This window comes from Chiloscyllium plagiosum, chromosome 2 (genome assembly GCF_004010195.1).
Source record: "Chiloscyllium plagiosum isolate BGI_BamShark_2017 chromosome 2, ASM401019v2, whole genome shotgun sequence".
Classification (NCBI taxonomy): Eukaryota; Metazoa; Chordata; class Chondrichthyes; order Orectolobiformes; family Hemiscylliidae; genus Chiloscyllium; species Chiloscyllium plagiosum.
In genome coordinates, this window is record NC_057711.1 from 86372229 (window position 1) to 86500697 (window position 128469).

At 39.1% G+C, this 128469-nt stretch overlaps 1 protein-coding gene across 4 annotated transcripts; it reads right to left on the minus strand.

Moving 5' to 3' along the window:
* Positions 1-27643: 27643 nt before the first annotated feature.
* ptch1 (patched 1) lies at positions 27644-121437 on the minus strand. Of its 4 annotated transcripts, none has more exons than XM_043713459.1 (24): positions 121222-121437; positions 113667-113859; positions 81066-81255; positions 80720-80789; positions 80472-80563; positions 75170-75368; positions 74829-74950; positions 72938-73085; positions 71432-71563; positions 70997-71152; positions 66896-66994; positions 65514-65639; positions 62249-62367; positions 60829-61234; positions 58949-59261; positions 54053-54195; positions 52420-52603; positions 44315-44595; positions 40779-40916; positions 39537-39679; positions 32695-32794; positions 30056-30310; positions 28744-29271; positions 27644-28397 (listed from the first exon to the last, which is right to left on the minus strand). In XM_043713459.1, the coding sequence occupies exons 1-23, from the start codon at positions 121222-121224 to the stop codon at positions 28744-28746; spliced, it is 4140 nt and encodes a 1379-aa protein (XP_043569394.1). In that variant the 5' UTR covers positions 121225-121437; the 3' UTR covers positions 27644-28397. The 4 variants fall into 4 exon arrangements, with proteins under 4 accessions (XP_043569394.1, XP_043569385.1, XP_043569404.1 ...); XM_043713450.1 differs by lacking the exon at positions 121222-121437 and adding an exon at positions 114983-117264; XM_043713469.1 differs by lacking the exon at positions 121222-121437 and adding an exon at positions 114334-114351.
* Positions 121438-128469: the final 7032 nt, after the last annotated feature.

Here is a 128469-nt window from a genome sequence, read left to right on the forward strand (position 1 = left end):
TCCCCAAGATTTTGTGTTTCCAGTATGTGCCAGAGGATGATTGATCTGTGACTAAAGCTACTACCTCCACACACGGCAGTTGCCACCCTCCAATGTTCCACCAAGCAAGATCAGAGGGCCTTCAATAAATGCTATGGAGCCATCTGCAACATGCTGGAGCAAGACATTGCCTTCCTCATACAATGGAGTTTCTGTTTAGATCACTCCTGGATCTTTGCATTGTATACACGTAAGTTTGTTCATGTTTGTAATGGTGTGTTATGCGCTCGCAAGCTAGCCGTTCTGGAGGCCTAGTCAGAATTCATCAGCCACCTCAGGAGGAAAAGGAGGAGGAAGAAGCAGGGAAAAAAATGACATCCAACATGTGCAATTGGACAGAGTGAGAGGCATTAGAACAGCAGAACATTAGATTTGGTAGCAGGAGTAGATCATTCGGCCCCTCAAGCTCATCCCACCATTCAACATATTCATGGCTAATCTGCCTCAGGCCTTAACTCCTGTTTTATACCATCTCAGTATAATTATCAATTCTTTGATATCTCAAACACCTAACTACCTTCTTGTTAAATATTTCAGTGATCTAGCCTCCACAACTCTCCGGCATGGAGCTCCAGACATTAATGCCAACTGGGAGAAGAAATTTCTTTGCATCTCAGTTTTAAATGAGTTTTTTTCTTATTCTGTGGTGGCCTTCCATAGTTTGAGATTCTCCTGCTAGTGCTGAAAAATGTGTTGCTGGAAAAGCGCAGCAGGTCAGGCAGCATCCAAGGCACAGGAGAATCGACGTTTCGGGCATAAGCCCTTCTTCAGGGATTCCTGGAGAAGGGCTTATGCCCGAAACGTCGTTTCTCCTGTGCCTTGGATGCTGCCTGACCTGCTGCGCTTTTCCATGGACACATTTTTCAGCTCTGATCTCCAGCATCAGCAGTCCTCACTTTCTCCTATTCTCCTGCTAGTGGAAACATTATCTCAACATCTGTCGAACCCATTGCAATATGATATGTTTCAATAGATCACTTTCTAGCAGATGCTGGAGAGTCAGAGTCGAGAGTGTGGTGCTGGAAAAGCACAGCAGATCAGGCAACTCACTCAATGAAGGGCCTATGCCCAAAACATTGACTGTCCTCTTTGGATGCTGCCTGACCTGCTGTGCTTTTCCAGCACCACACTTTTTGACTCTCACTCCTTTCTAGCATTGCTTTCTGAGGATTATTTTCAATTAAGAGAAACTTCCCTATCCAGGATAGCGAGCCATGATTCTGTTTGTTCGTAAAAAACTCCCCATCATAAAATTCCCATGACCAACATCATTTAATAAAGGCCACAGCAAAATAGCTTCTCTGAGTTAATTTATCTGGCTATTCATAACTGATAGGGGAAAAAAATAACTGAAATAATTGGGGTGGTTAGCACTGCTGCTTCACAGCACCAGGGGCCCGGTTGGATTCCCGCCTCAGGTGACTGTCTATGTGGAGTTTGCACATTCGCTCCGTGTCTGCGTGGATTTCCTTCGGGTGCTCCGGTTTCCTCCCACAATCCAAAGATGTGCAGGTTAGGTGAATTGGTCATGCTAAATTGCCCATAATGTTCGGTGCATTAATCAGAGAGAAATGGAGCTGGGTGGGTTACTGTTGAGAGTTGGTGTGGACCTGTTGGGCTGAATGGCCTGTTTCCACACTGTAGATAATCTAATCTAATCTCATCCCTTGGGCATCCTTAGCCTTGCAGATAATTTTACCTGTCCCAATGTTCCTAAACTGCTGTATCACATAGCTGCTGGTTATAGGTTGTTGATATTCCTGGGAACAGAGGACTGCAGATGGACTTGCTGGACAATGTCTAAACTTGAAAATCCTGCTCTGATCAGCTACACCTCAGCATGCCTGTCAGAGCTACCTGACTGTTAGAGAACAACAGTGGCATAGGTGGCATGGCAGTGGTGGGAATGTTGTCCTCCTAAGAAAGGTTTGCAGAATAATGCTCAACTTTGCCACTGCCATTCTCCAGGGTGTATTTCAAATTTTCTTGTAACCTGCCAAAGCACAGATTACTGTTCTCGTGTGTGATCTGGAGAAACGTGAAGGATGGAATGTTATATGAGTCTGAGTGACATGGACTATGGTAAGATGTGAGGTACAATCGAAGTGTGAAGTCCAGGTAGGGTAATGTCGACTGAGGGAGCAACCTGGCCATGTTTTATGCTTTTCACAAGCTGTGGCAAGTTTCTCAGTTGTGAGATCTCAGCATGAAGGAGAAGAATGCGCAACAGATTCAGCTCACTCCCTCTGAATGATTTCCATGAAGCTCAGCACCATACTGCATGCTTCTAGGAAAAATCAACAAACAGCAAAATTCACAACTGTCCTTGGGGGAACCTGTGTGGGAGAACTCAGATAAGTGCATAGTTTTTAAGTCTAACCTTGCTGTAGGTCTACAATAGTGAGTAGAGTGGGTTCTTTATTCATTATATGTTTTATTGAGATCTGTCTCTTGATTAAATTTTAAAAATGTAAACCATAATTACTAAGTTAGCCTGGAGCAGTATTTAATAAAGGGAGATAGTGAGGAAAGAGATCAATCTGAGACTGGTACACTTTGGAAAAGGAGCGAGTCTAACAGGGCAGGCAGGAATAAACCAGACAACAAGATAGGATTGATAAATTAAACTGCAATTATTTCAATACAACAGGCCTAAAAGGAAGGCAGATGAACTCAGGGCATGGTTAGGAACATGGAACTGGGTATAGTAACAAGGTCATTCCTGATGAAGTGCTTTTGCCCAAAACGTTAATTTTCTCGGATGCTGCCTGACCAGCTGTGCTTTTCCAGCACCACTCTAACCTTGACTCTAATCTCCAGCATTTGTAGTACTCACTTTCGCCATATCATAGCAATTACAGAGACATGGCTCTGGGATGGACAGGACTTGCAGCTTAATGTTCCAGGATACAAATGGTGTAGGAAGGATAGAAAGGGGGACAAGAGAGGAGGGGGAGTAGTGTTTTTGTTAAAGAATAGCATTATAGCTGTACCTAGGGAGAATATTCCTGGGAATACATCCAGGGAAGGTACTTGGATGGAAATGAGAAATAAGAAAGGGATTATCACCTTATTGGGTTAGTATTATAGACCCCCTAATAGGCAGCGGGAAATTTAGAAATAAATTTGTAAGGACACGTCAGTTATCTGTAAGAATAATACAATGGTTGTGGTAGGGGGTTTTAACTTTCCAAACATAGACTGGGACTGCCATAGTGTTAAGGGTTTAGATGCAGAGGAATTTGTTAAGTGTGTACAAGAAAATTTTCTGATTCAGTATGTGGATGTACCTATTGGAGAAGGTACAAAACTTGAACTACTCTTGGGAAATAAGGCAGGGCAGGTGACTGAGTTGTCAGTGGGGGAGCACTTTGGGGCCAGCGACCATAATTCTATTAGTTTTTAAAAAAGCAATGGAAAAGGATAGATTGGGTCTAAAAGTTGAAGTTCTAAATTGGAGAAGGCCAATTTTGACAGTATTGGGCAAAAACTTTCAAAAGCTGATTGGGGGTAGATATTCACAGGCAAAGGCTAGAGGAATTTCTTCATCTAACTGTGGTTGCAGTTGCTGGTGCAGCATCTTCTTGGTAGATTCTGTAAAATAAATCGATAACTTTACACCTTCTTTACTTTCTTCAAGAAAAGTATGGTTCTCTTCCCCCATCGTTTGTAGCTTCTCTTTTAAGAGAAATGAAAATTCTGCATTACTTTTTTTGCAGTACTAGATCTGGAATGTCTGTGCTGGAGAATATTTCCATGATGAATTTTAATGTCTCTGATGTCAAACAACTTAAGAATATTCAAAGTTGCACACCCACAGCTTCACTTCATAAAGAACTGTTCGGGTAACATCTGGGTACAGATTGAATGAATAACATGGTAGTAGTGAAAAAGCTTGGAAAGTGAGGGTATGCATGGATACAAAGGCTCTCAGCAAGAAGCAATATAGTCATAAAAGGTTTTGGATCTGTGTGGGTAGAGATGAGGAACTGCAAAAGAGAAAAAGACTCTGATGGAAGTTATGTACAGCCCTCCCAGCAGTAGCCAGGATGTGGGAAAGAAAATAAATCACAAGATAAAGAATGCATGTAAGAAACGCAGGATTATAATAATTATGGGAGACTTCAAAATGCAGGTGAACTAGGAAAATCAGGTTGGAAACGGATCTCAAGAAAAGGCATTTGTGGAATGTCTGTGGGATGGTGTTTTGGAGCAGCTTGTAGTAGAGCCCACTAGGGAACAGGCACTTCTGAATTAGGTGATATGTAATGAGGCAGACATGATTAGAGAGCAGATGGTGAAGCAACCCCAAGGGGCCAGTGACCACAATATGATAGAATCCACCCTGCTGTTTGAGAAGGAGAAGCTGGAATCAGATGAAGTGGTTTTCCAATTGGGTATAAGTAACTACAAAGATATGAAGGAGGAACTGGCCAGAGTTGAATGGAAGGGGAGCCGAGCATAGAGCAACAACAGCAGGAGTTTCTGGGATAATTCGGAAGAAACTCATCCCATGGAAGGAGAAGCATACTAAGGGGAGGATGAGGCAAACATGGCTGACAAGGAAAATCAGGGACAGCCTAAAACCAAACCAAAAAGAATACAATGTGATTGAGATTAGTGGGAAGCGAATTGGGAAACCTTTAAAAACCAGCAGAGCATAACTAAAATACAATAAGGGGTTGGGGGAGAAGATGAAATAATTTAGGAAGTAAAATAAAAAAAAGCAAGATTTTTTTAGATATATAAAAGTTAACAGAGAGGCAAGAAACCACTGAAAAATGAGGCTGGACGTAATAATAGGCAAATGACAGAGGAACTGAATAGGTACTTTGCATGTTTTTACAGTGAAAGATACCAGCAGTATACCAAAAGAGTTGTGGGGGTGGGGGTGGTGCAGAGGTGAATGTGGTGTTCATCCCTAAGGGAGAGGTGCTGGGAAGTTGAAAGGTCTGATAGTGAATAAATCATCTGGACTGAATGGACTATATCCCAGAGTTTCTGAAGGAGATAACTAGGTGATCTTTCAGAAATCACTGGGAGGATCTGAGAGGACTGGAAAATTGCTAATGTTAACACACTTCTTTACAAAGGGAAGGAGGTGGAAGACAGGAAACTATTGGCTGGTTATTCTGACCTTGGTCGCTCATAAAACTTTTGAATCTATTATTAAGGCCAAGAATGCGGAGTACTTGGAAGTGCATGGTAAAATAGGGCTGAGTCAGCACAGCTTCATCTGGGGAGGTTGTACCTGACAAATCTGAAGAGGTAATGAGCAAAGTAGACAAAGGAGAGCCAGTGGACGTGATTCGATATCCAGAAGCCTGTGACATAATGCCCCACTGGAAGCTGCTAAATAAGATAAGAGACCATGTTGTAAGGGATACGGTACTGGCAGGGATAGAAGATTGGATGACTGGCAGAAGGCAGAGATTAGGGATAAAGGGATCTTTTTCAGAATGGCAGCTGGTGACTTGTGGAGTTCCACTGGGGTCAGTGTTGGGACCATAACTGTTCACTTTATGCATGAATGATCTGGATGGAGGAACTGATGGTGTTGCTGCTAAGTTTCTAGGTGACACAAGGATAGGTGGAATGACAGGTATTGTTAAGGAAGTGAGACAGGCTAGAAGAGTGGGCAAAGAATAGGGCAGATGGAACACAATGTGGAAGTGTGAGGATATACACTTTGGTAGGAAGAATAGAGGTATAAACTAGTTTCTAAATGGTGAAAGGCTTTGGAAATCTGAAGCACAACGGGACTAGGGAGTCCTAGTTCAAGATTTTCTTCAGGCTAACTTGCAGATTCAGTTGGCAGTTAAGTTGGCAAATTCAATGTTTGCATTCATTTCAAGAAGACTAGAATACAAGAGCAGAGGTGTACTGCTGAGGTTGTATAAGACCCAGGTCAGACCAAATTTGGAATATTCTGAACAGTTTTGAGCCCTGTTACTGTTGGAGGAGGTCCTGGGGATGAAGGGCTTGTCATGTGAGGTATGGTTGAAGATTCTGGGTCTGTAATCAATGGAGTTTAGATGGGAGATCTCATTGAAACTGAGAGGCCTGTACAGAATAGACATAGAGAAGATGTTTCCAAAAGTAGGAGAGACTAGGTCCCGAAAGCACAGCCTCAAAGTCAAGGGATAACATTTTAAAACTCCGATGAGGTGAAATGTTTTCAGCCAGAGGATGGTGAATCTATGAAACTCACTGCCACAGAGGGCTGTGAAGGCCAAGTCATTGAGTGAATTTAAGACAGAGATAAATAGTGTCTTGGTTAGTAAGGGGATCAAAGATTATGGGGAGAAGACAGAAGAAGAATTGGTTGAGAAACATATCAGCCACAATTGAATGATGAAGTAGGGTCATTGGCTGAATGGCCTAAAACTACTCCTATATTTTGTGGTTTTATTGTCTTATTTGTCATCAGAGTGTGAATCTCTATTGAAGCTCACTGCTAGGGGTGTGCTGTGATGTAGGGGCACAGAACAAGAAGCAGCTTTTGTGCAATTCAATGAGCAACAACTACATGTCCACATCCCATTAAAACATAGAAATGCTTTAGTGATTATAGTTGAATGCATGTGCAGGGTCAGACGATCGTGGAACTGACGAGAATGAATTCCCATTTTTTGTTTGTCAGTGATAATTTTCTTTGTACTTGTGTATTTTGGATAAAATGGCAAATGCATTTTTAAATTTTTGTTAGTTTTGTGAAAAGGTTTATCTGTGTAAAAATGCAATTTTAAGAACAATAGACATTGTGGCTTGCTATAGTTCTGTGGCCTCTGTTGTAATCTTTTAAGTTTAGAATAAGTAGCCATTAACAACATGCCATGAAATAAAGATGGCAGATAGAGTATAATATGAGCAAGTGTGAGATTACGTTCTTTGATAGCAAGAGAAGAAAAGCAAAATATTTTTAAAGGATATAAAACTTCTAAATGTTGATTTTAAGAAAAAAAGTTGGTATACTCACAAAGAAGACAGTTGACGTTTATGGATAACAGGCAGTTTGGAATGCAAATGGCATGCCAGACTTTATTGCAAATGATTTGGTTCTAGAATGAAGAAGTCTTGCAATAATTATACTGGGTGTTGGTGAGATCACTCTTAAAGTGCTATGTCAATTTTAGCTTTCATATTCAAGGAAGGACATACTTACTTTGGAGGTGGTACGTGAAAGTTCACAAGATTTGATCCTGTGATGTGAATATTGTTCTACAAGGAAACGGTAAGTAAATTGGGCCTATATTCTTTGGACTTTAGAAGAAGGAGAAGTGAGCTCAGCAAAACATAAACTTGACCAGGTAGTTATTGAAGAATTATTTTACTTGGCTGGGTGATCAACATTTGGACATAGTTGCAGGATAAAAGGCTGACCATTTAGGAATGAGGAGTAAACCTTTTCACTCAGAGTTGAGAGTCTTCTGGAATTCTGTACTCGAGAGAGAGTTGTGGATGTTTCATTATTGAATATGTTTACAATTGATGAAGACAAATTTTGATTTTTCAACGTAATAAAAGCTATTGGGAATGGACAGGAAAATGGAGTTGAGGCAGAAGATAAGTTGGAGTGCATGATGGAGCAGGCTTAAGTCACAGTATAACCTACTCCCGCTCCTACTTACTTTTATAGTAATCAGATATGTTCCTCTAAAATTGTTTGAATGATTAACAATTAGAATACATCCACTATAAAATAAAAAATAAATAACTATTAATCACAGAATGCAGGAATATCCAGATTTATTTTGATAGATCCGAATTTTATTCAGGTAATTTAACAGTTTTATTCAGATAAATTACTCAGTGTATTTTCTTTATTTGGCACTATTTATGAAGAAAATCAGCGTTATATTTAAATGTAGAAGAATGATGTTTCAAACTGCCTGAGATATCAAGGCTGACAGCAGTACCTTAGCAGCACTCAGGATTTTTACAAGAATTCCAAGCATTTTTTTCTTGCTCAGTGTGTGATGTTATTATTTAGAGAGTCAGTTCCTGAGAGTATTGATTTATATTTGCCTGTAAAAGCAATGTGGACTCTGTGACCAATTGAAAACAGTGGGACTTCACCATTGAGTCTTTGAGCATTTTTTGATGGCTTCTATAATTACCTACCGAATAAGTTATAAATGTAACTGTATCACTATCAGTTTCTTTAGATCCTCAAATTTGCTTTGAGCATGACATTAAAAGGGGAGAGTTTTCATTTGCTACGTTCTCAGAAGTGGGCAAACACATTTCCAGTTGCTGATGTGTGTGGTGGTGGGGGGAAGCCTCCTGTTATTTTCCAGTGTTCAATTCCACACACAAGTGCTTCCAAGGGAAATTGGCCCATGAATGGTGAGTGAACAGGCTGTGGTAGGGGCTGGTAGGGGGAGGGATACTGAGTATCTGACACTGAAGAAGGAAGAAACTACAGCAGTGCCTTAAAGGGGCAATGACATTTTCTGTGCCTTGCAAATGCAATGTTGTCAGATAGTTTTTGCTTTACCTTTAAAGATGGTAGATCTTTAAAAGTAAAGCATAAACTATAAATAAAGTAAATAGAAAAATCCCAGGAACCAGAGACCTTCTTATGGAGTTATAGTATCATAGAGCATGGAAAGCGACCTTTTAGTCCAATCAGTCCATGCCAAACATAATTCTAAACTAAACTAGTCCCACCTGCCTGCTTCAGGTCCATATCCCTCCAAACCTTTCCTATTCATGTACTTATCCAAACATCTTTTAAACATTATAATTGTACCACTTCCTCAGGAAGGTCATTTCACATGCAAACTACCCCCTTGTCTTGAAATTCCCTATACTAGGGAAAAGACAGCTACCATTAATTCTATCTATACCTCTCATTATTTTATAAGCTTCTATCAGGTCGCCTCTCAACCTCCTATATCGCAGTGAAAAAAGTCCCAATCTTTCTTTGTAACTCAAACCTTCCATACCCAGCAACATTCTGGTATATCTCTTCTGAACCCTCTCCAGCTTAATAATATCCTTCCTATAACTGGTTGACCAGAACTGGAAACAGTATTCCAGAAGAGGTCTAACCAATGTCCTGTACGACCTCAACATGACTTCCCAACTCCTATATTCAAAGGACTGAGCAATAAGGGCAAGTGTGCCAAACGCCTTTTTAACCACCCTGTAATCCATGTAATGCAAACTTCAAGTAATTAATAACCTGCACCTCTAGGTTCCTCTGTTCTACAACACTACCCACGGCCCTACCAGTAACAGTATAAGCCCTACCCTTGTTTGTTGGACAACCAGGTTGAACTCCATCTGCCGTTTTTCAGCCCATTGACCCATTTGATCAAGATCCCATTGTAATTTATGAAAACGTTCTTCACAGTCTACTATGCCACCAATTTTGGTGTTGTCCACAAACTTACAAAGTGTGCTTTCTATATTCTCATCCAAGCTTGGTGATAATATTACAAAATGTGAAGATGAAGCCATTTTTGTTGTGAAGGGCATCGTTCCCTGCAACTGTCAGACCTATTTGGGAAGGTGTACTAGAGCTTGTGTTTGCAAACTTAGACATGACTTTGTGTAGATGAGTTATAGTGCATTGAAGATGTTTGAAAAATGAAATGTGTACTGAACCTATCTGTTTCCAGTCTTATGTTCTTGCATTGCAACAACTCATGTTGTCCCCTAACAAAACTGAATATCCACATGGGAGAAGGAACATACTATCAGGCTCAAAGAAATAGCCTAGGCGTTCCCACCCATTGGTTTCTCCTACCTGTCGCTGGGTCAACATCCTGGAATTCCCTCCCTAAGGGCAATTTGTGTCAACCTTCAAGACTGCATGGTTCAAGAGGCAACTCATCACAAACTTCTCAAGGGCGACGAGGGATATATAATAAGCGCTGGACAGCAAGCAATGCCTATGTCCCATGAAGCCTGAACAAGCTATGCCTGCAGGACAACTCTTAAAACTGGTCTGGATATCTATCTGTTGTCAGTGTGCACCTCTGGGCTATGAGATTATCCATTAGCTCCCATTGGCATCCTGTCTATTCACTGTAGAATGTCGGCTGGTGTGAATCAAGGGCCAGGAAATGGGATTTTGAGGAGTCAGAAGATGTTTAGCATGGATGAATATTGTTGGTATTCCCTCATTTTGAGGATAATATCTACTGGGGGTTATGAGTTTCTGCTTTTTGTCTTCATGTAACTGTGCAGGCTGATTCTTGACCTGCTGATCTGGTAGTGTTTACCTTGAGATAGTTGGATCTGGAGTGGAGGATTTGCTTTCCTTTATTTCCTTCTTTTCTGCTACTATGCCTCAACATTGAGCATTGGAACTCAAAGTATGATGCCTTTGAGAGACAAGTTGTCACCATTCTTAAACAATTGGTAGCTAGCTCCTCCCAGTTATTGAGGTTAATGCCTTCAGGCTTCAAGGAGTGCATCAAAGTGTCTTCGATGTATTCCTTTGTCCTCCACTGGCATTTTGGCCATTTGAGAGTTTGGAGAACAGGACTTGGCAGGAGACATGGTTTTCAGCTATCCAGATGTACTCTTGAGTCCATAAAAGGTGATTTACTATGAGTCTTCCTGAATTCTAGTAGACCTAACAAAAAACCATTTGTTTAATGGTCCTCCTGTTAAAAACAGACAATATCGAGAAGCACTGTTCATGGAATTTCTCTAGTGTTTGTACTTGTCACTGGTACACAATTAGTTCTGACTGCAATACAGGAGTGTGGTGGACTGCTCTGTGCTCTAGGACATTGCGGACATGATTGTTGTCAAACACGTAGTGCAATAGTTTGCAGAAGGCTGAATCAACTAAGCTGATCTGATGTTGGATCTACTCATGAATAGTGGCCCTTTGAGCAAGGTGATTTGAAAGGTATGGAGAATGCTCATCCCATTAAGGAATTTTGCCTTCGACATTTATAGGAAGTGGAATATTTGGCTGACGAGGTTAAGTTCATATATGACTTTTATTTAGGCATCCTTCAAGAACAGGTGTAGTTTCTTGCATACAGAATTGAAGAGATTGAAGTGGCTCACAAATCTGATGCAGAATGGGCAACAGAACTGCAATCATGTGTGCATCATATATATCTATGGTGGTCAGTTTTGGCATGGGTGCAGCTGATGTTAAAGAGTTTTTTTTTCTGGATGGTATTTAATATTGACCGCAGTGGGCAGTTGATATGGTGAGATAAATATCTGCTGTCTGGTAGATTGCAAATAGTGTGAAGCTATTATACAACCTTGTTTGACTCCAGAACAAATTTTGAATAAATCTGAGTTACAACAGTTGCGGTCATATCATTATGAAGCAGTTGGAAATCCAAATCTTTGAAAACAATCCTCAGAGGCTCTTGAGTTACTGAGTCAAATGCTTTGGCCAGGTTGAACAATGCATTGAAGAATTCCTGGTATTCTTCTTGAGATTTTTCTTGGATTTCATTGGCAGAAAAGACCATGTCAGATGTTCTTTTACAAGGTCTAAAGCCACTCTGTCTTTCAGAGGGTTTCCTCAATTACAGGAAGTAGGTGATTCAGGAGAATGTGTGTCAGTATTTTCTTTGATTTTGATAAGGGGAAACTAGCTGGTCATCTCCACAGCATTATTTATTTCTTTTCTTGAACCTAGGAAGAAGAAGGCCTATGTTAGGATGAGATGTGATGGCTCAGTTAGGGAGCTTGAGAATCACAGTTTAGTCAGGAAAGACCTTTCTATAGGTATATCAGGAATAAAAGAATGACTAGAGTAAGATTAGGGCCAATGAAGCATAGTAGTGGGAAGTTGTGCGTGAAGTCAGAAGAGATACGGGAAGTGCTAAATGAATACTTTTCATCAGTATTTATGCAAAAAAAAGACAATGTGGCTGAGAAGAATACTGAGATATAGGCTACTAGACTGGATGGGATTGAGGTACATAAGGAGGAGGTGTTAACAGTTCTGGAAAGTGTAAAAATAGATAAGTCTCCTGGACTGGATGGGATTTATCCTAGGATTCTCTGGGAAGCCAGGAAGGAGATTGCCGATCTTTTGACTTTGATCTTTATGTCATCATTGTCTACACGATAGTGCCAGAAAACTGGAGGATAGCAAATGTTGTTCCCTTGTTCAAGAAGGGGAGTAGAGACAACTCTGGAAATCATAGACCTGTGAGCCTTACTTCGGTTGTGGGTCAGGTGTTGGTAAGGGTTATAAGAGATAGGATTTATAATAATCTAGAAAGGAATAAGTTGATTAGAGATAGTCACATGGTAAATCATGTCTCACAAACCTTATTGAGTTCCTTGAGAAGGTGACCAAACAGTTGGATGAGGGCAAAGCAGTTGATGTGGTGTATATGGATTTCAGTAAGACATTTGATAATGTTTCCCATGGTAGGCTGTTGCACAAAATATGGAGGAATGGGATTGAGAGTAATTTAGCAGTTTGGATCAGAAATTGAAAGAATTGGATCAGAAATAGCTAAAAGAAGATAGAGGGTGGTGGTTAATGGGAAATATTCATCCTGGAGTTCCGTTACTAGTTGGGTACTGCAAGGATCTGTTTTGGCTCCACTGTTGTTTGTCATTTTTATAAATTACCTGGATGAGAGCATAAGAAGGATAGGTTAGTAAATTTGCAGATGACACTAAGATTGGTAGAGTTGTGGAGAGTGATGAAGGATGTTGTAGGTAACAGAATGACATAGATAAGCTGCAGAGCTGGGCTGTGAGGTGGCACATGGAGTTTAATGCAGAAAAGTGTGAGGTGATTCACTTTGGAAAGAGTAACAGGAATGCGGAGTGCTGGGCTAATCGTAAGATTCTTGGTAGTGTAGATTAGCAGAAAGATCTTGGTGTCCAGGTACATAGATCCTTGAAAGTTGTCACCCAGGTTGATAGGGTTATTAAGAAGGCATACAGTGTGTTAGCTTTTATTGGTAGAGGGATTGAGTTCCGGAACCATGAGATCATGCTGCAGCTGTACAAAACGCTGGTGTGACCGTACTTGGGTATTGCATACAGTTCTGGTCACCGCATTATAGGAGGGGTGTGGAAGCTTTGGAAAGGGTCCAGAAGAGATCTACTAGGATGTTGCCTGGTATGGAGGGACTTTCAGGACCTTCAGGAGAGCTCCTAAATGAGCCTATGGAGACAATGACCATGCCATGCAATGTTTGGATACAGTCCTCAGCATGATGACATTAAATGCCATCACGGTTCCACAAATGCCCACAGAAAGGTAGCCACCTGCTCTCCAGTCAATGGATGAGGGCCACCCTCTTGTTCCTGACATAAGTGTAGAATGCCTTTTCAGTCTGTGTTCTATGGTCTGTCATCAAAGGTGCAATCTGTTCTGTTGCATGTTTCCAATATGTTCTGCTTTCATTTCAGATTTCCAACATTTGCAGTATTTTAATGTTTTAGTGAGATAAAGTCACCTTTCTAAAACAATTCCAAAGGCAAACTGTAGCAAATACAACTCTTAGGGGCCACTGATGTGCAAAATAGTAATGTCATAGTCATTTACGATGCTGTGCACTCTGAATTTTAGATTAGACATTGAAATTACATCAAGTTGGTCACATTTGTTTTAAGCAAACATTTTATTATGAGCAATATTCCTTAGCTGTTCTGTGAAGATTCTGTTGTTTCCAAGAGTTTTCTAAATGTTCTGAAGAGTCAGAACCTTAATGTGCCCAGGGCTGTAATAACTATGAGTGTGGATGATCAATGTAGATGTTTACCTGCCTCTGCCTTAGTTGGGAATTAGCGTAAGCTGTTATTTTCTAGAATATAGGTTGAGGGATGACTTTATCAATGTCCTCACAACTCTGAAAGGATTTATTAAGGTAGACATAGGGATGTTTCTATTTGTGATGAGATTAAAAACAGGATTCATAATTTTAAGATATTTACAAGCAAGTGTACTGTAGTCGGGAGTTCAGGGGAAACATCTTTGCCCCAGGAGTGGCTAGAATATCGGCTCAGTTACCATAAGGAGCAGCTAAAGCAAATATTAGAGACACATTTTTGCAGAAACCTTAAACGCATGAGGCATAAAGAAATAGAAGGATAAATTCAGGAGCACAGTGGCCTACTCCTGATCCCCATATTCTTTTTTTAGATGGATATGTTGACAGGGCTAGATTAAAAAGGTTCAGAGGTGGTTTCCGTGGATCATAGCCTGTGGATTGTTCATGTGCTGCAAATGCAATGTAAAACTGTCACAAGAATTGCAGGCATCTTTAATAAAACAAATTGTTCAAAACTGTAACATTTGCTTTGCTTCTCACATTATTTTGTGTAATCCCATAATACAATTATAAGCCAATTAGTCTTACTTTGGTGATGGGCAAATTGTTAGAATCAATCCTGAGAGATCAGATAAACTGTCACTGGCCAGTCATAGAGTCAAAGAGATGTACAGCACCGAAAGATCCTTCAGTCCAACTCATCCATGCCAACCAGATATCCTAAATTAATGATTAGATTCCCTACAGTGTGGAAACAGGCCCTTTGAGTCAACCAGTCCACACTGAACCTCCAAAGAGTAACCCACCCTGACCCATTTCCCTCTGACTAATGCACCTAACACTATGGGCAATTTAGCATGGCCAATTCAGCTGGCCTGCACATCTTTGGATTGTGGGAGGAAACTCACACAGACACGGGGAGAATGTGCAAACTCCACTCAGACAGTTGCCTGAGGCAGGAATTGAACCTGGGACCCTAGTGCTATGAGGCAGCAGTGCTAACCACTTGGCCACCATGCCACCCATCTATCCCATTTGCCGACATTTGGCCCATAACCCTCTAAATCCTTCCTATTCATATGCCCATCCAGATGACTTTTAAATGTTGCACCAGCCTCCACATTTCCTGTGGCAGTTCATTTCATACATGCACCACTCTCTGCATTGCCCCTTAGGTCCCTTTTAAACCTTGGCCCTCTCACTTTAAAACTATGCTCTTTAATTTTGGCTGCCAACCCTGGGAAAAAGATCTTGTCTATTTACCCTATCCATACCCTTCCTGGTTTCATAAACTTCTATAAGGTCACCCCTCAGCCTGTATTGCTCCAGGGAAATTAGCCCCATCCTATTCAGCCACTCCCTATAGCTCAAACGCTCCAATCCTGGTAACATTCTTGTAAATCTTTTCTGAACCCTTCCAAGTTTCACAATATCTTTCCTATTGCAGGGAGAGCAGAATTGAATGCGTAGGCTGAAGGCAAAATGCCACTGTGGACTGGGGTGGACAGACTGTTATTCTGAACATTTTATTTCTCTATTTTTCTAACTTTTTCCTATGATCTGTAATGCTGGATTTTTTGTATTCTTCTAATTTTTTTTCTCTAAGAACTGATACTGAAGAATCCGTATCTAGGTACCTTGTACCGAAGATGGTGCCATAAATGGGAGCTGTAAACTTTTCACTGTACTCATTTGAGTACATGTGACAATGAAGCTAACTTAATTCAATTCAATTCAAAATACAACACCTCACATTTATCTAAATTAAACTCTATCCTCCACTCCTCAGCCCATCAGCCCATCTGATCAAGGTTCCATTGTACTCTGAGATAACCTTCTTCACTGTCCATTACACAACTAGTTTTGTTGTCATCTTTAAACTTACTAACCATTTCTCCTTCATTCACATCCACATCATTTATATAAATGACAAAAAACAGTGCACCCAGCACTTATCGTTGCGGCAGACTGCTGGTCATAGCCCTCCATTCTGAAAACAACCCTCTGCCACCAATCTTCTGTCTCCTCCCTTCAAGCCAATTTTTTTATCCAAGTGGTTAGCTCTCCCTGGATTCCATGTGATTTAACCTTGGTAACCAGTCTAGTGTGCGGTACCTTGTTGAACGCCTTGCTGAAGTCCATAGATACAATGTCGAAAAGTAATACTGGCAAAGCACAGCAAGGTCAGGCAGCACCTGAGGAGCAGGAGAGTCGATGTTTTGGGCATAAACCCTTCATCAGGAATGATGAACCTGACCTGCTGTGCCAGTCCCACACTCTTCGACTCTGATCTCCAGCATTTGTAGTTCTCACTTTCTGCATACACACAATGTCCATCACTCTGCCTTCATCAATCTTATTCAGAAAACTCACTCAGGTTAGTGAGACACAGTTTCCCATGCACAAAGCCATTTTGATGATGCTTAATCAATACTTTTTAAATACATGTAGATCCTGTACCCCAGAATCTCCTCCAACAACTTAACCACCACTGACGTCAGGCTCACCTATAGCCCTATAGTCTATAGTACCCTGGCTTTACCTTACCACCTTTCTTAAATAATGGCACTATGTTAGCATCTCCAGTCTTCTGGCACCTCACCTGTGGCTATAGATGATACAAATATCCCAGCAAGGGGCACAGCAATCACTTCCCTAGCTTCTCACAAAGTTCTGGAATACACCTCATAGAGTCCATAGAGATGGACAGCAGGGAAACAAATCCTTCAGTCCAACTCATCCATGCCGACCAGATATCCTAACCTAATATAGTCCCATTTCCCACCACTTGGCCCATAAACCTCTAAACCCTTCCTATTTATATACCTATCCAGATGCCTTTAAAAAATGCAATTGTACCAGCCTCCACCACTTCCTCGGGCAGCTCATTCCATATATGTACCACCCTCTGAGTGAAAAAGTTGCCCCATAGGTCCCTTTTATATGTTTCCCGTCTCACCCTAAACCTATGCCCTCTAGTTCTGGACTCCCCCACCCCAGGGAAAAGACTTTGTCTATTTATCCTATCCATGCTCCTCATGATTTTATAAACCTCTATGAGGTCACCCCTCACCGTTCGAAGCTCCAGGGAAAACAGCCTCTCTGTAGAGCTCAAACCTCCAACCCTGGCAACATTCTTGTAAATCTTTTCTGAACCCTTTCAAGTTTCAGAACATCCTTCTGATAGAAAGGAGAACAGAACTGCATGTAATAGTCCAAAAGTGGCCTAGCCAATGTCCTCTATAGCTGCAACATGACCTCCCAACTCCTATACTCAGTATCTGACCAATAAAGGAAAGCATACAAATGCCTTCTTCACTCTCCTATCTACATGCGACTCCACTTTCAAGGAGCTAAGAACCTGCACTCCAAGGTCTCTTTATTCAGCAACACTCTCTAGGACCTTATCATTAAGCGTATAAGTTCTGCTAAGATTTGCTTTCCCAAAATCCAGCGCTTTGCATTTATCTAAATTAAACTCCATCTGCCACTCCTCTGCCCATTGACCTATCTGATCAGGTCCTGGGGATTTATCCACCTTTATGCTTTTTAGGATGTCCATCACCTTCTCCCCTGTAATATGGATTCTTTTCAAGATATCACTGCTTATTTCTCCAAGTCCTTTAGCTTCCATATCCTTCTCCACTGTCAATACTGAATAGTCAGAGATAATCAGCATGACTTTGTTAAGGGAAGATTATGTCTTATAAATTTGATTGAATTCTTTGAGGAAGTGACAAGAACAATCAACGAGGGTAGTGTAGTAGATGTAGTTGTTTGCATGGATTTTAGTAAAGCATTTGACAAGGTCCCACATGGCTGGCTTGTCGAAAAAGTAAAAGCCCATGAAATACAACATAATGTGTCAAATTGGATCCAAGGTTGACTTAATAACAGAAAACAAAGGGTAATGGTCAATAGTTGCCACTTCGACTGGAAAGCTGTTTCAAGTGATGTTCCACAGGGTTCTGTGTTGGGACCCTGCTGTTTGTTTTCTACATTAATGATTTGGACTTGAATATGTGGGATGCAATTGCGAAATTTGCAGGTAACAAAAATTGGCCATATAGAGGACAGTGTAGAGGATGGCTGAGAACTCCAAAATGATATGGGTTGGTGCATCTGACAGATAAGTGGCAGATGGAGTCAACTCTGGAAGTATGGGATAATGCACTTAGGGAGGTCAAACAGTAAATGGAATCCACAATATATGGCAATAAACCGAGAGGGGAAAATGAAGTGAGAGATTTTGGCATGCAAGTACCAAAGGTACTTAAAAAGGTCCTAAAAGGTTGCAGTACAGGTACATTATTTTGTAAAGAAGGCATATGGGATGCTCTCCTTCATTGGCAGAGGTATAGAATACAAAGTAGGGATACAATGCTGAAACTGTATTATGTACTGGTGAAGCCATAACTGGAATATTATGTGCAATTCTGGTCATCACATTACAGGAAGGACAGATTTGCTCTGGAGAGAGTGCAGAGGAGATTTATTACAATGTTGCCAGGGCTGGAGAATTGTAGCTACAAGGAGAGATTAGAGTGGTTGGAGTTGTTATCCTTGGAATAGAGAAGGCTGAGGGGGTGACTTGATTAAGGCTTACAGAATTGTGAGGAGTAGAGATAGCGCAGTCAGGAGGAAACCATTTCCCATGGAAAAGAGTTCAAAATCCAGGGGTCATAGATTTAAGCTAAGTGGCAAAACGATGGGGCATGAGGAAAATCTATTTATGCAGAGGGTGATGGGTATCTGGAATTCGCTGCCTTGCTGCCTGAGTTTATGGATTTTAGTCAAGCATTTAACAAGGTCCAACATTGCAGACTGGTTAAAACAGTAAAAGCCCATGCAATACAGGGTAATGTGTCGAATTGGATCCAAAGTTGGCTTAGTAACAGAGACTCAAAAGTGCTTAGATGTGCACCTTAAGTGCTGTAAGCTGCAGGGATGTGGGCTTCGAGCAGGAAATTGGGATTGGGATGAGTGTCTGGGTATCTTTGGGTAGGCATGGATGGGATGGGCCAAACATTCCTCTTCTGTCCTGCATCATTTCCATGCTTCTGTGGTTTTAATACATCAAATTATGTCTAAAGTGAAACTTCTGAAGTGCCTGAAAGTAACTGACCCCATCAGATTTCTTGAGGTTAAGGAAGTTGCATTCATTCATTGCTGGTCCCTCGCAGTTGAGGATGACTCTCTTCCACTCCCAGGGTGAGTCCATAGGTGACTGTACAGACTGATGTAGCTACTGTGGGCGGCACGGTGGCACAGTGGTTAGCACTGCTACCTCACAGCGCCAGAGACCCAGGTTCAATTCCCGCCTCAGGCGACTGACTGTGTGGAGTTTGCATGTTCTCCCCATGTCTGTGTGGGTTTCCTCCCACAGTCCAAAGATGTGCAGGTTAGGTGAATTGGCCATGCTAAATTGTCCGTAGTGTTAGGTAACGGGTAAATGTAGGGATATGGGTGTTTTGCGCTTCGGCTGGTCGGTGTGGACTTGTTGGGCCGAAGGGCCTGTTTCCACACTGTAAAGTAATCTAATCTAATACTGCTGGCTCTGTTACACTTGGAGCAGGTAGTGATCGTGGGAAGAGCTGGGTGTAGCATTTATGCGACTATGTGCTCCTATCACTGTTTTTGCCTGACTTCCACTTTTTCCTGATGGCAAATTTTAATGTGCTCGATACCTTCCCAATGCCCCTTCTCCACTTTGGACAGTAATGGGCCAGTGAGTCCCAGGTGTCCATGGGAATGCAGCACTTTGCAAATGAGATCTTGAGGGTATCAATGAAGCATTTCCTCTGTCTACCTGGGGCTCACCTGCAGTTTGGAAGCTAGGAGTAGAGCACCTGCTTAAGAAGTCTCGTATTGGTCATGTGGAAGATGTGTCTAGCCCATCGTGGGCTTGATACTGGGGATGGTGGCCTGGTCGAGGACACTGGTGGGAGTGCATCTTTCATCCCAGCGGATTTGCAGGATCTTGCACAGGCAACGTTGGTGGCTGCTCCAGTGCCTTAAGGTATCTGCTGTCCACATCTCAAAGCCAAATAGGAGGGCGGGAATCACCACAGCTTATGATCTTGGTTTTGGATCTGATGTTGTTGTTCTTGAATACCCTTTTCCTCAGGCAACCAAAGGTTGCATTAGCGCACTGGAGGCTAATCTCTTCATTAATAGCTGCTTTGGCTGACAGGACACTTGCGAGGAATTGGAATTGGTCAACATTCTCTGAGGCCTCGCTGTGGAGCTTGATGGTTGGGGTTTTTCTCTACAATGCCAGGTCAGGTTGGTGGAGCACCTTCATCTTGCAAGGTGACCCATGCTGTAATATGCCTCTCAAGTAAGCTGTCGATGGCCTGGAGCCTGGGGATTTATCCACCTTTATGCATTTCAAGACATCCAACACTTCCTCCTCTGTAATATGGACGTTTTTCAAGATGTCACCATCTATTTCCCTACATTCTATATCTTCCATATCCTTCTCCACAGTGAACACTGATGCAAAATACTCATATACTATATCTCCCATCTCCTGCGGCTCCTCACAAGGTTGTCATGCTGATCTTTGAGGGGTCCTATTCTCTCCCTAGTTACCCATTTTTAATTAATGTATTTGTAAAAACCCTTTGGATTCTTCTTAACCCTATTTGCCAAATCTATCTCATGTCCCATTTTTGCCCTCCTGATTTCCGTCTTAAGTATGCTCCTACTGCCTTTATACTCTTCTAAGGATTCACTTGATCTATCCTGTCTATACCTGACATATGCTTCCTGCTTTTTCTTAAACAAACCCTCAATTTTTCTAGTCATCCAGCATTCCCTATACCTACCAGCCTTTCCTTCCACCCTGACAGGAATATACTGTCTCTGGACTTATATTATCTCATTTCTGAAGGCTTCCTATTTTCCAACCAACTTTTTACCTCTGAACATCTGCCCCCAATGAGCTTTTGAAATTTTTTGCCTAATACCATCATAATTAGCCTTTCTCCAATTTAGAACTTCAACTTTTAGATCTGGTCTATCCTTTTCCATCATTGTTTTAAAACTAATAGAATTATGGTCGCTGGCCCCAAAGTGCTCCCCCACTGACACCTCAGTCACCTGCCCTGCCTTATTTCCCAAGAGTAGGTCAGGTTTTGCACCTTCTCTAGTAGGTATATCCCAATCCCCAGGATCTGATCAGGTGTACCCTAGAAGTCTGTGGGAAGCTAGGGAAGTGATTGCTGGGCACCTTGCTGAGATATTTATATCATCGATAGTCACAGGTGAGGTGCTAGAAGACTGGAGGTTGGCTAACGTGGGACTATTTGTGAAAGGTGTTAAGGAAAAGTCAGGGAACTATAGAGTGGTGAGCCTGACATCGGCGGTGGGCAAGTTGTTGGAGGGAATTCGGAGGGACAGAGTTTACATGGATTTGGAAAGGCAAGGACTGATTAGCAATAATCAATATAGCTTTGTGTTTGGGAAATCATGTCTCACAAACTTGATTGAGTTTTTGAAGAAGTAACAAAGAGGATTGATGATTGCAGAGCAATGTACGTTATCTATATTGACAAGGTTCCCTATGGGAGACTGGTTATCAAGGTGAGATCGCATGGAATACAAGGAGAACTAGCCATTTGGATACAGAACGGGCTTGAAGATAAAAGACAGAGGGTGGTGGTAGAGGGTTTTTCAGACTGGAGGCCTGTGACCAGTGGAGTGCCACAAGGATCAGTGCTAGGTCCACTACATTTTGTCATTTATATAAATGATTTGGATGTGGACATAAGATATGCAGATGACCCCAAAATTGGAAGTGTAGTGGACAGCGAAGAGGGTTACCTCAGATTACAACAGGATCTTGATCAGATGGGCAAATGGGCTGTGGAGTGGCAGATGGAGTTTAATTTAGATAAATGCGAGGTGCTGCATTTTGGGAAAGCAAATATTAGCAGGACTTATACACTTAATGATAAGGTCCTAGGGAGTGTTGCTGAACAAAGAGACCTTGGAGTGCAGGTTCATAGCTCCTTGAAAGTGGAGTCACAGGCAGATTGGATAGTGAAGAAGATGTTTGGTATGCTCTCTTTTTTGGTCAGAGTATTGAGTACAGAAGTTGGGAGGTCATGTTGTGGCTGTACAGGACATTAGTTAGGCCACTTTTGAAATAATGCGTGCATTTCTGGACTCCTTCCTATCGGATGGATATTCTGAAACTAGAAAGGATTCAGAAAAGATTTACGAGGATGTTGCCAGGGTTGAAGGATTTGAGCTACAGGGAGAGGCTGAATAGGCTGATGCTGTTTTCCCTGGAGCGTCGATGGCTGAGGGGTAACAGTATAGAGGTTTATAAAATCATGAGGGGCACGGATAGGATAAATAGACAAAGTCTTTTCCCTGGGGTGGGGAGTCCAGAACTAGAGGGCATAGGTTTAGGGTGAGAGTGCAAAGATATAAAAGAGACCTAAGGGGCAACATTTTCACACAGAGAGTTGTGCGTATACGAAATGAGCTGCCAGAGGAAGTGGTGGAGGCTGGTACAATTGTAACATTTAAAAGGCATCTGGATGTGTATATGAATAGGAAGAATTTGGAGGGATATGGGCTGGGTGCTGGCAAGTGGGACGAGGTTAGGTTGGCATATTTTGTTGGCATGGATGAGTTGGATCAAAGGGTCTGTTTCCATGCTGTACATCTCTATGACTCTGAGTGTCATCTGCTTACTGCAACTCAATGACACTGCTTGGGGCCATTGGTTTTGGTTTGATGGTGGTAGATGTTGAGTAATTTCCTGCAGGTTTTGTAAGTTAGCTGCACTGTAGCAGGGAGCTTGTTGACTGTGAGGTGAAGCATTGCAGCAAGGTAGATCAAGAACAGAGTTGGGTCGATGACTGCTTCATACCAAATGGGGAATGGGTCAGCGGTGGAGCCATTTGTCATTACCATGACTTCCATGTCGTCATGGAGCAAAGTGAAGGATGGTGACAAGCTTTATGGTGTTACCAAAATGGAAAAGGCCACTCCATAATGCTTCCCAGTTGACGGTGTCAAGGGTCTTTGTAAGATTGAAGAAGGCCATGGAATGCAGGTAGGTTCTTTGCATTTCTTCTGCAGCTGTGGCGTAGTGAAAATCATATCTGTTGTGCATCTCAGTGGTCCACATTGCAATTCTGGGATGAGTTCCTCAGTTACAGGGAGGAGATGGTTGAGGAGGACTTTCATGATGAGTTTTCCAACCGTCGACTGCAGGGAGATTCCCTTGTAGTTACCACAGTCGGACTTGTTCCCTTTATTTGGAAATGCTTACGACAGTAGCATCTTGGAGCTCTTCTGGGACGCTGTCCTACTTCCTGACAAGACAGACAAGGGCTGCCGCAAGAGGTCTTTGCCTCTGCACTTCAGGGCCTCAGCGGGGATACCCTCTGCTCCAGCAGCCTTGTTGTTCTTAAGCTGGCAGACGACCTTCTCTACTTTATGCAGGGCTGAGGTGTTGCTAAGCTTATGGTGTGTAGCATGCCATAGGATGCAGTCAAGGACACTTGGATCAATGACAAAGGCGTAGTTGAGGTGTCTGAAGTTGCCCCCCAGCATTGTTTGATGGCTTCTTTCTCTTTGATAAGAGTCACTCCGTCCTTGGCCAGCAGTGGGTGTTTGGTCCATAAGTGGCTTAGACAGCATAGAAGAAATCCTGCATATCGTGGTTGTTGGCCATTCGTTGGGCCTCCAATGCTTTTAGATCCCCTAAAGTATGGAAACAGGCCCTTTGGCCCAACAAGTCCACACTGATCCTCTGAAGAGTAACCCACCCAGACCCATTTCCCTCTGACTAATGCACCTAACACTACGGGCAATTTACCATGGCTAATTCACCTGACCTGCACATTTTTGGACTGTGGAAGGAAACCAAAGTACCCGGAGGAAACCCCCGCAGACACGGGGAGAATGTGCAAACTCCACAGACAGTCGCCCGAGACTGGAATTGAACCCGGGTCCCTGGTCCTGTGAGGCTGCAGTGCTAACTGCTGAGCCACCGTGCCGCCCGTTGTCACCCACTCTGTTGTTTATGTTGTGGGTTTGTTGTTGGACCTCGGCCTTTTGTTGCCTGTTGGAATACCTATTCTCTTCTGTGCTTTTGTTGTTATACACTCAGAAATGCCACATACTTTTAACTTAACAATTCCTGATCAGGTCTCATGAAAACCAGTCTTGGTGTTCCCTGGCTGATTGAGTTTGTGCTTGCATTTATGATAGCAATCTTAAGGATGTACCAGATGCTGTTGGGTTCCTACAGCTTGGTGTCAAGAAGGCTTGCTAGGTTTGTGGTCAGGGGTTGTTTGTATGAGACTATTTTTTCTGGGTCTTCAAGTGTCTCAATGTTGAACTGTTTGTGGCACTGCCTCTGTTGTCTCCACTGTGGTGAGGCTAGATTTATGTTGATTCTGGCTTGGATCAGGTGATGGTCTGTCCAGCAGTTGTCGGCTTCTGTCATGGCGCAGGTGATTTTAACATCTTTCCGATCCCTCAACTCTGATGATAACGTAGTCAAGGAGGTGCCAGTGTTCTGACTGCGGGTGCTGCCATGTTGTCTTGCATTTATCCTTTGGCGGAATAGTATGTTGGTGATGAGGAAGTTGTGTTTGCAGCATTTGGTCAGGAGAAAGGTGTCATTGGAGCTTTGCTTCCTGACTCCTACTTTCCTGGTTACATTGTCCCAAAGGTCTGCACTTTTGCCGACTGTGGTGTTGAAGTTGCATGTTGTGAGTGGGCACCAAGGATAGTATCAGTGCAGATAGAGCGTTTGCTAAATGGGGCAAAGCTAAGACAAATGTGAAAGTGGCTAAATGTTTGCATTCAGAGCCAGCTGTTTTGGCTGTAGGTAGCACCAGGCACTGGAAGAGAATCCTTTCCAAGAAGGCTGATTCCTAGTGCTAGACTTCTTTTTTCACTCTGTGTTTCAGAGAATAAAACCAATCTTTTTTCAAATTCACAAAGGGATATGAATGACACTAGCTGGACCTCATCTTGTAAGTGTTACACTCTGCTGCTACCAAGTATTGATGGTGGAGGACACTGATTCATGAGCTGGTGGGGAGGAGTGCTACTTGGTAATCAGCAGATGTATTCTTGCCCATGTTTGGACTAGATGATATGAGACATCAAGGGATTTAGAGTCATTGTTGAGGGCTCCTCGGGCAACTCCCTTCCTCCTATCTGTATATCACTGTGCCACCACCACTACTTGTATGCCCTGCTGTTGGGCAACGCATTCCCAGAAATGGTGATGGTCTTGTCTGGGATGCTATATGGTGCCATGAATATAACTGTGTAGAGTATTGCTTGACGAGTCTGTGAGCTGTTCCAAGTTTGCAACAGTTAGGCCAGACCATGAGAGGACAGCAGTTTCCTTCCTGAAAGGACATTAGACTGGAACATCCTTTTGGTTTCACATAACCGAGGTGGTCTTGGAGATCTGGGACGACGACAGGTGAGACTAGCAGGAATTCTGCCTTTTGCCATTTTGTAGTCTCACCTCTATTTATGTTGTCAGTTTGCAAGGCAACATTGCTGCAATTTCTCTGTCTCCAACTCTATAGAAACTCCACAGAAAGGTTCACTGGTGAAACTAGTTTCTGATTTTGATTCGCTCTTCTCTACACAAATATACCAGATAGTTTGGGATTTTTGTGAACATAATTTCAAAACAATTTTGTAAAATAATCAGGAAACCATATCACAGTTAAGTTATATTATTTTTATTTGTTAGATTTCTATCAGTGTTTGAACATTAATATTTAGACAGCTTGCCACAATTTCCATGTCCCATGATGCAAATGGTAAAACACAAAAGGCACGTATTCCATGGAAATTGGAAACAAATTTTGTAACATTTAGAATAGTTGCTTTCATTTTAACACTAAAACATCTTCTCCAAGTGTACATTACAATGGAAGTGTGCATTGTAACTGTCTCAGTTATGATCCAACATAATGGTATCATTACATATAAACTCTTTAAAAATATACTTCTGTCAAAAGACTTGATGACTACTATATACACTACAAAAATAAATTTTCATATAAATAAATTATATGGCATACATTTATCTTTGTAACTGAAATGACACAAACTCATCTCTACCAAAATCAGTAGGTGATGAGACCCAGTTTGAATATTTTTACTTTTGCATCCTCATACTAAAATCTACGAATTCTTAATGAAACTGTTATATATCTTTCCTATTTAGTTATTAACATTAGTAAGCACTTTATACAGATTAAAATCCATTACAAAATAAACATAGCTGTAACAGAAGAAAAAAAATCCCTGCATTTTTGTTATAAACTGGCATACAAATACTGTAAGAAAACATTCTTATGATACAAAAATATAAATATCACAAAAAATACATTTTTCCTTAAAAACATAGTTGCCAGCCACTGAGAAGTTCTCCCTTTGCCAATGTGACTACAGGAGAAAATGTCTACATTGTGCAGAAGCAGCAGACAGTCGGGGAGGGGAGAAGGTACACATACCTATATATGCATTTGATAGAATCTGTGCTGGTAAACGAGGGAGAAAATACTAGTGAGAAATGACAGATGCTAAGGCAGTAGCAGTGGGAAGCCACTCTGAACTGTTAACACAATCTAATACACACCAGGGTGGCTGAAGTTAGTTCCAATTAACACCATATAGTTTTTGTTGTGGATCCTGGATGATCTCGGGTCAATCCACCACAAGTGCCACATTGAACTCCTGGTGAATGTCACACACATTTCTATAACAGTAAGTCAACTTTTTTATGTAAAAGAAAGCTCACAATTAGGGTTAACCCTTACTGTGCTAACGGCAGTAGCTTATTTTAAAGATTAAAGTAGAAAACACAATTAAATCCACTTGCTACATGACACAGTTTGGCATCATCTGTAACTAAAATAACAAAACGAATTGACAAAATAATTCACAAGATTCATTTTGGCAATAGTGTGAAATAGATGATCTCAGATCAATCACTTATTGTACTCCTCTCCTGACTTTCCTTTCTAGGAAAGGTGTGAACTGGGCAGCAGATCAGATATCACCCATTTGACATAATTGGTCAAAAGTCAAAAAACTGATCATAATGCTTCAATAGTGAACATGCAAAGAAACATTTAAAAATTACACGAATATCCACAATTTATTGTATTTGCATGGAAATCCTATGTGTGTGATCTTAATGCAATTGATAACGCATTTATTTTGGATGAGTTAACAAATTCATTATAATGCACAGATGAATTTCATGTGAATGCTGGTTTGTTACAAGTATTATCAATAACAAATTCAGCCCATTAATATTGAACCCATTCACTGCCAATGTAAAAGCAAAAGCTAGCTAAGGCCCCTGAAGATCATTAACAGAATAATGCGGTTCAATTACAATTTGGGTTTTTGAACACTGAATGGAAAGTAAGAACTTATGTGTACCTTTCATTTTCTCAGGATGCCCTGAACTGCCTTATAGCTAATGAAGTACTTTAGAAATATAGACTTTCTACATCACATCAGTAACTACTTTTAAAAAAAAATGTCTTATGTATGTAAAAACCGCACACTTAAGATTCCTCCTGAAGATTCATAACTTGCACGTCCACCTGATTTGATTTCAGTGATGCCAAACATGTGTTGTAGTAGTAGTAGAAGGTGAGTTTAACATTAACATAAAATCTGAGTTAAGAAGAGACAGTTTTCTCCCCTAAATATTTACACATAAGGTTGAATTGAATTTATGCCTCCCCATCACAAGCTTTCAATGCTGAATGCATATCTTTACAAATATTAAAAACTATACTAAAGAGAACAGTGTCCAGGCTTAATGGTGGGTCATTTTCAAAAATGCATTCTATTTAAACTGAAAATAAATAAAGAAAAATATAAAAAAAACTGTCTGTGTTAGTCTGACAGTTAGAAATTCTGATACAGTTTATCATTCAAAGAATCTGGAGGGGATCAATAAATATACACACACTAAGGGTTAAATTAAAACAATACAGACCTGTAAAATACACTGAAAGAGTCAACTAAAGCTAACAAGGCCATAAAGATTAACGTGCTTTTCTTCATATCTGATAATTTTAAGAACCACGCATAGCGTGCTTGAAAGTTAACAGTAACATTTTATACTACCACAGGGTTGTGATATGCAAAATTAAAATATTTTAACAAGATGTGTATCTTTACAAAAAACTATCACGAGCAATATTTGCATAGAATAATTATACAAGTAAATTATACATATCTTAAGCAGCAGCAACAAATGCTGACATTTATGACTAGATTAAGCGTAAATGTGGCACAGATACACAGATCAATGTACATAACATATAGATCATACAACATTGTTCCCAATCCATTCACAGGAGTTTTTCAGCTCCCAAAATTATACTACTTTACATTGTACATTTGTATAATACATATGTGTACATCCTTTAAATATTTTAGAGAAGAAATATTTAACAAATATTATAATTGATTAACAGTTGCTGTAAACTGTTTTCCTAGTTCAGTATTGTGTTTATAGCCTTGGAGCTTCAAGGACCAGACAATGCAAATGAAGAGTTTCCAATCTTTGGCCATCTGTGCATCATAAATTCCATACTAGAAAGGGTCAAATACATACCATTAGAAATGGATATTGAGAAGGATTTCAATAACTCTCTTCATGTTTTAAAAACAGCATTTGTATAAGGATAGGGAGGTTATTTCCATATTACAAAAACACATTAATTATAATTTCCATACTTGTCATCTTTATAAATCCATCTATAATGAATTAAAACAAACGTAACAGAGTTATATCAGGAAGTAATTTTCTGCCATTTAAAATAAACATTGTTAAGTTTTTTCTCTTCTGCTTAATTGAAGGAATTTGACATGGGTGTGTATGATTCATTGTATTTTATACAGAAAAGCATTTCTCACTGAATTTCCTTAGGAAACGTACCTAATGTGTTTTGTTCCCATTTCTCTGTGTTTCACATTCAACGTCCTGCAACTCTAAAACTTCCAGCTTTGAGTTCCTTCTTTCATAACGTGCATTAAAAGGCACATGAGGATCAACAAATGCTCCTTCATCAGTTCCACTGTACCCTTCACAATGTGGGTGCCCTCCAAATACATTTTGGTTGGGTATGGGAGGATGCACAGCAACAGTAACTGAGGCTGTGGCGGTTACAGTAGTGATAGGCTGGCAGTATGTAGGTGCCGCAGCACCAGTGGCAGTAAATGTTGGGTTCCTAGTCTTATGAGAACGGGATCTATGAGTTGGATGATCCCGATTACCAAGTCTGGAATGCCCTTCATGAGCAGTTTCAAAAGCATCCGTGCGTGGTTTGTAAGGAGGCAGTCGAAACCCTTCTCTAGCCTCCAAACTGTGGTCCCTACAATTCCTCCAGGATTGTTGATGTTTAACATCTTGATGAGAAGGTGGCTGTGATCTTGGTTGATGTAATCTGCAATCTGGCTGAATAACCTGTAAACAAAATGAACAATTAGTACTTGTCATATTAATTTATTCATTATTACACTGTAGTGTACAAAATAATTTACAACTTAATTAAAAATACTTTAATTGGTAACTGACTCAGGACGGGCAAAAGTCCTGCAGAATGTGTTCACCCTGAAAAGTACTTATTGGAATAAGTGATCTGGGAAAACCATTAACACAGCTGAAAGTTTAGAGTGAGAAAGCTTGGTTGTGAATAGCAAAAAAGAAAAGGCCCTTTAATGTTCCCAAAGATTCTCTATTGTTATGTTAAAAATTTCTATCATCATAGAAGTTGTCCTTGACCACTATGGAATTTGATTTCTGGAATCACGCAATTGCCTCAAGCAAAACACATGTCCAGTACCCACATCAATCAGTGCACAGACATCAATTTTAAATGTACTTGCTACATCTTGTCCAACTTCTTTTAGGAGGGGGAATTTGAAGGGAATGTATGCAACAGTTGATCATTACAAAGCATTATTAATGTGCAATTATTGCTTAAAATGTTGGAAATTATATATGCTTTGGAATTATTACAATTTTTCCCTGTAATATATCCACATAAATTAACAATACAAGTGTCGGTGACAAATAAAGGTCATATGTCAAACATTACAAGCATTGCCTTTAAAGAAATAAAAGATATTTTGTTGTTGGTGTGTCATTTTGAATGAAATTAAAGCACCGATAGCTAAACAAAAAGTGTTGAAGCTTTAAATGTTGGAAAGGAGCTTTGCTTTTGAAAAAAAGAACTGGCTTCACTTACTGTAGATCTGGGGAAGACAGGATTCTCAGTTGCTTCCACCATGATCTGATGGGCTGGTGCAGCTGAGCTGGAATTGGATTCATAATGATGAAGTTCTTCACTGATTCCAGAAACTGTAGTCTGTGAGCTGTATTCAGAATCTGAGGTGTCAGAGCCATTATTTCCTTGCTCAGGGTGGATGGCAAACCTCACAACTCGAACTGGTGGCTCTAGTGATGGAGTAGGTAACCGGGTTCTTCCATCTAGAGGTGAAACCTATGAATGTGTAAAGAGTAATTAGTCTCACCTAGAGTTCAGTACACCTTTGTAGTCAGATTCAGTCATTTGAAACATCTGAGTGGCATAATTCTTTTCACACAGATGCATAGGGAGTCTGATGAGAGCTCATTCATTAGCATAGCTTTCTGTAGCACAACAACTCTGACCAGACATAAAACCAGACATGAATAGCATATGTGCCATGTTCATAGTACTATGGAATATCTTTTAAAACCATGGGGTGATTTAAATCTGAGCAGGAGGGAGTCTTAAAGGGAGTTATATGAGAGATGAGAAACAAAATGAAGTAAAAACCTGCTCAAGCACTTTCACAGACAGGAAATGCAGCTTAGAGATGAAGTGGTAGCAAAGGTTAGGTGAAACAAGGGCTCTTCACTGGGTGGGAGTGATGACAGCAGATTTAATAGTGAGAGGGATGCCTTTAGAGGAGGGGGAGAAGTCAACATTGTTGAATGATAATGGGAGGTGATTAAGCAGGAAAACAGCAGGGATGGATCATGGAATCCACAAGTGGGTGTCGCAGAAGAAATTATTATGGAGAGGGAAAGGTAGGACTCTTGTGGCAGAGTGTCTCTATCTCTACCTCTGAGCCAGGAGGTCTAGGCTCAATGCCTACTTATTTCAGAATATGTCATAACATGCCTAACCAGGTTGATTAAAAGTTTTGGCTGCAGTCTACATAACAATGTGGAAGACTCTGAAATGGCCTTCAGGCAACAAATGCTGGCCTTGCCAGTGATGCCCACATCTTGTGAAAGATAAAACACTCTGGGGAGGGATAGAAGAACATACAAAGTAATGAGGAATCAGAGTGAGCAGCTTGGGGATGTTTAAGACAAAAAAGGGAGAGGGATTAGCAGAGCAGCTGCAGTGATGGCTAAACCATAGAGACAAATAAATCTATAAGCTCTTCTTCCTTAGAATTAAAAGTATGCAGTCACCAGGGGAATGTGAAAGAGATTTCAGGACTTGCCCCGGTCCCTAGGTCCACCCTGGGTGACCTTGGGAATGATGTCAATGAGAGAAACAAACCGCAAGGAATTTTGATATGATGAAATCAATTGTAGCAACTAATCCAAGATGAAATATGCATGTGCTTGCATCCCTCTGAAGTCTTTTACACTAAGAATAGCTAACCCCAAGTGTTATTGTTAGGTTTTTATTTTCTTACTTCCTCAATAGTCTGAGCTACTGCTGACCTGTGATTACTTTGGGTTCACCTGGTTGTGGACCTGCGCAAGCACCTTTCACATCAAGGTCCATTCTTCAACAACACAGTAACCTGTAAGCTTCCCTGTTCCTTTGTAGCTCAAATAATACAGTGAGGGATACAGACATTCCAATTTGTCCAGCATTAGCCATATCAATAATGCTGACTGTCTGTTGGCTGTGCAAAGCTATGGGGTCAAGAAGGAATTCTGTAATTTATGAATCTATTAATCTCAGATACTTCAGTTCTTACTTTTTTCATGAAAAATATGGCTTGGATTTTAAGGGAAATCTTTTCTGTGATTTTTCAAATCCATCATTTATTCATGACTGCACCTATTTTGTTTTCTGGTAATGTGTTTATACTATGAAGTCACCAATCATGTGCTTCCAGTGTTACGCACTAAGAGTGTGTGGATCAGAGATAGGACAACACTAGGAATACACTGGTGAATAATTCCCAAAAGCCAGTCCATCATCTACAAAGGCGTAAGTTAGGAGTGTAACGGAAAACTGCCCACTTGCCTGGTTGGGTGCAGCTCCAATAACACTTAAGAATCTGGACACCATCCAGGATAAAACATCCCATTTAATAGTACCATATCCATAGCATCCACTCCTTCCACCACCAACACTCAATACACACTACTGCTACTATCTACAAGACACACTGCAGAAATGTACCATAGATCCTGAGACAACAACTTCCAAACCCACAATCGCTTCCATCTAGGAGGACAGGACAGCAGATACTTGGGAACACCACCTACAATTCTCCTCCAAGCCACTCATTGTCCTGACTTGGAAATACACTGCCATTTCTTCACTGTTGCTCGGTCAGAATCCTGAAATTCCCTCCCAAAGGGCATTATGGGTCAACCTACAGCAAGTGGAACGTCAAGATTCAAGAAAGCAGTTCACCAGCACTTTGTCAAGGGCAACTAAAAATGGATAATAAATATTGGCCAGTCAACAATGCCCACATTCCACGAGTGAATAAAAAAAATTGTCATGTGCATTCTCAGACTCTGCTCATTTAAAGCTTGGCTCTATTAAGAATACAGAATTATTGAACTAACGCTTATTTTCTAGTTAGGGCATCTCAAAGTCCAAATATAGTAGAAACATCATGAAAATAAAGAAATAAATACCTCAGGATATGGTCCAAAGCAAGAAAGAAGGACCGGGAGTAGCACCAATCCATTGAGAACACCCAGAACAGTTAAAATAGCCAGGACTGCAAAAAAGTACCTGTAATAGTTGCAAAGAATATTGCAATAAATTTAAAGGAGCTCCAAGCTAATTGCATTTTAAAAGTCAATTACAACTCAAACCTTAGTGTAAATACATAGTCAAAGAGAATCCCTCAGCAATTTTTTTGCCTTTTACATCAGTGAGGCTACATCACACAATAGTTGATTAAATAAAGAACAGTATGTTAGTTTGTTAATTTTATTGAAGAACAAATGTTTATGTGGACAGTTATTCACGAACAGTTTGTTGTGCATACAGAAAAATATGGAACGTGATCTGAATGACTGAACAAGCCCATAGAACATGCACAATGAATGGGGCCCCATTACCTTAACCCTAGCAGAAGCAAACAAATGAAGTAAAGGGTGCAGAATTTAAACAATTTAGTCTAGGGGCAGGAGAAGCAACGTCTCAGGCAGTTAATCCACTGTGAAATGCTGCTGCATCTCACAACAGAATCACTAATTAAATCTCAAGTGTATCAAGTAGGCTTTCTCTCTCAACATGAATCAAAACTTTCTGCCTACAGTCTTCAGAGATTTACTTTTACTAAATAGCTCAAACTGCAATCCTTTATAAAACATGAACCAACATTCTGCTGTAAAATGCTGTCAGTTCTATAGCAGATTCTAGCATTGTGTTTGATAAGAGCCCTTCACACAATAGCATCACTGCACTGCAAACTAAATCTTTTGTGGTACAATTTAGCATTATGAATACTCTTATTTTGTGTCAACCATTTCAAACATAAAAGCCAGAATTTTTGTGAAAAAGTAAAAGCATCCAAGTAGTTGTCCATTCCCACCATTCAAGGCCATGACTGGGTGTTTGCATGAATACCAAGGTAAGCTTTAAACTGTTTAAGAGAAGGTCTGACTTGACAGTATACAAAACAGCTGGGCCTCAGACTAAACTTATGGATACATTTTTGAGTAATGACTTCAAAGGCCACAACCTTGAGAAAGCTTTTAATTAACTTGCACAAATAAAGGATTATTCTATTATCTCATTGTACAACAGTGTAACACACAGTTACCTTCACTATGCCCAAAAGTACAATGATGCTTTTTTATATATACATTAATTTGAGCAGCAAACATCATCTTAATTTCATATTCACAAAATACAGACAATGCACTACTATCCAATATGAACTAGCAATATTTATATACTATCTATATTAAATATTATTTCATATATAAGCAAATGTTAAAGAGTCGTTTGTATTCAGTATAAATGTAAAGGTATTTTAACTAGGATTTCATTCTCAAGGCTGTTAGCAGGAGTTGGGAAATTGCCAATATGATCTGCTTGCCTCAGGAGAAAGTGCCCGCAAGGATGACATTTCCATTGTGTGGTGTGCTGGCTGCTGTAAGGCCAGCTGACTTGCAAATATGTCAGGAGGCAGAAACAAGGCTGCCAAGTAGAAAGGTGAATTATTGAAAAAGTCCAACTTGGTGATGTGTGGCTTTATTCCAAGTTACAGTAAAACAGAAGTCTTTCAGCCCTCAACACAGCTCAATGTGCTCTCCATTCATGCCACACACCTAACCCCTATAGCCCCACATGCCCCCATGACAGGCTACGGCAGTTGCATGTTCATTTACCCACTATACACGAGTTGGAATATATAAGGAATGGACATGATAGTGACAGTAGGCTGCATAAAACAAAACTTAAAAACACATCCTTCATTGATAACGTCCCGCTATGTTAAATAATGTTAAATAATAACCTTTTCACTGTAATGCAACAAAGGTGTCAATTATTCAGATCCCTGAAATATCAATACCTGAAACTGTAAGCACTTAAAATCTTTTAACCTGATGTAATACATATTGTGAAACTGACAGCAGAGATCAAGACAGTTAGTGTTGTCAATCAATCAGAACCTCTGAAATTCAACAGAGTAATGGACAATTGGGCTTTCAGCCAAGAATACATAATGCGGTTTGGCCTTGGAGGTGACAATGTTGGAAATGCAGCTTCCTTTAACAGTAAAACAAGATAGATTCAGTGTTAATTCAAATCAGGTGACGTATAAATGAGTTTGTACTTACAAATGGCAAATGTACTGCGTATTACAGTGGCTCACAAACTCCCAGCCCAACTGTTTATTTTGCAGCTCTGTGGTTTCATGGACCATGTATATATCGGTTGTGGACATTTGCACACCCTTTTTAGTTATTGGAACAATCTTTTGTTGCGATTTTGGTTGCACTTCACCCTGTGCCCCTGACCAATGCGTGAGGGGAGGGGGTAGTGGTGGGCAGATCAGAGGACTTCCTTTCGGGTCTGTTCCTGGGCCTGGCCAGGCTGGCAATGAAGGGGTCCAGGAGAAAGTGAGGATGACAGATGCTGGAGATCAGAGTCGAAGAGTATGGCACTGGAAAAGCACAGTTGGTCAGGCAACATCTGAGCAGGAGAATTGATGTTTCAGACATAAGCCCTTCATCAGGAATGACTCCGTTTTTTCCAGCACCATACTCTTCAACTATAAAGAGGTCCAGCCTGTCTGTCCCTTATCTGTATTTATGTTCATGCCTGGATGTCCTTGGAGAGGGAGCTTGCGGTGTCCATCAATGCTCTTGATGCCTTTAGAGAAAGGTGGGCACTGTGGGGGATACAGTGCTTTATTTCTCCATCCAATTCCCTTTTGATTTAGTTCCTTCCCGCTCTCCCTATCTCTCCCTCACTTTGATGGCTTTCAATGTCTGTAATAGACTATGCTTGTAAATTTCTAATTGGCTGCACAGGTGATTACTGGTGATGGTTAATGGTTAAATAAATAACAAAAAAAATAGCAAACGTAAGTTTCTTATGTGCCATGGTAATGTCCCAATCTCCGAGTCAGGAGATCTGGTTTAAGTCCCACCTGCTCCAGAGGTGTGTAATAACATCTTTCAATAGATTGATTGGAAAATATATTTTTAAAAACAGCAAATTCGATATTTGGATAAAATATAACTGATTAATATGTTAAAACATCTTTTTAGTTCATCATTCAGGTGGATTCTCAGTCATCACTTTAAAGGCTGCTTCTTTCAGAAGTTTGATTAAAACAAAATTCATTAGTAAAATGGGGAGTTGCAGACTTCCAGAAACTATCAAAATACTTGATTGTGAATGATAATTTATTCCCACATTATCCTCATATAGTATGAGGATAATGTGGGAATAATTAATAACATCCCATCAGTGTTAACCATTTAATAACATCCCATCAGTGTTAATGGTTTTTCCCTAGTCTGCGTAGCTCTGTTCTGCAACTGAGCCAATTGGATCAGGGAACTGACTTCTGGATAGGAAGATGATTCAGAAAGGAAGTGGAAAAACTCGTACTTGCACTGAATTATATTTTAACCATAAAACATTTGAAATTAGTGGTCAGTGCTGGGTTTTTTAAATGAATCAGTGGCATCACAAACATTTATTGCATATCAAATTAACTGACCCAGGTCAGAGAGCAGTTTGTATATTACAATGTCTACAACTTATGTAAGTTGTAAAATGGGAAAAGCAATTCATTCCTGATCACTGATCAGTGACCTCTGAGAAAAATTTGTATGTGGAGTTCTCAGGTACAGGGCAGGATGAGTAGAGTACATCGCATCAGTTGTATGACACTTTAATCTTTTACTATAAATTCTGTGTCCTATGATCCTGCCCCACTAGCTACCTGACAAAGGAGCAACGCTCCAAAAGCTTGTACTTCCAAGTAAACCTGCTGTCGTGTGACTTTTAACTTTGTCTATCCCAGTCCAACACCAACACCTCCACATTATACCATGCTCCTGACAGGATTTTGGAAACCAGCAACTAAATTACTGACCACAGAACTCTTTATCTCTAACCTGTTCTTGCAGTCACAATATATAGAACAAGAACGAAGAACAAAGAACAATACAACACAGGAACAGATGATTCGATGCTCCAAGCCTGCGGCAACACATTTTGCCCTTCCATACTAAAACTGTCTTCACTTACAGGATCCATACCCCTCTATTCCCTTCCTATTTATGTATTTGTCCAGGTGTTTCCTGAATGCTGCTATTGTGTCTGCTTGTGGATGCACTGGTTACAAAGGCCCAATGTCTCTTCTTCCTCAGACAGCTGAGGAAATTTGGCACGACGGCAAATACCCTTGCCAACTTTTATAGGTGTGCCATTGAAAGCATTCTGTCTGGATGTATCACTATCTGGATCACAATCCTCCATTCCAAAAAGCATCCTTCCAATACTACCTTCTGTCTCCTTTGACCAAACCAATCCAACTTGCCAGCTCACCTCTGATACCATGTGACTTCAACTTTTGTGACAGTCTGCCATGAGGGACCTTGTCAAAGGTTTATTGAAGTCCATGTAGAGAACATCACCTGCTTTTCCATCATCAATCATCTTCATCATTATCTCAAAAAACTCTATCAAGTTAGTGAGATGTGACCTCCCCCACACAAAATCATGCTGACTATGTTAATAAGCCATTTGCTTCTAAATGTATATAGATCTTGTCATATATATGGATATGTGGCCAGTCCAAGTCCAGTTCAGTTTTTGCCCAATAGTGATCCTCAGGATGCTGATAGTGGGAGATTCAGCCATGATAATGCACTTTGAAGATGGTTGGATTCTCTCTTGTTGGAGATGATCATTGCCTGGCTGATGTGTGGTGCAAATGTTACTTCTAAAACATATTAGGTGGTAGATGTAGTCATAGTGTTTCATGGCAGATGGTGAAACTCTGTACAGGTAGTTCTTCTATAATGTGATGGTTGCATTCTTGTGCAACCCTGCATTATAGAAAAATCATGCCTTAGACATGGCGCTTACAGTGTTGGCATTGCAATTGCATTACAGCCAAAGCACATTTTAAAAGTTCGCGCTTTAGAAAAGCTGTCCCCAATTTGTCAATCGTGTTATAGCGAATTTGCATTCACAAAGCGTGGGTTATAGCAGAATAACCTGCAGTTACAATGAAGTGTGTGGCTACCATTATGGTCAATGCAGCTTAGTGGGCCCTGGCAAATTGTATCACTAGTTAAAGATCTGTCAAGGATACTCATTACAGAGCCCATATAGGTTCAGGACTTCTCTTGGAAAGGCAGACAGACTGAATGGTTAGGAGCATCTGTTCAAGATACTAATCTTCCAAAGTTTGCTGTTGTAGATGGGTAGAACTGTTGTAGGTCAGTTGCAGGAATAGGACATCAATATTGGGAGATGTTACATTGTTAGAAATCTGAATACTGATCTGAACCTGCATCCAAAATGACCGTTTCTAGTTTTAATGGAGGCAGGACAGGGAATTAGTAATTAGCTTGCTACAAAGAGCCATATTTGCAATTTAAATATTGAGTACCTTATATTAACATTTACTTTAAAAGTTACCCTAACCAGCTGAGGTTTCAATCTTTGAGAATGTGCCAGCAAAGGAAAGTGAGGACTGCTGGATCAAGGAGGTAAGTGCTTTATCCAGTGTACGTGCTACACTAGTCTAATTTCCTGCTCCAGAATCTAAGATATTCCTGGGCTCTGGACTCTAAAGTTCTTTATCCTAGAACTTGATATCCCCAAATGTTCCAGTTCCAGTGTCTGATCTTTCTCAACTCCTAACCTAATCTTCTGTAGTTCTGGACTCCAATTTTTCTTGTATTCATACCATCCTCCTCAAAATTATCCAGCTTTCAAATCTGAACTTCCTTCTAACCTCTAGCTCAAGATTCTGACTTCGTACCCATAAACTTGCCCAGCTTCCCTCCATTTCCTGGCTGCAGCCCAGCCAAGAGCCAGCCAAAATGTTAATTTTGACTGAAACTGCAGAAACCTGTTTCCCTACAAGTAACCACCTGCCCAGCCTCTATGTTAGTGTCCCGTTCTTCCATGTGTTTGTGATCACCATTCCCTGCTGATTAATACCTGCCCAACAATAATGCTATTGAAGTTCCATACCCAAATTAGAGACAGACCTCACAGTCCACCAATAAGACCACAAACCACTGGAGGGATGTGGCATTGGTGTGGCTATATTACACAGGCCAATTTAACTTCCTAAGCAAGAAGGGTTAAAATTGGCCATATAGTCTTGTGTGTACAGAGTATCAAATTTACAAGTGGAAAGAGCATCTCAGTTTTTGAAAACAGAAAGTACAATAAACAGAACAATTTTCTGTTTTATTTTAATGGCTCAGTATAAAAAGAACGTAATTTCATAGAAAGAATTAGTGGCAAATTTAGTTTAAAATATTAAGCACAACAGCCAAGTTCAGTAAAATTAATGGTTTGACACTGAAAGAACATAATGATCTAGTTGCTCTGCTTCTCCATGCCCCCGCCCCTCCCCCACCTAACTCCTTTAAGACGTGAGCTTCAATTTTTATTTTACACCCAGAATATCTGCACCATTCTCTTTTACAATTGAGGATACTTTGAGATAATGATTTTGTAATAATTTATAATAAATCATTCTATTCCCTTTGATAAAATAATAAAGCACATTTGTCTGAATGTAGAATGCAGTTAACAGCAAGTGATGTGAAATGGTCTCAGTCAGTAATCATTATGCACACATAGTGTGTCAGAAGTGTTTTAGCCAATTAACTACTAGCATTAAAACTTTACCTCAAAAGTAATTTACGACAAAATACAGGATTTAAAAAGGTCATGCAGCTCAAAATGAAGACAGACAGGACAATGAAGAAAAGAACTTCTGGTAATAGCCAAAAAAGAGAAAGCTTCTTACCTGACAATGAAGTCAAATTCAGACCCAGCAAGCATGAGAACTCCAAGAAGAGTTGATACAGCCCCATCTACTACAGGTGCAAACATGTGCTCCAAAGCAAGAACTGCCCGTCGATTCTTATCTCCAATTGCTGTTAAAAATGCCTGTGGCCAATATGATTAATTCAATCAGACCCTGTGTACTGAAACCTATAAAGCACTTCAGCAGCTGTTCTGATTATGCGTGACAGACTAAATACTTCAATTTAATTTTAACCAAGTTCAAAAATGCTTACTGTTTACTTAACAATTTTCAAGGCAAACAAAGTGGATATCCAAGGATTTGGAGATAAAGGGGCTGAATTTATACCAAGTTTCTGAGATATCTGCACCTGTTCCATTATAGGTACATTGGATGATGACAATAAGATCACTATGTAAATTCAAACACGGTCTTTATATATTTGAAAAAAATAGCCATTTATGCAAAATGTACTTCATATGAAAAAAAGCGTGTTTTATATTACTTATTTATTACATATTCTATATTTATGATTACCTGCATTTTGCTTTTCCAATCCCCTACCTTATTTTTTCTTCAATATACAAAGCATTAATTAAAATTGATCATTATTTGTAATTTCACAATAATAATTTCTTTTTAATACTTGTTGTAGATGTGTTTTAGTTTAGAGTTTATTTCAAAATATTGCCAAATACTTAACTGGTCAGAATCAAGTACTGAGAGCAGCATACTTCAAAAGATCAGATGCCTTTTTCTCATCCTAATATGTTCTGATATATCTGAAGTCTGTCCAGACCAAAAAGATGCCAACAGCCTTATGGATTAGAATTTAGTGTCCTCCCCTGTGATAGGTTTGGGTACATTTAATTGAGTGGGAGAGTGGTGGATGGGGACTGTCAATTTCTTGCATCCATAAAGTCAGTGATGACCTATGGACAGCCTTTCTAACCTGTTGCCAATTGAAGTCTTTAGGCAGGCAATTAATGCCCACTTAAGGCCATCATCATATTTTAACCCAGAGATGGAGATATGAAGCTATGAAGTTTATATGAAGGTTTCATAATGATTCACCTCAGTTATGTTCACATTAAAATATCAATCAATTATTTGCACATAAATCGGTGTACTCAAATCTTGAAAATATAGTTTTTTTTCTCAGAGAATTTAGGAAAGTTGTGTGCATTTCTTGCATTCTGTTTTGAGAAATGGAAAAGTGAAAGGAAGTTATTGTTTACGTACCAGAGCAACGTGAACAGTGAATTCCACCCCTATTCCAACGGAGGCAATGAGGATCACTACAGGAACTGCACTCAGTTTTATCCCAATGAGGCCCATCATTCCAAAAAGTTCCACAGTCATCAGTGCTAGGACTAATACCTAAATGGGGTAAAAACAACCCATCTCTAATTATGGCAAAATAAGACTTTTTTTTCCTCCAGAAATTCAACACTCATTCATACAATGAAAACAAATATTTATTTCTAGGTTTTTCAAAAAGTGAAATTGAAAGAAGAAATTTTAAACTGTTCCAGGAGGAGACATTCAGAAGTTATAGTTCTGTTTTGATATTGGTTAAAAGCTATTATTCTGTATTGGACGGTTGCTGCAGGAACTCTCTGCTTAGATTAGCTGGGTACTGTCACATTGTAATATTAATTACAATGTTACACAGTAGGTCATAGAGCTGTAGAGCATGGAGACCCTTTGGTCCAATCTGTCTATGCTGACCAGATATCCTAAATTAATCTAGTTCCATTTGCCAGTGCATCCCTCTAAACCCTTCCTATTCATATACGCATCCAGGTGTCTTTTATAAGTGGAGGCTGGTACAATTACAACTAGTTCCTCTGGCAGTTCATTCCATAAATGCACAACTTCTGCATGAGAAAGTTTCCCCTGGATCTCTTTTAAATCTTTCCCCTCTCCCTCTAGTTTTGGACTTCCCTACCCTGGGAGAAAGATCTTAGTGATTCACCCTATCCCTGCCCCGTATGATTTTATAAACTTCTATAACGTCACCCCTCAGCCTCTGAAGCTCCAGGGAAAATAGCCCCAGTCTATTCAGCCTCTCCCTATAACTAAAATCCTCCAAACCTGGCAACATCCTTGTAAATCTTTTCTGAACCCTTTCAAATTTCACAGCATCCTTCCTATAGCTGGGAGATCAGAATTGAATGCAGCATTTCAAAAGTGGCCTAACCAACGTCCTGTATAGCCGCAACATGACCATCCAACTCCTATACTCAACAAATTGACCAATAAAGGAAAGCATAGCAAATGCCTTCTTCACTATCCTATCTACCTGCGACTCCATTTTCAAGGAGCTATGAACCCGCACTCCAAGGTCTCTGTTCAGCAACACTCCCCAGGACATTACCATTAAGTGTGTAAGTTCTGCCCTGATGGTAAATGCAACTTATCTAAATTAAAGGGCGACACAGTGCCTCAGTGGTTAGTATTGCTGCCTCACAGCGCCAGGAACCCAGGCTCAATTCCAGCCTCGAGCAACTGTCTGTGTGGAGTTTGCACATTCTCCCTATGTCTGCTTGGGCTTCCTCTGGGTGCTCCGGTTTCTTCCCACAATCCAAAAGCTGTGCAGGTTAGGTGAATTGGCAATGCTAAATTGCCCATAATGTTCAGGTTAGGTGCATTAGTCAAGGTAAGTGTAGAGTAATAGGGTAGGGGAATGGGTCTAGGTGGGTTACTCTTTGGAGGGTTGGCATGGACCTGTTGGGTGGAATGGCCTGTTTTCATACTGTAGGGATTTTATGATAAACTCTATCTGCCACTCCTTGGCCCATCTGATTAAGGCCCTGTCGTAGCCTAAGGTAACCTTCTTCGCTGCAAACTTACTAACCATATCTCCTATGTTCACATCCAAATCATTTATATATATGAAAAAAAAGCAGTGGACACCTGCTTGATAGTAAATATTTCAAAATTAAATTTCACTCCGAGTTAACAACAACAACCTGCATTTGTATAACAGAATTAACTTATTGTACTTTGTAAAATAGTAATCAAATAAAAACTGACATTTGGGCAAGGATGAGTCGAATCAAAGAGTAAAAAGAGACAGGGATCTGAGAGGTTTAGGGAGTGCTTGGAGCCTAGACAACTGAAACCACAGATGATCAAGGTGAAGTAAAGGGAATGAGGTACCCGTAAGGTGGTGGATGCCTTGGAAACAAAGTTCCTGGAAAGCTGGGCATGAAGGCAATTGTACAACAGAATGATAATTTTAAATATCAGGCATTTGTGGACCAGGAGCCATTGTGGATCAATGAGCAATAGCGTAGTGAGTGAATGAGATGATGTGGGTTAGGTGACAGGTAGTAGAGTTTTTGATTAGCTATTACTTATAGAGAATAGAAGGCCAGCCAAGAAAGCGCAGACATTGTTCATTCTGGATCTGATTAAAGTATGAATGAGGGTCAGCATCACATGGGCTGAGGCAGAAATAGAAATGAAATATCAAAGAGGTGGAAGTTAATTCTCTTCATGATGGAGGTATTATGGAGTCAGGGGTTTAGCTCAAAGTTAACTAGGAAATGAAGACTGTGAGCTTGGTGTCATCAGGGAATATGCAGAAGCTGATGTTGTCAACAAATAATGTCAAAGTTGAGGAACAGGACTGAACTAATGATGAATCCTTGGAGGACTTCAGAAGTAACAGTGTGAGGTCTGCAAGAAAATGGTGAAGACATTCCTTAGCTTAAAGTTAGGTAGTGAGGAAAGAGACCAAGGGAGAGCAGTTCCATTCATCTGCAGAGAGGAGAAGGGGGTTTGGAAGAGGATATTGCAACCAACCACATCAAATTTGCACAGAGGTTGAGAAGAGTGCACTGTGGCCATGTTCATGCAGGATAATATTTCTGACTTCGGTTAAAGTCATTTCAATACTGTGGCATTGTTTGAAAAGATTGAGAAAGAAAGCTGAATTATTCTGCACAGTTCTGAAGAAATCCTAAATAAATGACAATGAGTCTGAGGTAGGCCAAAACCACATAAGGCTATCACCATCTGATGAGTGTCAGACTGCAGGGTCTCTCTTATGCTTCAAAATGTCTGAACTGAAAAAGTCTTGACCCGCTTATAACTAAACAATTAAATCAGATGCAAAGTCATGATTAATGTTTCATCTAGCTAGAAAAGTTAAAGGGGAGAGGAAATACATAGTAGCACTAACTGATAAGCTTTACAAAGAGTTGTGCAAAGTAACCTAAAACCAACACTCTTTTTTTCAGGTTCTGACCAAGTAACCTTTATGAAAGTAATCTCTGTCTGGTGTGAAATGAAATTTGAAGTAATATTCTAATTCATTTGAACAATCCATCCAACAAAACATGTTGCAGACTAAACATTTTGCTTCATAAAACATGTTTACTTACACAACGTTTGCAATTCTGTCTGATTTAATTGGTTCACATCTGGTATTATTTTGAACAACTTTGAATGTTTTCTGCAATTTTACTCCTCCTCCGAAATTAGTCAAAGCAAGAGCAATGTATCTTGCATAGATTTTGTAACAAACATTTCAGCAAGTTATCCAAAGCAATAAAGACTTTCTTTTCATTCAAGTTCTAACTTACTTATAAGATTTTTTCCACTGTTTAAATTTTCACTGTCGTCATCTTTCCATGCCGAATAAACATTTCATGAATGATGTCACAGGCATACCCCACCAGAGGCCCAGACATAAACAAAACCTTCCGACTAAAGAAAGAGCTATACCAAAAGGAATTCAGCAGCAACAAAGCTCCTTGTAAACTTACAATGATCCCAGCCGTCCATGGGTTCAGGAGAAAAAGAGCACACACCAGAAAAGTGCAAGCCAAGACCACGCTGATGGCCAGCAGCAGCCAATGTCGGAGCCCAACATATTGTTCCCAAAACAGAAATGGGTATCCGTTTGGATAACTGGCAAGTCCTTGATTAGTAAAGTTACTGCAGATATTTCTGACTTTTTCAATAGCTTCCACAAAGTCTGAAGTCTCACGCAGTCCATTGAGGTAGAAAGGAAATTGGGCGTATTCAATGGGCTCAGCTGCTGGAACTAAGCATAAAATAAACCAATTTAATAACTTCTAGCTTCATTATATACCCAGATTGTGTGATAGGCAATTGATAATGAATAGATTCAGACTTATTATATACCAGAAGTAATTAATCAATACATTTTTTGAAACTATAATGTTACAACTATTCTCATGATTCTGACAGAAAGATCCAGATTCAATGACTGGCCTATGCTGAGCTTGCTGCAATCGACAGCAATACTCCTGGGCCAATCTTAAAAATGGATGCTCAACACAGGCAGAACTCAGCACAACAGTGATCTTTAATACATTGGATCTTTAACATACATAAGTAATGGTCACTTTGAAGGAGTCAATACTTCCAGGAGAAAAAGGAGAAAAAAATAAATACTTATATTGCGGATGAAATCAGGGGATGTTCAAAATAAGTGGATGTTCAAAATAAGTGGTAGTTTATTAAGAAGGGAAACTTGGTCCCTCAATGCATGGAATTGAATGTCACAGTGGGCACCTTACCCACCGGCTAGAAAACTAGTTGAAATTGCTCCGTGTCTGTTTTCAGGAGGCCTAGTGGAAGTAAGTCGCAAATTGTGTACATACTTCCCTGTTATTGGGCTTCATGGCTTTCTATCAAGAAATTCTAGCACACGACAGATACTTCACTCAAGAAATGATAGCCAATCAGAACCAGTACTGCATGGTACACTTCACTGGGGTTTGCCAAAGGAGTCCCAGGAATGAGGTGACTGGGACAAATTTGCTGGGCCCAGCAAGGGAGTTGTAGTGTATTTGGGGGAGTGGGAGTGTCAAGAGAGAGGAAGAAGGATCACTCTGGGTCCCTTTGTTTCTGCTGGGGGATGTCATGGGCAAGAACATTCTGGTTATTTGTGGTTTTAGGAGCATGTATAATCCCATCAGTGTAAATATCAGTGATTGCAGGATCACGCCCTTAAGTGGCCACTTCAGGGTTTCAATTAATATCAGGGCATCCATGTTTCTGCCTGACCACATGCCCACCCCATTCCCCTCCAAACGCACTTCCTAGATAGTGTTAAAATTCATCCATTTTTTAAATTAGTAGGACTGTGCTAAGCAAATTGCTGTTATAAAAGAAAAACAATTTTATGTCTCTGATTTGTAAAATACTAAAATTATAGAGATAAGTTTTTTCATGCAACAAAGATATATGTAGTTTCATCAACTGAAACTTGCTATAAGAAGCATTATGCTACAGCACTTTTGACTAAGTGCTACAAAAAACAATCAATTAGTTAAACAAACTGTAGGGAAACCAGTTTATTGTTAATAAAATCATTCATTTCATCTGTTCCCAAATTAATTTTGCACACAATTAATTGCACATAATAGCTCAAATTAGGCAGAGGGCAATTCAAAACAATACCAATGTAACAAGCATAATATTCCATAACTTATCTACAAAAATGTGATTTGAATTGATATTAAAAATTTACATCTGGATGACCTTGGTGGCATAAAACAAAGAATATTCAGATCCAATTAATTGGTGAAAATAAGTACGATTATGCATTGTGACCTCAAAGCCTGTGTTTAAAATCAAAGTCTAAAATCACAATATATGTAGATTCAAAAGTATTTCTAAGTGAGTGACTTTCTTTTTAAGCAAGACTTTACCAAAAAAAACTCAACAAAACCAGCATTTAGTTCTTGCTGCTGTGTGTTCCAGACCCCGCAGGGTCATTCGACTGACTTGCTAAACATGATTTGCCCTATTATAATCTCAACTATAAATTTTCATTAAGACAAGACTTGGCTGGCTGCCACCAGGCTCCAGGGTTTGGAATACAGTGCAGTTTCATTATCCAATCACATTTTCAGGAGCCCATTCCACAGACCAATAACAGCAACTAGCAGGCAGTCACATAACTGAATCCGGAATGGAAATTAAATCAATCCAAGTTCCCTCCTTGAGACATAAAGGACCCCCTCCTGGCCAATACTCTCCAGAATTATTGTGATGAAGTACAGGTGTGCAGCAACCCTCATAATGGTATCATATCATTGACTAATGGGTATGCAAAATCCATGCAGTTTCTGAAGCAAGTGAATAATTCATTTCACTTATTCTACGGAAAAATCAAGTGAATTCTATAAAAAATTACTCATGCAATATTTTCTCTCACTTAACCTTTAGCTTTCTTTTTGTACTGGGGAGAGAGAATAGATAGAATTTCATTTGACAAAATGCTTAGGTTATAGCATCAGGATTATTCCTGTAATACTTTAACTGTACAGTTTAAATACTCTAAGTATAAGACATTATACTGCATTTAGCAAACAATTGGCCAGAGAATAATGTATGCTTTTAAAAATATTCTGTTTTTGATAAAAGGTTGAAATTTTATGTTGTTTCCGATATCTAATTGCTGAGTTTCAGCAAGGCTTACAAATTATTCTAACTAAATGTATTGTTTAAAAAGAAATAATGGATATGATTGAAGCAATTCTAGAAACCCATTAATAATTTTGTAGTGTAATGTAAGTTAGTGCAAATGATTTTCTCTTTACTAATTTCCACTGATAAAATCCTACTCCAGGTTGAAAGATCTTTTATAAAGAATTTTGGTCCATTGCCCACCATTAATACAAGAATTCTCCTTAGCTTCAATGGTTCTTCATTGACCATCACAGCTCTGATTGAATTTTCCCAGCCCCGAACAAATGTGGCAAGATCAGAAAAATGGGATTCTTGACATTGAAAAGTAAGTCTGATTTGCAACAAAGCTTCCTGGGTATGTTTCTGTAATTCACGCACTACATCATTGTCACATATAGCAGGTGCTAACAGCTTACATAGCGAACACACCACACGTGCTTCAGCCAAATGTCCATGTGTCCCAGTTTAAGGGGTGGGGGGTGGGGGTGGGGAGAGTCTTTGGCCAAATAAAGCTGTCAATTAGGGGATTCCACAGCAATCTATCTAGAACAGCATCCAATCTTAGTCCTGGGTTTGAACATGGTCAGTCAGTCAGTTAGAGTAGAGTCAAAAAATGTAGCACTAGAAAAACACAGCAGATACATTTTCCAGCGCCACACTTTTCGACTGATCTCCACCTGCAGTTCTCACTTTCTCTTAGCCAGTGGGAGCAGTCAGGGTTAGGGGTATCTTAATAGGGCAGCCTGTAAATTGGGCTGTGGTCAGTCCTGGGGACCAGTTCCATGAAAAGTCAGGGCTGTTATCAGGAGCTACTGTTATTGTAGGGAAGCTGAGGAGCTCGACTGTGAGAACTGGAGGAAACATTCTGGGATGCAGAAGGGACAATAATTCTGAGGCAAGGGATGAAACTCAACATACAAGGGGGAAGATGATAACGCATGGAGGACATCAGTTACCAAGGGTGTGGGATGGGTGGTCATCAAGTTAGCATGACTAAGCTGTAGAGCCAGGGCTCAGGGAGTAATGTTGGAAGGAGAAGATGTAATTGAAAGATTTGGATGGGAATATCTGGAAGCACTGTATTGAAAGGGTTGACAAAGAGTGCAAGGAAGAAAGAGGGGCCCTTCAATGGTAAGGCTGTGTCTGTGACTCACTTGGCCAAATGCAACCGGTGTTGCCATTTATCTTCACTGAATCGTAAATACACAATGAAAATGAGAAATGGTAATTGTCTCTATCCACATATGGAGTGAGCGGGTAAGTGTTGTTTTTCAGTCTGCACACATGGACTTTAGCTGTGAGTAATGTAAAGCCCTTTAAGGGGCAACTGCAATTATTAGGCACTTAACCTTGACCTGTATGGTGTATCAATAATTGTAATACTCTGCATATGAAATGCATAAAGTGTCCAACTGTGTGGGATACAAATCCTGGTCACAAACAAGCTTGACCACGACATTAGTCTTTACAGACTGATCGTAGTCATCTCTGTTAATCAGATAATCACAAAAGTGTTACAGCAGATCACAATTTACAAAGACAATCTAAGCTCTCACAGACTGTACTAAAACAAGGAGCTGATTTCCTCTCATCTTGAACTATAGGAATTCACCAACATGTTCTTATATGTAATTTATATGCTGCCTGGTCTTGGGAGATACAGGGTACAACTCATTAATTCTACCACACTTACACAATCCCCTTTTGTATGTGCACAGCATGATTGGTGTTGCATATATATGAGTAAGGTCCCCAAGGAATACCATGGCCCTCCTTGTTGGAGTCCTCCATGTCCCACTGTGTGGAAGACCATGGTAATCTGTCATTTGGGTGTGATATGAATGCTGACATTACGTCCCCACGCAGGAGCATTGGAAATGTGACTAAAGGATCCAGCCAGAGCAGGTGTCAATGTCACTGTGGCTGCAAGGCGCAAAGATGCAGAGAAGTTTTAGAGGAACAAATGTGTCAGTAAACCCAGACCACTGGCAACCTTCAGTGCTGAACAAACAGCCTCCACATGAAGAAATCAGAGCTGAAGATGCCCTCAAGGTGTGGAGGAAGGACAGGAGGCCCCGTGATTTATTGTCCACATTTGTATTTTCTCCAAATGAGCAAGGATCATTGTCACTAGAGACAGAGGATGTCCTGGGACAACATCACAGAACTGCATCAACTGCTGGAATTGCAACCTGAAGGGTGGATGGCCACTCTGTTCCACTGGCTATCAAGATGACAGCTGTGCTAAGCTTTTATCGAACTTGCTCCTTCTGAGGAAATACTTTGTGGAATCTCTCAATCCTCAATCCAAAAAAAAATCAAGGCTCTTACTGATGTAATTTGTGCCAAATCATACACTTGATCTTGTTTCCCCACACAGCAACCTTTGCCAACACAGCTGCTTCCCTCAACTGCAAAGTGCTATAAACAGTAAGCATGTGTGTTCTGGACACTATTTCACAGTGTGGCTCACTTCATTAACTAAACATGATTCTACTCCATCAAAATACAAGTCATATGTGATCATCTTAGATGTCTGTTCCATGTACTCTGAGAGTGCACATGACGTCTGTATCCTTCAGAGCTCTCATGTTTCTGCTACATTTTAAGGATTACTACTGTGACACCTGGGCTACTTTCTGGACCTTGGTTGTTGACTCCACTAAACAATCCCCTGACTGAGGCCAAGCATAGATAAAATGCAGCCTTTTCATCCACCAGAGACATGGCCTTCTGAAGATGAGGTTCCAATACTTAGATCAGTCTAAGAGGATCTTGCAGTGCAGTCCAGACAGTGTGCTGCATACTCCTAGCTGCTAAGTTCTGCACAAGTGGAGTAGGCCACAAGGAAATGTGATGGACACAGAAGACTGGGACAGTTCTCTTAGCTCTTCAGAAGTGGAAGATGAAGACATTGAGCAGAAGGAATGTCATTTTTATCACGATATAGCACTGCAGCATCACACGTAGACAGGACTTAATTGACATCTGACCTTGGAAGATTTGAGCTATAGGGAGAGGTTGAATAGGCTAGGGCTGTTTTCCCTGGAGCGTCGGAGACTGAGGGGTGACCTTATAGAGGTTTATAAAATCATGAGGAGCATGAATAGGATAAATAGACAAAGTCTTTTCCCTCGGGTGGGGGAGTCCAGAACTATATTTCATAGGTTTAGGGTGAGAGGGGAAAGATATAAAAGAGACCTAAGAGGCAACTTTTTCACTCAGTGGGTGATACGTGTGTGGAATGAGTTGCCAGAGGAAGTGGTGAAGGTTGGTACAATTGCAACATTTAAAAGGCATCTGGATGGGTATATGAATAGGAAGTGTTTGGAGGGATACGGGCCAGGTGCTGGCAAGTGGGACTAGATTGGGGTTGGATATCTGGTCAGCATGGACGAGTTGGACCGAAGGGTCTGTTTTTGTGCTGTACACCTCTATGACTCTAAGTGGGCTGGGTGAAGTGATCATTCATTGACTGTAAATTTGTTGTTGCTGGAAAGGAAACTGCTTGTTCCCAGCAGCAAATACAGCATTTTTGTTTATTTGTTTTCACTTTTGTTCAATAAAGTTTAACATTTTCCCTCAACATGTGATGATCCCACATTGAGCAATGAGAAAATGTTATGCTGCACTGAGTAAAGAGCAGCATTCCTTCAGACAAGCTCGTAACATGGTATGGCATGAAGAATGGGTAACCTTTCTAACTCAATTCTTGTAGTTTCAGTTACAAAGGCAGTCAAGTGATTGTTATGGATGTAGTTGGGTGTGTGCTGCCCCTTTAAACGACTGAATCAAGTGACTCAGAGGTGGGAGCTGGGGAGGCAGTCTAGACCTAACTGTGGAGCTGACAGGACGCATATTTAAAGTATTCCCTGTTCGGGTTTACCCTCTATCTACCTCACAATATACCACAACATAATAGTGATGATGTAAAATACCAAAACGTGTATGAATGTGAGCTTCTGTTTCCAATGAAGTGAAACCTGTGCCACCCGTGTGCCCAAAGAAGCTTTTTTTTCTTGCCCCTCTCCCCCTAAGTTCACTTTGAAGATCAGCTTCTGGCTAGCAGCATATGGCCTGATACACAGCTGGGCTTCAAAAATGTCACTGACAGGAAAAATCTCAGGAGATCTTAGCATTGGCAAGTAGTTCCACTATCGGCAAGAGCTTGATTGCACAAGCTAGGCATCATAGAGGCGAAGAGAAAGTGAGGACTGCAGATGCTGGAGGTCAGAGCTGAAAATGTGTTGCTGGAAAAGCGCAGCAGGTCAGGCAGCATCCAAGGAGCAGGAGAATCAACGTTTCGGGCATGAGCCCTTCTTCAGGAATCGAGGCGAAGTGCATAAATAATAAGGTGAGAAGCAGAGAATTATGTGAAATAACCTGCTAGACATAATCAAGAGGAACCCTCCCTGAAATCCTTCTCAAAAACACACCTCCTTGAAACTCCCCAAACATGATAATTAGCTGATTTTGGTAAAATTTAGCTCCATGTATTCTACGCACGTGCACTGAGTTAAGTGTGGAATGATACTGACAGCACAATATCATGACTAAAATCTAATGAAATAGACTGTTCACCTAATCCTGTTAGTTACCTGCCTGGTGAGTTAGGTTACAATTAACTCTGTCACCATCAAGAATACTGGAAACATATGGTATGTCAAAAATTTACAAGTAGGTAATTAAAGGAATTTGTTATTTTGCTGTCAACTGTTGATCCATGGAATTGAGACTGTTTCAACTGCTATTAATTTGTTTTTTTATTAAATATGGAATAAAATATTTCTACTGACAGGAACCTACAGTGAAGAATTGTAGGCGACCTGAAATACTGACATGATCGGAGCTACATATTTGCCTTCATGAAATCTCATTTTACATGTTTCAAAGCACAAAAATGTAATTGCTTCAGTTCAATCTTCATGAAGAACATGACAAATTAAGATTAATTAATATGATGAAGTACAACTGTGCGGAATGCAAGATAAGATAAATCTGTTTATCATATCTAACAAAGCAAGATTATTGAATACAGTGTATAAGAAGGCACAATTGCATGTGGTAAATGATACAGTAGGCTTGTATAAAATACATGACAATATAACAGAATGATGCACAAAACAAATGCTGTTTTTCATGGATTTTCACTTCATATACCTTGATTTTATTTCCCATTATTGTTATTTGGTATTGATACTAGAAATAAGTATTCAAAACACATTTTTTTTTCTAAATTGTCAATGAAAACTGATTTTAAAAGACTTCTTCTAATCAATCTGGTCAGAGATGTTATTACACACTTTTGGAACAGGTAAGACTTGAACTCAGGCCTAAGGCCATTAACTACAAGCATGCCAGTGAAAGTATTTGAAATTAAGAAATTAATTGAAATGGTTGAAGGAAGGGAAAATGGTAGACTTACTTTTGAGTGCAGTTTCTGGCCTGTCATCCGTCTTGTCGTGCACCCATTCTGGAGGGTGTGGGCGAATGTTGGCTTGAGATGCAGCATAAGCCACAGGGTCATTACTGACCCAGGCAGTCAGGTAGATGTAAAAAGCATTTGGGTTGATGATTCCATCAGCACTCACTAGGCGTTGTTTAGTCAACTGTAACCAGATGAAAAATTATTTTGAACACATGAATCTTTTTTGTTTCTCTTTCATCAACGTGCCTCATCACCACAGAGCAAAAAAGAAACAACTCAATTGAACATATTGCTTAAGCAACACAATCTTGCCTTCGCACTTCTCACAGGACTGAATCTCAACTATTTTTTACTTCAACATGAAGCTACAATAAACATTACAAATACTTCACTTTGCAGCAAATTCCCTTTAAGAATTTTAAGTATCTATAGAAACAATATAAAAGCTAGAATAACAAAAAAAGAGAAAGAAAAAAACTTGGCAAGAGTCCCTGTGCACAGTTAACCTCTGTTGTTAACACTGAAGGAAATGCCACCCAGCAAATGGAGGAGAGCTATAAAAATAAAACAACATCTGTACAAATTTTGCTAGCACTTGCTTCTCCTGACCTGTGTATATTCGGAAAATGCACCATGCCAAGAAACAGACAGAAGCGAGATCCTGCCTGGGTCACCAGGGGGGCAATCATCTTTTGAGTGTTCATCTTGGACAAGAAGCAGAATACACTATAGTGTCACAAAGAAGGGTCTACTGTTGCCAATTTTTGCACTTTTTGGTAGATGTCTGAAAGGTTAAATGTTAAATTACATTCATGGAAAATATGTATTTTGTTGCTTTAAAGCACACTGGCCATACTCCCAATTTCAGGTCTTTTTGAATGAAATGAAACACAACTGTGACAGAAGTACAAAAAAAAATTGATTTTCAGGCTCTGGATTCAATTAATCCACAGGATATTCAGCAACTGTATGTCTTCAGCTGTATCTGGAATCAAACAGTGCAGCTAGCAACCCCTGTGGGCATGGCACACTTTTCTCCCTCCCAGGCACAGGAAATTACATCAGAAGTTACAGGCCAACACTTTGTCCCAAAAGCTACACCTAGTAAAGAATGAACTACTGTATTTACCAGGGTAAATATCATTCACATTACACTTTTGTGACTTATTTCTTTCAGTGTTAACGGGTATGCTGTGGTCTGCAGTAAACCAACATGTTTTACACCACATAATAACTTTAAACAATGTACTCTGTAAAACTGTCATCTTGAATATGACGGGCAAGGTAGAGAATAAGCAGAACCACTCTCCGCACATTATTGATGGGATTCTGCCAAAAAAACAGAAAAAAAAGACAAATGGCTTGAACAAGAACCTAATTGCTTTTTCAGTGCTCAGTACCATTCCACAGAGATTTCACATTTGTAATGAAGGCAGACAATAAAAAATTGTAATTCTGTAACCTTATGTGCAGAAGCCATGTGGAGAAATAATGTATTACTACAAAAGGGGCCACTAAAATGTTTGAGGAATTTTGGGTTCACACTCAGCAACTCAGGAGACAAAAGAAATTTAGCGATTTTCTCACTCGTCGACAAAACAGGCGTTGATATCTTAAGAAAAGCCCTTACCTGACTTAAGTCAGTTGGCCTATGCCTGTTGCCAGTCTGAATTAACAACTTGTATGCCAGAACACCACCATCAGAACCATTTTTATAACTGTTGTGAGTAATCTTCCCAGCTTGCCATTCCCTGTCAAAAGTGTCTTGCAAACCTGATGAGACAAGAGGGTGAAATGTTTGTAAACAGCAAGTTAAACTCCAAAGCATTTTTTTAACTGTCACATACTCTAGTTAAACTCGAGATGTGCTTTTACTGAATAGTAGGCGTTTACAGTTATAGAGATCGACAGCACAGAAAAAGGCCCTTTGGCCCACTGGATCTGTACCAGTCGAAAACAACCAGCTAACTATTCTAATGCCTCCGCTGTGAGCATTCTAATGGAAAATGTATGAAAATGAGGATCAATTTTCTGTAACAATCTTCTTTTTGCTTTGGCAAATAGCTGAAGAATTTTTGTGAGTTGGAAAATTTATTGAATTTAAAAGATAAAACAAATATATCATTGAACTATATTGGTCACAAAGGTCAGAGATCTGATTCTTGTTGAAAATGCCTGTTTGTATGTGTAAACTTGTCCACACTAAATGTTTCCTTATTTACAAGTTCACCTAAAAAAGTGCACTAACATTTGTAACAATGGAGTGTCTGAGGTGGCATTCCCCACTGCTCCACCCCCGAACTGAATTGCTGGCTGCTTGTCTTTAGGCAACAAATTGACAGATGGCAATTGAAAATTTCCCCCACAGCTCCCAAGGCTAAAAGATTGGGTAGGCTGATTAGGGTTCTTCTTAACTGCTGTACTACAAACAGCATTTGTACTAATTCAAAATTTGAACAGCTTGGACTTGATTGTGATGCATCTTGTGAATGAACAATTTGTGAGGTATTTCAGACACATGCATGAAAATTGACCAGGAACTGTAGTCAATTTACAGTTAGCAGTATTACATTAGCACATGCATATCAGTTCCCCGATAAGAACAGTACATTTAGCTGAAGACAGTTGTAGATTTTGTAGGGATGAGGATCCTTAGAGAAGAAATTCCAGTAGAATTACAGAATAATTGGCAGAAAAAGTATGTTAAGAGACATTTGATATTAGATAAGGCAAATTGGTACCACAGCAAGTCCGTTTGGTAGCCTGCTGCACTCACAGCGGAGGGTCTCAAGTTTATGACTGGAGTTCTACATATAGTGAGCTTTGTGTCTCAGTTGGAATGTTTTGAAAAAGTGTAGAATAGCAGCAAGGCGTTCCCTCTTCCCAAAAAAGCACTGAGGAGGCAATGCATGGCACAGAGAATCTGGTGGAGGGGGAAGCCTGCTTCACCCCAATCTTCAGTTAGGTGGTTGGCAGGGAGTAAAATCACTGCACATTTAAAGAAAAAAATGAGAAAAATAAAACAACATATTAAGAAATAAAGATCAACTGAAACTTATACAAAAGGCACTATACAAGAAACACCACAACTTGAATTTAAAAGTAGAAGGGTCCACAAATAGGAATAAACAAATTGTATGTTGAATAAAAAACAGACTATGGAGAGTGACTAAAAGCTTGCTGAAGATGGATTTTGAAGGGATTTATAAAAAGGAAGAGAGAGAAAAATACATTTGCAGAATTGTGGAGAAATTTAGAAAGATGCCATTCATATTAACAATCTAGAGTCTGGGGTCTTAAATTTGCTTTGCAATTCATAACATACAAATGCTTTATATATTCTCATGAGACTCCTACACTGATATTATAATAGAGGTGTTATTTTGTTGTTTTACAGAACTTGATACCTTCCCTAAAATAGCAAGAACAGAATTACACACTAATAATATTAAAATTCACTCAGTGCAATTTCAAAGCCATTGATACCAAGATATTCCTATGGGACCAAAAGTTTAAAGGCTGAAAGTTTAGAATCTAAAGTTCCAATTTTAACCCAATCAGGCTAGCAGAATTGCTGGTCAGAATATGCCCCCCCCACCACCATGTCTTCTCCATCATTTTAATTTGGCTAAAGCAGATACGGGTTGCCTGCCCCAAAAGAACAAGGCCATTTTCAAACTGGCCTGTTTCATCACAGTTATATTACTGAGCACGCTTTCCAACATAGCTACACTTAAGGAGAAACACACATGTTATGCCCAGTGAGACCAAGCAGGAGATACCAATCTTGGAAAAGGTTCTTTTTAAGTCAGGAGGAGCAGAGTTTCTTACCTGCAGTTTGTGATTCACTGCCCAATGATCTTTTCCTATGCCCCATTCACATGTTGTCTCCAGGGATCACCTCAATGGGAGTAAGCTGATTGTCTGAACACCCACAGCCATGTGAAACTTAACTGTTGCCCACTAACTTTGATGGTATTTCCCATTGCACTTGGATGAAGCCAATGCCTGGATCACACACTCCATTGAAGTAGGTTATTCACTACTCGCTTAAGCCTCCTGCGCCAAGTAAAATTTATCCTTAAACATCTTTGAGCTCCCTCCTTATTTGCTTGTTTGAAGATGCCTAATACAAGAACTCCCTGATCATTAAGCTTGTAACTGTGTACAATACGAATATTATATTCATAGTAACCTTTTCTGATAGCAACATTACACAGCCAAATTCCATGGAACAGACTAAAGGAAAATATGTTCAGCACAGAGAGAAAATAGTTTGAACACACAAGTTAAAAAGTAAAAGGAACTCAACCGTTCCTTGAGCACAGCATGAGTTAGCACTGTGTCCTCAATTCATTCCATCTGTTTGACTTGGGCAGCACTTACAAGTCGTGATATCTGTTGCCAGCACGTGTAAAGATCACAGCCAACACCTATTCACTCTCAACTGTGATTTTCCTCTGCATCCTTTTAAAAAGCATGGAAGATCACTTGCTGTTCCAAGCAGGTAATTTGGATCAGATTTGGAACAGGAAGCCACAACCCTGTACAACGAGCCTCTGTGTGAGCAAATGACAAACCACATACCCGGACGTTTAGACCCACCTCACAGCTGCACTGAAGCTGTAATCAAAACCATCATTACAGATCTGATAGGTTAACTACAGCTGTAAGGAGATAAGGCTAAAGAAGCCAGGCACAAATGCCATTGCCTAAGGGCTGAACTTGCTTATTCCAGTTTGAAAAAAAAATTCCCACATAGGCTGCAGACATCAACTTAAAACAAACTGGTTTGAAACAATAGCAGCAGCTTCAAAAACACACACTGCACACCTGCCAAACTTGATGCACATTCCCTGGCCCAGCTTGGAATGAAGAGGAACCCATTTGTAAATACTACCTATGTGGTTTCAAAGCACTTTACTCAGTGTGGCCTTGGCTTGCACGCATAGCTTCTCTAAACAATGAATATTCAACTGGATTATCTTCTAACTCATCAACACAAACACTCAATGCCACAACAGTAATGAACTTTATAACTACCTGATAACAAAATACACCAATTTACAGAATTTAAATACGGTGCACAGCTCTTATTTTTTTATTTTTAGAATAAAGATCACGGGAAACAAAATGTTTCCAAATTTTTACAATAAGATACAGTATAAAACACTCAATGTTTTGTGTTGTCCACCTCAAATCATAATTTCACCATGCTAATTTCTCTTTGATCCCAATTGCTATTGGAGCCCTTACTACAAGTCATTCCTTACTGTGCTTCTGATATCAGCTCAATGCAACTGTTTTGCTGAGGGATCAGACTCTGCTATGCACTGCTAGCAGCATTTTCTGATGTGGTAAAACTACCATGATATAAAATTCTTGCCAGTAATTACAGAAATAGTCCAAAGCTGGAGTGAAGCAGCCACAACAGAAGTGGTTGAAAGAGGTGAATCAGAGAATGGAACAGAATGATTCTGGAGAAATGAATGGGAACTCAAGTATCATGGTGGTGAAGAAGGCAAGTTTTCCCAGACTTAACAACAAAAATAACACATCTGTAGCCTTTCAATAGTTTTCATCAGATCAGTTGAGCCTGAGCTGAACATCAGCTTGTGAATGAAAATATACATGTACACACTCTGACAGACAACCTCTGGCTGATCTTCTTCTCCAGATTTCTCAGATTGGAGGTGCTGAGGATAACTGCAGCAACCCAGCACTGCAAATGATTTTGTGATCTCTGAAGACCTTTTATTACTAAAATTCGTAATTCAACATGCAGTTATCTACAATATTCTAAAACTAATCTCTAATTAATGGAGCAGGGATTTGATTTATTGTCTCTGGGAGAAATGCAGGCATGACACTCCTTGACTGAACCCCTTCTGATAGATCTTGCAGAATGTTTCTAACAGAGGCACCCGAGACGTGCCCCTTGTGGCATGGCAAACTATTGCTACAGGGCAAATCAGGAAGCCTATATCCCACCCACAAACTTGGGTAAAGTAAACTCTGGAACTCTTTGGTGGCAACATCTCAGCACTTGAACTGCAATGTGCCAATCCCTTGCAAATAGTTTGGCACCAAACACACTCCAAACGATTTCAATTAAGATTCTAAATGACAGACCGTGGCACATTTCTCTATACCTAAAAAGGCTTTTGTGATACTTTTATCAAATATACATGTACATTGCTAAATTGTTATTCTTCTAGATGAACTTCAAAAAATCGATACTTTATGCATCTGCCGCAACTTGAATTGAAATAACTATTTTCACATAAAAAGACACATGAAGGTGTTTCACAACAACATAAATAGACCAAAAAATACAACGTATGAGTATCGATTTGGTGTTCCCCTTCAGAACTGAAGAAAAGCTAATAAATACTCGCTTGTTTGAGGCTGTGCAACTCTATTAGTTTTCTTTTAACGAGACAATAAGTCGAGTAAGTGAGTATAATATTTTAACTTATATATCTGAATCTAATGTTTTAAAAGAAGATAAGATTGTTATTATTACCTTTTAGCCAGTTGTGAAAGTAGTGCAGCCACATGTTTGGAAGCTCTCCATTATCTTCCAATAAAATGAATTTCACATTTCTGAAGCTTTTGTGGAGATAATACAGCAGGTGCTGAGCACTGGGATAGTCTGTTTCTTGTTTAGTTACGATGTACATATTATAGAAAGAGAAGTATTTAAACTGCGCTGCGATGAAGTCATATTCTCGTGTTTCACGAGGTACAATGTCAGTAAGATCCAGACCATCTCTGACTGTTGTGGTTCCATACAGACTGATCCCAAGTAAACCCAAAAAAAGCAATGTGACCACAATCTGCGTCATAAAAGATAAGAAAGGAACAGTCAGGTTGAGAACTGAACAGAATTCACAGGGCTTAAACATGGAAGGAACTGGACAGGATTAATTAAGTACAACACTTGGTGATAGCCCAAATAAACAATCTGATTATGAAGGATCATCAGTGGTAATTGTTAAGAAATCTCACAAGTGACTTTGGCAGATGGTGTTGAGCAGAGGTAATGTTGTCATGTTGCAGATGCACAAATGCCAGGACAATTGCAGTACCTTAAGGGAACTTACAATTAACATTATCATAGATAATATTATAGAGGCAAATCATAGCACAATCTAAAGGTGTAACTGCAACTGTACATAGACTTTACATTTTTTAAAAACCAAATTTTACTATCTAAATTGTCCAAAGTAGGAGTTTTCTATACATGTGGAAATAGAATGTTGTGATGTATAAAAGGTATATACATTTTATATATCTATGTTCTGTCTCATGCAATAATGGTTTAATCTTAGTGGTCAACTCTGCATTAAAAATCGCCAGATATGGCTCAAGATTCTATTCTGGCATAATAGCCTCTGTCAAGTTTGCTGCAAAGGAAGACAGTGGGATTAGAAGGTACACAATTTGCTGGCCTCTATGTAACTTGGAGCCTTCTTATCGAGCAGTTGAGTTTTCTGTTTCTCCTCACCTCTTTTAATGCCCATATAGATACCCAAGGAGGTCACTTGGTCTAACACATCCCTCCGTACTGGTCCATTCCCTTACCCTTTTTGCTAAGCTTTTCCTTAATTTTACAAGTATCTATCCATTCCCTTTTTATTGGCCAACAAGAATTCTAGTTCAACTGCTGTTTTTAGTGGAGCATTTCATGTCCCAACAACGTTGTGAAAAAGCTCCTAAACATCTCCTCTATTTATTGGTAATAATGTTAAATTTATATATAAAAACTAAAAGCAGATGCTGGAAATCAGAAATAAAAACAGAAATTGCTGGAAAACCTCAGCAGGTCTGGCAGCATCTGTGCAGAGAAATGCACAGAGAAATCAGAGTAAATGTTTCAGGTCCAGTGACTGAATCATGTTTGCGTTAAATTTATATATGTTTATCAGTGAATCAAGAACCACATGCATGACAAACCTCCTCTCCCAATAAAGATATGTATATCTGAATCTTTGCTTAACTCTTTAAAATGTTCCAATTTCATTCATATCTACTTCTCATTCCTCTTAAAATACACACCTTACATTTCACTGCATTAAATTCAATTTGACATCCATCAGTCCAAATTCTTGATTTGTCTATACCTTCCTGAAGCTGCTTACAGTTTTATTCACAGTTAACCTGGCCCTGTTTTTGTAGTGCCTGCAAATTTTGTTACTATCCTACCTGCAGAGCCTGCCTAACTTGGATTTGAACGAGAGATTGGATGATTTCCTCTGCCATGTTGATGCCAGGTTGCAAAGTTCTGAAAGACCCCTCATATCTACTCAGAAGATTGAATGCAAATACTTTTTCATGACACTAGATTAAATAGTATTTCAGCCACCAGAAAACAAAGGTAAGTGTTGCGGCTCTAATACTCACCTTTGTTGTTCGCTTTAGCAACAGTGGTGCATAATGCTTCTCAGCGAAAGAAGAGAGAGTCCATTTCGTGCAGGGTGGATCTACACAGTTACTATTGGGGTCTGTAAACTGGGAGAGAAGATCTCGTGTTGAGCTAGCAGTCTCTGGGCTTTGAGAGCTAAGTGAATCCTGTGTAGTTGTAGTGACTGGTTGAACAGATATTTCAGATCGAGGCTCAGCAGTTGTATAGTAAGCTTGGGTGTGAGGATTGTACTCCGTGCGTAACTGGACAGTAGACTGCATGGTAATTTGAGTCTCATGGGTAAAATTTTGATTGATGTATGGTGGTGGTGGTTGGCAAGGATGGTTGTCATTGGTATCTCTATATGCTTGTGACTCAATTTGAATCACTCGGTTGGCACAAGGACTAAAAGAAAGAGAACAAACATTTATGTTATGGCAGTGCAAAGGTGACATTCACTTTAATCCTCCAAGCTGTTCATTGTTACATCTAATCATTTACAACTTTCATTCTACATGGAATCCAAGAGATCAAATATGCAAACAAGCCAGGCCCAATACTACACTGCAATCTGGACTTTTCCATATGGATCTGTGTTTTATCCTAAACAGTCTGACAAGAAACTCACTGTAGTGGTTACTGTGGGCAGGAATGTGAAAGGAAATAATGCAGCTGGAAAAAAGAATGTACAAACAAAGAAAAATTCTCCAAAATCTGGTCTCCTTTTCTGACCTACTGCGAACCTGTAACATTCCTGTTATTGCGCATGATGTGAGAAACACGCAGTAACCTGCCATCCTATCGGCATTGTTGCAAAAGGAAGCCTTAGCAGTACTTACGCTAAAAGAACAATTTTACTCATCAAAGCTAGACCCTAAGTTACTTGTAAACTAGTATCTGAAATTTACCACCAGTTACTCTATCTGTCCTTTGTAAACAGTGTGCACCATGTGTGCCTGTCCTTTGTCACAAAGACCAACTGCAGGCTAAATTCTTAGCTATTATTCTGAATATCTGATAGCACTACTGATTTTTTTTCTTCAGTATCAACAAGAAATCCTATTAACTTTTCAGATCAGTATTATTAAATAAGTGTTTTGTTAAATGGGAAGACAACTTGCTAGCATTTAAATATGAATGGAAGTAATCAGTTCTACTAAAATTCATGGGAAAATCTGTAATTCTCTCCTACAGACCACAACTTTCCAATTTATCTTTTACTTTTCCAGAGGCAAAGAGCATTTATTGCTCTTCAAACAATTCTGCTTCTAGTAAATTATCCAGTCAAAAAAAGTCATAAAACTCATTCTTGTCCTGCTTCTCAAGAAAAGCAGTGCTGCAAAGCTGTGGGGTCTTTTATTCACATACCACAAAACCTTTAGAAGATATACAAAAGTCAGCTTTTCAGTTGGCCCATACCTTGTAAAACAGCAGAGGATGTCGAGTCTCCTAACTTCCCTGCGGTAGAGATCCATGCTGAGAATAGCAGGGAAGATGAGCAGAACCATGGCAAAGTTAAATACCACAACAACAGCAGCCTGGAAATGAAAATTAAACACAGCCCTTTAGAGAAAATAGCGAAACAAGTAAACTGAAAGTATCTGGACACTTATGTAACAAATATTAAGTAATCACAGCATCAATATGTTTAACATTATAATATTTTATAGAGGAAGAAAGATTCACATTACTCTTGGTGGGGAAAGGGAGTAAATGAACAAGTAATTAATGGCAAATCACAAACTCTCTTCAAAAAGCTTTTAACTTTTCCACAAAAATAATTAGTGTAATTTTGTAAATAAGTAAAACATAATTACCAATTTTATTTTTAAAAGTATTTTTAAAAAAGCCTCCATTCTTCTAACGTATTTTTCAGAAAGATGAAGTTTCAGTTTTGTTTTGCCATGCATTGCTCACACATTTACAGTATAGTGCTTCACCTAAATCAATGGACCTCTGTGTAAGTTTGTAACTTATACAGCATTTATCAAAAAGAAGAGTCTGGGGTAACATTCCATGTAGTAATGTGCAGTGCACCACAACTAAACAATGAGGACAGCAGTGAAAGGCTCACATCGTTAACTGGAACAACAGTATCCCGAGAAATCTGAAATAGTTACTTATACTTTGCTCATTGTACAAGTTGCCAAAAACAAACCTCAAAATTGTATTACAATCCTGTGTCTCCACGGCTGAGGTAAGAATAAAATTATGTTTAAAAAGGCAGAGGTGCATGTTAAATGCTAATTATGGATTATCAGAAGTTATTTTCAGGAGTTTGAAACAATTATATTTTATAATCCTAATTCAATGTAAATTGAATAAATCCTTCAAAAACGGTTTCTGAATGAACATACTAACTCTGAAAGGGAGTATTTCAAACTTAATTCCTCTAGGTAGATTGACTTATGCAATTTTTAAAACTATAAATCAAATTGGTCAAATAATTCAATATGTATAATCAATAGTCCATAGTTAAGTTAGTTACTTCATGCTAAGGTTAGAAAGAATGAAAGCGCCTCTGCATGAGGTACAGAATGAGAAGCCAGCTTAGTAGGGGCCCAGTCCAAGGTACATGCTGTATACACCATTCCAGACCACCCAGAGAGAATGGATGTAATGCATAGCCAGAGGTGATGAGCAGATGATGAGGCCTGTCATCCACAGTTCCTACCTTATTTGTGCCAGATTGCAACTCTGCTAGATTTTCCCTTTGTTATCCTTTTCAATACATAGTTCTAAATTGCTGCAACAGCTTTTTTTTCAGAGTACAAGGCAGGGGTCTACAAAGGTTAAAGAATTGGGGAAAGAGAGTAGCTATATTGCCCATTTTCTGCACTTACTCAATCTGACTCAACTGTGCCAAGGAGTTTATTATTCTCCTTTTCCATACAGTGTAATGTTTTCCAACTAAACTTATTCATACTAGATAAATAAATATGCGTAGATGTATTTAAAAGTTCTTCAGCAGGTTTCTGCAAGTTTCACAAATTTGCCAATTTAGATCTGATTACCTTAATATACTCTGTCAACTGTGACACCAAAGCTGATCAAATTTAGATTTGTTACTTGACCAACAATTCAGAAGAAGAAAACTATGCCAAACATTCCAGGAAAAATAACAGGGAAAAAAAAAGGAAAGAAGAAACCATTGATATGCGAGACTGAAAGCAGACTGTATTTGCAAGAGCTAATCAGGAAACCATTTATTCTCCCTCAGCGGCTGGATTGGTTTACAGATAGTGGGGCCTCAAAAGATGTGGATACTTTGATAATTATCTCACACTGTCTTAAGGAAAAGGTCAAAGTCAACTCCCTTTCTGAACACATAAATCAATTGGAATTCTTTTTTATATAAAAGTCAAACCAAGTTGACGAAAAGAGGAAAGCCTCACATTTTGAATAAACTTGAATACTGAATGCTAATCTTGTGCTTTGCCACCCAATCAAACTGATCTGAGCAGGTGATTAGGGAACTGAAACTTAGACCATCAAGGAAATTTGCTTCTGTACTTTCTACATTGATATTCACTTTACATAGGTATTTAGAAAACACAGTTTTGCAAATATTTTCTCAACTTCTGAATGTAAAACCTATTACTGTAACCAACTTGTCATTTTTAGCTTCAAAGTGCTGCCCTTATGGCAGTATCTAGCTGCTGAAATTACTATCTCAGGTATCAAGAAAAATTACAGCCCTTCACTTCCGCTGGGGAGGTTATAGGTCAAGCAGCATGAAAAATGAGTGGAGACACAGGTTACAAAAAGCAAAATTACTCTTTTGAAATAGTACAGTTTATCTGCACTGCTGAGGTTACCTGACCTCATAAATTGTCTCCATGTTAAGCTGAAGCAATTATGTCTCCAGTCAGCAATACTGAAAAAAAATTTGTCTTCATTTTCCTAATATCAGCTAGCCTGCAGTAGTTAATTTTTGATTTGGGAAAAATTCTACTCAAAAATGAACTTATTATCATGTATCATTCATGCACACATTTACAATAGGATCAATGTTAATTAATTGTGCTCCTTTACTGGATTTGATCCAGGATAAGTATTAAGCATTTAGATTACTCATTTGCAGATTTTTGAAGGATGAAGTTCACTTCGATGACTAGAAACATATTGCTACTTCATAATTGAAACTGCAGAACTCATTTTAACTTGCCTGTTTAGCAATAAAAGTGACTGCAGCCTTATATACAGACAGCCTCAAAAGTATTAAATTATTTCACAAGGAATTTCACTTCTAGTGTTTATAGTTCTGGCAAACAAGGCATCATTGTAAATGCCATTAAATACTGACCACCTTTAAATTGGAAAGGATTTACATGTTTCATGACAATTGTAGAAATTCACCAGAAATATTTTCTCCAATAACAGGGTTATCACAATGAACTGCAGTGTAATGGCATCTCTAACATTGTCCCTAGTGACATCTTGTTGACAATGGTGTGCATTTTAGCCATATTTCTTCAATCATCCCTTTGATGGTCTCTATCCTACTATAATAACAGTATTGCTGGAAAGTAAGACTCACACAGTAAGACAAACACAATTTAACTTGTATACATAACTTCTGAGATCACAATTTATTTTTTAAAAAATGTAACATGTAGCTCACTCAGTAGCAATGGCAATGACTCTTTTTGAAAAAAGATCTGATTGGTATGGCTTCACGTACTTGTAAGGAGAATGCTCTTAAGGCAGGGATAGGTATTAAAGCAGCCATGAAAAAGGCAGTCACATTGCTGATGGAAGTAAGGGCCACACTTGCTCCAGTTCTCTTTAGACATTCTCCTGTTCGGTCCTGTAGAGGGGAAGAATAGGACAAAGAAAATCAAAACAAGGTTTTTGATGTCTATTTCCATAAGTCATGAGGTGGTACAAAAAAATTAAACAAAAACAGTTCTTCTGAATACATGGATAAAGTTTATTAGTACTGTTCATAGAAAGTAACATTAGTGAATGAGAGTAGTTTAGATTACCATCTTGGCTATAAACATTGCCAACAGTACACAAATACTACACCAATTACAATCAACTTTCCAACTTTGGAACTGCTAATCTTTCTTTTCCCCTGAGTTGAAATACTATTCAACTTAACCTTCTAAATGCTTCGCTGACATCGCTGTACCAAAAATATCTACTCTTTCTGGGAAGTAAAACCTGGCATTTGGACAATTGCTCAGAAAAATAACAACAAATTTCCGTTTTTGAAGGAACATAGTAAGTTCTACATTATGCTAGAAAGTCGAGACATACAGAACAGCAGCGCCCATCTCCTCCACACTATAAAACAGTTAATTTCTTTAACATGATCTAGTTTATATATTAAATCTTCTACTCACAAACTGCACCACAACCCTATTGTGCTGGAGAAGAATAGTGGGCATTTTTTCATCAAAGCTGAACAATCCCTGTTTTTGATACAGCTATTCCTGCATTATCCTCATATTTTGGCTGATAGCATATCTGCAGGGCTACTAACACAGAGTGACACTCCTTTATCTAAAAAAAAGGGTGCAGCAATGTAATGCTGGACCACACATTGAGTTAGTTTGTCATTCAAAACCAGAGGGATAATGTTTTCCTACCAAAAGGAACTGTTTACCTTTTGATTTAAAACACATAAAAGCTTCAACAGAATGAGACAGTCAAAATGCTTTAAGCATGCTAACAAAGACTTTAAAGTCAGTATATTGCATGTAGGGAGTTGTGGGTGGGCAGTTGCAGCTGTGTGAGGGTGAGGGTTTGTGGTTGGTGATGGGAAGAAAGTTAAGCAAATACAGGTTTCTGCCATATTATCAGTGAACGCCAAATTTCTATATCCAGGTTACAGACATACGCATGAGGTTTGTTAAAAACTAACTGAAGTCCAGGCAAGTACTTTCCATTTGGATTACTCTCCTCTCAATCCTTGGTTGCAAATAAATCTAATTACAAAAAAAAGACACCTGCTTTGAAATGTTATTAAATGTATCACCAAAGAAATACCAATGGAAAAAAAATGGAATGCAAAAAGATTATTTGCCAGCTTTCCTGAAATTAATTTCTTATTCTTACCTCAAATGGAATCTTTTTATTATGTCCTGTTTCACTAAATGCATGTGCCAAAAGGAAGATATCATCCACTCCCACGCCAAGAGCAAGAAAAGGCAAAACCTGCAGATGAAGACAATCTAAATTTAACAAATAAGTATCTTAGATATGGAATTTAAAATATTCTTATTAAAGCAGTTGCTGATGAAGTAGCTAATATTATTAGTGCTGTATCTGTAACTACATTAAACAACTTGTCAAAAATATTTTTCATCTGCATTTAATTTTATGAAGTGCTTGTAATGCTTAATTTTGTGAAAAATCTAACAAAGTCCCAGAGAGCAAAGTTTTGACTGGTCTGCTTCACTGGCAGAGATATAGCAGAGGAGGCTGTATTTTTGCTGATACAAAGAGCCTTTAACCCCATCTCACAATGCAGAGAGATAGTCATCAGTATAGACTGGCAGGCCACTGTCAAATGGCACATTAGTAGAGTCCACCCTGATTTGGCAGCAGATGTTTAAGGATCACACAGGTGATAGAAATTAAAAAGAAACATTTAACACTTTTCACCTATAAGAGAACCTTTTAATTAAAATTAAGTACCTTTGGTTGGTACAGGTTTGGTAGCTTTTTGAAGGTCTAAAATCTAACAGTTCTCAATTGTCTAGGAAATTCCTAGACATGACCTAATGAAATGGGGTAGGAGTGGACATGGATTGTAGATTTACCTACAGCCTCCCATACCTGAAATATGGGACGGAATCTCAGATGAACCATGTTCCACCCCATTTTCTGGCCTTCAGTCCGGAGATCCACTGGGGTTCCTTAATATTTAAGTATTAAGAATACGTACTTAGAGACATTTCTCTTTGCCATAGGTGCTTTATAATGAAAGTTGTTGCTGTAGTAAAAGTAGTGACATTTACCTTTATAATCTGTATGAAAATTTAAGGCCATCTATTTCAATAGCACTTAGTCCATTTCATTTCTTAATGCAACATCCATACATTCTTAACTTACAAGTCAAGATGAAGAAATTAAATGTTGAGTTTAGATTTGTAATTTGGAACAGATTACCATAGGGATTGGGTTTTAAGTCAGTGATTCTGAATTAGTGGTGCTGGAAGAGCACAGCAGTTCAGGCAGCATCCGAGGAGCAGTAAAATTGACATTTCGGGCAAAAGCCCTTCATCAGGAATAAGCACCACTAATCCAGAATCTGGTTTCCAGCATCTGCGGTCATTGTTTTTACCTAGTTTAAGTCAGTGATTGTATTAGCAGTGCTATATTGTTCAATGAACAGCACACAATGTCATTATAATGTCCAATGCAATTTGAGATTGTCATGTTTAATTTGCCAGTGGAACAAAGTATTTCCCGTGATAATTGTAACTGAGGTTTACCAGTACCAGAAAACCTATAACAATGCACCTTGGTCTACTCCATAGGTAATCAAAGTACAGCTAAAGAGTCAATGAAGCTTCAATTCATGGATGATTCATTTAATGGTCTAAAAGTAGTGATAATTGATAATCAACGCCATACAATTTTAGTAGTTAGACTGCTTTGTGTTTGGGTCTAAATTTAGGGAGATTAGTGACTACACTATGGCTTCCATAGTTTACAATAGTAATTCTGGCTCCATTGTTTGGTGGTACAATACTAGATTCATCAACAATTAGGCTTTCTACAATGCTATCAAATTTAATGGTGCATAGTTTGCTAGTATAAATACTGTAGTTCTTGGATGTTGCTATCCTGGAATCCAAATGTAACATGCATCAGTGTAAACATATTTTAAAATGTCTTAGGAGAAAACATGGCAGCAAGAGGAAATGTATTATTTTATACTTCTGACAAAAAAAATGACTTTGTCAATGCAAATTTAATCATTTATAATTTTGGCAATCTGGATGAGAGCTCAGATGTGAAAATTAAAAAGACATAAAATTAAGTTCAGGCTATCTGGCTGGGAGTTGGAATATTCTTGGATCAGCCTGCTTGAGAAAGTGCTGTCTAAATGGTTCTCTGGGATTTTTAAATAAAAGCAATAAAACAAAAAACAGCCCTCTAGCCCTCATCTCTCTGCAAAGTTTCTATGACCCCTGCATGGCAACCTATGCCCCACCACTCATCCTCCATGACTCCTATTCCCATCATGCCCACGTAGGCCCATCAATGCCCTTTCACCTAGTATACAGCTTCGTTGTGCATTAATGGCAAAGAGCCCAGGTATCTATTAATCTGTTGAAGCATCTGTAGTAAGTGGAAAAAAACATTGCTGGATTGACAATATTTTTCTCTTAGATCTATTTCTCAATTGCTGAATACTTATCTCTCAAATTCAAGAGGTGTCATGCACTTGCTGTTGCTGCTTTTAATATTTTAAAGATCTGGTTGATTGGCACTCTTATGCAATCACAGTAATAGGGATGTTTAAAAATTGTTGTGAATGAATGTTTTTTTAATGTTTTTTCACACACAGCATTAACTACAGGTGAGAAAATTCAGCCCAGAGTGTGGTGGCAACTGTGTTTCATGGCCTCTGGTCCTCAATGACTCCGGTTGGCTTTTCTCACATGACTCTGCACTTTGTACCTCAATAATTACGGAACTGAGCTGGTCAGCACATTTCCCATGTGACCAGAAAAGTGGTAGCTCTTACCACTGGTGAGATCTCCCAGCTTACATGCCTTTGGCGTCATATATATATATAAGCCCAGTTGTACCACTACGGATGTTGCAAGACAGGAACACCCTCTGAAAAGGCTGTGCCTGATTTTGAAAATGTGCTCACTCCACAACAGCAATCTGGAGATGCTGGTGGACAGGGTAGTGGACATGAGGATAGTCTTTTTCCTGCTGGCTGCCAAAGAATGTCATGCTAACGGATTCAGCAGTCCTGGACATACAATACAGCTCAGGTCATGTTCTGCATTAAATAAGACACCAGCACTGCACACAAGAAGGTCAGTATTTCTTGTGCTCCACAAGGGAACTGCTATCTCCCTTCTACCTCATACTTGCAAGGCCTGCACTCACTTGAATTCTGCCATTGCATACACATCATATCTATGCTAGTGTTCTATAACTCTCAGTACTGTACATGTCATGCTCACTCAACAGCTCTTACACATCTCCCCCTCCCAACAAACTCTGCATGCCTTCTACACTTCTTATTCATTCATTGGAAACACTGGTTTATCCCTTTAGACTGATGTCTCAACTGCATTCCAACTGATCTATCTGTAATCCCCATACATTGATCTATAGCACTGAACATGACCAACCCCCTGGAGTGAAATTAAATGAGGCCTTTGACTAATAGTGAGGGTGCTTCCAGACTGACAATAGTCACTCTTCACCTACTCAGGATTCTTCTCCTTGACTTCTACACATCGCCATTTGCTTGGAGTCTGTATGAACTTTGATGAAAACTGGGATTGTAGGGAATAGGCCCAGGCATATTGAAAACAGGGCTTGGCCACATATTTTAAAAGTCTGTTGTGTCTCTCTAACTCTGCAAAAATCTAGCCCAACATTAATCAAATAGAAAGTAATATGATCATTGTGTATCAGCATCTGAAAGCATCCCATTTACTCCCTTTTCCAGAAAAAAAATTTGAATTTTAAATTGCTCCAAGGACCTGATCAAGTCTTTCAACATTGAGCTGACATTGTTTGGTCATATCCACCATCTCTTAGAATTGGTAGCATTTTCAGAGCCGTTTTAAAATAATATTTTACCTTTGTTTTGATCAGGCATTAGAAAATCAAAAGGTTGTAGAATCTCCTAGCCAGTCAGACATCAAAATAAATGCACTGACATCAGTCATAGAAATTTAGAATACACTGTTGAAATTCAAGTGATTAATATAATTGAAAAACAAAAAGCCATTTATCCCCTCCACTTTACTCTGTAAACTGACTGTTCATAGACCTTGAAGACGATGTCAGTTTTCATTGATTTAATCTTAAAATTCAACGAAATCTGTGGTTTATATAGAGGATAAATTATTTCTCTTTTGATGGATAATATAACAAACAGCATTATATAAAATAGAATGATGAAAAAGATAATTTCCTTTTCTTTGGTACAAAGGAATTGATTTTATATTGTACCTGAGTTGTTGCAGCATTAAAGGAAATTCCAATCAAAGAACATAGACCCAATCCTGCAGCCACTGACAGTGCAACCAACAAGACGCCTGCCAGCCCGACAGCACCCTGGGACTTGGCGGAGTCCCATCGTAGCATGGTTAAACAGGCATAGGCAAGCTGCAAGCAGAACAAAGGAGAAGACAAGCATTAAAATCCAATTTTTCCTGATGTTTTCCAAACAAAGAATTATTTTAATACAACTTAAAATGAAATAAAACAAGGAATTAATGCATTCGTCCCGCTCAAAGGCATATGTGTGCAGTGAATTGTGACATTTTATGAAGGTATGATCAATTAGTTCTTAGATAACAGTCTGGCAACTTTGTTTTTGATTGTTTAATTTTGCTAACGCTATTGTGTCCATAGCTGCAATCTCAGATGCATAGAGTACCTTACCATTAAAAGATAGCCACCAGCCACTCGTATAACACTGACACTGGAAAATGACTTGAGGATGTCCTCAAGGGTAGTAGTAGAGAATGAAAGAACCTTCTGGGTTGAATTCTGTGCAACACTTTGATGGACAACCTAGCAAAAGAAAGTAACTTTTAAAATAAATGTTCATTTGATTGCCTTTAAGAATTTTTAGTGAAAATGTATCTAAATTTAACAGTTTTCTTAGAACTGTTTCAACAAAGGATAGAAAAATGACCAGATGAGTTAATTATTCAAGATTTCATGCATTAATATAATCTAAATCGTAACTTTTAATTTTACCTAAGGTACACAGTAAAATTGAAGATTGAAATAAATTATTTCATGCTTCTCATTATAGTTGCACTGAATTTCTGATACTTATGAATCTCCTAATCTGCTTATATGTAAAACAATTTCACTTTCTTCACTAGCCAACTTGCAGCACCCCACACCCGTTCCACTGCTTGACAGTAAAAGTCACCACGTAAGCAATTCATCAGGTTCTTCTTCAGCCAAAAAAACAAAAAAGAACCAGAGCTTCTCATTCATGCTTCATTGACTGGCCAGCACATAGGGTCACAGGCTGCTTCAGAAAGGTCACTGCCCGGGAAACAAATGCCAGATGATGTCACATGACCCTACCAATGGGACTGCAGTGTGAGCAGATTCTGTGCCTAGCTAATGTTTTCCAGACACCTTTTTTAATAAACAGAGTAATAATCACAGTGGGCGACTGTTGCTCAGTTCAGTGTAGCCTTTGTTTGTTTCTATATTATGTTTGTAAATGCAGCTGAAAACAAATGTTATTATAAGTTTGGTTGAAGTATTAGCACAATGTTTGTCTGTACTAAAAATGCAATCTCCACAGGTAGTATTACAAAATTAAAGCTGTACCAATGATTCTGAGTCCCAACAGGTTTATCTCAAATCAGGCACTGCATAGTATAATTTTTTTTGTAGGCTGTGCAAGCAAAGAGAGACAGAAGCAGGCTTCACTGCAGGAAACCACATCTGGAGGCTAAATAGACCATTCAACAGACACATCCTTCCTATTACACATAGCCTTATAAGTAAAGTTTTCTAAACATTGAAACACAACTTATTCTAACAAGTTAAAAAGAAAAACAAATACACAAAAATAACAATGCTAAATATGATTTTACTTATTCAGAATAAGTTGGAATTATCAAATGATGGTTTGTAAAGAATACGGGAAACTTACTGTTCTTGAAGAAATATTTCAAAGCACTTCTTACATAATATATACCCTGAAGTCCAGTTGTTATGTGGGGCCAATACATCAGTCATTCTTCTTAGAGCAAGGTCGCATAAATAGATGAAAGGCCACAATATAATAGAGTGTATGTATATTGTGGTAGTTAAGCCCTTCCTTAGATCCTAAAATATTACTTATGTACCAGTTCAACATGCTGGTCTCACCTTATAACCAAAAGCACTTTTAATTTACTTTTTTGCATATTTTACCTCAACATATTTCCTTTGCCAGGCCTCTAGAATTGCTGCAGCTTTGTCCGGATTCCAGTTGATATCCGAAACGTAGTAATAATCCTTGAAGTGCTCATACATCTGCTTGGGGGTCATTAACTGAAACATAGTCTGAAAAGCCTGGGCACTGAACAGAGGCACAGAGAGATGGGGGATGGGAAAAAATAAACATTATCAGGAAGAGAACTCAGTTTACAAAGCTATAAATGAAATACTCAAGAGCTCTCAGCTATTTTTTCACCCTCTAAAAACATTACTTTTATTAAAGCTGAGACACTATTTAAGCGAATGAACTTCTGAAAAAACATACAATGTGCCAGTCCATTGCTTTGTATTAATAGAATATTTTTTGTTTTGAAATAGTTCTATTTTATTGATTAATTAATTGAGTCACGTACAAAATAAAGTTGAACATCACTTGAATTGGAAATTTTTATCAAGATCTGTTTGGTAACAAGCAATATGCTGAAGGCAGAAAGCCAGTACTGTGTTCTTCATGACTGTTTACAAGTCATATCATAGTACACAGCTGAAAAAAGATGGGATTCAAGCAGGGTAGGTAGCACCATTCAACTACACTCCAAATCAAAACACTGCCTTTCTGAACTAAAGAAGTCTGTGAATAGGATTATGGATTGAAACAGAAAATGCTGGATAAAGCAACAGGTCTGTCAGCATCTATGGAGAGTCTCTCTCCACAGATGCTGCTGGACCCGCTGAGTTTCTCCAGCATTTTCTGTGTTTGTTTCAGATTTGAGGATTATGGAATGCTTCCTTTTTCAGTTTAATGAATGTTCTCCCACAAATGATATTTCAGTGACTTTAAATAACATGATACATTCTGAACCAGGCTCAAGTACTGGTACACACTAAAATAAACTTATTGGTTTAAATTATACATTCCTTAAAAATAATTTCAAATTTAGTGGGTGGTACAGTGGTTAGCACTGCTGCCTCGCAGCACCAGAGACCCGGGTTCAATTCCCGCCTCAGGCACATTCTCCCCGTGTCTGCGTGGGTTTCCTCTGGGTGCTCTGGTTTCCTCCCACAATCCAAAAATGTGCAGGTCAGGTGAATTGGCCACACTAAGTTACCCATAGTATTAGGTGAAGGGGTAAATGTAGGAGAATGGGTCTGGGTGGGTTGCGCTTCGGCGGGTCGGTGTGGACTTGTTGGGCCGAAGGGCCTGTTTCCACACTGTAGGGAATCTAATCTAATCTATCCATGTATTTCCATATATTAGAGGAAACAAGGCCATTTTAAAACAGCTCATTTAAATTGCAGTGTCTTTACAAAAAGTTGTTTTTCCAAAGACCCCTTTCTAGCTTAAAAAGGTCTATGGTTCAAACTATATTAAGACTACACTCTTCAACTTTAAAAAACCATCCCAGATGATCAGTGAATATCTGCTGTAAGGGTAGGAAGTTCTGAACCCCGCAAACAAGCTCAGAACATCAACCAGGTGGCAGGGCAGCTTATCAGAGGCCTTCAGTTCCTCATTCCCAATGCAGAATCAGTGAGGGAGCCTGGATGTAGGTGAGTGAGGTAAGGATGGTGGGGGGTGGGGTCACAGGAAGAATGATGTGAGAAGGAAGGAGTAGGGTGGATGTCTGCAAGAATAGAGGTCTGACTCTCAATGGCTACTCTTCCCCCGCCACCAGCTCAGATGCTGGCAATCTTGTGCTCTACCAAAGAACATCTACCCACCCTCCATAAACAATCTCATAAAGTAGCTTTGGTCCAAGGATCCTTGGTTAAATCTCAATTTTGTGCCTTTCTGTCTCTCAATTGCTATACATCGAAATTGAGACAAGCTATAATTTGGGTTTGTGCAAATTAATTTCAGCTCTAGACTGATTTGATTGTTTACCTCTGTAGTATTCCGGTGCTGTTTTTTGTGGTACCTCCTAATATTAGTTCCTCTTGCCAATGCATGTACTTTTTGGACAACCCGTGACAACCACCACTTAATACCCGGGCAATATCTAAAGGCTGCAAATATAGAAAGCATCATTACTGGATAACATCCATATAATTATAAACAATAATAAGAGTTCATTAGTTTCCACACTGTTTCAGTTTATAATACTGATACACTTCTAATTAATACTTACAGGAAATTAAAATTACCAATGTCAGCATTTCAGAATGAATCTTAGTAATAATTTCTGTGGTATGAATCTGAATATGGGAAAAATGATTATTACTTACAGTTGTTGAGTTTTTATTAGGGGCAGTAAGTGGACAATCTGGATCTGCAGGGTTCAGGCATGGGCGATCCATGTAACCATGTCCAACTCCAGCCTTGTTCAGCATCTCCTCCCAACCACCCACTTCATACTTCAGATTCTTCAACTCCTCCAGGAATTCTAAGGGGTCAAGATTTGTCCACTGCAACTGCAGTTTACCTCTGTCAAAAAAAAACCGTTTCAATTAAAAGATGACATGTAAAAGTGTAACTGCCAAGGGGTTGCAATGGGTGGACGTTTATTGGAGGTCAAGGTCTCTGCCCCCTCACCACCACAAACACCATTATCTCCCTCTCACCCACCACCCTTAGTGAACTCATTGACAAAGTGGTTGGGAAAAAAGATTATGGTGCGATTATGGAAGGCCGGGCCTTACACTGGATTTACAAGCCCATCACCACTAAATTCCAGCCCATTATAAACCTAGTTTCACAATTAATTGAAAACAGATGGTGAGGGTCCATCATGAGTCATGAACAACATAATTGGTGCATGGTTGGCCTTAAATATTGGCTAGAATTTCATTCTTGTGGTGGAGACCTGCCAACACATTGTGACCCTGTTTTGGCTGTCTGTAGGATCCAGAAACACACCTAATGGAGCTAGAGAAATAAGTAATTGATTGGTTGACACTGGGGTGGCCATCCATCAGACCGATCCATCAACTGTTGGTCAATCAGATGGCAAGCAGCCTCACTGCAAGTGGAAAAAGTGGACGTTGCTGAAGGATGAATTCTACCCAACCAGATAAGTGGAATTGGGAGGCAGAAGCAACAGTCATGCAGACCCTGGTGAGGTCATAGTTGTGAGATAGATGACTTGGTGAAATCAGTTGCTGGCCCTGATGGTGAGGAGCTTTTGCCAGGCCCAATGAGTGCCTGAACAGATGTACCCCCAACACTCCCCACAAATGACTGAACCCACTGCAAGACTATCACTGTTTACTTGGCATTACTTCCCTCATGCCAGAGGGGTCACCTGCCACTACCAAAATGCCAGTGATAGGGCGGTGAAAGGGAGATTGGTCCTTCAATGGCTCAACTGGTCGCTGAATTGGAAAGGTATCTGCCAACATCTCTGTCATTGGCAAGATGGCACTGTAATGGAAAAGTAGCAACAACAGAACTGGTATAGTATTGATAAAAACTCCACCCTTATTCCCTCACTATTTTCCAACACTACCACCTCCGAATTAGTAAAATCCAACCATTGGTGGACTTTTTCTGGTCCACACGGTATGTTTATCTATGCTATAAATTCCGTGGAATTAAATGTTCAGTTAGCTTGTTTAGTAGGATTCTACATAGCATCAAATATCCGTACAATGTACTACATATATTTTACTCTGTGGGCTAGATATTCGTATTAAGAAAGGGCAAGTAGTTTGTTGCTAAAGCCAAATATTTGCTTTCTCTTTACAGTGACAGAAGTGAAGTGAAAATGTGCAACTTTTGCAGGCAGCCTACTGAACCATTTCACATCCCCACTGCAATCTAATTATGGTAATATTGCTGCTGTAATAAAGTGAAAAATCATTGATACATTTTCATTTTTAGCAGCCTCAAATGAGGATTGCCATACCAGATAATGGGAAATTAGTGCCTAGATTTTCCATTCATGGAGACTTAATTTAACTTCAATTGCCAGGCAGAAAGCTGGTGACAGAGTATCAACCCAACTCAGTCTTTCGTTCCGCTGAAATGAACAGGAAAGCTCATTGACATGTATAATGAGTGGCTAGTTCACAATATTGTGTTCATCTCCTAATGGGGAAACTTGAAGTCTATCTCAACAACTTCTGCTGTTAGTAAGAAATTTAACTTTGTCTCCTAATAAAGTTAAACATACAGTGGTCTGCAACTTTCAATCCTAAACTTTATGAAGATTTAGAATGATATTCAAAGAATTGTTGGAGGGAATCCTGAGGGACAGGATTTACATATATTTGAACAATGCAAGGACTGATTAGGGATAGTCAACATGGCTTTGTACATGGGAAATTTTGTCTTATCAACTTGAGTTTTTTGAGAAGTAAAGAAGAGGATTGATGAGGGCAGAGTCGCTGTGATCTATATGGAATTCAGTCAGGCATTCAACAAGTTTCCTCATGGTAGACTGGTTAGCAAGATTAATTCACATGAAATACAGTGAGAACTAGCTATGTGGATACAGAACTGGCTTGAAGGTAGAAGACAGAGGGTGGTGGTGGAGGGTTGCTTTTCAGACTGGAGGCCTGTGACTAGCAGTGTGCCACAAGGATCAGTGCTGGGTCCACTACATTTCATCATTAATATAAATGATTTGGATGTGAATATAGGAGGTATGGTTTATAAGTGCAGATGACACTAAAATTGGAGGTGTAGTGGACAGCGAAGAAGGTTACTTGAGTGTACAACGGGATCTTGATCATATGGGCCAATGGGCTGAGAAGTGGCAGATGGAATTTAATTTAGATAAATGCGAGGTGCTGCATTTTGGGAAAGCAAGTATTAGCAGGACTTGTACACTTAATGGTAAGGTCCTAGGGAGTGTTGCTGAACAAAGAGACCTTGGAGGGCAGGTTCATAGTTCCTTGAAAGTGGAGTCACAGGTAGTAAAGATGGCATTTGGTATGCTTGCCTTTATTGGTTGGTGCATTGCATATAGGAGTTGGGAGGTCATGTTGCAGTTGTACAGGACATTGGTAGGCCACTTTTGGAATATCGTAATTCTGATCTCCCTGCTAAAGGAAGGATATTGTGAAACTTGAAAAGGTTCAGAAATGATTTACAAGGATATTGATGAGGTTGGAAGGCTTCAACTATAGGAAGAGGCTGAATAGACTTGGGACTGTTTTCCCTGGAGCATCAAAGCTGAGGAGTGATCTTATAGAAGTTTAAAAAATCATGATGGGTCTGGACAGGGTAAATAGAAAAGGTCTTTTCCCTGGGGTGCGGGAAGTCCAGAACTAGAGGGCATAGGTTTAACGTGAGAGGGCTAAGATTTAAAAGGGACATAAGGGGCAGCTTTTTCATGCAGATGGTGGTACGTGTATGGAATGAGCTGCCAAAGGAAGTGGTGGAGGCTAGTGAAATTGCAACAGTTAAAAGGCATCTGGAAGGGTACAGAGAGATATGGGCCAAATGCTGGAAAATGGGACTAGATCTTTTAAGGTTATCTGGTCGGCATGGATGAGTTGGACAGAAGGGTCTGTTTCCAAGCTGTACGTCTCTATGCTCTATGACTCTAATTAACTGCATAAAAATCCTTAATCCAATATATTCTTGAAAGATTAAATTACACTTTAATTTTAATAAGGTTCATCAGTGCACAATGAATTACAATGATTTTTTTGGAGGATTGAAAATGTTGAGGGTTAGTATCTAATATGTAGTACTGTGGTGTTCCATTTATAATATTCATCAAACAGGAGGCTGAAAGGATTCCCAGTAGAAGGACTGAAATTCAGAGGGAAAGACATACCTTGTTTATTGCTAGCACCTCCTAACGGTTACCCAAAGCACTGGGGTGCTATGAGCGAACCCTATGTTGGGGTCAGGCTGAATAGGCAATGAAAATAAAATACCAAAAGCAAAGGATAACTTGCTCAAAGATCCTCTTAAAAAGTAAGGATTCCCCAAGTAGACTAAAAATAAGTATTTATATGTGGAGACAATGCAGTGGAATAAAAACACTATCATATTGTCTAATTTTTTTTCAGATCAGAAATATATAAACAGCAAATAAGTTGATTGCCTTTCCAAATAACTGCACGTATTTGTTTCCCTAATTATTTGTTTCAGTTTAATCTAAAGAAATATATTTTACTACATGTCCTCTTCCAAACGTTATGTCTGTTATTTTGATTGATTTTGGGAGATAAATTAGCAGTTAATATGAATGTGCTGACAGTCTGTGCCTACTGAGACTTTTCCCCTGTTAAAATATGATGTAATTTTTTTCACATTAACAGGATAAGAAACTAGCATCTGGCAGCATCAAAAGATTGTGACATAATGTCTGATTACAGTCCTCCTGTATTATACTAACAGTTTTTCTACCTTCATCAATCATAATACCTGACCTTTATTGCCACTAATGATACCTTACTTCTTTATGTGCTTTGACAACCTGGCAAATGACCAACATCACCCCCCCCCCTTTTGAATTTCTTCCTGGTGCTGACAGACTGGAGAGGCTTTTGGCCGGCTTATTTTGTGGTTCAAACCACATTGTATCTGCTTAACCAGGCTTGAGTCATTATTTCAATTCTCCCAACCAGAAAGCACAAAACCTTTATTTACAATTCCGGTTTTATATTATCAATTCCATGTCTCTCTCACCCACCCTTCCAAGAAGCCTCCAAACACTTAGGAAAGTGTTAGGATCATGATCCTATAAATCTACTCAATGTTCCATGTCAAAATGTATGTGACTGATCATTAGTCACATGTCAGAAAATATGTTCTTACTATTCCACTGTTAATTCATGTCATCAGGCAAAAACCTCCATTGATTATTGTGAATGTTGATAGTACAGAGATTGATTGTACCCGGTGTTTAGCTGTGTGAACAGAATAAAAGGATTCAAGGGTAGAAATGTCATGGGGCTGACTTTAATGTGCATGTGACCAAATCAAGCAACCAGGAGAATTAAATCTGGCATGACCGTTTTTTTTTCATTAATATTAAGTGGGCAATCTGCTGGTTTCTGTTGCTATTCGACAGGCAGCTTAATCATTTGAAAAAAAAATCAGGTTGTCTGATTAACTGCAAGTGGCTTCAAGTTTAAGGCCCAGACTGTGGCCTCAGGGAAGGGGTTCAGGGAAGCAGATGTGGAGCGGCAATTGGACATTACAGAATTGGTGGAGCACTCCTCGTCCTCCTGGTTCAAACAATGACCACTGAAGACAACAGCATGTTCAACTCTGCCATAACAAATTCCTGCACAAACTCCTAAAGTAATTATGAAACGTACAAATGTAAGGTGGTTCAGAAAAAAAAGTACAGAGGGTTATAGCTCAAGAAATACTAAGAGCAGTCTACATCCTAAAAATTTTAAACTAAAACAATCTCAAAAGTTTTCAAGTTCCTGACTATTAAAATGGTGAAGGACCTAATTATTATCCTGTGTCAATGTATATGCAATGCATTACCTTGCAATTAGCTTTGCATATTTAAAATCAAAGGATAAACATTAGAAGCATCACAAGAAATATTTTCTAAGTCTTAAACTGTTTTTCTAAAACTGATAAATTAAATAAAGGGGATTAGGATTTACTTACGGTAGGTAGACTGTTCCCAGCTGTAATTTAGCACCTTCCCAGAAACAATCCAAAGGTGTGATTATTACACAAGGATACAATTTTTCAATAAGCTGGTAAAAACATAGAAGCATGGCATCACACATAGCTCAATAAGTATACCAAACATCAAAAATTAAATAAATCAAAAGGTGAAACATACTTTGTTCATTGGAATATACTTTTGATTTTAAAAACTTCCATAAATTTTAAGGGGGATCTGAACTCACCTGATCCATCCAACCACTTTCTGTTACAAGTGCTCCTGATTTATAACATAAGTTGTCTAAGGTCCACTGTCTAAACAAAAACAGAAACAAGACCATCATGAGAAAACGGCTTGGTTAAAAAACTACATCGACACAATAAAATGAAATTGCAAGAAGGTCAAGTGACAATTCAAAAAGAAGACAACCAGATTTAACAGATCTGAAAAAAAAAGCAGTATGCTACACTGGCCACATTAAAGGCTCAAATGTCTACAGAAAGCAAATATTTCATTTGGTTTTGACAAAAAAGTATTCTTCAGAAAATTTAGAAAATATTTAGAGGTACAACTAAATCAATGTCACTTACTTGTTGTACATATAAACTTGCACTCTGCTGGCATTAAATGCAGAGTTAAGATGCTGTTGCAGCGCTTCAACTGTTAGAACACTAGTACCTTCCTCAGGAGATGTTTGAATCATGATCTGAGGATTGAACATGGCTTCCTCCCCTATTTTCTGTCGTGTGTATGATAGCTCTTGACTCACTCTTCCACCAACTGAGGGAGAAAGGGTATTTTTCAGTTATGTTACCAAAATGTTTCCAATGATATTGATTTGACACAAAACTTCTTTACAAATTCATGATTTCTTAATAGATCACCACATTAAAAATTGAGCTGCATGAAGTGCAAATTTTTATTGGAACTTTTTACACTGTTGTGTTATTACTCACAATCAGTATGTCAGTATATCTTTAAGACACAGGATCAGAAAATCATCAATGACATCACAGCATGTGACCTGAGGGTATACAAGTCTCGTTCTCCCTCCTACATCTGACCTTACACTGGAAGCATATTCCTGCGTTGTACCTAATACTTAATATTACTTTCTATGCCTGAGGGACTTCCTGTTTGTATGTAATAGTTAGTTAGATTAGATTAGATTAGATTACTTACAGTGTGGAAACAGGCCCTTCGGCCCAACAAGTCCACACCACCCCGCCGAAGCGGAACCCACCCATAACCCTACATTTACGCCTTACCTAACACTACGGGCAATTTAGCATGGCCAATTCACCTGACCTGCACATCTTTGGACTGTGGGAGGAAACTGGAATACCCAGAGGGGACTTACACCAACACAGGGAAAATGTGCAAACTCAATGCAGTCATCTGCTTGTGGGATCGAATCTCGGTCCACATGGCTGTGACGCAGCAGTGCTAACCACTGAGCCACCGTGCCCCTACAAAGTAATAACATGTTTTAGGTAACAAGTCTTCAGTAACATGATAATATGTCTCATTCTGTACGTTACAGAATATAACATAAGCATTGCTGCATCAGAAAAAACACCTAGCTGGAGGCAAACTCCTACCGTGGTAGCAGCAGTGATCATTTATGAAAGACTTCAATATCTTTAATGAAGATATCATATTTTATGATCCCCTTATTCTAAAAAAAGAAAAATAATACAAAGACTTTATGGGAAGCTAGGGAAATAATTGCTAGGCCCCTTGTTAAGATATTTGTATCATTGATAGGTGAGATGCTGGTGAGACTGGAGGTTGGCTAACTTGAAAGGGTTCAGAAAAGATTTACAAGGATGTTGCCAGGGTTAAAGGGTTTGAGCTGTAGGGAGAGGCTTAATAAGCTGGGGCTATTTTCCCTGGAGCATCGGAGGCTGAGGGGTGACCTTACAGAAGTTTATAAAATAATAAGTGACATGGACAGGGTGAATAGTCAAGGTGTTTTCCGCAAGGTAGGGGGATCCAAAACTAAGGGAATAGGTTTAAGGTGAGAGAGGAAAGATTTAAAAGGGACCTAAGGGACAACTTTTTCACGGAGAGCGTGGTGTGTGTACAGAACAAACATGGACAAATTGGACTGAATGCTGTACATTTCCATGACTAGTGCACTTTTGAGCTGAAACACAAAGTCAGTGCACTACAACACAGAAGCTGCAGGGTCTGTCTCTTAAAGGAAGAACACACTTTTAAACTGACAAAATCAGGGTTAGATGGCTTAGGGTGGCATCTCAAATTGGACTGGGGCATTCACATCTTTACTGAATTACAACTGTTCAAATAGAGCATGTACTTCTAATTTACAGAATAAGTAATAGATGATCCTGAGAAAAGAGTTCTAAGAATTTTGCCTGCCATTGGACTTTGCATGGATGAGCAGAAAGATCTGGAAAATATCTGAAAGATTTTTGAAAACCAGCTGAAGATATATACTGTATTAATTTCAGGATTAACTAGCTCATGTCATATAGACTGCAACCTAAGAGCCTATTAAGCAATTTCAGAAGATATCACAGCAAAGGATATGAGTGTGAGCTACTGTAAATGGAACTACTTAGAGGCTCATTGAATTAATCCTCAACTCTGCCACAGTAAAACCATTTAAGAAGGGACTTTTGGCAAGAGAAAGAGCCATGTCAGTAATGTATTATTGAAGATGGATACAAGGATGAAGTCACAGTGTTAGAGGAACAATAATCACATGCTTTAGGTGCAGCCTATGCTATTGTTATAGTTAGCAAAGTGTACTAAACTAACAAAGTCTATTTGTTGGACCTAAGCAAAAACTTTTCTAGATATCTGTAAAGCATGTGCCATCAATGGACATTGGACATGCATGCGAAGGAAATCTTGTTCCAAAGGCCAAGCCAAAGCAGCAGTGAACAGATGGTATGAAACCACAATATAAGCAAGAAAAGTGTAAAGAAGATACTCAAATGCAAACATATAAGTCAAGTTCAGAGACAGCGAGCAAATTTTGGAAGATGACCAAGTTTTCCATATTGTTAACCATACACTCCATGTCAATAGAACAGAAGGTGATTATACCATTATGATCATATGCCGTATTGAAGCTGGATAATAAATATTAAAAACAAAACTGACACAGGAGCTAGTGTCAACTAAGCTTCCTGAAGGATACGCTATCGCATCAAATGGCAGTTTATTTGATGCCTGTGTACAGCCTATGAGAGAATGCCCCACAACATACAAAGGAGCATCAATTCCAAATATGGGCAGAAGCCTCATAATCCAGCAATGACAGGGCTACCACTATATACAGACTGTGGTATAGTTGCAATTCATAAGATTTAAACTGTGGTGGAACAGACCACAATCAAATCAGTCAACAATCTCAAATGCCTGGACCCAGAAGTATCTAATGCGACCAGCAATTCAGTATTGCATCTTAAGGATGATGTAATCCCACTTATTGATTCTCCAAGAAAGCACAGTTTACACATTCTGAAGAAGTTTTGAGCAGAAATGAAGGTGCTACAGTAAAACGCTATAGCTCCATCACATATTCTGCACCATAAGAGTACGCCAAGAGCCAAGAGACTTCAATCTTTCAGTTAAAAGATGTCCACATAATATACTGATGTTGAAAGAATTAAGTTCTACATTTTCCAAAGCAATTTTTTTCAAGCCAGATGCAAAGCAAGGATTCTGGTCTGCTCATTTTACTGAAGAATCCAAAGAATATAGAGGTTTACAAAATCATGAGGGGCATGGATAGGATAAATAAACAAAGTCTTTTCTCTGGGGTGGGGAGTCCAGAACTAGAGGGCACAGGTTTAGGGTGAGAGCGGAAAGATATAAAAGAGACCTATGGAGCAACTTTTTCACGCACAGGGTGGTAAGTGTATGGAATGAGCTGCCAGGGGAAGTGATGGAGGCTAGTACAATATCAACATTTAAAAGGCATCTGAATGGGTATATGAACAGGAAGGGTTTGGAGGGATATGTGCCAGGTGCTGGCAGGTGGGACTAGATTGGGTTGGGATATCTGGTCGGCATGGACAAGTTGCGCCAAAGGGTCTGTTTCCATGCTGTACATCTCTATGACAACATTAACTATGATTTTTAAAATTTCCTCTCAGTTAATATTCACAACTTAGAAATGTTCTCTGCACTGAAATATTTTCTCAATAGTAATTTCCTATTCAGTGACAAGATTACCATAGAATCACAGAATCCCTACAGTGTGGAAGTAGGCCATTTGGTCCATTGCGTCTACACTAATCCTCCAAAGACAATCCTACCCAGACCCAGCACCTACCATGGATAATGCACCTAACCTCCAATTTCCTGGACACTATGGGCAATTTAGCATGGCCAATTCACCTAACCTGCACATTTTTGGACTGTGGGAGGTAAGCAGAGCACCTGGAGGAAACTGATACAGATACTGGGAGAATAAAAGCAATAATTGACAAGCAAGCAAGTAGGGAAATATCAAAAAAGTACACTGGGCAGAGAGTGTGAGTTAGAAGTACAAATACTTGGATACTAACACATGCTTCTAGAATATGCATTCAACCAGGTAATATAAAGTTATTACTGATCATGGTGCTCCATTGCAAAGGAACAGAAGCTGACTCAGGCTAAGGTATAGCACACTAATCATGCACAAAGAGAATGGAAAAGAACACTTTGATACTGATGGTTCTGTGATGATGTCGATTGACAGCTACCAGCAGCAAAGCAATCAATATGTGAAACAAGTGCAACAGATGCATATCCAGATGGGTATATGTTTAGCAGTTCAGGGCAAGTTGTCAAATGCTAAAACTTTTTTGCTGAAGTTTAAAATGTCTGTTCTTAAAACATTTTGTTTATATCATTACCAATTATATTTGCATGTAATCAGTTTTTACCTTTTTGAAAGATGGGGTGTTTTAAGTCCTATGTGTCAGCGTACCTTTAAGAGTCATGCTCACAATATCATCACTATTATAGACAGTATGAAAATCTCGGACACCTCCTCATCTGGGATCACTTGAGTCATGACAGTACACTGGAAAAGCATGCTGCTTTGTTTTACCTTACAGCTTAATAATGGTCCAGGCACTTCTGTGCCTGAGAAAGGTAATGTTTGTACGTAATAGCTGTAGTAAAACTCAGTTGAATTCTTCAATACCACAATATCCATGCTGAGTTTTTTATGGTACAGGAGATAACTTAAGCATTACTGCATCAAGCAAAACACCCTACTGCAGACAAACTTAACCACACATTTTCTTCATAGATGCATCACAATGCTTAAATTCCGTTATTAATAATTAATTGTTTTGTCTAATCTAATCTCATGGCACTTTTTTGAAAGAATGCAGTTAAGCAAGGAAGAAATTATGCACATTTATAAAGTTATTAATTGTACGAGTAATTTCCATCACTAATCAAGGATTTAGTATTGAGTTGAAGCAAATTGTTCTCTTCTGCATGTTGATAAAAACAAGTTTAGAATATAAAAACAGAGGAATTTAAGTCTAACCATTAACTATTACATATGCAGTAGACCTCTACTATCACTTCTCATTATCTGTTTCTGAAATAACTCACTCCATAAAAATTAAGAGACAGGACATTTAAAATCAGGTAATCATATTTAAAACGCAGCTTCAACCTCAGTTTGCACATTTAACTAAATGGCCCATTCACTGTATGGTGACTTCCTTGTATCTATTATCCTTCTTCTTTGTCTATTCACAAACACTTCATGACTGCATTTTCCAAGACATTATTAGGTAAATATCTGCCCCTATTATTACAACATTCTAGTGTTGCTGTGTCAAAACCCTGGAACTCCCTCCTTAACGGCATTGTGAATCTACCCACAACAAATGGATTGCGTGGTTCACCACCATGTTCTTCAGGACAACTAGAGATACTGGCCCAGGCAGAGACACCCACATACCATGAACGAATAAAAAATACATTCTGGATTAATGGTGCTGGAAGAGCACAGCAGATCAGGCAGCTATTAGACCTTTATTCCCAAGTATAATATGTGAATATTTCAAAATATGATCTTTAATATAACTATTTTTAACAAAAGGAAGATACCAATCAGTCTGGATGTACAATACACATTTTGATGGTGTTGTTTTTAAGTTCTCTGTAGTATTAAAAGTATTTATAAATAAGTGCAAACTTTTAAAATTTTGACTCAGAGAACTGAGCAAATTAAACGAACTTCCTATAGCAGTGTCAAACTGAATAAAGGAGCTTTGAAATCGACGTTTTGGGAAAAAGCCCTTCATCAGGAAGGGCTTCCTGATGAAGGGCTTTTGCCCGAAACGTCGATTTTACTGCTCCTAGGATGCTGCCTGAACTGCTGTGCTCTTCCAGCACCATTAATCCAGAATCTGGTTTCCAGCATCTGCAGTCATTGTTTTTACCTGAATAAAAAATACAGCAGACTGACTTTATCAAGTAATAAACATTCTGAAAAAATGTTCATTCAAACCACTCTGTTAATTACTCTGATGCACTTCTCTTCCATCACAATCAATTGCAAAAAGATTTCTACATATTGCATTTTAACTATATTTTACTTATTAAATTTAGCTGCAAGTGTGCATATTATTATGTACACATGCATGTGTAAGGAAAGCAGGCAAGCAGTGAAGATGCATTTCAAATCTTTGTATTGCTGAGATGACAGTTCCTACCTATGGTCTCAAAATACTTCCACCATATTAATAACTAATTGCAGGCTTCTCCCAATTCTGTTCTGATAATACTACTTGAAATAACATACCTATTCATATAAAACATCTGAATGTGAGTAATGCCACAATTGATGTGCTTGCATAATTTTAATGTTCCTCTAGTGAGTCAGTTTAGTCTTTATTCAGTTTGACACTGCTATAGGAAGTTCGTTTAATTTGCTCAGTTCTCTGAGTCAAAATTTTAAAAGTTTGCACTTATTTATAAATACTTTTAATACTACAGAGAACTTAAAAACAACACCATCAAAATGTGTATTGTACATCCAGACTGATTGGTATCTTCCTTTTGTTAAAAATAGTTATATTAAAGATCATATTTTGAAATATTCACATATTATACTTGGGAATAAAGGTCTAATAGCATAATACTAGAGAATCTAATACTAAACAATGTACAAAATGCATTCTGTAGGACAGAATAAAAAATATCAGCAGTAAACAACACAAGAGTTTTTAGCACATATGTGACGTTAGATAGAGATTTTGGAAAACACTCAAGTTTAAAAAAGAGAAATAACAGATTAGATTCTTGAAAAATAAGTACACTAATTGTCTACATTTTGAAAAACAGGTGTGAAGGGATTAAAAGATTATCCCTATGGCCATAAATAATTTATTCTCCATGTTAAATGATAGGGTAATTCACACCTAGAGCAGCTACAAAAAGATCTAATTATATTTCATTTCAAATGAAGGTTAGTTGTGGATTACAAGATATCAGTACAATACAGGACATTAAATGAATTTTACTGCAACACAAAAATAGCACAAATGTTCTAGAAGTGAATATGAAACAGCTTAGCACTAGTAATTTTAGGATAATAGATTAGTAATGTATAAGTCATGAAAATTACTGCTACTCCTTAATTTGCTGTTCATTTATCGGTACTTTGGTTATAGATCAAATATTCCCACAGCCATATGTACCTGTAGCCTGAGTAAACAGTGCTAAAGAATGCAATGGGTCAAATTAACTTATTAAAAATGTGATTTAAATGGTCTTCTGTATCTCATCAAATTCTCAGAGAACAATATTACCATTATTGTCCTTGACCAAAGAACCATGATTTTGGCACTGAAACCAGCCTCCCTCAAACTTTCACAGAATAATGGGCTACTTACAATATGTTTATTGATAATCATTTATATTCTGTGTACTTGTGCAAATGCTGCAACAGTATTGACATGACTCTCTTTCCAAGTCAAAAAAAAATTGTACAATCTCTAATTTTTAATCCCTATTACTATACCAAGGACTTGTACTTATTGTTCATTGTACCAACAACAGGAAATAAAGTCCGACAAGTTATCCCTAGAACAAATGAGTAATGTAAGCAACATGAGGTGAAGATGCTCAGCATTCAGTATAATAAATTTACTTGCTTTTATTTCAAATCTAAATTACTGTAGGAGTCTCAAAAGTAATTTTATGCACTACATGCTATACTTCCCACTGTGACAATTACTTCGTGGTTCTGATTAATCCTAATATTGTGGAACTTACACCGCGTGCTTTCTAAATCTCAACCTGATTTTTCTACGTTATAAAAAATAAAGCTTTGAACAATGAAGCAATTTACAAAAGGAGTCCAAAATTATCCACTTACACAGTTCATTAACAATCATCAGCAAAAAGCTTCCATTACTCCAACAATGAGACAGCCTGCACCAGTGTTAAGTATCAGTACAGCTGTAACATTTTGCAGCCACTATCACCCTAATCAAAGAGCTGAAAAAAGAGAGACCCTGACATCCATGCAGATAAAGTATTACTTAATAAGATTTGTAAAATCCCCACCAGGGTCAAGACAAAAAAAAAGAATTTCACTAACTGCAGAAGCCTTTCATTCAATAGCAAAGGGACTCTATTAGGAATTCTTGTCTGAGATGATATTTCCTTTTGGGATCAATGGAATTTAACACTAATTTGCATCAAAGCCAAATCCTGACCAAGACAAACAAGACATTCTTCATCTTTTCTCAAACTGGCCAACTGTTTACTATCAACACTAGTTTTTATTTCCCAAACAAGCTTCTGTCAAATTCCATTAAAGATCTTAAAAGCATAGTTTGCTGATCTACATCTTATGATATTGCCCCAATGCTTTACAAGGACAATAGCAAATCCCACCATCAATGCTTCCATTTGAACTTACTGCAAATATAAAGCAACCATTTCACTCTCCAGCTTTCGAGATGATCAGTATTTACAAGATTCAGGATTGTCCAATAGGTGTCTACAGGTCATCATTTTTTAACCAATCCTTAATTGTCTTTAAGAAGGTGATAGTGAACTGCCTTTTTGAAGCATTGGCACCGACATTTGGCGGTGGTTCACCCGGTTCATCTGTATGAGGGTGAAAATGACTTTACCCACATCATCACTTAGGAGAATATGACATTGAATCCAGGGCAGATACCTTTAGTCAGATCAGCAGTACAGATTTTGTAACATTTATTGTGTAAATATTACCATTAGATGACAGAGTTAAACCATAACTAGATTGGGTTGGGATATCTGGTCGGCATGGATGGGTTGGACCAAAGGGTCTGTTTCCATGCTGTACATCTCTATGACTCAATGACTCTATAACAATAAAGAAAATCATTGCAGCAGCTTTAAAATCTGTGGAAGAACAAAAGTTGCAAATTATATATAAATATAAAACCCAAGGTGAAGTGAACAGGGTGTTAAAAAGTTATGAGACAATATAAATAATCTGCAATGTTTTGAAGCCCCAGAGTCTTTCATTTAACCCAATTAGTATTTGACATGAAAATATTAAAGATTACATTGAGACAATGAACTGATTTAAAAAAAAGGAGCAAATACTGGAATCTGAACTGAAAACAAAATAAATGCTGGTGATCACAGCAGGTCAGGCAGCATCCATGGAAAGAAAGCAAGCTAACATTTTGAGTCTAGATGACTCTTCATCAGAGCTCTTTTCAGTGATAAAAACAAAGCTTTGATAAACTGGTGACAGAATAAATAAAGACCTGTCAACTTTGCAAGGTCCTCCTTACTACCATCCGGGGCTAGTGCCAAACTTCGGAGAGCTGTTTCACAGATTAGTCAAGCAACAACCTGACATATTCATATTCACAGAATCCTGCCTTACAGATAATGTCCCAAACACAACCGTCACCATCCCTGGATACATCCTGTAAGATAGACATGGTCGCACAGTGGTATACAATCAGGAGGCAGTTGTCCTTTGCATCCTCAACATTGAACCCAGACCTCACGAACTCTCATGGTTTCACGTTAAACATGGGTAAGGCAACTTAATGCTGATTACTATGTACCATCCTTCCTCACTTATTAATCAATATTCCTCCATGTCGGAGAAAGCATTTAGGGTGGCAAGGGTGCAAAATGCACTCTGGGTGGATGATTTCAATTACCAGCACCAAGACAGGCTTGGCAGCAGCACTACTGATCGAGCTGGTGGGGTCCTAAAGGACATAGCTCCTAGACTGAGTCTGCAGCAGGTGGTGAAGGAACCAATAAAAGGGAGAAACATAACTGACCTCATCCTTACCAATCACCAGCTGTACATGCATCTGTCCATGACGGTGTCAGTCACAGCGACCATTGCACAGTCCTTGTGGAGAAGTCCCACCTTCACATTGAGAATACCCTCCATCGCATTGTGTGACACCATCACTGTGCTAAATGGTTCAGACTTCAAACAGATCTAGCAACTCGAGCTATGATTGTTTTGGGCCATCAACAGCAACAGAATTATACCCTAGCACAATCTGCAATCTCATGGCCTAACATATCCCCAGCTCAGCCACTACCATCAAACCAGGCTATCAACCTTGTTCAATAAAGAATGCAGGAGGGCATGCCTGGAGCAGCACCAGGAATACCTAAAAATGAGGTGTTAACCTGTGAAGCTATCAAACAGGACTACTTGTGTGGCAAACAGCATAAGCAGCAAGTGATAGACACAGCTAAGTGATCCTACAACCAATGGATCAGATCTGAGCTCTGCAGTCCTGCCGCTTCCAGCCGTGAATGGTGGTGCACATTTAACAACTCACTGGAGGAGGCAGCTTCACAAATATCCTCACCTTCAATGATGGAAGAGCCTAACACATCAGTGCAAAAGATTAGGCTAAAGCATTCACAGCAAACTTCAGCCAGAAGTACTAAGTGCATGATACATCTTGGCCTCCTCCAGTGGTCCCCAGCATCACAGATACTATCCACATGACATGAACAAACGGTTGGAGCCTGATGAGATTCTGACAGTAGTATTCAAGATTTATGCTCCAGAAATCACCATTCCACTTGCCAAGCTTTTCCAATACAGTTACAACACTGGTACCTAGCTAACAGTGTGGAAAATTGCCCAGGTATGTCCTGAAAGTAAAAAGCAGGACAATTCCAACCCAGCCAATTACTGTTCCATCAATCAATTCTCAATCATCAGTAAAGAAACGGAGGTGTCATCTACAGTGCTATCAAGCATCACCTGCTCATCAATAATCTGCTAAGTGATGCCCAGTTTGGATTCCATCACAACCATTCACCTCCTGACCTCATTACAGCTTTGGCTCAAACATAGACAAAAGAGGTGAATTCCAAAGGTGAGGCAGACTGACAGCCTTTGACATCATGGCTGAACTCAACAGAATGTAGCATCAAGAAGCCCACACAAAACTGGAATCAATGGGTATTGAGGCAAATTCTCCACTGGTTTTGAGTCATACCTAGCACCTAGGAAATGGGTTATGGTTGTTGGAGGTCATTCATCTCAGCTCCAAGACATGTCAGCAGGAGTTCCTCAGAGTAGTATCCAAGATCCAACCATCTTCAGTTGCTTCATCCCTGGACTTCCTTCCATCACAAAGTCCGAAATAGAGATGTTCACTAATGATTGCACAATGCTCGGTAGATTCATGGCTCCTCAGATTCTGAAACGTTACATGTTCAAACGCAAGAAGATTTGGACAATATCCAGACTTGATCTGACAAGGGGCAAGTAACATTTATGTCATACAAATGCCTGTCAATGACCATCTCTAATAAGAGATATCACCACCCCATGCCATTCATGTTGTTACCATCACTGAAATTCCTCCACTATCAACATCGTTGAAATTACCATTGACCAGAAACTCAAATGGATTAATCAAAATCACAGTGGCTATAAGAGCAGGTCAGAGGCTAGGAATTAAGTGGCAAGTAAATCATCTCCCAATGCCCCAAAGTGTGTCCTCAATTTACAAGGCACAGGTCAGGAGTGTAATGCAATACTTCCCAGTTGCCTGGATGGGTACAGCTCCAACAGCACTCAAGAAGCTTTTTTAAATTCATTCACGGGATGAGGGCAGCATGGGCTAGGCCAGTATTTATTGTCCATTCAGAATTGCCCTCTGTGCATTTAGGAGTCGATTACATTGCTGTGGGTCTGCAGTTACATATTGGCCAAACCTGGTAAGGACGGTAGTTTCCTTCACTAAATAACACTAGAGAACCAAATGGGGTTTTCCAACAATTGACAATGGAGTTTTGGTCAAGATTAGGCTCTTAATTCCAGATATTCATTGAATTCAAAATCCACCATCTACCTTGGTGAGATTCAAACCCAGGTCCCCAGAACATTTCCTGGGTCTCTGGATTAACAGTCTAGTGATAATACCACTAGGCCATTGCTTCCCCTTGAAATCAGCCAGACAAAGCAGCTTGCTTGATTGGCACCATGTCCACAAGCATCCACTCCCTTGACCAGTGATGGTCAGTAACAGTAAGTGCGTACTATCTACAAGATGTACTGTAGAAATTCACCAAAGGTACTTAGATAGAATCTTCCAAACCCACAGCCACACTCACCTGGAAGGACAAGGGCAGCAGATATATGGCAACACCACCACCTGCAGATTCTCCCCCAAGTCACTCATCATCCTGACTTGGAAATATACCTGTCACTGAGTGAAAATCTTGGAATTACTTCCGAAAGGGCATTGTGGGTCAACCTACAGCATATGGACCGCAACAGTTCAAAAAAGCAGCTCACCACCATTTTCTCAAGTGCAACTAGGGGATAGGCAATAAATTTTTTTTAGATTAGATTATTTACAGTGTGGAAACAGGCCCTTCGGCCCAACAAATCCACACTGTCCCGCCCATTCCCCTACATTTACCCCTTACCTAACACTACATGGCCAATTCACCTGACCTGCACATCTTTGGACTGTGGGAGGAAACTGGAGCACCCGGAGGAAACCCACGCAGACACGGGGAGAACGTGCAAACTCCACACAGTCAGTCGCCTGAGGTGGGAATTGAACCCAGGTCTCTGGCGCTGTGAGGCAGCAGTGCTAACCACTGTGCCACCGTGCCGCCCCAAATACTGGCCAGTCAGCAACACTTATGTCCCTTGAGTGAATAAAGCGTTTAATCTTTATTAGTCTTGCCAAATTGACTAAAGGCTGGTAGACTGAACAATTTGAGCACTTTGGTCTAACATCAATTGAGCATAGAACATATACAGTCTCAGAGAGACTGATGAAGGGCTTTTGCCAAAACGTCGATTTTACTGCTCCTTGGATGCTGCCTGAACTGCTGTGCTTTTCCAGCACCACTAATCCAGTCTCAAAGACATAACAGACAAATAGCCCGTTACTGTATTCAATAATAATTTATACACAATGAGAGTTCAGTTCCAAATGTTCAACAATCTGAAGACACCAAGGGATCCTTGAGTAAATCAATGTTTAGCATTTAGTGAGATGGAACTGAAAGTCATAGTGTAAGAGAGTACACAGCTTGCAGTGAATACATTGAGACATTAAATCATTGTATATATTTGGCAATGACTTCTGTTCAAGATTAACATAATTCAAGTATAACTGCAGCATTAATTTTGAGTTGTTTGCTAAGGAAGTCTGACAGACTGTATTCAAAATTTACTACATAGATACTGCAATAATACGTAATTTCAACACAAATGGTAAGAATAAAAAAAAATCTTAAGTCAGGTTTCAATAGAGCATTGCGTAAAACTAGTAAACTGCAAATTTATGCAACATTAAATTTAAAGGTTACTTGTTTTGATAGTATTTTTACTATTTATTGTACTTTGAGTGTTGAATTCTTCTAATTTTGAAATGGGATGCAGCAATAATGAATGTGAGAGCACAGTGAAATTTACATTTCCCACAATACAAACATTTCAAATTAATCCTTCCTTTCTTAAGTAATTAAAACAAATGCTTTAAATTGATGTAAATGTTACATTAACCAATTATTTAATGACTCCATCACACACAGTTTCGTTTATATATACTTATTTAAACTATGCCACAATTGCAACATTTGTAATTGCACTACTGAAACAACATTCACATTTGAAGCATCCTAATAGAAACTGTACAATAACCAGTAGCAATTTAAAAGTACTAGATTCATTTTTAATGTTCCCAAGTTACACGTACTTTACTCAGCCACACAATATTATTGCCACATGCTATTCAATAAAGGGAAAGTCACCATAATCCCAAAGAACCAGACAGTTGTTCTATCTTAGAGTGAGGTGACTGCTGGTAAGTGACTATAGTGTAGGAGCAGAAGCCATTCAACCCATCGAGTTAACAAAAAAAACTTAAGTTTTCTTAAACAACATCTTCCAAACCCCATGATCTCTACCACCTCAAAAGACAAAGGTAACAGATGCATGAGAAACCACCAGCTGACAGTTCCTCTCCATGGCACCATCCTGATTTGGAACTATATTGTTGTTCCTTTGTTGTCTCTGGGTCAAAATCCTGGTACTCCCTCAATACAGCATAATTAGTGCACCTACATCACATGGACAGCAGCAGTTCAAAATGTCTGCTTAACACTACTTTTCTCCCCCTTTCCTGTAGGGCATGGTTAACTTTCCTGTAATATCTTTTGGTCCAGGGTTAGGGACACTACCACTGTGTCACAGGAAGGCCTAAGTAAGGACTTCATCCCTGGGTGCCCTCGAACCACCAACCTTCTGATTAACAGTCAAATGCATTGAATCACTCTGCCACAGGGACTGGTAACAGTGCCTTATATTTTTCCTTTCCTCCCAGACAAGGGACACTACCATTGGGCTACAAGAGGGCCCTGGAAGGTTCTTTCATTTATTTTTCCAAATCATCCACTTTTTTAATATACATATTGTGACACAGAAAAATGAAGACACCAGTGTGAATGAAGTTTACTATTTTACATATATATTTTTTTCACCACCATCAGGAAAATCACCTATGTGGCCAACTGAATTTTTACAAAAAAGCCTGTTAAGCACAAAGAGAGGGGGTAGGGTTGGGCAGGGAGGAGGTGTGGAGGAGATAGGGGACTAAACCAAAAATGAGTTGGAGAGGGAAACAAAGCACTATATTCCCCAATGATGCGAGAGCGTTGATGGACACTGTGTATCAAGAATCCAATGTAACATCTGAAATCAAACATTGTTTCCATACATAAGACCAGTTGTTAATAATGTTCCAAAATCAAGCAAGCTTTCCAACTCCATTGCTGCTCCACCCTCATATTTCTTCTGCTTGCTCTCATTTCATTCTAGCCATAAACCCCATCTCCCTGTAAATCCTATTCCAGCACATCTTATTTACCTCAAGCTAATCTTTCTTCCGGTTTGTTGGCAACATTCCCATTACACAAGTTACTATTAAACATTCCTTTCTAACTAACAAAGTAAATATTTCCCTGATCCTGGGCACTGTCCCCTCTTTTGAAAGCCACTTTCATTGTTTCTAGCTTGAAAAATTACTTGACTCTTTTCTTTCTCAACAGCTACCATTCCACCTCTTCTTATGGTTACATGATCAGTACTCCCACAAGTCCCTGTTTGAAGCCCACCAATGTGCCATCCTTCTTCCATATGACTGAATGCAATTTTCTATGACTGAGCCATAAAGCATTATTCCTCCTTGGCTTCTTGATGTCACTGACCCACCGTTATCCTGTTCTTGCTGTCCAACTCCATGGAAGTAATTGCTTGGTTGTACTCTTAACAATTTAACTGTAGGCAAAACATCTTTTTCAGTACCTTCCATTCCCACATCTGCACTGTCACTTTGGGAGACCTTCAGGATCAATCCGTGGCTCCTTTCTCTTAGAAATTTACATTCAACCTTTCAAGGACACAATTTACATGCATTGCTCAATCTTCTACTTATATGTTCATGGCACCTGATACCAAGTAGATTGTTAGCCTGATTTAAAATGGGCATAATTTTGGTGATACACCATGATGTCTGCCCAAAGCTAATGTTAAGATTCTAGAAATATGTTCAAATTAAGTAGTGTGCTAGTAATGTCATAAAGAGGAATTTCAACTGAATTTTCATCACCCTTCATGTCAATGTATCCTCAGTCAATATTTGTATAATAATGTATTTTGATATAGTTATTTATCGGTGTTCAAAGAAACTATGTAAATAAATATTGCAGTCACATTTTCCTTCAAAACGTTGTAAGAATAGGTGTTGAATCAGACATCTGTAAGTGTAGTTGTATTTGGAAATATAGACTTACATGGCCTCACTGCTTCTCTTGCTAACTGAATAAATGTATTATAGATTGGCTACAGTTTAATGGAATTATTTATCACCATCTGCAGCTATGCAGTCTCAGACAAAACTACTTTGCATTACTGAGGAACTTCAGAACTACTTTGTATAAACTATCTGCTGAACATAATCAGGTCACATAAGCATTTCCCAGTGTGTGAAACTCAAAAAATATCACTGTTTTCAGTTACAGTGACTTATCCAAAAAGTGTGTCTTTTCTACTGGGTGCAGCCAAGAAAGCCTCCTGTTTATTAAGGTTCAACACTCACTTGCTCTGTTATGGGCATTTGGGGGGGAGCGGGGACTGTGTGGCCTGCTATTTGATATTTAAATATTTCAACTCAGTCAGCTATTTATACTCAATTTTATTTGTACAAAGTTATCAAGACCAGGAGAAGACTTCTGCTACCCACATATCACACAAGCCATTTTAAGAAGAAATTAGCAATAGAAAGAATTCTCAATTTCGGTTTTATCAAATGGAAGAAATTGTTTATAGACATGGTTGGAACAAGAAAAAATAGAAAATTAATTTACACTTAGCCATTTCTGCTGTCTAGCCAGCAATGGGTTGTCAGCGTGAAACCTTCAGATGATAAAATCTCCCATCCAAAATGACCATGGGAAATATGTATATTCCATAGTCAGTATCGCCAGCTAACCCATTCTGCTCCATCTTTAAAAACAGAGGCTTTAGATTCAACTTATACCAGAAACCAGTTTTTTGTGGTTATCAGGACATCAGCATCATTGGCTGTGCCAGCATTTGCTGCCCATGCCTAATTGCCCACAGTGCAGTTAAGAGAAAGCCAAATTTCTGTGTATCTGGAGTCACTAATAGGTCCGACCTGGTAAGCACAGCAGATTTCCTTCCCTGAAAGGCACTGGTGAAACAAATGTGTTTATTCAACTGACAATGGTTTTATGGTCACCATTGGGCCAGCTTTTTTAAAAATACAGTTCAAATTTCATCATCTACCATCCTAGGATTGAACTCATGTCACCAGAAATTGAACTGGGGTTCTAGATTATTAATCTAGCGACATTACCACCATACCACTACCTCCCGTCCTACTAAAAATACTGCCATAACCAATCAAAATGAAGTTAAGATCCTTAGGCATGCTCTGTCAACATAAGCGTGACAGCATGGGAATGATAATGCTCCCATTCCTAACCCGATTGAAATTTCCAGGGTAAGGACTGGATGATTGATTTGTATTCATATTGGGAATACCTTGGCCATGATGGTGCATGGGAGCTTGCTAGAGGATGGAGAGTTATGATACAGGATTGCCAATAGGGAACAAGGCTAGAACTAAGCCTGGACTCTGGTTGGTCACAACTGTGCAAATGATCAGATCTGTACACTTATGTTCATCTCAGTTTTCAGCATGCTCAGTGGTTGGAGCTATATCCCCTTTACTTTCTCTGTTACCAATGTGAACAACCTCTGGTACCACACGAGTGTCATCAGGCTCTTCAACATGGACATGTAGCTAATTGGTCTACATTCCAGAAAGATTTTAAAATTCATTAATGGGATGTGGATATCATTAGCTGCGCCAGCCTTTACTGCCCATTCCTAGTTGCCTTTGAGAAGATGCCTTTTTGAACTGCTGCAATCTATGTGGTGTAGGTAGACCCACAATTACATTAGGGAGGGAATTCCAGGATTTTGACCCAATAACACTGAAGGAATGGTGATTTATTTCAAAGTCAGGATGGTGAGTGGTTTGGAGGGGGAATGTGCAAGTGAGTAGTGTTTCCTAATCACAAGAGGAAATTTGGGCTGATTATTTTGCCATCTTGACTGTTGGTTTGAAGAACTACTTCAGTGCTTGAGTAACTGGATCAGTTATCTCAACACAAATCAAACGTAACAGCTTGGTCTGTATGGTTTTGCATCCCATTATTCAGTGCACATATCTACTGCAAGAATCTACAACTGAAAATGACAATTTTGTAGAATTCAATTTTCACATTTTTGTTGAATGCAAACTTGAACTGCAAATGACTCCATGAGCGGGTTGGAGGCTAAGAATTTTGCAGAGACCATCTCATCTCCTGACTCCCTGGTGTCTGTTCATATTATAAAAGGCATTTTTAGTGTGATGGACTACTTTCCACTTGCTTAAAACTATAACATATAGAAGCAGAATTAGGCCATCCTGCCCATCAAGTCTGCTCCATGATTTGATCATAATTGATATGATTGTCAAATCCATTTTCCTGGCTTCTCCCCATAACCTTTGATGCCCTTACTAATCAAAAGCCTAACTAGTTCTGTCTTAAAGACATTCAATGAGTTGGCCTCCACAGCCTTTTGCTGCAATGAGTTCCACAGATTCACTACCATCTGGCTAAAGAAATTCCTCCTCATCTCAATTCTAAAAGATCATCCCTTCACTCTGAGACTATGCCCTTGTGTCCAAGTTTTTCCTTCTCGTGGCAGCATTTTCTCCACTTCCACTCTCTCCAGACCTCTCCTTATTCTGTACATTTCAATGAGAGCTCCCCCTCATCATTCTCAACTCCACTGAGTACAGACCCTTAACCACTCCTCACTTGACAAGTTCTTCATTCCTGGGATCATTCCTTTAAACCTCCTCTGGATCCCCTCCAAAGCCAGCACATCCTTCCTTAGATACACGTCGCAAAACTACTTGTGATTCCAAATGCAGTCTGACCAGAACCTTACACAGGCTCAGCTGTACACCTCTGCTCTTGTATTCTTGAAATGCATGTTAACATTGCATTTGTCTTACTAACTGCCAACTGAACATGCATGGTAAGCTTAACAGAAAGCTGAACTAGGACTCCCAAAACCCTCCGTGCTTCAGGATTTCTGAAACCATTCCGGATTTAGAAAATAGTCCATCCCTCTATTCTTCCTCCCAGTATTTTAAGTTTCAGTCAGATTCTATCACATCCATGTAAACTCCATCAATTACAAAGTCCTCAATCATTCCTCATATGAGGAACCCTTCATCCCCAGGAGAATTCTTGTAAACCTCCTCTGGACCCCCTCCAATGCCAGCACATCCTTCCTTAGATACAGGGCCAAACACTGCTCACAATATTCAAAATGCGGTCTGACCACAGCTTTATGCAGCCCCAGAAGCACATCTCTGCACTTGTATTCCAACCCTCTTGAAATGAATGCTAACATTGCATTTGCCTTCCAAACTGCGAAATGAACCTACATGCAACCTTTTCACAGAGAAGGTGGTGTGTATGTGGAACGAACTGCAATAAAAAGTGGTGGATGCAGGCACAGTTACAGCATTTAAAAGACATTTGGACAGGGTCATGAATAGGAAAGGTTTAGCAGGATAGAGGTCAAATGCAGGCAAATTAGACTAATTTAGTTTGGGATAGTTGGTCGACATAGATGAGTTGGAATGAAGATCTACTTCTGTGCTGTATGACTCTATGTTAACCTTAACAGAATCTCAAACTAGGACTCCCAAGTCTCTTTGAACTTCAGACTTCCGAAGCTGTTCCAATTTACAAATTATTTTATGCCTCTAATCTTCCTACCAAAGTGCATAACCTCATATTTTCCCAAATTGTATTCCACCTGCCACTTATTTGCCTGTCCTGGCCTGTCTAAGTCCTTCTGCAGCCTCCCTGCTCCCTCAACACTACCTATCTCTTCACCCATCTTTGCATCATCTCCAAACTTAACAACAATGCCCTCATAATTCCTTCATCCAGATCATCAATATATAACATGGTCCCAACACTGACCCCTGTAGATCTCCACTCGACACTGGCTACCAACCTGAGAAAGACCCTTTATTACCACTCTCTACGTTCTACTAAATAATTTTAACAGTTTGTCAAGCATGACAGACCTAGATGAAAATGTGCTGACTCAACCCCATTTTTATCATGCACATCTAAGTACTCTACAACCTCATACTTCATAATGGACTCTAAAATCTTACCAATTACCAATGACAAGGTAACTAGCCTCCAGTTTCCTGTCTTCTATGTGCCTCCCTTCTTAAACATTGGTATTACATTAGCCATTTTCCAGTCCTCCTGGACCCTCCTTGACTCCAGGAATTCCTGAAATACCACCACTAATGCCTCCACAACCTCCTCAGCTATCTCATAGTTCATAGAGATGTACAGTATGGATCTCCTTCAGAACTCTGGGGTATAGTCCATCTTCAGACCTTTCAACTTCACCAGCACCTTCTCCTTAGTGATGGCCACTACACTCACCTCTGCCCTTTGACTCTTTTGAAGGTCTGGTGTCTTCCACCATGAAGATTGATGCAAAGTTCCTTTGCCATTTGTTTGCTCCCCATTACTACTTCTTCAGCCGTATTTTTCAGCAGTCCAATGTCCATTCTTGCCTCTTGCTTACCTTTTAATATCTAAAATATTTAGATATCTAAAAATAACTCTTGTAATCATCGTTTATATTACTCTTTCCCTCATATATCATCTTTCCACCCCCTTTTTAGAGTCCTTTGCTGGGTTTTAAAGGCTTCCCAATCCTCTAGATTCCCATATCGTATGCTTTTTGTTTTGCTTTTACGCTGTGCCTAATTTCCCTTGTCATCCTTAGTTGCCTCATTCAGTATTTTTCTTATTCCTTGGGATGAATTTCTGCTGTGATTCCTGAATTATCTGCAGAATCTCCTGCCATTGTCGTTGCATTGATTTCCCTGCAAGCCTTCCTTTCCGATCAACTTTGGCCAGCTGCTCCCTCGTGTCTTTGTAGTTACCTTTAGTCAATTGTAGTAACTGTTACATCTGATTCATGACTTTCCTGCTCAAACTGCAGGGTGAATTCTACTTTACTCAGGTCACTGTCTCCGAGGGGTTCCTTCACCTTAAGCTCCCTAATTAAGTCTGCCTCATTATACATTACTAAATCCAGAATTGCCTGTTCCCTAGTGGACTCTACCACAAGCTCCTCCAAACAAAAACATCGCATAGACATTCCAGGAATTCTTTTTCTTGGGATTCGCTATCAACCTGATTTTTCCAGTCTACCTGCATACTGAAGTCCCGCATGATTATGAATGCACCTCCAACAGCAGCCAAGGAGATTTACACTATCCAGGAGGCAGTGACACAGTGGAAATGTCATTGGACTAGCAATCAGAACCTCAGGCTAATGTTCTGGGGACATTGGAGATATCACCCACTGTAGCAAATGGTGAAAATTGAATTAAATAATAACTTGGAATAAACAGCTGACCTGATGGCGATTAGGTATCAATTGTCAATGCTGTAAAAAACCACTTGATTCAGTAATGCTTGTTAGGGAAGGAAATCTGGTTTGCTTACCAGGTCTGACTGGTTGTGACTCAAGACTTACAGCTTAGCCTCACCCTCTGGATGATTAGAGATTGGCTATAAATTACAGCCTAGCAGCAATGCTCACACCCCATGAACAAATTTTTAAAAAAGCAGCTTACTTGATTAACATTCCATCCTTCAACATCCGCTATATTGCAGTGACAGTCAAGTTTCCTTTGACAATATCTTTCAAACCATCTAGAAGGACAAGGGCAGCAGATGCATGGGAATGTCACCACCTGCACATTCTCCTCCAACTTGCACACCATGCTGACTATATCCCCATTCCTTCAGTGTTGCATGGCCAAAGTCCTGGAATTCCCTTCCCAACAACACTGTGGGTGTCCCATCACTCCAAGAACTTCAGTGATTTAGTAAGACAGCTTGTTACTACCTTCTCAAGGGCATTTAAAGATGAACAATAAATACTTCCCTAGCTAGCAGCACATGCCATGAATAAATAGGAAAAATCAAGTTTGTAAAACAATGCAAAATTTTAAATTTTGACTATCCTCTTTCAAAGATACATGTGAATTTATGGGGCAAAATTTAATGATAACCTTAACATAAAAGGAACCAAAACTGAATTCTAAAGTATAAAAAGAATTCCTTAAACATCTACAGGACTAGTCTTATTACATGGCACGTATGGTATGCTGATAAAAGAAACTGCAATCACATTACATTGTCTTTACATCCACTTTTGTTGCATCACACCAACTCCACTTCTCTAATCTATATTCTCTAAAGCTGACATCACTGATCAGTTTTGAGTAGAGCTCACCTCAAGGCAACAAGTTTCTTTTACTGGTTTTCCACTGTAGGCCACCTGGGGCAAACACAATGGGTGCCTCCAGCTTCACACAGGCTCCCCAGTCTGCATGGAACATCATTTTGGAGTGATTTATAACCAACACTTCTCCTTTTGCATCTGTGCAGGGAAACACACATCACTGGGGGCCACTTTCATGATTTTGTTGCGACTAGGATTAGCTGGATTAGGGGCCGAATCATAAGGACCCCCTGCAGACACAAGGAAGTTTCATCACAGGGTCGGTGTGATGTGAACTACACTCGACTAACAACACAAGTCTACCAAGAAGTAGGTACAAAACTAAAAACTGAATGAAACAATTTATAGGAAATAAAACTTATAGGGTTCTTTCAAATATTCAAGTGTCTCCCTTTTCATGTTACTTTTTCTCTTTCTGGAGATAACAGGAACTTTGGAACTACATGTAGTAACCCAATTTTAAAATACCTAAACAAATCTAGACCTTTTATATTCAAAAAGATCACATCTCATGATACATTAGGTGTGCCACTCATTCAGTTTTGCCACCAAATTGATACCTATGCACATGGAAGGAAAGTTTTAAAGAATAAATATTTAAATGTTTATCAGCAGTCGGACATTTCCCTGCAACTTAAATGGATACTCTCTCAAAAGTATTTTGCAAATTTAAGAAATCTTTTTAGTAAACTAAAATGGCTGCATTCTGCATAGAAATAGCTAACGTCAACAAATACACATTTGCACTGAAGGTAGGAAAAAGTAAAATCAAACCCACTACAGAAAATAGAAACTTTTAAGCAATATTGATGTTTTATTAAAGCCTTATCTGTTATATTCCTTCTCTTCTCTTTCTCGTTCTTTCTCTCCACTCTTCTGTTTAGCGCATTCACTATCAAAAGAAAGGGGGTAAGCAATGGAGGCTTTGACCTGCAGCTGTAACACAATACTTTCACACAGCCCTGTCGACCCCCTGACATAAATTTTACACCGCAGCTGGCATTTACACACTTAGCATTTCCATATGTATAGCTTGGTCTGTGCTAATTATGCTAATCACCTGTCTAACTCTCTGCTGCGAAAAATGGTTGTATTTAGCAGTCCGCTGCCTACAAATACAGCTTACTGTGTGGTTGAAATGTACATTCAGACAACCCTGAATGGCAAGATTTTTCCACGTTGCTGGCTTCATTCAGACTGCAGAAAAATTTATTCAAGTCAACTGGTTTCGGCCTGCAACAAAAACGTTACGAGAAAAAAGTGAGTGTGTTCCTGCCCTAACATTCTAAGTCTGCTTGCAAGCAAAATGATAAATCAATTGGTGTGGGAAACAAAAAAAGAAGAGATATATTTTGCAAGCCATGTGAAACAGTAGCTTTAAAAAAGAAAAAAAACACTAGATCCACCCATTTCTTCCCAAGATCTCTAGATGACCAGCATTTGCTCTTCTTATACCAGGTATTAAAACAATAAAACTAGTCAGAAAAGGTGATAGAAAAAAAACCTCATTACTTCAGACAGAACAAAATGAACCATTGTTGAACAATAAAATCATTTTGGACTGGTCAATGATACTGTGTAACAATTACCTTTAGAATGCCTGAGGGTAAAAGCAACCTACCACATATTGAAGAAAGCCTTTCACACTAATTATCAAAACGTTTCAGAATTTGTTAAAGAATATATCATACAAAGACATATATAAATGCAATTTGAAGATGTTTACATTTCAAATTGAATTTTGTTTTACTAAGGGACACCCAAGAAGGCAATGAAGTTTTGGTTAGCTTAGAACTGAGCTATTTCCATGTCTGAAAATTACGTACATATTTAGAAAGAAAAGCATTTTGTTTTTATACATATATATGCCTATACATTTCACAATCCTGATTTTAAAAAATGTATTACAAGCTATTTAAAACAATGAGATAATTGCATCTGACCCAGATTTTACTGGATTTTGAATTCAGTTGCAGTTCTTTGGCAGTGCAGGCCAATAATAATTCAAATGTTCACTCAGTTCTGTTCCAAATCCTGGCTCAGCAGCCAAAACAGAAATAACACTACAACTACTGTGGTCATTTCACAGCAGAGAGGATTTTTAAGTGTGGGAGGGGGTGTGGGGGAAGAGGGATGGAGGTTTAGACCACCCTGCTTCCATGGCACAGTATTCTGTTTACATTGCAGTGCTTGATTGTGTAATACATATGGCATTTTTAGGCAGGATCCCTTAGCCTTGGGCCAAAAGCTTTTTAACAATACCATTTTAAAAGCTGCACATTAGCCATTTATTTCTTTATTCTTTTCGCAATATTTTTATTTGGAAATTCATCACCAAATACAATGATAGCATCAACTATTTTGCTCTCCTTTCCATAAACAATGGCATTACTTTTTAATCTAATTAAATCATAAACAGAGACTGTACAGTTTAATCTACACACAGTAAGCCAATCTGTTGACATGATTCATTCTCTAAGTTTAACAAGACATAATTAACCAATTCATTTCATATTTCACTAGCAACCTCAGTGCAAGGTCAAAATTATTTGGATAAAATTAATCTCAAAGCAGGACAATAAAAACAGAACAGAAAAACAACATCATTTGAATGTTTCGATTTAAGATCAGTTCCAGCCAAAACGAAGCTAGTATTCTAGTGGACATAGTCTATCAGCAGGTCACAGGGAGGTCAGCTTTGAAGGAGGAATCCAAATGAAATATAAACATGGCATCGTGGAAACCAGACAAATCTCCCATAGCTTCGTCCAGCCAGCACTAATCTAGGCATCAGCTGTGGAGCATAATCTAAACAAATGGATCACTCAGTTCATACATCTGGAAGCTGTCTTATTTTAGTCTTCAAGCATTGATATGTACAGTTTAAATACTGGTCCAACATGCAAACTATTTTTTTTACATGATTGAAGGTCAGAACCCTCAATCTTGAAATCTGCTTGCACTGTATCTATATGTTGCCCTATAATGCAATAAGAAATACTTTGCGTGTGTAAGAGATGAGGCTTTTTATTAAAATAGATATTACGTAACATGTACTACTTGACAATAACACAATATCAAGGAGGAATTTTATTTAAAAAAAACATAATTGATATTTCTGTGAGGCTTAAACCCAGCTGCAATTAGCTGAATTTTAGAATAATGCAAAATTCATAACACCAGTGTAATAGTCATTTATTTTAAACGTGAATGTTTAAGGTGTCTACTTTATAGATTAACATTTGGAAGTGATCTTTGAATGAATGGGTATTTCAATTCGACTATCTTGTGAATTACAGAAATTGAATCTCACACTGCAGTTTTATGGTGGGGGGAGGCGGGATAGTGTTAATTCAATTGACTTTATGGATTTTTAACTTCAAAGTTATACTTTATTCATTAAAAAAACTTTATATACATCCAGTTATTAGAGCAGCTTGATTTTATACAAAAACTTTACATATTAGAACAAACAAACTTATAGAAGACTACATTTACATACATTTGAGGCACTGAGAAGGTCTGATAACTGAACAGAGCCCCAGTGTACTTTGGCCAAAAGACCTCAGACAATGGTCTTTCTCCACTACACCTTGGCAAGTAGCTACCGCAAGCTTTCGAGCATCCCTCAGCACGTAGTCCTAGACTTTGTGATCTTCTAGTCTGTAACACTCGGTCAAGGTCAACTCCTTGCACTGGAAGACATAACAAGTTTTAGGCAGGCCAAAGAGCATCTTTCAGAGTTGATGGTCCTCCAACCACAAGTGATGTTTGTCTCGGTGGGAGTCCTAGAGAACACACCATATAGCACAGAGTCCTGTGTCACGGAGCTGTTCAGATTGAAACCTGACAAAAACCACTCTCTCTTGTTGGATCTTTCTCCAAACTTCCTTTGCAAGGCACATTCCAGCAGAAGATTTGTGACAGTTTCTACCCGCCCACAGCTGCTTCAAGGGCAGCATGCAGTGGCACAGAGAGTCTGGGTGTATATGAAGGATTTCACAAGTAGTGCCCTTCTCATCACCAGCCAAGCGATGTCTTGGTATTTGTTTCAGTTGACATTATAGTTCGTATGTGGCTGGGAATAGCTCATTGGTACAAGTTCAATTTCCATCATAGCTGAGGTAGATTTCGCATCTAACACCTCACAGTACCAGTGAGTGTGGAAGACTGAAGAAAACGGCCAAGGATATGGCCCATGATGTAAGATAGAGTTACAGAGTTATACAGAATGGAAACAGACCTTTTGGTCGAACCAGTCCATGCCGACCATAATCCCAAACTAAACTAGTCCAACCTACCTGTTCTTGGCCCATATCCCTCCAAACCTTATTCTATCCATGTACTTATTCAAATGTTTTTTAAACGTTGTAGTTGTACTCACATCCATTATTTCCTTAGGAAGTTCATTACACACACAAATACTCTCTCTGTTAAAAAAAAATCAGCAGGTAAAGAGTCAATGATCTGCCTTTGGGCAAAGCACTGGTGACCTGGCTGTAAGTTAATGGACGATGATGCATCCACACTTCAAGAAGATACTAAAGTTGCTGTTTTAATCTTGAACGCAAAATAAAAATTACTAATACTAATTACTGAAAATGTTACAGTTTCACTGAAAAAAGACACATTGTGTTGAAGTTTTTCACCTTGAGCTCATCAGGACAATTCACAACAATTACCAAAGTAGAGGAAAAGGAAAGGAAAATGTTGATTGGTTGACAAGCAGACTCTGACTGGTTTTGATAAATGCACCAATTAACATTGCATTTTAGAACATTTTAATCACAAACAGGTAATACAGCAGGAGAAGTGTCACTGCTAAGTTGAAAACAAAGAAAAGAAGATTCCCAATCAAATCTTTGGAGAAACAGAAATGGTTCTGTGGAAAAATTTGACTAAATTGGGAACAAATGGGAAATTCAGAAGAAACATCTTTACTCAAAGAGTGGTCACAGTTTGAACTTACTGCTGTAGAGGGGTTGAAACTGCAACAAAGGTGCATTTAAGATAAAGATTGACAATCATATCAGGGAGAAAAGGAATAGAGGTTTCTGATGACTTATACAGATGAGAAAAAAAGGGAGGAAGCACAAGAATGCATGAATACTGATATGGTTGGATTAAGCGGCCTTTTTTGTGCCATACTTTGATTATAATCAATTCTTCTACATGAACATCTAATGGTGTGGATGGTGAGTTATTTTTTTCAGAATGTGCATTGTTTATTCTAGTAGTTACTGAAATGGTTAATAACCATTTTAAATGAGAATAAACAACTTTTTTAAAGACCAACATTTCATATGGCTAGGATATAATTTTTAGAACTCTGTCATTGAAGGTTTACTGAAGTGTGGGCCATTACTTCAACCAAAGAGTCTCTGGGCTAAAGGAGTTTTGCACTGAGGTCACTCCTGCAGAACTGGAAATGTAGTAAAATAAACCTTTGAAATCACAACAGAAATCATTAATGCAAAACTCATCTGTATGAATTGTGAATTATTGGGGGAAAATGGAAAGAAGTATTGAGCAGTAGCTACATAACTGCACATTGTTCAATACCATATTGTAATAACAGCTTTTGTAGTATCTTTCACATTACAAAACTTTCCAAGATGATTTATTTTGCATTAGGAGTCTGATATATCAAATAAGAGGAATGTGTATTTGAGAAAACTGAAACCTAAAATACATTTACCATATTACTATGATGATGTCACATTACATTATTTAGGTTGAATATAGAATAATAGACAATTCTCTTGCCAATTTATATCTTATGGAATATGATGAATATTCAAAACAATTCATTCTACCATTTACAGATCATTACAAGTCTGTAATTTGAAGTTTGGGAACCATACCTACAGAAAGAAAATTTACAGCTTTAGATTTTGAAATTTGTTGGAACTCCGTTTTGTTTGACAAGTTTGAGCTGGATGTGATATAGTTCATTAAAATAATGAAACACAATGTTCATCACACAATCACACTATTTCACTACCATCATCCAGGACATATTAGATATGTGAAAATAAAAACAAGAAAAAAGATGAATACGTGGATGAGGGAGCACAATAACTGAAGGCTGCAAGAGTATATAGACACTGAAGTGATCAAAAGATACAGTTACCCAATATGAACTGACATGAATTGCTCTCAAGTTCATTATGATCCACAGAACTTACTTATATTTACTGGGACAGCTCAATTCAACTTCTAAACTAAACTCAGCAGGTCTGGCAGCATCTGTAAGGAGAGAGAAGAGCAGATGGTTTGAGTCTAACTGACCTTTTGTCAAAGCTTTGACAAAGGGTCAGTTAGACTCGAAACATCAGCTCTTTTCTCTCCTTACAGATGCTGCCAGACCTGCTGAGATTGTCCAGCATTTTCTCTTTTGGTTTCAGATTCCAGCATCTGCAGTAATTTGCTTTTATCTAAACTAAACTTGAGTGGATTAAGAGGTGTAGATGTTTATGAGATCACACCCCAGTATTTTGGATAGTGAGTGTATTTGTTAGCATAAAGCACCTAATGAGAAAAGGAACTTACTAAGTTTATATAATATTGTAACAGTTCTGCTTAAGATAGAATATAGGAAACATTCATGTTTGCTGCACACCAGCTGCATCACCATTCTTTGCAATCCAATTCAAAACTTATTTTGCTTGTATGGTAGTTCCATAAGCTGGAAATGAAATCATTACCTTTTGTTTAATTTTGATTTTACCCCACTTCAATTTTTGGTAGCAATAAGTTAATTTATTTTTGTTCTGATAATGTATTTTGTCACATGTAATTGGAAGTTCTATAAAGCACTTTATATCACAGTGCCATGAAGTTCATAGACTTTCTACAGTGTAGAAAGAGATCGTTAGGCCCACTGAGTTTGCACCAATGTTCTGAAGAGCATTCCACTCAGACCCATCCCCACTCCCCATTACCTCATATTTACCATGGTTAATTCACCTAGCCTGAACATCCCTGTCATCGCTGCACAATTTTAGCTTGGCCAATCCACCTAATCTTTGGACTGAGGGAAGAAATCAGAGCACCTGGAGGAAACCCATGCAGACATGGGAAGAATATACGAATGCAAGTGCACACAGATGGTCACCTGTTTGTGTAATCAAACCTGGGTCCCTGGCATTGTGAGGCAGCAGTGCTAACCACCACATCATCGTGCTGCCCCATATTGTGCATAGAAAGATTTTAGAATGCAGATATCTAAATTGTCAAAGCCCTTTTTTGTACAGAATTAAGAATATGCAACCAAAACAGAAATCGCTGGAAAAGCTAAGCAAATCTGGTAGCATCTGTGTGGAGCTTTTCCAGCAATTTCCATATTTGTTTCTGATTTACTGCATCTGCAGTTCTTTTTTTTATTAGGAATGTGCAACTCTGGGTGTGAATGTTTTTAAGTATTGAAGTGTATTCACACAGAAAATTAAACCAGCTAGAGAGGAAAGTGCTTAAAATATGGTACATTAAGGTCTATGGACGGAATACCCTTGATGGTCAAGGGTCTCATTTTGTTCTTTTGTTTTTTTTTAACCTGTTCCCAGAGTGCTGTATTTTATACTTGCAATTGTAGACAACTTACTACAAATTTAAATCTTTCATACATGGTGAGTATTGAACTTCTTAGATCATTTTATTATTTAGTTCATAACAGTGGTTGTCAAACAGTGCTGTCATTGCTGAAATACTTAAGTATACAGCAGGAGTAAAGAATAGTAAGTCATTAAATGTTGAGTAACTTCAAAAACTTCTGATCTTGTTAACCTTATTGATCAAAGTTGAAATTTTGTTTTAATATTAGTTATATTCGGAACGAAATATATTTGTTTGCATCTTTTCAATGCAAAATGGTATGGTATGGCTTACTACCCAGTGGCAGAATATAAGAAACTCATTTTATCTTAACAGTGCGATTCTTATTTTCCAAGAAGATTTGAAAATTGGTGTATTAACCAAACACTGACCAATAGTTTTGGTCCTTTTGTTGAATAACAAGGCAGTTGGCACTGACTACTTCAATTGGATACATGATCTGAATAAGCTGTAACTTGTGTTAGGAAGACATTAATGGTGCCAAATACCGTATGTAAACTTAGTGATGGTCTAGTCTGCCTAATTATTGTTTTTATAAATTGACTAATAGGAAGACCAACTGCAAAAGAAAATGTCTTTATGATTGTGAAAAAATATCTCTTGAAGCCTAATAACTGCAACCATTTGAATAGCAAATGATATTTTCCTCAAAAGCACCTGCCAATCATACTAGAAATAGTAGTCAAATTTTGGCTGGTAATCATCCTCTATTGCTCAAGTGTGCCTGCTGGTGAATAAATTGAGAAGCAAAGAAATAATTACATTACTTACTGAAGTGCTAAATAATAGAGGTGCAGAATGCTAAATGAATAAAATAGGACAGTAAGACAGTATGGTATGCGTCTTTTAACATAATTACAAGCAATGAATTTTAGATTCATGTAAATAGTTTGGTTATAAATCCACTTAACATCTAAATCTATAATTTTATGTATAGAAAGACTTGGTTCTATGTAATAAAGTACACTTTATTCACTTCTGTAACAACCATATTGCAACTTTTAAGAGCTATTAGGAGAAAACCAGAAATTTACAGAATGCATTTGTAGTTAGTGAATCTCTTTAGGTTCTTTAGAAATTGGAATCTCTGAAGACTTGATCTAGCAAATGTTGTCTTCATTCATCCTTACTTAATGGGAGAGACGGTACACATTTCTCAATGTATTCAAAATTCACACATATCCTATAGCCATTATTAGTCAGAATACAGTATGTGATTAAAAATACATACAGGTATTCCTCAGATGGTCAATGAAATTGGTTAAATTTTTGTGTCTGCACTTTCGAAATGCAATTTTGAAATGAAACTCATTCCTGTCAGCACGGCATATTTACTTTATTTCACTAGTAGGAAGCGAGGACTGCAGATACTGGAGATCAGAGTTTAGAGTGTGGTGCTGGAAAAGCACAACAGGTCAAGCAGCACCCGAGGAGCAGGAGAATCAACATTTCGATCTTGACGAAGGGCTTATGCCTGAAACGTCAATTCTCCTGCTCCTCGGATGCTGCCTATCTGCTGTGCTTTTCCAGCACCACACTCTTGCCTCTGTATTTCACTAGTGTCTGGTATCAAATCAATATTTTTTCTGCAAAAGATAAAAGTAAATGCCTCAAAATTCTTTTAGATAGACAATTTATGGGATAAACAAAAGCACGATTGCCAAACTGTCGTTAGTTATGATTACCCCAATCATATAGACTGTCAAACCTTTACAAACCAAGTAAACAGGTCACGATAAAGATGCCCCTCCCGCCCCCACTAAGACTAATGCACTACTACTTTCTGTTCAGCTCCTCACTGTGCAATTCCTTCTGTTTATACAATTAACCACAGAAATGTGCAACTGCTGCTCATTTAATTTATTTCTGCAAAGCCCATGTTCAAGACCAAAGTGTTACACACTCCACTGAGAACACACACAGCTACACACGAATCCTGCTGCTGTCAACCATTAGGGAGGGGGAGAATAGACAGGAGGACAAAGCAGTATATGAAGCAAATGAAAACACAAAATCATTTTTTAAAAAGCAGCAATACAAAAACTCAAATGAATACAAATAAGGACAACATATCAGGATAGTCACATAAAATGCTGAAATTTTCATATGAAGAAGCAAAGTTAATCATTATTAACTTTCATAGATTAATTAGATTTTATCAATACAAGTAAGAAACATGAAAACACTTCCACAAATTGATAAGCTTAATTTGATACAAATGGTTAAGTAATTTTAAAGAACAAATAATTTTCCCAACACAACAAAATAAGCATAAGCTTCACAATCTACTTCAGAAATTACCCAGAGAAATATTTCAAGGCATTGAGACAAAAAAGTTTTCACTTCTCCCTTTCAAACAATAAAAACTGTTCATTTGCAGTACTAAAAGCTCACTAAATGCATCTCAGATCGTGAACTGCTCATGCATCAATTAACAATTCACCATTTTTGCCCCATTGTTTTTGACTACTAGAATGCACATCAAACCTCACAAAATCTTTCTTAATTGAACTTAGTTTCCTCCCACAGAATAAAAACACGATTTACAGAAAACTTTTTTAATGCAATACTAACTGCAATTATATTAAACATACGTCACCACCCGCTAGGTTACATTAATCTACTTTGCAAACATGCGTTCCAGTCTGTACGACTTCACATTTTGCCTGAGACAAATGTTTTTTTGAAAGTTGAAAGCTGTCCAAAACAGGACCACACACACACCCTCAGTCACAGAGAGCTGCACTGATCACATTCTGCTGCTGGGGGCACTCACAAAATGGCGGCTTTGACAAGCTCGACTCCACAAGAAAAACTTTCAATACCCCCTCCTCCCCGAAATAATATGCCACAAATCACTATCATCACCCCCTAACACCAGATCCAGCGAGGTTTACGCAAATGTAGAAATTTATCATTATGGATTACAACGAGTTCTTTGTAATTTTTCCTTGGCCCTTGGCCAAACAACTATACAATAAACAATCCCATTTTGGTATGATGTTTCTTCAGACCCCCCTCCGCTTTTTTTTTAAAAAAAGAAGCACATTTATCGTTTATTTTGAAGCTTGATTCTGTGACTAAAAATCGCGGGAAAGTTTGCCCTTACCTTCTACCCACAGCTCCTCGACATCGGTTTCCAGATTAGCAGCCCTTAATCCCACTGCGAAAGCCCCGAATATCAGGAGGCCGACAACGAAGAACTTTCCGCAGTTCTTTTGAATGTAACAGCCCAGTTTAAATAACAGTTTTTGAAACTTAGCTCGAAGCCACAGCGGTGCTTTCCGTCCAGTAGCCTTTCCCTGAAATAAAGACCAGAAGAGATACTTGAGGAGAGAACACAGCGAACAATCACATCCTTAAAGAGACAGCACTTCTTCTCATTGGGCATTTCCCGTTACCGATAGTGTTTCTGTTATAAAGTAAACTTTTATATTACCAGTTTACCCACAATTCGGTGTATCTTTCATATTCAAAACACACACTGACTCAAAGTATGATGTTACAAAAGGGGACGGCAAATGTCTACAGCGACTGTCATCCATCTGCTGAGGAAAATATCATTGCAATCCACCTACAGGGGTGACAGGAGACAGTCAGGAGTGAAATACGGACGTTGCAGAAGGATTAATTGCTGCTCATGGGTTGCTTTTTTGAAAATGAAATAAGGTGGATAAAACATACCCACATTTTTTTGTTGGGGGGGGGGGGGTTTAAACCCCAAACCGATCAATGTGTTAAGTTTTCCCAATTAGCATAATAAATATAACACCCACATTTGTAGGGTCAACATTTAATGGAATATGGTAGCAAATAGTACATCCACGTGGTTGCTCTGCTGTAACATCATAAGCTAGAGTAATTCATTTCCATAGCAGTATCAGGACGCTGTGATCTGAATTAGGAAGTGAAGCAGCCATCTGAGACTTTCGACAATATTTGCGAACGGAAGAGGGCAGCCACATGGATTTCAGTTTAGAACCCTACTCCAGCAGATACCATCACTTAAAGAATGTTTCGCTTTTCGTGTGCTTTAAAACTTAAACACACAGTCTGTGTCATGTGTTCTTTTAAAAGAGAGGTAATCCGGGATCCTCTTGTGTTTCAAGTATTTATATACAAAAAATGGCGTGTTAAGAGACAAATTCCACCCCCTCCCCTCAACCAAAACACACACACACATCCAAGTGTATCGATGTTCCGTGCTACTAGTGCTACAGCAGCTCTGGAAACACCGTTCTGAGAACACAGCTTTGTTTACTCTCGCTTAATGCTTTCACTTTTTTGGAGATTCGGTGATAACACGGGTAAAAAGAATGCTCCGGCTGCGTTCAAGTCCCACTTTACCGCTTAAGCATAATAATGGGGAGCACAAAAGGCCCCCGATGCACAAAATAGGCAAGGTTTTATAAACTGGAAATGCACCTTTGAGATCTGATCCAACGCAAAGGCAGCATCGCAATAGCTCGGCCGTTCCAGATAATCTAAAACCGCTGTCGGATGCCGCAGGTTTCTCCTTCTTTTCCTCCTGTTTTCCTGAACATGGTCCTGCTCTGTCCTTCGGCGCTCCGCGGTGTTAACAGCCGAGGCCATGTTGCGGATGGGACTGGGATAGTATCTTAACACACCGTCTGAGCTTCCACCAAAGGGCCACTTTAATCCTCAGCAAAGTAGACTCCGTCTGGCAAACTTCATACTCCTCGTAGCGATGGCGAGTCAAAGTTTGCGCCTTCCATTCCCACATTTCGCGATCTGGGGGATCCTGACGACCTTCTACATTCACGGGGAACTGCGCGTTTTAAAAGAGACGGAGAGGGGAACTTGAAAGCGTTCACCTTCTTCCAGAGACTCGGAAGTTTACCCGTACCGATCACTCGCTTGAACCATTCTGTGCACCAGGCCCTGGAACTCTGAGAGCCTTGATTCAATAGAAAAAAAGCCTCTCTCTCCATTTAGGGGGGAAGGAAAGCAAAAACCCGCCTCCAGGACCGTCAGATGGCTGGGAGAAGGCTTGTATTGCTTGGCTCTGATTGGCCGGGGAAGGCAGAAATTACTCAGCAAACACGACTATTATTAGCTGCTTAGCAACAGCTCACCAAAGTAGAGAGACCACCCAGGCTGTGAATGCATCCATCCCACTTCAGGGGAGCCGTAGTTCGCCTGAAAGAAATCATAGCTCTGCTCTCCCGTCTCCCTCTCTTCGCACGCATTCGATTAAAAACAAGAGTTTATGTGTAAAGTTACGATCCTAGTATTGCTTTTTTTATATATATATAGCGATACACCGGAATTTCTGAAGATCACACAGGGGCCGATTCTCGCGAGGAGACTGAACTTTTTGAGGCACTTGCTTCTTGTTTAAATGAAAATCCTTTAGCGGCATCTTGGCCTCAAGTTGTAACAAATACTGGGAGGTCTCAGTTGAATTACCAGCTTGCACAAATAATGACAGTGCCTGGGACGTGTCTTGACATCGTGCAGTGGGACGTGTCAAGATTTTTCTGTGCGTGTATTCGCTAGAAATCTTAATACCGGTTCTTTCTCAACTCACAGAAATGAAAAACAAAATAGACTTTTTAATTGAAAAATCACCCGGAGTATATGGGAAAGTTATCTGACAGGGTAAAAATGAAGTTTGCAAAATTCAGTAAAACGTTTTTGTTTGTTACCACGAGGATTTCAGATGCAAATAAGGTTATCGCTGATGTTTAATCATAAAAATCGACCACATCCCTTCCAGGCGCCCCCGCACAAACCACACACACATTTTCAGTTTATTCATTGAGAGATAGTGGAGTTTCACTGGGTGTCATGTGACCGACGTACCCAGGGCGACGCGATGCAACAATGTGGGAATGGTTGTATTGCAGTAGTAGCACAGGAAGAAAACAAAACCCTCAGTGGTCCTGTCAAACTCCATCAGGATCAATGTGATTTGCATGGCTAATTAACAGACTTCTGTTAATTTCTGGAAAGGAAGGAGGCGACTGGAGAAGGAAACCTGCTAAGACGAATTTCATCTTCATGTGCGCTAGTGTGTAAAGAATTTGTGGCAAGCCGGCATTTCCTAACGAGATCTGCCCATTCGTCGTTACCCAATACTGTACCAATTACCGGTTGTCCGGATGGAAGTTTGAGAAGACGTAGTCCAGTTAAGGAGGAATTTCAAGAGTCACAATTAGACAGTATTTCAAGGCCTTGAGCTGGGCTTGCTGAGACGTATAATGTTATCGAACGCAGAATGTTCCGTGAGACCACAGCATGTTAAACAAATTGAAGTTTAGTTTGGAATAACATTGCATAATCACGGTAACCAGGAATGACTTGGAGTGTAGGACCTGAACGATGAGCCTGGAGGTAATGCAAACGGTGAACCAGGTGGGCGCGCGGAATTCTTTATTCCGCGCTTTCAACATTTTCAGATGAGATCAAAGGAAAGTGGAACTTTACATAAACACCAAAGGAGAAATTATTCATAATTTACAAACACTGATTATCATTAATTGACCATACTTTCTATGATAAAACATAATTTAATTCGATATTGACGATAAATCGATTCCATTATAAGACGAATGTTCCACGTTTCGCATTTTACTGTATATAAAACAACTTAATTCCGATCATTGTTGGATTTCCGAATTCATAAACATGTTTTGGGAAATGTAAAAACCCATTGCAGTTAAAAATGACTATTTTTAATAAAAACTAACAGTACGTATCAATGTTACTTATTCAATTAGTCATTTTATACGAGATCAACTACCTTTAAATTATTAAATAATTGTCCATCTCAATATACTTCGGCTGAACTTAAATCAGTTCTACTGATATGTGGTAAATACAGTATCTTCGTGGATTAAAATTACAGTTGGTATTAGGGTAGGATAAATAAATATGGTTCCAGTTATGAAAAAAATGATATGCAAACAGATGCATACACTTTTCCTATGACGACTACGCTATCTACAATACAATGTGATGTCGTTCACCGAACTTTGTAATGGATGCATTTATATGGTTGTTTCTCTCCGCGATCACATTTTATGCTACGCCCCTTAGGGACCACAATCGGTACTGCAAGGAACCACACTGACAATTGATTAGTTGATCGAAATACAATCTAAGTTTGGAATTGGCATTTACTTTCATAAATCTGTTTCTGTTCAAAATGGGTTCTATATTTTCTAGATATGTACACATAATAATCTATTATGTTGTGTGTATTACAGTCTTATTATCACGTTAGAGTAACATTTTTAAATATCGTCCCAAAATGAAGAATGAAAAGAAGTAATATTCAGTTTCATCTTAATCAGAGTAAATATCAACACATCTTAATTGATATTTTTCCACATTTAATAGCACCATGAAAATTTAAAGGAACTCGATCCTTTCAACCGGATGTCATTTTTTTTTCTGCGAATTTTAATCCATGTGCAAAATATATCTTCTTATATCGGAACTGTGAAGGAAAGAATATCATATTTGGTGATCTGTATCATTAAGCTTCAGTCTGTTTAAAGCTTAATAACATTAGCTAGAAAATTCATATTGATTAAAGCTGAGATAACATCATTGACGTAAACGAGATATGCATTTGTCATCTTAACATTAGAAAATTATCTGAATGGGGAGTCCGACCTGTGAGGTTGTTAACGGTTGCTGAGAAGAATCTTATTTTCACCACCTATTTACAAACTTACCAGTGGTGTACATATCTGTGCTATGCAGAACAGTTGGTTTATGATAAAACGTAATGGATCTATGTGATCAGGGCCCATTTTGACAAATGGGTTTCAGGCGCAATTACAGTTCTTTCTTAAATTTATTAGAAATTGTTGTTCTAGTTAAAAGTTTTTTTTGAAAAGGACAATACATTGTAGTCCGGTGTTTCATGGTGAATTGCTTTAAACTCAAAGAGATTGGATGGAGTATCTTTGGCATATAATTACCTTGCTTCTGTATGGCTGGAGAAAAAGTGTGACCACAAACTCAACTTGGGTGGTCAGCTATGGATGCCCTCAATTTGCCTCATTGCTAATGCATGCGAGTGTTCCATTCCGACGCGATAATGTTGTTCGTAATCAATCTAGCCTTATTTACATTTGGAAGCATTGTTGTCTTTAATATGCATGCCTTGCTCATGTAAACGACGCTCGACGCCCGGTTGGGTTAACTTCAACAAATCACTAAAGGTCTCCTCATAGTGGTCAGAATCGCTTTTTTTTTCCAAATGGATTTAATCAATTTTATTGTCAATTGGGTTCTGCAGAACACAGCTAACAAGTTAGTGTGACTTTCCAGTGTTTGACCCTTCCCTTTCTGTAATGGCCTTTATTAACAGGATTTCTGTACCAACCACCCATTCAAGCATTAATAGGATACTTACATTTTACGTTATCTGAACTGTTAACTTCAGTTATTTTTAATTTACCATTATGATTAGACGGGAATAGATATATAAAGCCTAAATACTGAATTGTTTGACAATCTTTCAAACATTTTGCTAATTAAACTTTCAATAAGGATACATCTTTTTAAACAGTTTAATGTATCTGAGCTACAAGTTTTAAAAACCTAATCAATAATGTATATTTAGGTAAATCGGTGAATTTTGTGAAATATCATTTATTTCAGTCGTTTTCTTTTCAGACTATTCAGCCATTCTTGCAGATGGCATGGCTTTCCGTTCCTCTATCCGTGCCGTCATCATTGTATTGACTTTGAAGGATTTCCATTTCTAACTCCCATTAAACAGGCAATGTCAGCAGGTATGCATTGTGCGCAGCGCATCCCCCAATAGGCTCTTCCAAATCCAACAGTTTAAATCTAGGACTTAAAGACACCACCCATTTCTAAGCAACTCTGGCGCCAACGAAATAAAAAAAGTGTAAGTCTACTATAAATCACTCAACGATTGACATGGATCATTCATCCTATTTTCAATTCCAATAAAGATGTGAATTGGAATTTTCCACATCGTTTCCAAACTCGCGCCAAAAGATTATTTGGGTCTTCTGATTTAACAAGGAGTACTATCTTAAACGGATACAATTTGTTTAGTTCTATATAATTTTCTCATACATTGGTTTTATTCCTGAAACACAGTGATGAGCATTACAGATCACTTTGACTCATCCGAGTGGGATTTTCAATTCAGTTTTTGTTCGTTCTAATTAATAAAGATTGATCAGATTGTAAAAAAAATGCTCATTTTTTCTTTGAACTGTTTTCAGTTGACAGAGGTTTTCATCTGAAGTAGATATTGTCCTCCAATGAGCTGTAATCTTCAAACACTGCACAGTAGCTTTTCTTGTAACTCATTTCAATCAGTCAAGCTCCCACCACCAACACCCACTCCCGCAATTCACCTACCGCCCCCCCCACCCCCCACACACACGCTTTTCCCACACACGATGGGGGTAAATGCACTACTCACAAAATCTGTCAAAATAATGCAACTAATTACCCCTGATCGAGCTGAAAGAGAAGTGGATCGCATGCTGCCCAGAGCATGGACACCGAATTAGTGGTACAACACATGGGCATACATACACTGACAAACATCCGCACAAATTCTGCTTTTGAGTAAGTTTAATCATTTCAAAGGCCATTCATTTGACAACCTAGCATCACGTCTTGTCGGACACGATTGGCGACACGATCCTTTGACCTACCGCTGTAGCAACAAATTTATTAGATATATAGGCGTGAGAAATGAAAGGAAGTAAAACAATTCCGCTTCATTGTGCTCACCCTTTGACTCTGCTAATCCGGTTTACACCTCACGCCTACATCACTCAATAGGACCATTACGAGCAAAAATGGGGGTGGGGGGTGGAAATGATGCTGATGTCTATGGGGGGAACTCTTTAAGTGAAAATGAGAAAGATTAAGACATTTCTTTACACACTGCGATTGTGGTTGAAGATTTTTTTTGTAAAGGGTCACGCTTTAAATATAATGATCTGGTTTCACTTTGTATTGTCGCCTTTGATCAGAAATAAATTCTTTTATGAATGCTTTACATCTGTGAAGATTCACTTCAGTGTATCCCTCCATGTCTACATCGCTTTTATAGACGGACTAACCTGGTTTGATTTTAAATACTATATAAATGTTAAATAAGTTTGACGTAAAGCCAGAAAACTGGTACAATATTCCCGGACATTGTATAAATCGGAAAAAGGTTAATGAAACAGCAGTCTTACGGCACACCACATCACTTAGAGGTACAATTGAAGAAAATCTAGATGTCTTTTTTCAAACTAGGAGACAGCTGTAATCAAAGATTTATTTTTTGTCCCAGAGGTGGGTCTCTACTGGAATTGCACTGAACGGAAGCTGGGGGCGACCCCTCGGAGCGTGAAAATGGGTTACAGGGATCCTAAGGACCCCCAGCTCTGTCAGCGTTTCCATCAACTACCCCGCCTGTTCAGAAACCAACCAAGCCTAACTGAGTATTCGGAATACAGTGAGAAAACAAAATCACCTCAGATTAATATCAATGCTGTTATGCCACCCAACAATAATAATCCCACTATTAGCTCCAACAGCAGTGCTGAATTAACCATATCAGTAACACAAGTCCATGCTATCTGCCAAGAGTTCACCCCAAGCGCTCTGCAGCCTCTTTTTTCATCAAAGGTAATTTCACTCACCATCTTCCTCGAGGCTCCCCTGTGTGACCGGACTAGTCTTGCTTTGCGTTTTAATTTCGGGAGCTACACGATGTTATTTTTCCTAAGTTTTGAGAAGTGATTTTAAAGGAACAGGGAGTGTAATAATCCTTCTAGGTTGCAGTCATTCTGCTGTGTGCTGGAAGGTCTCACAATTACATGCCTGTTTCTATTAAGCAGCGCGATCCTCGAGGTGGGTGGTCTGCTCTCAATAGGCAGGACCTGTCACCGTCACGTGATTACCCTGCTCTCTCTCTCTCCCCCCCCCCGCACAATAAACTAAACTTAAATCTAAACGAAACTAGCATGCTATCAGAGCTGTGTAAACAGCCATCAAAGCACAAATCATGAGCAACTACGTATCCAATTGCTGTGAAATCCATACGCATTTCTCCAAAATCCTGACAACTAAAACAGGGCAGATTTATCCATTACACGAATTATGCGAAACAATTGTGTGAGGAGAAAATAAATGGTACCAAATTGAATGACAAAACAACTGTCACTTCGACATGACTCGGTTTGAAAAGATGAAATTAAGCAGCTACATTCTTTACATCAGCACATTTACACGAGACAGCTATTTCATTAATTTCTCCTCATACCCCAAAAATGTTAGCCAAAAGAAATTGATTGTGATCCACCTCAATCAAATGCAAAGTGATCCTCCCAATTCCCGAAGTTGTATTAGGTATGAATTGTCATCGTGCTGTGGTAGATTTCAACAAAGTCCTTTTGAAGTTAAAGGTTATCATTTTATGTTGTAATAATTTATAATATTGATTAAGAGCAGCAACGCGAGGCGAGAAGAGATGACTAAGAGGTGAGGATGCAAGATTCAAGACAATGGTAGGAAGAGGGAGAAAAAGATGTGCCACAATGCGATAAAAAGAGGCAAAAAGATGTGAATGTGTGAGAAAAAGGGATACAGGAAGAGAACGAGACACCGAATAACAATATGCGAAGGGCAGAAAACAGTGTCAGAGATAATTAGACGCCAAGACAGAAGGTTGAGTGAAAGACAGAACCATGTAAAAAAAGGCTACAAGAAACACGTCAAATAGAATGTGTGTGCATTTGTGCGGAGGGATGATAAGGGAATTAGACACAACCAGGAAAGGTTTCAGCTTGAAAATGCATGTTCGGTTGCTCATTTTGTGTCAAACAAGTCAAAGATTGGTTTATACCCACGTGCAAAAAAAGCAAGTTGGGCGAATTGCTGAACAGCCTTTGGTGATGTTTTTGTCCTGTTAGTTCCACGGTGTTTGAAATATTACATCATCATAGGCTTCAGTCGCTTTGCAAACTTAGTCTCTGCTGAATACCGATCAATAATGCCAACTCTGTTCATCACAATACAGTGAATAGAATTAGGATAAAGCGGTCATAAACCTATTTTACTTGTGGAGAAGATTATATCTTGTTGAAAAGTAAACAGTTATTACTACTTCATATTTTTTGCATTATTAATTTAGTTATGGAGAAGTTGTTTCATCCTCGAAGCTGGGAATGTTCCAAACATGTCAGAAAATGTTTTGGGTTATTTGAATTGCATCCTTCCAAGAGAACGAGGAGACAGAGATGGAAGACAATGGGAAAAAAATATTCTAACCTTAATGAAATGCGTCTGTTCCAGTTGCACTAACTCAGTTTGCTGGAAAAAAAATAGATTTTCTTGTTTTAATTTGGCAGTATAATTTTGCACAGTCGGTTCCAAGTCAGGTTAATAGATTTTGTGACATTTCATTAAAGTAACTTTAAACATCTTACTGCTAGTAAAAACGAACAGCAGTTTTAATATGTCACAGAATGTTTCCCAGTTGCAGAGGCGTGGACTCAATGGCCAAACGGGAAGGTTTTTGTAGCAACAGTTCAGCGGGAGATTGACAGAGAAGATACCGAGTTACTGCCACATGGGGGACAGAAGTGAAATCATTCTCCCTTTCGATATCAATAACACTAACTGAAGCAATATGTCTTTTATTGTAATTCTGTACTGCTTGAGTAGATGGCGACCACTTGAACGAAGTCGGCGGAAGACATCTATGCCACCAGGACATACCCGCGACTGGAAGCAAAGACTTGTTGTGGGCTTTCCCCCAGAGCATGGAGCACGTGGTAGCAGGCTCACTGACTGCTACTTTGCAAACTGATAGAAAGATCACTTCTTTGAGAATATAACGTCAAGTTTAATTAAACGAGCTAAAAAGTATCATATACCTTTCCTCCCCCAGAAATGGACATTGTTATATTATTCGTCAAAAATTCCAAACTGTTATATTACAACACAGCCTGGAATATTATATTTGCAATTCATTCACATGCCCAATAACAATGTACGTCTGTCAGTCCATCAATGAGAGACGACCAATCATCTGGAGAATTTAATAAACACATTAAGAACATCGTGTAAGAAGCTAAGATCCAGCACCTTGCTTCTGAAAGTGTCATTTTGAATTCTGAGAGCCATGGTAGCAGTGGCAGGTCTGTGATTAAAAAGTCAAAAATTGTAAAAGAATGTAATTTCAAATCAGATGGAAAACCATCAACCTGAATTAGTGTCAGAGAGGGGAACTGAGTGAAATGTAGGAAACTGACATGGCAGCTACATTACTACATACACAGTTCTATCTCATGATGATTTGGGAAGCAGGTGTCATGGACACCTTTGAGAAGTTTAAACAGAAGTATGACTGACATTTAGTAGCTTTCTAAAAGACAATGGCTTAGAAATATAGGTCAGCAAAATCCTTTTGTGGGGTAGAGAGAAGGTTTCATTTGTTTATTAACTGAGAGCTGAAAGAAGATGAAAGCAGGAACTTGAACACAATTTTTGAAAAAATCAGCACACTTCTCCAACCAAAGTCAAATCATGGGATCTACTGATTTGAAGAAGAATCAAATGGACCTATTGAAAAGTTCCTAACAAGACTGAAAAGTTAATTCAAAGACACGGATGTAAGGCTGCAAGTTCAGCTAATTTAGGGTTCTACCCACCCTGAAGTATAAAACGATTTATTTAGAAAGACCAAGGCCAAATTAATGCTAGCTGCAGACATTAGCAGAGTACTAGAAGCCGTGAATAGACAGAAACCAATACATCCATACTTTGGAAGATGACAATAGCTTTGAGGACATAATAGAAATAAGAGCCATACAATTGTGTGAAGTGTGTGGATGCAACAGTTTCCAGAGAAAAGAAATTAAGCAACCATTCAAAACAGGAAGATGGTGAAAAATAAGTGCACAACCATAAGTATGAAGCTGAAACTTGAGAGGAGAACACAGAGTAACATCACATTGATTAAACTTTACCAGATTTTGCCTGAAAATTTGAAGGAAAATGGTTATCCAATGAAAAGTGCTCCAAAATTGAACATTAAATGCTCAGTCTAGGAAGAACCCCCAAACCAGAAAGATACACACAAAGGTAAAGATGTTAACTTAGTGTTTTATATCACTGGAACAGAAGACCCTGCTATCCTGGGGTTGAGTAGTTGCAAAGAGCCACAACTTTTCTGAGTAAACGATGATATAAATAATCCAAGTGTAAAAACCCATCACTTAATGAAAATGACATGATCAAAACTGACTAAAATTAGAGATGAGGCAACCAAAAATATTCTCTGCAAGTGGCCCAGGGTAAGCTTGATAGACTACATCAGACACAGACAACAATGATGACATTTCATGAAAAATATTATTCTTTCGAGAAGGCTTTGTGGGAATGAAGAAGTGGAAGCTGAGAGCCAAACTAGTTGCAAAGTGGATTGAAAAAAAGACAACGAAAGAATAATGTTGATATACAATGTATGCCAGAAGTACAGAAATAGACAGTAGATGATAGAAACACCCACAAATGAAATGCTGCAGGAACTGATTTATTCATACAATCAAGAATGACATTATATAGTTGCACACTACTAATTGAAGTTTCCTTTTCTGATAGATGAAAGAATTGAGAGTTACAACAATCACCTTAGCAGTATGAATGTTGTTCATCAAGGAAGAGAATCTGCAAAGAATAATATGTGACAATGGTACCCAATTCACCTCTAGAGAAATTAAGGAATTCACTGAACAATACAGGTTCAACATTATGATCGCAACATCATGTTAACCAAAGTGACATGGATTTATAGAAAGACATGTTAAGTGAACACTCACAAAATGCCAGGAGACCATAGCAGGCCCAAATCTTGTCTTATTGTCACTCTGATCTACACCTCTCAAGGTTGACATTAAGCTGCTTGCAGACAGGTTGAGTGGAAGAATGTATAAAACAATTCTGCAAAGCAAGATCATTGAACTGACTGACCAGCGGCAGAGAAGAACTCACCTGATGCACAGGTAAAAGGAGATCATCACTCCAACAAGTATGCTCACATTTCTCTATCAATCTGAGCTGTTGAAAAGACAAACTATACATGTACAGGATCCAGTAATGAACATCTGGAGCCCAGCATGTGTCGCTGGTGAAGCTGAGACCCAAATGTCATCAATAGATCATTGGAATTGAAATCAGTAAGCAAAAGAGAAGAACCATAGACCACATTAAACTTACACCCAAGTTGAAAATCAAAAAAAAACTTGAACAGTAGTATCATGAACAAAGCAGTACAATATCGCAAACATCACCAGCAAATGACATGACATGAGCAACATCAAGCACCATAGCCAGAACATGAAGATCTCACATCTACACACTTGCCTATGCCAAGTCACCTTTGAGACTACATCTACACACTTGCCAAATCTACAAGATAGCGATATAACATCCTACCATCTAAGTGATAATGTAAATAACACTTTAAGAAGAGAAAATAGCTACAAAGACTCTTAAGGTGTTTGGTTGATTAGTAATCTTATTTTGCTTACAGGAAATGTTAATGATTGGATCCGTTATATTGAGGGGCATTTCTTTTTAAGAAAGTGGACATTATATTGTCAATTCATTCATAAAGTGCTAGGAAATAATTATATTTTAAATAATATATCTTGTGGTGCAATTGCATTATAGTTTTGTGCTGAATAATAATGTATTAGTTTATTATTCCACAAACAACAAGGAAAGCTTTCAGAAATAATCTTGATGATGCTGTGGCATTTGAGTCTAAATATGTGATTATTTTGAATTCTAAGAACCAGAATTAAAAACAGACTGTCACAAGGCAGTAAAGAAGTATGGAGACAAAGTGAGTAATTAATCTGACTGTTGCCTTCAAACACATTCCAGAGCAGCTTTTTTTTTCTGTGTAATGCATATAAATGTTGGCCTGACGGCTTGCCTCTCTCCTGCAGTTACTACCTTGTGCAGGTGTCCTTGGAGAGGAAGCATGTAATGTCTGTTGGTATGATTGTTGCTATCTATTACTGAAAGGCACTAGGGGCACTGGAGTATACTATTATTCCTGGGAGTGTTGCTTTAATTTTGTTTTGCTACATTTCCTAAATAGTTTCTTTTATTTTTAAAGTCTAACAATGGTGCCTCTTTTACAAGATTACTTAGCTTCTGGTTGCTTCAAAAGAGACATAAATGTTAGCCTTTGGTTAGTCTGTCAGATACATATGTACCGTGTTAAGTCTTGGAGTCATTAGGTCAGTGTACCTTTAAAAGACATGATAGAAGAAATTTCTAAGAGTGCCTTACTTAAAAACAAAAAGATTGAGTTATAATGGAAACTGAAACTAAAGTGCTACCTGTACTGAAGCACAATATATACTCTACCTCTTGTTCTTATAAGAAAGGAAACACAAGAGGCAGCTGTTGATCTGACTTAACCAAAGAAGGACAGTTAGATGGTTCTGAAAGCATAGGGCTAAAACACTTTGAGCAGAAAATATGTCTCAAAAGCCACTAAAAAAAACTTTTCACACTAAGAAGGCTTACCTGTGTCTAGACATTGGTCAGTTCTGACACTTTATATTACCAAATTGGCACAAAACTTGAAAACAAAACTGTGATATCATCATTTCATTTTTTTGGTGTGAATGCCGCTTACAGGCATCAATCTGCCACTACAAGCCTCCAAATCTTAAAAGAGCAATTTTAAACAAACCAAGGCCAGTGGAACAGCAGTCTCAAAGGAACCAAGGCCAGCAGTTTTAATTTACACAGTGGCACAGTGCAACATTTTAAAGGCAGAATCATTGATAACATAAACCAAAATATGGATTGGGCGTCAAACTACACTTTACATGTAAACAACAGAAGATGCTGAGACAAGAACTCTATAAATAATCCTTTCCATTAGAAAAGGGAGGAATTTGTAGAATAACGCATTTGTCTTTCCATGGACCATCAGAAAGACCTAGAAAAGATCTGGAAAAGTCTTCAAAACTGGCTCAGGGTAAGAATTAACTTCAGAATTAACAGAATCCAACCTCATAGTCTCACAACCCCGCACCACCCGTTTCTACCTCCTGCCCAAAATCCACAAACCTGACTGCCCCGGCCGACCCATTGTCTCAGCCCGCTCCTGCCCCACCGAACTCATCTCTGCCTACCTCAACACGGTCCTGTCCCCCTAAGTCCAAGAACGCCCCACCTACGTTCGGGACACCATCCACGCCCTCCACCTCCTCCATGATTTTCATTTCCCTGGCCCCCAATGCCTTATCTTCACCATGGACATCCAGTCCCTATACACCTCCATCCCCCATCACGTAGGCCTCAAAGCCCTCCACTTCTTCCTTTCCTGCCGTATCAACCAGTACCCTTCCACTGACACCCTCCTTCGACTGACTGAACTGGTCCTCACTCTGAACAACTTCTCTTTCCAATCCTCCCACTTCCTCCAAACCAAAGGAGTAGCCATGGGCACCCGCATGGGCCCCAGCTATGCCTGCCTCTTCGTCGGACATGTGGAACAGTCCATCTTCTGCAGCTACACTGGCACCACCACCCACCTTTTCCTCCGCTACATCTATGACTGTACCGGCGCTACCTCATGCTCCCACGAGGAGGTTGAATAGTTCATCCACTTTACTAACACCTTCCACCCCGACCTCAAATTTACCTGGATTGTCTCAGACTCCTCCCCCCCCTTCCTAGACCTCTCCATTTCTATCTCGGGCGACCGACTCAACACGGACATTTACTATAAACCGACCGACTCCCACAGCTACTAAGACTACGCCTCCTCCCACCCTGCCCCCTGTAAAAACGCCATCCCATATTCCCAATTCCTTCGTCTCCGCCGCATCTGCTCCCAGGAGGACCAGTTCCAA

Bases quoted from the DNA above. Each gene is read 5' to 3' on its own strand.
- ptch1 (XM_043713450.1), bottom strand. From the start codon at position 115,150: ATGGCCTCGGCTGTTAACACCGCGGAGCGCCGAAGGACAGAGCAGGAC. The intron at 81,256-113,666 runs GTAAGGGCAAAC...TTTCTCCCTCAG, and splicing joins CGAGGAGCTGTGGGTAGAAG to TTGGTGGAAGAGTGAGTCAA. The intron at 40,917-44,314 runs GTAAGTTTACAA...TACCCCATTTAG, and splicing joins CATGGACGGCTGGGATCATT to GTATTAGTCCTAGCACTGAT.